This window comes from Lampetra fluviatilis, chromosome 23, assembly GCF_964198595.1.
Source record: "Lampetra fluviatilis chromosome 23, kcLamFluv1.1, whole genome shotgun sequence".
Taxonomy (NCBI): domain Eukaryota; kingdom Metazoa; phylum Chordata; class Hyperoartia; order Petromyzontiformes; family Petromyzontidae; genus Lampetra; species Lampetra fluviatilis.
In genome coordinates this window covers 8344382-8488560 of record NC_136297.1, presented here as the reverse complement: position 1 = coordinate 8488560, position 144179 = coordinate 8344382, and the positions used below count along the sequence as shown (strand labels likewise).

General features: G+C 46.4%; 5 protein-coding genes, 3 non-coding genes and 7 pseudogenes across 10 annotated transcripts in view; 9 read left to right on the top strand and 6 right to left on the bottom strand.

The window, feature by feature from the left end:
* Positions 1–7297, top strand: part of LOC144940716 (heme oxygenase 2-like) — a 13877-nt gene extending 6580 nt beyond the window's left edge. For all 3 annotated transcript variants that reach the window (XM_078867068.1, XM_078867069.1, XM_078867070.1), the window contains exons 3-7: positions 1356–1467; positions 1794–1987; positions 3445–3742; positions 4070–4187; positions 5741–7297. In XM_078867068.1, coding sequence (XP_078723194.1) covers positions 1356–1467; positions 1794–1987; positions 3445–3742; positions 4070–4187; positions 5741–5871 — 853 coding nt within the window. In that variant the 3' untranslated portion in view covers positions 5872–7297. The remainder of the gene's footprint in view (positions 1–1355; positions 1468–1793; positions 1988–3444; positions 3743–4069; positions 4188–5740) is intronic.
* Positions 7298–26486: 19189 nt separating this feature from the next.
* Positions 26487–39156, top strand: LOC144940714 (heme oxygenase 2-like). The gene is made up of 6 exons (XM_078867065.1): positions 26487–26752; positions 30547–30661; positions 31704–31897; positions 32338–32635; positions 33462–33549; positions 34657–39156. The coding sequence occupies exons 1-6, from the start codon at positions 26682–26684 to the stop codon at positions 34782–34784; spliced, it is 894 nt and encodes a 297-aa protein (XP_078723191.1). The 5' UTR covers positions 26487–26681; the 3' UTR covers positions 34785–39156.
* Positions 39157–39869: 713 nt separating this feature from the next.
* Positions 39870–39979, bottom strand: LOC144940957 (5S ribosomal RNA; annotated as a pseudogene).
* Positions 39980–40348: 369 nt separating this feature from the next.
* Positions 40349–40467, top strand: LOC144940996 (5S ribosomal RNA). Its single transcript, XR_013639207.1, has one exon. It is a non-coding gene; the product is annotated as a 5S ribosomal RNA (ribosomal RNA).
* An 881-nt stretch (positions 40468–41348) lies between these two features.
* LOC144941002 (5S ribosomal RNA) lies at positions 41349–41467 on the bottom strand. Its single transcript, XR_013639213.1, has one exon. It is a non-coding gene; the product is annotated as a 5S ribosomal RNA (ribosomal RNA).
* A 773-nt stretch (positions 41468–42240) lies between these two features.
* Positions 42241–42349, top strand: LOC144940948 (5S ribosomal RNA; annotated as a pseudogene).
* An 883-nt stretch (positions 42350–43232) lies between these two features.
* On the bottom strand, positions 43233–43341 carry LOC144940952 (5S ribosomal RNA; annotated as a pseudogene).
* A 773-nt stretch (positions 43342–44114) lies between these two features.
* LOC144941009 (5S ribosomal RNA) lies at positions 44115–44243 on the top strand (annotated as a pseudogene).
* Positions 44244–45124: 881 nt separating this feature from the next.
* LOC144940955 (5S ribosomal RNA) lies at positions 45125–45233 on the bottom strand (annotated as a pseudogene).
* A 701-nt stretch (positions 45234–45934) lies between these two features.
* LOC144940995 (5S ribosomal RNA) lies at positions 45935–46053 on the top strand. The gene has a single exon (XR_013639206.1). It is a non-coding gene; the product is annotated as a 5S ribosomal RNA (ribosomal RNA).
* Positions 46054–55310: 9257 nt separating this feature from the next.
* LOC144940909 (uncharacterized) lies at positions 55311–59027 on the bottom strand. The gene is made up of 5 exons (XM_078867411.1): positions 58896–59027; positions 58430–58464; positions 57463–57527; positions 56507–56752; positions 55311–55939 (listed from the first exon to the last, which is right to left on the bottom strand). The coding sequence occupies exons 1-5, from the start codon at positions 58995–58997 to the stop codon at positions 55812–55814; spliced, it is 576 nt and encodes a 191-aa protein (XP_078723537.1). The 5' UTR covers positions 58998–59027; the 3' UTR covers positions 55311–55811.
* A 1327-nt stretch (positions 59028–60354) lies between these two features.
* Positions 60355–60463, bottom strand: LOC144940950 (5S ribosomal RNA; annotated as a pseudogene).
* Positions 60464–61142: 679 nt separating this feature from the next.
* Positions 61143–61271, top strand: LOC144941007 (5S ribosomal RNA; annotated as a pseudogene).
* A 3443-nt stretch (positions 61272–64714) lies between these two features.
* LOC144940908 (uncharacterized) lies at positions 64715–68055 on the top strand. Its single transcript, XM_078867410.1, has 5 exons — positions 64715–64846; positions 65271–65305; positions 66203–66267; positions 66620–66865; positions 67220–68055. The coding sequence occupies exons 1-5, from the start codon at positions 64745–64747 to the stop codon at positions 67345–67347; spliced, it is 576 nt and encodes a 191-aa protein (XP_078723536.1). The 5' UTR covers positions 64715–64744; the 3' UTR covers positions 67348–68055.
* Positions 68056–71614: 3559 nt separating this feature from the next.
* Positions 71615–75252, top strand: LOC144940907 (uncharacterized). The gene is made up of 5 exons (XM_078867409.1): positions 71615–71775; positions 72307–72341; positions 72989–73056; positions 73662–73907; positions 74478–75252. Exons 1-5 carry the CDS (start codon positions 71680–71682, stop codon positions 74603–74605), a joined length of 573 nt encoding a protein of 190 aa, XP_078723535.1. The 5' UTR covers positions 71615–71679; the 3' UTR covers positions 74606–75252.
* The last annotated feature ends 68927 nt before the right edge of the window (positions 75253–144179 follow it).

The following is a 144179-nucleotide window of genomic DNA, read 5'->3' as shown; positions in this document are numbered from 1 at the left end:
AGAGCAACAATTTCTCCAAACCTACGGTGTACGGTTCATTGCTTATTTACACTCTCAGTTGGCATTAAGTGCCCATATTCGGCAGCCCCAGAGATTCTTCCTCACCGGCCCCGTTTGTTTTTTGGACCCAGCCCCAAATGGGCCCAATGAGATCGCATGGCAATTTGGGCCGCTGTGTTTACAAATTCCTGGGCCGATTTTTTGTTTTGTTCCAGTCAATCGCTGCCTATCCTTGCTTCACTCCCCGGCCTTCCACACCAATCTTTCCGCCCTCTTTTTGCTCACTTTCCTCCTTCACCGGACTCAGTTCCCTCTCTCGGCTACCTCGCTGCCCTCTCCCACCTCACGTCTTCCTCCCAGAGTGCATTCTGACCGTGAGCCTCGAAACGCGCGTGTCCCTCCCGATGTCGACCGAGGTTGAACGTCACAAGTGCAGCAAGTCACAATGTGATGGTTTAAAGTGTTTTTACACTCACAATTCAATGTCGCGTGTTTGTTTTTTACACATCTATGCAGTTGTATTTTTAATGGATTTAAAATAGACGGCATATAACCTAATTTGAAAGAGTTGCATATTCAGTGCATCCCCTATAGTTAGTGTGGTTTAATGTGGTACCACTGACCTTGAGGGTCTCTTGATTTTACGAGTGAGGCAACATGATTCATGTTTTTAATAATACAAGGAATTACACCAGCAGTAGGTAGACTGAGGTAAGACGCTTACAAATACAAAACTTCTGTCCTTGATGGCAATCAACATCACCTTGGCATAAGAGGCAGTGTTTATTGCGCCACAATGGGTTTATTTCAACTCGTGGTGAAATAAAAAGTACGCAAAAAAAAACGAAAACTTGTCCGAGAACCATAGGCTGTATACATTATAATAAAACAAAATTACGAACATGTTTCACAACTCAAATTGTTTGGCTATTTTTAAATCCTTTATATTAAGTTCACTTGCTTGCTTGCTTGCGTGCTTACGACCGTGCAAATCTTTCGGTCGTTTTTTAACCCACTTCCCGTGATCCAATCGAGCTGACATTTTCCACACAGACTCGTTGTGCGTGACAATTAATTTTCGTGAAAATTTTTTTGCAAAATGGTACACTTTTTAGGGAAAAAAAATGATATTTAATTACCAATTGCTTAATGGTGGCAGGCAATCATCTGACCCATAGGTGGCAGCCATCTCAAGCCAGAGGACGAGAGGACTATAGCCGCCACGCATATAAAGGATTTATAGTGAAAAATTTTGTTTTTACGGGTTAATTTTTTGTAATTTAACTTGTGATTGATTGTATGAAATGTGCATTATTACCTTGGCCGTTCATCCCGTTTGATCCGCTGTTCTGCAGTGAGCTGTCGGAGAAGTTGATGGAAGGCACCAAGAAATCTCATGAGAAGGCAGAGAACACGCACTTTGTGAAGGAGTTCCTCAAGGGCAGAATCAAGAAACATCTCTTCAAGGCAAACCTATTCGCAATTGTTACTGGCTTGCTTCAACCCAAGGCTGGCATCGTCCTCTCTCATGTCCCATTCATCCCTCCTGCGCGAGAGGACCCTTTCTCCCCTGCTGCTCCCACCCGCTCGCTTGTTTCCGTTTTCGAATGTCTCCATATCGTTTGAATCGGACACCCTCGCCTACGTTGCACGTTAGCGAGTTAGGTTTTTTTGTTTTGTTGATGTCCCTCCATCTCCGTTTTCTAACTCTGGCTCGCGTCCTGTCTGTGAACCTGCTGCTTATGCTGCTGGGTGGGGGGGGGGCGGTGGTGTCGGCGCGGGGGATGATGCAGCTGGCGACGGTGGCGCTGTACCACGTATACACGGCGCTGGAGGAGGAGATGGACAGGAATAAGGACAACCCCGTGTTCGCTCCGCTCTACTTCCCGGCAGAGCTGCACCGCAAGGCCGCGCTGGAGAAGGATCTGCAATTCTTCTACGGTGCACGGTGGCGGGAGGAGATCGTCTGCTCCGACGCCGCTCAGAAGTACTCGGGCTTTGATCACGTCTAGATTTGAAGCTTTCGTGACTGCAAGGATTCATATTCTTAGGTTTTTTCGGTCAAGTCACGTAGGTAAAACATTTTAATTAATAAAAGTAAAATAAATCGTGCTGTGACGGTTCCACCTGAAGACGGAAGCTTGTGTTGCCTCCGAAACGTCGTGATTTTTATTTTATTTTTATTTTACTTTTATTAATTTAAATTTTTTACCTACGTGACTTTACCGAAATAAACCTAAGAATTTGATCACGTCGCTTTACCTGCACACATTTGCGCTTAATATGTTTCCTGTGATCACAATATTTATTTACTTACTCATTTTTCACCGCTCGTTTACCCGGGCAAAACCTCAAAGAGGCTCTAGACTCTCTTTCATGAGGGTCCTGCCAAGTTTTTATTTTGCAGTCGGCAGGAACGTTGGTACGTGTAATCCCGATTGAGTAATTTGCAGGTAATTTTTCAACATTGGGATGTTTGGCCAAGACCAGTTATATTGCATGTCTTTTTTTTTTAAAGCTATAGACAGTTTTGGAAATATTTGCGGCAAATGTCAGAAAAAACGGTATGAAAGGCAAATGATATAGGAATGCCACCCCCTTGATAATTAAACGGAACAGCAGTCATGCATAGTCACGTGTCTATAGTTCAACTCGACAAGGGGAACAATGTCCTCATGAGGGCTGAATTGGACTTTCGCATACCTTTGGCGGGCAACCACTCATTTAAAACGCACTCGCTCATCTCAGTCACAAGTTAATTGCAGTAAAACCTTGGATTGCGAGCATAATTCGTTCCGGAAACGTGTTTGTAATCCAAAGCACTCGTATATCAGTTGTGATCACGTGACGCTCGGCAGACAAACCGTATACACGTACTACTCGTATTGCAAGACCTCGCTCGTTTATCAAATTAATATTTACTTGAAATTTTTGCTCGTCTTGCAAAACACTCGCAGACCAAGTTACTCGCAATCCAAGGTTTTACTGTAACTTGTGTTTAGCACAATGCACACACATTGATGTCCATTCTACATTTGTGCAGAGTAATCTACATATATGTTTGTTCATGCCACAACTGGCCTGTGAATAACGCAAGTTGCCGTAACTCTTGTAGAAGTGACTAAATACAATGCCACGAAAAGAACGCATTACCCTCACAAACATTGTGAGAGAGGCACAGCGCCATTGTTTTTAAAGACATTGTACTCACCGCAGAGAACTCCAGCGACACGACCGCACTCTATGATAGCCGGCGTTAAAATGTGCCACACACCCTCCCTCATGGCCTTGTGGCAGCCTCAGCACCGATATAGTTATTTTATTTTAGTTATTTAATTCTAGTTTCTTTCTCCGGTTTCGTTTTTATGATGTACACGTACGTCATCCGAACGGGCCAGGGTTAAATGATTACACCCCGAGTGCATTTCAGTGACATTCTTGCAGGTACGTGGAGCGCATCCGGTGGATCGGGGAGCACGAGCCGGAGCTGCTGGTGGCCCACGCCTACACGCGCTACATGGGCGACCTCTCGGGCGGCCAGGTCCTCAAGAAGGTGGCGCAGCGTGCCCTGCACCTGCCCGCCAGCGGCGAGGGCCTCGAGTTCTACACCTTCGACAACGTTACCAACGCCGGCAAGTTCAAGCAGCTGTACCGCTCGCGTATGAACAGCCTGGAGCTGGACGCCAAGGGAGAGGAGCGCATTGTGAGCGAGGCCAACAAAGCTTTCCATTTTAACATCGAGGTAAGGGCGTGGACGTCGAGAGTGGAGAATGTCTTTTGCCACGTTTTGTCCATACGGAAGGATGTCTACTCATTCACTCAGTCTTGTCTGTGTGTTTATGCAACGATTAAACGCTGGGTTTGTACGTCGGTGACAAATGAGATTGCAAAACTGCATAGAGTGTAAGCGTGTGGCTTTGAACCCAGGTATGCTGTTGCTGGCTGCTCATCCAGCGCTTTGATGGTGACGGCACAATGGAAGATATCTTTGGTGAGACAACTCACCCCCAAAATACTGGCGTAATCATGGTGTATACCAAGCGGTATTTTTCACGTTGCGTCATTTCAGGTGTTTGACGAGTTGGAACGGATTGGTGAGACGGTCCAGGAGGAGGCTTCGGATTCTGGAATGTCGGTGCACGACGGCACTGGAGACGTGCGGAAATGCCCCTACTATGCCGCCCAAGGTAAATATTACATTACAAGGGCCTATCGATCCATTTGGAGGTTTGTGTAATTTTGCATGAAATATATTTACGAGGTGGTCAATTAGATTATTATTATTTTATATCTCCACACTACTTATTTTATCCTTCGTTGGCTACGTACGAAAGAAGTTCGGCTATTTGTACAAACGATTACATCGTTCTCCCCACTCTGTGAGGCCACTCTTGGTTCTGTCTGTTTAAGGAAATGGGTCATTAGGATAATGCTTTTCGATTTAAAGCTTTCGTGGCTGCAGGGATTAATCTTCTTGGTTCTTTCGGTAAAGTCACGTAGAAGGGAAATAATAAAATAATAATACAAAATAAAACATAATAAAATACAATTCTCATGACGTTTCAGCCACAACGCAAGCAGCCTCATTCAGACGCAGTCTTTCCGACAGACCTGTTCTTCACCTGAGGACGGCTGCTTGCGTTGTGGCCGAAACGTCGTGAAAATTGTATTTTATTATGTTTTATTTTTATTATTTTATTATTTCCCTTCTACGTGACTTTACCGAAAGAACCAAGAAGGGGTAGGATAATGCTGTTGTGGTGCTGGTTCTTATGAACCATAACAGTGCATTGGTTTCACTCTTCCTTGCCACTCGCATTCATGTCATGAAGCAAATTCATTACGAATCGGAGATATATCCATTAGTATTCAACTTAAATACAAAAAAGGGCTTTAATTAATTACCGGCAGCAAGTTCTTTACGTGGGCACCTAATTACAGAATGCCACTTGTGAAAGTGTTGATGTGAATGACCGCTTCGTCAGTTTTCTTCTTGTTCCTTGCATTTCCATTGATTGCGGTCTTCGATGTGATGATAAATCACATCTGTGCTTATGAAAAAATAACAGTGTAATTTCCATGCAATGTATGGTGCATGACGAGGTTACCTGCAGGCTACGTACCTGTAAGTTGTATTGCCGGAGCGTTGATTTGTCTGGCCAAGAACCGAGCAACTGGAATCAATTTCATTAATGGATAGACCCTCCGGTAAAATATTTTTTAGGGGTCTTCAATCAAATTTTAAAAAATCCCAGTTGGATGCATGCCAGAAATAAAATGCATTACTCAAAAATAATGCTGGTCTCCGGGCCTGTGCAAGCCTGAACATTGACAGTGTCTTCATTTTAAAGATACACATCAATCAGTTTATTGTTGCAAATTTGATGATCGTGGTGGGCGCTGCTTATTTACATTAGCCAAAGGACATAATCTAGCTTCAATGTATGACTTTTTTTTTTGCTCGGCCGCTGTGCATTTATTGCTTAGGAACTTGGTCTGGTAGCGTGGAAAACGCTTCGCCCCATAAAATCACTGCTGCATTCTGGAACCTGTTGAGGCGCAAAGAGCATTTGACCGGTGTCTGTGTGGTTCTTCGGGGAAAAATTGGGTGAACGTTCCATTCTGCGCGTAGTTAAAGCGTTGCACGTATGCTGCCAAGTCTCTTTTCTGTTACTGTCTTAATTCAAGACACTCTTCCCCCCCGCCCCTCCCCCCCCCGTCTTAAATGTTGTTGTTGCAGATGTCATCAACGCTGGTGCCGCCTGCCCGTTCCACGCCGCTGTGGCACAACTGCGATCCCCAGCTGTGCTGTCGGTGCTGGCAGTTTGTGCCGTGGTGCTGGCTGTGCTGGTCACACTTGTCTGGAATTAGCGTCCCCAGCCCGGCAGTTCCTTGCTTAAATGCGGTGACACTGACGGTTCTATGAGCAGGCAAACTGAGGATTACTGTTAAAAATAAATATATATTTACATTTACCGCTACCCCCCCCACCCCACCCCACATTGGTTGAGGTTCATGACTTCTTCACGTAGAACCATTGTTAATTTATGTCCTCTTGGGCTTTTATTTCAATCCAGTTGCACTATTTGTGAAATGTTGAAATATTATGGAGGGATTCAGAGTGGTTTGCCTGCTGCATCTTCAACCAAATAATAATTGGGAAATTCAAAAAAGGTTATAATATACGTGTTGTATATGGCCATATGTTAGTGTTCCGAATGTAAAACTATTGAGCTTGATTTGTGGTCAAAACAAGTTATTCATTCCAGTACTAAAACACATTGTGAAATAATATTATAAATCTTCAGTGGCGTTCTGAGTTGTATACATTATTTATGGTTTTGTTGCTCAGATTGTTTTCGTGGCAGGCATAATGAGTTCGTGTTATTCCTTAGTCCACCAGCGTAGGTGGTATTTCAGAGTTTTGAAATGAAACAAGCATTTACATTGGCCTTCATGTCTTTGTCAGCTTTACTAGACCTCGTAGTTACCACTTTTACCATTGAGGCACAGAGGGGAGACACCTTGGGGGAGTTGAGTGGTCTTGTGAAGTGGATATTAACTGTGACAACCTGTGAGAGTAGACCATTGTGTACACATGTCATAGAAATGTACATTCTACAACAGAAAAGCCGTTTGCGGTGATTATAGGCCCAATGGAAATGGGGTCTACAGAATTGTATTCATGCACGCTTCTTGACTGCATGTAGAATAGCATGCAGCGGAAAACGCTAACCACTGCCGGTGTGAAATAATTTGAGTTGATGTTGTGCAGTGACTGTCCAATGTATCATCACATGAACTTACAGTTCAGCTGTAAGTTTTTTTTTGTTATGCTTTAAAAGCCCTAAGAATTCTAAATACATTTTTCTGATTTAAAATAACATTGATTATAAAAACCAAGGTCGAATTAGACATGTTTCGTTAGTTGCTTTTGCACAGCCTTTGTGAAACTATCCAGGTAACGTTAAGTGTATAACAAAGCGATAGTGGTCAGTTACGCAACACCCTAAATACGTGTGGAATTTTGCCTTTTCTTGCTAATTGCGGTAAAATAAAGTGCATTTCACTTAATATGTTCATTGCATTTGGCGACAGATTCACATTTTGGCTTATCTGCTGGAATATCACCTATATGCCATAGTCGTCATGAAAATTAATCGCCAAAGTGTGAATCCATTAACTGTATATTCATTACTGTAATGGACATATACTGTAGTAGTGTGAAGACGTTGGAATTCTTGTAAAGTTAGGTTTGGATTTGACATAGCTGGAAAATAAAAATGACTACACCATGTTTTATGTTTATAGAATGTGTTTTTTTAGCGCAGTGCACAAACCACCACGCTACCACTTCACCCTGGTGTGATAGGAAAAACGAAGATGTGCTGGGAGAGAATGTCTACTCGTAGGAATTGCCGAGAAGGAAGGTGGCGTGTGGTGAGCGCATCCTAAGAAGGGGTCAGCTGGATTATGCCTCAAGTGATAATGGAAGGAAAGAGGGGGGAACGCATTAAAACACATTCCTGCGGAGGGAGCTGGTAGGAACGTTGGGTTGCTCGGTCAATGGCCAGGGTCAACGGCGGCGTGGTGTATTCCGCAAATATGCCCGACTGTGAGGGCGGCCACAAGCCGGCGTGAGTAGGTTAAACGTTGAGTTTTATAAGGGCACCACGGGGTGACTAGCCCCTCCCCACCCAGCCCCACGCTCCCCACCCAGCTCCTCCCCACCCTCCCCTCTCTACCCAGCCCCACCCCTCCCATTTTTGGATGCACGATGGATGGACGGACACAATAATCCCCTGTGGGCTGGTGGAACCAGGAGGTTCCTACCAGTATGATGTACATATGTTCAACTTCTTTCGCACCGTAGGTAGCCAACCGTGCTAATCGGAGGTGTGGGTGAAAGACAAACTAACCACAAAAAGCAGCTAAAAATAAATTAGTTTTCAGTTTAAAGATAACGGGACAACATGAGCAGTGTGAAAGAACACTTCATGGATATCAACCATCATTAATGGGGGTCACATTGGAAAAATAGTAAGTTAACCATTTGGCCACGTGGAGTAGAATGACAATATAAAACAATAACATTCTTACGACGTTTCGATTGCGATGATTGCTTGTGTTGCAATCGAAACGTCGTGAGAATTTAATTGTTTTATTATTTTCTTGTTTTCCCTTCTACGTGACTTTACCGAAAGAACCAAGAATATGAATCCCTGCAGTCACGAAAGCATTAAATCGAAATTTAGATTGCCAATGGTAGATACATATTCTTAAAGAGGCTTGCTTTCTTGGCATCTAAGTTGACAATGGTTTGGTTCGCATGATCATTGTAAACTCTTTGGAATTGTGTATCAAGGTCTCGTTTATGGGTTCACGTGAGAAGCCTGGCACATTTATCTTTGATCATGAGCAGATTGAAGATAAGGGCATTGGGGGGGGGGGGGGGTTAGGCGAGACGCATCAAGGAACTCGTGATGGGATTACGGCATGAACGAGGGTTAGCAATGTCGAGGGCGTACATGATCATATCGTTACAGTGAACGGCGGATAATGGCTTTAGAGTTGGCGAGAGGGTGAGTGTACCAGTTAGGGCTGCAGCTATATTTCTTAAAGCAGAAAACACATTCCTCCTGCGGAGGGAGCTGATAGGAACGTTGGGTTGCTCTGTCAATGGCCAGGGTCAACGGCGGCGTGGTGTATTCCGCAAATATGCCCGACTGTGAGGCGGGCACAAGCCGGCGTGAGTAGGTTAAACGTTGAGTTTTATAAGGGCACCACGGGGTGACCAGCCCCTCCCCACCCAGCCCCACCCCTCCCACCCCCCACCCAGCCCCACCCACCTTCCCCTCCCCACCCAGCCCCTCCCTACCCTCCCCTCCCCACCCAGCCCCTCCCTCCCCACCCAGCCCCTCCCTGCACGACGGACACAATAATCCCCTGTGGGCTGGTGTAACCAGGAGGTTCCTACCAGTATCAACTATCACCAGCAGCTGTCCTCAAATGAACCAATGACTTCGAGCAGGATTTGAGGGCACACTTGAACATTTACGACGCACTGAATGCTGACCAAATATGTTTTTTGTGAACAGTTCTGATTTTTTAAAATACCGATTTTCACTTTTTATAAAAGTTCCAGGAAAAGAACACGCTCTGTGGATTTCCTTTTTTTCCATTTCCGGAGCAAACGTTGAACAATTTTCGTCATAAATCGAACTAATTTCAAAAACCCCTTTTTGTTTTACGACAAATTTATTAATCGCACCATTGCATTATTAAAATGCGTGACTTGGAAGATTACGCAATGTCTTGTGATGGGAATTGTAGGATAGGGTGGGAGTAAGAAGGTGTACGTGGGGTTAAAAGTATGCTTTTGTCCTGGTGCTGACAGACGTGATAGCATCAGCCAGCCTCGGGTTCAGGTGCAGATTGCTGCTACGTTTTTGCAACTCAGAATACGATCACGTGTATGGTGAGCACCAGGGCAGAAAAAAAGAAATGTTACACCACCCTACTCTCAAAAAACAACTTCCAAGCTTACCCATTTTGATAATGTATTATTTTCTTGCATGTGACAACCTCACAGCCTATACAAGAAAACTGACAAAAGCATGGTGGTACAATGCCTGATTTTCTTAAACATTTGTTAACCAATAATGTCAATTGGATATGGATGTATGTATGCTGAACTTATTTTGCCACAATACGTAGCCAACCGCGCTTAACCAAAGGTGGCGAATATACTCTGCCTGCAGTGAGCCCCTGGTGAAGAAAGGGGCCATCCATTTAGTTGATACGCACAAATCTGTCAACTTGACCCCTCACCCCCTCCCTGTACGCACGCGTACTTACCCCCCCCACCCCCCACCTGCGTACGTACGCCTGACGCACCCCCCACCCCCCCCCCCCCCGAATCCTATAGAACGGCCGATATTTAATCCACGCAGAAACGATCAAGGAATAATAATATTAACGTGTTTAAGCAAAGCAAACAGTCCACCGCCGGACTATCTGACTCATTTGAAGGCCAATGTAGACAAATTATTATCGAGGCTTCACCCCCCCCCCCCGTTTCCTATGCGTACATTGTCAGTAGACCCCCCGTACACAAGCGTACGCGTTTGGGTTAACCCCCCATGCCCCCTCCATGCGTACGCACTAAATGGATGGCCCCAAACCTTGACTTGCAATGCAGAAGTCGCAGGGTTTGATCTCCCAGCGGTGGCATTTGAAACAATGTTTCACTCTGTCTGTTGTTGTATCCTCAAATCTTGAAACTTAATTTTTACCCACTTCCCAATGTGTGTGCTGATCTTAAAGGTGCATTGAAAAATGTTGATACTCCGACTGATGCTCCTGCTGTTGTGGAGTGACTCATGCAGCCAGCTATGGCTGCAGAGTTTGGTAGTACATGTTGTTTACGTCGTTTATTGTGAAAATTCGGTCACAGTTCCTATGACCACTGTTCCATTGCTTTTATGGCTTTATTTTGGTGATTTTCGAAAAGTTTTTTGGTTTGGCCATGTTTGTTTGTTGTAGTACAGAGTTAGACTGATGGCCTTAATCTAAGTTGTCTTGTGGTTGTTGTTGTTTGACTTGTATCCTACTGGGATATTTGCACAGGGTTGGTGTACGGTGATTTTTCTGCAATATTTTGCTGTCTTTTCTTAGATTTTCTGTTTGCACTTTAAGATGTTTTCTTGTTCACGTTTTTTTGTTTGTTGCGGTTGCACCCGATTCAAGAGCCGAATGGCTCACAGGGCTATACCTAATAAATGAACTTTGAACTTTGACCTTTGAATCGACTGCAAACTTGGTATACTTATGTCATACTGATGACAATACTATATTCTATCATAATAAACACATTTTAAAACATTCTTTTTTTATATGTTATGTTTCGGATTGGCTCTAATTGTCCACGCTCAACTGACGTTGGCTGTAATTGCCCGAGGTCCCTTACGTTGTGGCAAGCTTTGGGCCCATTTACTGGAGTCGTGGAGTTCTTCCATTACGAATACGCTACATTTAATTAAAGCGTGTTTTTAAAAAAGTTTTTAAAAAATATTACTTATTAAATTTACCCTTGGATCCCCTGCCACCAGCTCTGCCCATCCAGCAGTATAAAGATTGCCCTCCACTTAGGAACCAGTTTCCATAAATTTTTTTACAAATAATATTGATATTCTTGGTTCTTTCGGTAAAGTCACGTAGAAGGTAAACAATAAAATAATAAAAATATTAAACAATACAAATTCTCACGACGTTTCGACTGCAACACAAGCAATCATCATCAGGTGTGAAATCCACAGCAAAACATTGACTTAAACCGCAAACTTGCACTTGGAAACTGAACCACCGAATTATTTTGTTCCGAAGAGCAATCCTCCGCGAGATGTGATGAGTTTAACAACGGCTTCCCTGTTTGTTGAACTATCACACATTTCATGACACTGACCGTATGGACATTATTGTGCGGTGGGAGTAAAAATGTGGGTACTCCTACATCTTCCAAGACTTTCGATTTAAAGCTTTCGTGACTGCAGGGATTCATCTTCTTGGTTCTTTCGGTGAACCAAGAAGATCTTCCAAGACGTCTGCTCGGAGTGGAAGAGTAGGCCAGATACATTGTAAATAGTGGGTTTCTGGAAGTCCCTGTGTTGGAGGCCCTTGGGCAAGCAGTGGCGTGAGCACGCATTTTCAGGGTTGGGGGCCGTCCATAAATGACGTCACGCGATCTTGGACGATTTTTTGACCCCCCCCCTCGTCACACGGCGTCACAAAAAGTCAGACCCCCTCTCAAATATGACATCACAAAGCTCTGCCCCCCCTCCCCCCCCCCAAAAAAAACATGCTTCAAATCGCTTTAAACTATTGTCATTGTAGTGCGTATTTAATGTGGCGCTGCACTCTGATGTTGTAGGAGAAAACATTTATTAAAAAGTATATTTCATTAAGTAGAACGTGTTGTATATATATATTTAAAGTTGCGCATTTTATGTGACATCACATTTCTCAACCCCCCCCCCTCGTCACACATCGTCACAAATGTCAGACCCCCCCCCCCCAGGTGCGTGACGTCATTTATGGACGGCCCCTTGCACCTTAACCTATTTATACTGTGCATGCTCGTGACGGCATGTGCCATCTGCACACAATTATTGTCAGTGGGATTCTTGTAGACGTATATTTAACTTTATACACTTTTTACAATTTTGCGTATCTCATAATTTAATAATGTAATGCTATGTTTGCCATGTGAAGCGTTCTGCGACGATTTTCTTTGTGAAGGGTGCTAAATTAAATAGAGTTTGATTGATCGATTGTTTTTGGAGGCCCTTTCTAGAAAGAGGTCAAAGAACAATTTTCTTTCTGTAAGGAAGTGTAGCACTTCTGAGTTCCACAAAAAGGTTTACATAATAGAACAATATGATTCAAGTTTCCTGTTTACTGAGAAATGCTGCGCCGATTGCTGGCTATAGCTTGCGTAATACAATGAGATGGCTGCCTTGTGCATTACTAAACGATTCTCTGCACGACTATCCATTACAAAGTGGATGAAAATGTCGCCAGTAAGCGAAATGTAAAACAAGCTTCATACACTGTTGCAGCGTTAAACAATCACTTTAATTGTAACACGTAGATGTTATAAGGTGCCATGCACTCTTATCAGAGCCGGCCCAGCCACTAAGCGACCCTTGCAATTGCAAAGGGCCCCGTGGCCAGCAGAGGGCCCCCTAGAGTCACTGCTAGCGAGTGGGTGAAAAAAATCATACATCAAAGGGGCCTCCAACCAAATTTTGCTTAGGGCCCCCAAAGGTCTAGGGCCGGTTCTGACTCTTATGTATGAAGCCGGGCGATCTAAGTTTGATTCCAGGCCACGGCTAAAAGGTTTAGCGACGGTCTGAATCGGCCTTGGCGCCTCCTTCCTCCCCACCCTCCTTCACCAATTCGCACATACCAGAAGGGTGAAGTATGGCCAAAACATCCCCACGATCGACATTTCGCGTGTTTAATCCGGCGGGTGAAGGTACAAACAAAAATATACTTCACCACGCTGGTCAGTAAGGTCTGAGCAAGGCGATGGATTTTTTGCAGCACCGTCCTCTGCTGATGTATGGTGGTAGCCCATCTAAGCCACTATCCAGGCTAATACCTGCTTAGCTTCCGAGACCTGACAAGATCATCGGACGCATACATTTCAGGTGGTATGATACCACGCGGGTGGTGACAGCTGTCTGTTCGTTATTGTTGGGCTACCCGTATTGTTTAGAGCTGAGACGGATACATCATAATTAATTCTATTGACTAAAATTGTTGGAGATTACTTTTGCTGTGGTCGATTACTCGGGCCCTTTTGGAAACGACGACCGCCATTACAACCTGCCTCCTGAAGGTGGGAAACCCCCCCCCCCCTACAAACCACGCCCAGCGTGACGCGGCTGGCGAAGTAAATTCCGTCACAAAGCCTCCGTCCATCACCTCCCATTCGTGGGACCCGAAATTAGGATAACCCGAAGTGTAAACTTTTGGCTCAAATATTTACGTTTTGTCTGATTAGTTGAGTCATCAAACCGATAACCGGTAGGGCATGACATTGATTAAGCAATCGGATGTCTCAGCTGTAGTTCTGATTGTTGTATGCTTGGCAAATTCGTTTTTATCGCTGAAGTCACAACTTCACGCAAACTAGCTGTCATTAGTTCCGTATTCTGATTACAAGATGCTCCGTATTATAAGACGCACCCACCCCCCCAAATATTTTTAATAAACTTTATCTTTAAATTACCATGCAGGTGAAATAGTGTGTGGTGTAGTCGTGATAATACGGTAACACCCTATTCTTTGGCTCTCATTATCATCATGTGCACGGGAATCGTTATGTAAGCGAGCGAATGCACGTACACACGTACTCTTTGATGTGTAACCACGTGTCAATGCTGACAACCACGGGACGTGTCGCACCTCGTCTCCTGGCGTGGATAGGTGTAACATTTCAAAAACACAACATGCAGGCCGGGTGGCCAATACAAATCAAATTTCGTGTGAAGGTTTCAGCATTTAAAAACCCCGAGGGCAGGGCGTGGGTTTATCCAATTATAAGCCCTTGGTCTCCTCCAATCTTGGATTTAGTAAAAATAAATTTATATATTTCTCTGAGATACCTGCCAATGTTTGCGTGAGAGTAAAAACTGTCGTTAGTTCACGTAATACATCATCGCGAGCTGAAATGTAAGGTTGGTTGGATATAAAAAAATAAAACAATAAAACAATGCAGTATATTTGGGGTAATACGTCACATGTAAGAAAATGAGCACTCATTTGCTTTGTCACATTCTGGCCCACAAAATCATATGAAGGAACATTCAGTTTAACGTACAAAACAAGGTCGCCAGTGGTCAGTTTGTTACATCATCACTTGAGAAAAAGAAGTGTGCATCTACTTTCAGTTCAAGCAAGTTAACTTACACTTTAAATCGTATAATACAAAGATGTTTCACATCAACATGCAACGTGAAGGTAGATTTTCACAACGTGAGCGAATTAAAGTTTTAGCCATTTTTTCGGGTAAATTTTTGAAATCCATACATTGCAGTTATTAAGACTTGAATCGGACTTTATGATGAACGGATCATGTTCATACAATGAGCTCCCTTCCGCTCCACTGCAGATTATTTCTACTTTCATTGTGCAAATTAGGATAATAATCTTTTCAACTTCAGATTAATTTACATCAAACTCATTGATTAACAGAATGTGTATCAGTATTGACATTGTGTGAGAGTTACGTTACATCTGCATAATATGCAAAATAAGAATGGGATTATCGTGGGAGTCACTCATAACTACAGAGGCCCTCATTCATAGGGACTTCCAATGTACTTGTGGTATTGATGAAAGTACAGAGGCCCTCATTCATAGGGACTTCAAATGTACTTGTGGTATTGATGAAAGTACAGAGGCCCTCATTCATAGGGACATCAAATGTACTTGTGGTATTGATGACAGTACAGAGGCCCTCATTCATTGGGACTTCAAATGTACTTGTGGCATTGATGAAAGTACAGAGGCCCTCATTCATAGGGACATCAAATGTACTTGTGGTATTGATGAAAGTACAGAGGCCCTCATTCATAGGGACTTCCAATGTACTTGTGGTATTGATGAAAGTTCCTCTACCACATCTCTTGGATCCCACATAACTTGTATTTACCATTGAATTATGAACAAAATGTAAACATTAAAAGCTTCTGAAATATAACATAGTAAATTATGACATCATACATATGTAGTGGCATAGCGCTGGCTGCTGGCAGAAAAGGGTAACTGCGGTGCATGAGAGTGCCTACGTCTGCAGGCCACGATAGACACGAGTGGGGGACATCTTGGGGAAAGGTCACAGAGGAGGGCCCATCGGGAAGCCTCTGAAACCCGCTGGTAGGTTCCACAGAGGGGGCGTTGCCGGGGTGGAGCGAGGTCACGCTGGGAGTATAAGAGGGGCCCCTGTGGGGGACCTCGGGGCTGTCGCTGGGAGTGGGATCCCGGGTTTTGATGTTCAAGATCTTCGTCGTTACCATCTCGTCGTCGCCATCGTCGCTGTCGTCTCGCCGCTGCCGCCTTCACTCGATATTGTGCTGCGAGATAGTTGTTGGCCGTCTCCGTTCAGCGCCGTCAGTGTTGTGTATAGGCAAGCAACAGTAATGTTGTGTATCCACGTAGGGTGTGTATTATCCCGATGGTGCTCGTTAAATAAAAGAAGTGCCTCCAATTCTTATCGTCGTCTCCGAGTTAGTCACTAAACACATTAGAATGTTGTTATATCCTTAATTACGTAATAAGTGTGTTGACAATCGTGGGAGAAGTGTCGAGGATTTTAAATAAAATGTACCTCTGTCTATAATAATGTCTCCCAAAAATGTTTTTTTAATTTTAGCAGGTAAGGCCTACTGAGCCATAGAGATCTTTTTCAGAAGCGACCTGGTCGCACATGATTGTTCAACGACGTGGATGATCATATGGAAACGTATAGCAGTCAAACACTCAAAACGCATGTTTCTAAATATGGAGGGAAAACCGGAGGACCCGGAGAAAAATTCACACGACCACGGGGAGAATATGCAGACTCCAAATATACAGCAGGTGTCAGGATAGGGGTTCAACCCACTACCTCCTTCATGCCAGGCGGTGGCCGTATATCTGCAGTATGCAAAATTGTGGACCCTTTATGATGCCTACAGAAGATACAGAGGGGTTTGTGCAGCTCGATCGAAGGTGAATTCGTTTAACAAGATGATAACTAAATAGACCAGATCATAGTCTAATTTTCAAGAGAGACTTGGATGAGTTGAGGTCTTCATTGAAAGAGCTCTAAGTTAAACGTATCGAATGAGCAATGTCGCTTTGTTGTTATTTAACCGCATTGCTATATGTGAGAGCATGTTGGGTAAGAGATATATTTTCCACCGACTTTACACAGCTGAATGTACGCAAAGTTGACTCGCGCGATCTGGGAAAATGATTGATCTCGTGTAAACTTTGTATTGTACAACTCTGAAATCCTCGTCAGCACAGTCGTACAGCATTAATCGTTTGCAGGGTGGCGCCAATCCAAGTGTGCCGCCTGCCAAGAGATTAGTAATTTGCCACATGATTGAAATATTATGTAATTACCTACCCGCCCTTTGAACCTTCACTGAAGATGTTGGTAAATGTTTAATTCGAATTTAACCTCATTATTTCTGCTCAGTTGGAGGATCGTTATATTGGTACGCAACTGGCGTAGGCAGGTTCTATCCAGGTGAATTTGTTCTGCACTTCTCACATCGAAAATTGACAATCGAGAGCCCGATCTCGCTTGAATAATAAAATGTATTTACGTTTTGGGTTGCTAATCACAGGTCCAATGGCCAACAACAACAAAAAACGCCAAGCGGACAGTTGCAAAGATAAGCAACCGATGTGTACGTTTCGATTTAAAGCTTTCGTGACTGCAGGGATTCATCTTCTTGGTTCTTTCGGTAAAGTCACGTAGAAGGGAAATAATAAAATAATAAAAATAAAACTGAACTTTTTTTTTCCCTTCTACGTGACTTTACCGAAAGAACCAATAAGATGATGTGTACGTTATTTATCCATCCGAGGGCAGGGCCGTGAATAGGGAGGGGGGAGGGGGGGGCGAGATAGGGTGCGGGGCCCGGGGCAAACGCCCCGATTCGCCGTCTGTTACCCCCTCTGTTCAAGGGCGACAATTGAGCGCTCACGATTTGACGTTTGAGTGTCGCTGTTCACTGACCGGTGCCGATGGCCAGACGGCAGATCGGCTGTGATGCCCCATGCTTCACAGTCGCAGAGGGAATCTGTCTCTCGTATTAATAGTTCATCATGACAATTTAGTGCATTTGGTATCGGGACCATTGCCGGTTTTGTTAGACGACTGAAGAGAGGCGCTGTATTTCACAGACTTAAGTCTTTTTTTTTCTTTCTAGATTGGAAGTTTTCGTGACTGCAAGGACCCATACTCTTTGGTTTTTTCGGTAAAGTCACGTAGGTTAAAAAAGAAAACAAATAAATTAAAGCACGACGTTTCGGAGGCAACACAAGCTTCCGTCTGCAGTAGTTTCAGAGTATCTGGGGCGTGCGATGTCGATATGTGTAATAGCAATTGATCAAATCGATTTTTTTTTCGAAATACAGTAAATATTTTGCGGCACACAATCAATGAGCCACTCGTTTTGAATGACGTCAGTGGATGTTTGATGTCCACTATGAAGCCGATGGGATATGGCGCGTATTACTGTCTATATTAGGAAGCCACTGGAGCTCTGCACTTTTAAATTGAAAAACAAATTTCTATACGACGGATTTTTGTGTTGAGCTTTGTCGTCCTTCCCCCGCACCTCCGATCACGTACGGTGCGAAAGAAGTGCAACATACATACGCATGTATATATGGTTAACAAGAGGGCGGCCTGCCCGATTCGAACCGCAAACAAGCTGGGCCATGGTGTCACCACCAGCTCGCGTAGGAGACGAACCCATCATCGGTCCTAGGGATGTCCGAATGCGATCCACCGCGGCCGATATGCACGTGCCGTACGAACGTGTGTGGGTGGGTAAGAATTCATGTAATAAAGTCAGCTTGCGTTTTCTTTTAGGGAGGTATACGGGGTAGAGAGAGAGAGGATGCAGATGAACCCAGGGGCGCCGCGGTTGTGAGACGTCATCTCCCTCGCCTAGGATACAGGAGGTCGTGGGTTCGATCCCGATCCTGACGCCTGCTGTATATTTGGAGTTTGGGGCCGTCCATAAATGACGTCACGCACCTAGGGGGGGGGGGGATCAGACATTTGTGACGATGTGTAACGAGGGGGGGGGGGGGGGTTGAGAAATGTGACGTCACATCAAAATGCGCAACTTTAAATAAATATAGAATTGTTATAACAACACTAATTGTTATAACAACACTCCTACAATATCAGAGTGCAGCGCCACATTAAATACGCATTACAATGACAATAGTTTAAAGCGATTTGAAGCATGTTTTATTTTAAAAATAGAAATATGGTTTGGGGGGGGGGAGCAGAGCTTTGCGACGTCATATTTGAGGGGGGTCTGACTTTTTGTGACGCCGTGTGACGAGGGGGGGGGGTAAAAAATCGTCCAAAATCGCGTGACGTCATTTATGGACGGCCCCTTTGCGTGTCTCTCTCCCCCGGCGGTCGCGTGGATTGTTCTCCGGGTTCATTCGAGGTTTCCCCTCCACGTTTAGAATCAGCGCTGCGTTTCGAGTTTTTGTGTCTGCAATACAGTTCCACGCGATAAGCCAGCCACTTCGTTGAGCTATCGTTCGTGGCCAGAGATACTTTTACCTGCTGTAGATAAACCAGTTTTGTCTTAGTTAGTTTAAAGGGTCAGTGAGTCTGGGGCATCACAGCAGCATGTGGGCCACGATGACCACACGTGGTTGTTCGAGGCAGCTGGGCTTTGTTTCCGAGGACAGCTCAGCTTGGGCTTCAACCCCCCTCCCTCCACTCTTCTCTTCTCGTGACTTGGCAAATTCGTGAGCAGCGTGGCTCACACACACATGGCGTGGTGGGGGTGGAGGGAGGCGGGGGAGGGGAGGGGCACGGGGGATGAGGAAATCACGTGCGCACTTGTTGTTGGGACTCTGCGAAAGGGAAGTGAGAGGGGGAGGGGGCTGGTGGGGGGTCCGGTGGGGGTAGGGGCGGGGGAGGGTCCGTGGGGGCGGGGGGCTGTGGGGGAGGGGGAGGGCAGGAGGGTTCAGTGGAGGGAAGGGGGACTGGGCCAGGGTGGGTAACGCACAAAAGTTCGACTGGGAGTCTTTTTGTTTAAGCGCTTCTTTCAATAGTAATGGCACTCACCCGCACAATTGGGAGTATGAGTCGCGCGTGAACTGACCGCAGCACTGCTCTGCAGTATGTGTCGCTATCATGTCGGCAGATCTCGGAAGCTCAGCAGAGCCTGAGCCATAGAATTAGGCTGCCGTAACCTTGCAGTGCGGAGTAGCAGAGCAGCGATAGCATGCGTTGATGCACTTTACGTGTATTGTTCTACGCTCCAGCGTCTACGTTGTCCGTCTACAATCGTCCAAACTTGATAGCGCGACGATGAACAGGCTCTGTCATTATGGTGCTGTACATGTGCACGTATGTGCGTAGAACATCTTTCGCACCGTCCGTACGTAGCCAACCGTTCTAGTCGGAGTTGCGGGGTGAAGGACAACGAACTAAAACGCCAAAAGCAGTTCTCAAGAAATGAGTTTTCCATCGAGATGACTTAAAAGTGCATGTAGCTCCAGTAGCTTCCTAATCTCGACAAAGGAAGGAGCGTTCCAGACGGCCGCAGAAGCGCATCTGAAAGCGCCGCGCGATGCGGTGACGGCCGTCCGTCTTTGTTCGACGGCGAGCAGCCAAAAAGGGGCCGAGACATGTGGGGCGTCAGACCGCTCCACCCGGTCTGACATTTCCTGCTTAAATGAGCACAATACCGTGCTGCAGACCGTGTCAACCCATACGGTTTACCCCGTATTTGTATATATAAAGATGTGTCGTTAAAACCCGCCACCACCCGACACAGCCAACTAGTAAGAGTTGTCACGTGAACAGAACGTGGCCAATTCGTCACTACCACAGCACCACCCGGTGCATTGGAGAGCCAAGCCACAACATTTACAATCTGAGTACGACCGAAAGAACCAATAATCTGCGTACGACGTTTCGCCAGTCATTACAACTAGCTTCATCGGGCGACAGCCAGATTCGTGGAGACGTCCACCGGTTCCGTATTCCTGTACAGGGAAATTGAGTTTTCAGGTCCATACGACGTACAGCTGTTTCAATACGGGCAATACATTTTAAAATCCTTTATATTAAGTTCGCTTGCTTGCTTACGACCGTGCAAATCTTTCGGTCGTTTTTTAACCCACTTCCCGTGATCCAATCGAGCTGATATTTTGCACACAGACTCGTTGTGCATGACAATTTATTTTCGTGAATTTTTTTTTTCCAAAATGTAACACTTTTTAGGATTTTTTTTTATATTTAATTACCAATTGCTTAATGGTGGCAGGCAATCATCTGACCCATAGGTGGCAGCCATCTCAAGCCAGAGGACGAGAGGACTCTAGCCGCCACGCATATAAAGGATTTATTGTGAAAAACTTTGTTTTTACGGGTTATTCTTTTTTTGTCTATTTGTTTGTGTTTCTTCATTGCGATGGGACTTTGTAGGATGAACTTTGAGATTTATTATGGGTACGGGATGACCAATTAGCTCTGAATCGGTCTGTAACAAGGTAGGGCACTGATGAGGGGTGAACAGGTATGAATTATATTCTTAGGTTTTTCGGTAAAGTCACGTAGGTAAAAAACATTAAAAAGTAAAATAAAATAAAAATCACGACGTTTCGGAGGCAACACAAGCTTCCGTCTTCAGGTGGTACCGTGACTTTACCGAAAAAACCTAAGAATATGAATCATTGCAGTCACGAAAGCTTCAAATCTAGAACGTATGAATTAGTATCCCACTTGGGTGCAGTGTGCGGTGACATCTGCATGGGTCCTGCACGTGCGCCACCGAGCCGATTGTGTGGCCATAACAACGCGCACGACGATTTGAGGTCGTGAATCCGAATGGTTAAAACAACCTCCGATTAGCACGGTGGGCTACGTACGGCGCGAAAGAAGTTCGACACAGCGCATACGTACGTGCACGAGAGCGCCGTGTTGCTCCGTATACGGAGTTGGCTTGGGGTTGTTGTGGGTGGCAGCGGCTGGGGTAGGAGTACGGGTGAAATGTAATCGCTTTGTTTGTGACCAAGCAGAACGGCTTCTGGGGGGGGTGGCGGTGGGGGATGGGTGGGTGAGAACAAGAAAAACCACACAATGTGACTCGGCACAAGCACGGAGCGAACGCCGGCTAATCCCCGTCTCGGAAGCTACGCAGGGCCAGGCGTTTGAGCCGAGAACAGCGTTTGTGGACCGACTAACGCAGTGGCCAGATGGATGGTGAACAGCGACGGCCACAACGCAGCGCACGTACACACCGCCGCATCTGCGCCGTCGTTTAAAAGCCACGGCCGAGCGAAACCGGCGGCGTCTCGCATGTGCGCTGCGCAGGCTGAAGTCTGGTCAACACAAACCTCCGCCCAAAAAAGCGGGCGGTATTGGGGGGGGGGTGGGTGGGAAGGGGATCATCCAGCGGTGGATCGATGAAAGATCATGTGTGCGAATTATTGGCGGTCGAGGCTGGAATGATAAGGGGAGGGGGGGAGGAGGGAAGAATAGGTTTGGGTGGAATGTTTTCAACCTTGTTTGTGACACAGCAGAACGGGGGCAATGGGGGGTGGGGTGGGGTGGGTCAGTGTGGGGGGTTGGGGGATGGGTGCCGAGACCAAGCAGACGTGACGAGGCACAGACGCGGAGCGAACGCTGAGTCACGATGGCTTCAAACCACTGGATCAACAAGGCGGAGGAAATCCGCGGAAGTTACCCACCACCACCACCACATTGTTGAACTGTCGCCTCCGTCTGATTAGTTTTGTTGTTGTTGCGAAAACACCCGTCGCTCCTTTCTACGATATTAATCCATTTATATTCATCATGTTCAGGAACCTTCGTCTGGACTGCTCGGTGTCGTACATCGTATATATAGGTCGATTGAAATATAAAACTGGCGGGGCGGCTTTCGCGGATTTCCTTTTGCCTTCAAGCGGCACGCGCTGTGAACTCGTGGACTTTCCGTGGCGCAGAGCGAGTCTGAGAATGTACACGATGTGAGAACGGCTCACGGCCCCGAGTCACATTTAAACGAGGCTGGTTAACGCGTGAGTCTCTGACGGTGTTTAATGATTCGCCACTTTTTAATCCGCAGGAACATTATGTGACTGCCGGTCTCGACATTTCGTGCGGTTTTACCGTGCGAGCTGAATCCGTTTCTAAGGAGGTGTTGTCACTGTCCAGGTTCCTACATGTATTTATTTCCGCGAATAATCTTCGGACACGATCAAGTCTACTGCTGGATGAAAGCCTCGCCAAGTCGTGGCCACCCCTCGCGATCCTGCGGTTTTAATAATCCACCCAGCACACGAGTTGGGCCCTCCCATTGCCTCGCCGTCACTTTTATTCTTTACCATAACCCTAAACCTACACGTGTCACCCTCCGAACACACAATATAAACGAGCTTTGCCCAACGTATTTTTCACTATCCGCATAATAATCACAGTAATGTCACCTGCTGAAAAGGCATACACATAGGACCATTAGAAACCAGTGGGGTGTCCATAAAGCCGAATCTATTCTATTTCGAAAGCAAAAATAAAAACGGTCTACATATTCCTCAATAACACCCCCTTAAAAAGGGTATATTTATAATAGGCTACGTTTTAGGCAATGGCGCTTCTTGAAAATACATGGAGAGGCCAAAGAGATATAGTGGACATAAGTTCAATCTTGATTTGAAGCTTTCGTGACTGCGGGAATCCATACTCGTTGGTTCTTTCGGTAAAATAATAGATCTATTATTTTTTCTACCCACGTGACTTTACCGAAAGAACCAAAGAGTATATATGGATATAAGTTGGAGAGAGAACATTTCACCAGTGGTCCTTTGTAATAATGAAATACGGTACGTAATTATTTGACAACATCCCTGAATATCAGTTACCAAAATCGGTTATTAATCAAAATCAGTTTTACATCGGCAATTGCCCGAGACGTCAGACAATACTAATCACCTTCAACCCACCGCTGTAAGTAACAAACTTCAAGCCATCTCCCAATACACCCCCAGGGGAAGTGGCACCCAAGGAATGGAATGTGTCCGATCGAGAAGATATCCACCCCTTACGATGGAATCAGCTCGTGTGCAGTAGCTACTGCTGCTGATAGTGAACCTATTACACTCAAACATAAGCTATTTGATTTACCAGCTAAAGGCCATTGAGCGATTAGTTCCTTCTCAGAGGCAACCTGGCCCACACATGATGATAGCTTATCGAAGTGGCCGATATGATCACGTGTGCAAAAGTTCGAGTAAGTGGCCAAATCATCTTGAATAACCAGGCGAGGGAGACCATGACCTCACCACCGCGTATCACAGGATTGTGAGAGATGGCGACAGCGGCGAGTTAGGAGGAGGTTTTCATCCAGCAGTGGATTCACCATATTAAGCAGCTGCCTCTGATGATGAATCCGCAGATTGACGAATCTCGCAAACGCTACAAGCTTGTGTGTGTTGTTTACCACGCTCGCAGTAATTTCACACGTGCCACTCACTCCAGTCTGAGGTTACTCACCAAGTCTTTCTCGTGACAGACATTCACCATCATCGCGTCGGCGACGATGGCACGCGGCACCGACCGCAGTGCAGGCCACCGCGTTGTAGAAAGAGGGCCTCATCCTGCGCAAAGGTTATGCCGGCGTCCCCACAAGAGTTCCTCGGAAGGGCGCCGTTCGAACTCCACTCTTTACCTGGATGGATGATGGCGCAGGGAATGTCGTCCATGATATTCTTGCAAATGTGGCCAAACACAGCGAGACAGATGCGTCTCGAGCCGGAGGATGATGTCATCGTCGATGGCAACAAGTATATTTGTGCGCTCCCGTAATGCTGCGCATGGGGAAGGAATTTGTGATTCGTGCGGATTGCGACACGCCGTTTCAAAATGCGGTTGGGGGGGAAAGTAATGAATGCAGACATAATAAAAGGCTCTGCTTAAAATGTACAGATGTTGACGGTCTGTCTTTGTTCAATACATCATATACATATCAATCGACTCCAGATCCCGCTGGGCGGTCGGACAATGAACACAACAATGAATAATTTACACTCCTAAAACGCCTTTCATCCGGAGGTCACAAGGCGCTGTGTACAGATGCCACCATAAAAAAAATATATGAAGTGGCCGTTAACGAGATAGCAGTGTAAAAAGTGGCATCAACAACGTCGCGTATCTGTCATATAATCCGCCCTGGCCAACGACGACAGTGCCCACACTCAACCGAAGTTTACGCTTGCACGTTGTACACCGTAACTTTCTCTCGATGCTCACATATTCTTTGCTCGCATATGCTCACATCGCCGAACTTTTCACACATCCGCCTACAACGTCGGGGCCTGCCGAGTCGGCTATGTGGTCGTGAGTCCTCGATTTAAGTCCGAAACCGGAGGACTTCTTCACAATGCCGGCTTATCGCCTGATGGAGCTGGTTGTAATCTTCTTGGTTCTTTCGGTAAAGTCGCGTAGAAGGGAAATAATAAAATAATACACAAGCAGCCACAACGCAGCCGCGTTGTGGCCGAAACGTCGTGAGAATTGTATTTTATTATGTTTATTTTTATTATTGTATTATTTCCCTTCTACGTGACTTTACCGAAAGAACCAAGAAGATGAATCCCTGCAGTCACGAAAGCTTTAAATCGAAATTTAACTGGTTGTAATCACCAACTATACGTCGTAATACGCGAATTTGCAAATGTCGTGGGTTTACCCTCCAACACACCGGTGTGCTGAAGTAGTAACTAACAGGCACGTTTGGTTGACGTGACAAGCCACATTCATTGGCTTTGCCGGGTGGTGGCGGGTTTAACGACACATTCACATTTACGCGATCTAACCACCCCCCCCCCCCCCGAAACAACCCTTGTTTCATTATGAGATACGTTGGTCTTTATTTTTTTCAGACGCTGTCTCCCCGACAGACCTGGTCTTCACCTGAGGACGGCTGCTTGCGTTGTGGCCGAAACGTCGTGAGAATGATCTTATTATGTTTTATTTTATTATTTTATTACTTCCCTTCTACATGACTTTACCGAAAGAACCGAGAAGACGTTGGTCTTCGTTGTTGTTTCCCTCGTAGCAGAGAAAACGCGGCCACTGTGAATCGCGGTTCTTTGTTCAGCTGAGTCAGAGTGAGGGCGAGTGGGGGCTGGGGGGATGGGCTGCTGACTTGACTCAGCACGAATGTGCGAGGGGGGTGGTAGGGGAGGAATGGAGGGTGGGTTGGAGGTTGGGGGGGTGGTGGGGGTCATACAACAAACACGCCATTCCCTTTTTGTGCAGCGTCAGAGAACGACGTGACACAGCGTGGGGGATGGGGAGGGGAGGCGAATGGCCGTTAGTTAAAGAGGAGAAACGATGGAAGAAGAACGGGAGGGGAGGGGAGGCGCTGGTGAGTTCGACGTTCGTCACGTGCCGCTCACGAGACTCACTCGCTGCCCTCGTCCAAACCATGACTCGGCACAAACAAAACAAAAGAAACAACTAAAAAATCCCTTCCCCCATTTGTCGCCGTGCGTGTTGAGCGAACGCGCGGATGCGGTTCGGGCCGCCTCCCAACCGCGACTTGTGCTGTGGTGATTGGGGTTTCGGGCTGGTTTTGCGTGGGTGCGTGTGCGTGCGTGCGCGTGTACGTGCGTGCGTGTGCGTGCGTGTGTACGTGCGCGTGTACGTGTACGTGCGCGTGCGTGCACGTGCGTGCGTGTATGTCGGAGATTCGATTACATCTCTTCTTTGACCGGGGAGGGGGTGGGGGATTGAGCAGGAGAGATAGGGGAGGGAGCGGTAAGGGAGTGTCGGGATTTCAGGAAAGAAGTGTGAGAGTAATGGAAGTGAGTGAGTGGAGCGTAAGAGTAAAGGAGTGAGCGAGAGATGGGAACGAGTGAAGGGAGTGGATGGTCTTAGGGGAGGGAGTGCGAACGCGTAGGGAAGCGAGTAAGGGAGTGGAGCGAGGGAGAGTAGAGAGTGGAGGGAAAGTCAGTGGAGGGAGTGAAGGAGGGAGGGTGGAGCGAGGGAGGGAAGGAGCGAGAAGAGGGGAGGGAGTCGAGGGAGGGGGATGACGAAGGGGGGTGAAAGGGGAAGCAGGGAGGGGGGTGGATGAGGGGTGGGGTAGAGAGAAAACCACGCTGTGGTGGTGGGGCGTGGACGGGAGGGATGGGAGGGGGGTGACATGGTATATAAAGAATCGCGCATCGCCAAGGCTCCAGTGCTGTGGTGGAGGCTGAGTTTGGTGTAAGAGCAGCGCAGAGAGCAGCTCAGACCGCACGCTACAACTCTCACGCCGGCTCTCCGTGATCCCGCGACTACTACAACTACATCATCATCATCACCACTTACACAATCCAACAACAACAACATCACCAACAACATCGTCATCATGCCTGCCAACGACAGTCAAGACGTGTCCGTGCAGCATGCTGCCCAGCACGGGAAGACGCTCGGTCTCGGGTGAGGATCCTCTCCTCCCTCCCTCCCTCTCCTACCTTTTTTATATTACGATCAGGGGAAACAAGAAGATGCTCGGTGTATTCGGCACTTTGCTTCGTTCATCATTTCGTAATTTTTTATTAACGTACATTTTTTTTACTTTGCTTCATGTAAACCCCCACCTCTCGCTCACTCTCCTCTCTCTCCCTCTCTCTTGTGCAAAAATAATTGATGACATTTTAATACCACGTCAGTTGGCAATCCTCAAACCAAAAAAATTAACCCGTAAAAACAAAGTTTTTCACTATAAATCCTTTATATGCGTGGCGGCTAGAGTCCTCTCGTCCTCTGGCTTGAGATGGCTGCCACCTATGGGTCAGATGATTGCCTGCCACCATTAAGCAATTGGTAATTATATATAAAAACAAATTCTAAAAAGTGTAAAATTAAGGAAATTTTTTTCTCACGAAAATGAATTGTCACGCACAACGAGTCTGTGTGCAAAATGTCAGCTCGATTGGATCACGTGATGTGGGTGAAAAAACGACCGAAAGATTTGCACGGTCGTAAGCACGCAAGCAAGCAAGCAAGTGAACTTAATATAAAGGATTTTACAAAACCCCAAAGCGTTGACTTTTAAACGAACGTCCATGCTTTCCTCTCTCTCCCGCGTTAGCAGCGCGTGGGTGAGGAGCGGTGGCGGAATGGTGAGCGCACTGCTCCTCGTGACTCGGCCATCTGTCGGTCTCTTGCTGTGAATGAAAGAACGAAGGGCCGTTGCCCGAAACGTCGCGTATTATGAGTTTGTGTTGCAGGGCAGTGCTGTTGAGCAGTGTGTTGAGTTGTTTCCCCTCTGTTATTTGTGCCGGCGATCTGAGTATGATTTTCCAACCACGGCTAACGTCAGCGGCGAGTGATAACAGAAACATTTCAGACCTCCCCCCCCTCTCCCTGCCCCCATGTGTTGCCCACGCACTGACCACACCAGCTTCTATGTATGTATGTATGTTGAACTTCTTTCGCACCGTACGTAGCCAACCGTACTGATCGAAGGTGCCCGGGGTAGGACAACAAACTAAACACACAAAGCAGTTCTAAAGAAATGTGTTTTAGTTTAGAGTTAAAAGTGCACGGCTCCAGCGGCTTCCTAATATCGGAAGGGAAAAAAAACTACGCTCGCTTGATGAAGAATGGTAAAAAGAAAAATATCCCTCGTATAGCCTTGACAGAATGTTGTGGCAAGTGTAACGCACAAAATAACCTGCATGGCCTGGGGGAAGGCCTTTATCCATTCGTGGATCGAGAATGGTTGGAACGTATTTGTTTAAATATCAGTAATGAAATACCGATTGCCGATAGTTTTTGTTGCATGCTGGACTGCAGTCATAACATAAGCTGTGATTGTACAACAATAAACGTACATTTACATCTCGCATGTAACGTAACAGATGTCCCCGAATGCAGCTTTGGTGGGGGGAGGGGGGACCCTCGTGGGAGCTGTCCCTGTGCGGCGACACGAGGTGGAAGTTGGGCAGTTTTAAGTCTGACACTAGGGGGCGACGTTGCCATTCATTGTGTTTTTACAATGACCCCCCCACTCCCCATTGAGGGTAAACAAAAAAACACAGTGCACAATTTCACAATTACCGTGAGCCAATGCTTCAAAAGATGTCTTGGGCAATGGCTCTCCCCCACATGGCCGGTAACGTAAACAAAAATTGACTTGATAAGCCACTTTTTTTTTGAGCTATCGTATGTGGCCAGGTTGCTTCTGCCAAAAGAAAAGAGCTGCAGTTTCTAGGCACAGCGGGTCTCACCTGGTGAAATAAGAAATATAAAAAAACAATTGTAATGTCCGCAGTGAAGCAGACGACGGCGCCTAGTTTAATGGTTAATGATAAGCGAATGTTAATAAGGGTGTACACCGTGACACGCTGGACTGTGGAACAGCCGTTTCAGATGGTGCGTTTTGTAAGGTAGCTGAGACCGGATGAGGTTTGTGTGGAACGTTTATGTTGTTCGCTGCTAAAAATAGGCTGCTTAAATCAATATGCGACACGGTAAACAAAAAACCTCTCTTGGCTTCTGCTTCGAAGGTAAATTGGCCAAACACGTCGCAGTTGTGTTCTATTATCTGTGTGCGTGCCCTTTAATGCCACCGTGGGTTATTGTCCGAACGCGTTCCGTTGAGTTTTCAGCTTCATTGTGTATGTTTTGTAGCTTAAGGAGGAAGCCAGGGAACCCGGAGGAAACTCAAATATATCAGAGGGGGGGGGGGAGAGAACGTCCAAACTCGACGGGGAAAGGCACTCGAGTTGGGAGTCGAACCCAGACCCCTCTTGCTGCGAGGCCGCTGCACCACGACGCGAACATCTTGAGTAGTGAGCGATTCTTCCGTAGTGTCTTGAAGATGTCAACGCTAAATGTGTCATTAATTCGTATACGGTCATTTTGCGTTGTGGGTGTAAATTACATGTAGGTGTTGTTGAAATGCGGTCATCTATCAGTTTGATTTCACTGTGGAACAAACATTTATTTTGGGTAGTGTTATTTCCTAATTGCATATGCCTCAAAAGTACAGAAAATGGCTATTATTGCCCACAAACTTTGCTTTTGTGACCAGGACAGTGATATTTTGAAATGTACCTATTTTCAATGAGTAAACGTGGTGTGCATTTGTGTATTTCGTACACATAAAGTCCTGGTCACAAAAGCAAAGTTTGTTGGGAATAATATCCATTTTCTATACTTTTTAGGCATAAGCAATTAAAAAAATAACACTTAGTACCCAGGAACAAAAAAATCTGTGACGTAGTGTTATTCGTAGTATGCACAAAATTTAAAAAGAAGAAAAAAACACTTTTGGCTTGTTAAACTAAAAAAGTATAAATGCCTTCACTGTGCCGATGGTCAGCGTGGGTTGGCGAAATGGGGTGATCTGGTGACCGGTTCGCATGTCACGGGCCAAGTGCGTTAGCCATGCCCATGAGTTAAATCGTGTTTGTTATTGACAAACGTTTTAAAATTTTTGTTGTCAAAGGCATTGCCTTGTCTCTCGGTTTCTGTTACACCGTGGGCTTGGCTGAACGTGGAAACGGATGCTTTTCATGTGAAGTATTGGAGAAAAACTTGATGACGTGGCGGTGTTCCGTGCAGCCCAAAGCGATACAAAACAAATAGTTACACTCCACACATCGGCAGCTGGACAGACAACCGTTTGTCTTGTTTAAAATAAAATGTCAAATCATTCCGCAAAGGGAAAACCTCACCGAGTCTAAAGACGATGCCCTTTCAGGAGAGTGCTGCGTTGGGATGCTTGTGGCCAGTTCCGTTAACGAGTGGGCCTCTTTGTGCTTGTCCTCATCTGCACCCTGGACACAAACCCCACCACGCACACACACACACGCGTGCACGAGGGGGGGGGGGGGGCGAATACCTCAGCACTGCCATCTCCTGGTCACCTCGCACGCGCCCACTCCTACGACTCGTGGCAAGCCGTGGGCAAGTTACCCGCGCGCAAACTAAACCTGGCAAGCGGCCGACGGTCGGTCCCAGCATCATTTGGTGAATTCAAGGGTCACTTCTGGAGTCATCGGTTCAAGGTTCGAACCGAGGGTCCAGTTGCTCGATTGAAGGGGTCAGTTCGAGGGCTCGTCCCAGGTTCAGTCACTCAAGCTGGTACTATACCTGGCTGGTACTCAACCAGAACCCAAAAACCTGCTCAGCTTCTGAGATCTGACGAAGATGGAGGGCATCGTTCGCGGTGCCGTTTCGTATGCGGTGCGTAATCATGTCTTGCTTCTGTTGTCTTGCAGCAATGAACTGTCTGACATGCTGAAGGTTGGGACCAAAGATTCCCACACATTGGCCGAGAACACCCACTTCGTCAAGGAGTTCTTGCAGGGCCGGATCCGCCGGGACCTCTTCGAGGTGAGTCGGTGGCGGGCAATTAGATGTGAGCTGCTTTTCAGGGCCATTGCAATCACTGTACAGGAATGACACCGTGATGCTAGCGCTAAATTCAGTGTTGTGAGGCTTTCAATTGAACACCCGAATGTTGGAAAGCGAATGCATTTGCTTTGATGTGAGGCCACGTGTGATGCGCGCCACGGTGGGGAGATGCGAACTAGCTCGCCTGGTATACAGGAGGTCGTGGGTTCGATGCAGAGGTCGCAACTGGGTACCCGATACCCGTACCCTACCCGATACCCGGCTACCCGTACCCGGCCAGGTACGGGTACGGGTACCCGTTTGCGACCCTGGTGCGGCCGGGTACGGGTACGGGTAGGCCGTGAGTCACTGGCGAGTCACCGTTTGTCACTCATTTCCCAACGTCTTGTCTCTTCTCACAATTCAAGTTCCTAGAATCAACCCACCCGCGCCTGCAACATGGCGTCATCCCAGAGGTCGCAATCAGGTACCCGATACCCGAACCCGTACCCGGCCGTACCCGGCCGGGTACGGGTTCGGGTATCCGTTTGCGACCCTGGTGCGGCCGGGTACGGGTATGGGTAAGGAATCAAAACCCGTTTGCGACCTCTGGTTCGATGCCGACTCTTATGTCCGCATGTATGAAGCTTGTATGTTCTCCATGTGGTCGCGTGGGTTTTCCCCCGGGTCTTCCAGTTTTTCCCTCCACATTTAGAAACATGCGCTTAGAGTTTTCGCTTGCTATACATTTCCACATGATCAGCCACTTTGTTCAGCTATAATTTGTGGCCAGGCCGCTTCTGAACAGAGCTACAAAGCTCATTGGGCCTTACCTGCTCAAATAAAAAAAAACATTTAGTTTGACCTTTGCTCGACAACAGCATCTCGGAGCACAGTTGTGTTTGTTTAAATCCTAGGGGGGCGGGGTGCAGGATTGTGGGGGGGCGGGGGAGAAACCCCCTGATGATGACAGCTGTCCCTGCGCAATAAAACAAAATGGCTGGCTGTGTCTTTGCCTTCGCGCGGCCGTGTTGTCGCGCAGCACATGACGGTGGCGCTGTACCACGTGTACACGGCGCTGGAGGAGGAGATGGAGAGGAACAAGGGCCACGCCGCGTTCGCTCCGCTCCACTTCCCGCTCGAGCTCAGCCGCAAGGCCGCGCTCGAGAAGGACCTGCACTTCTTCTACGGCCCGCAGTGGCAGAAGAAGGCCGCCCGCTCCGACGCCGTCGACAGGTGCGTGCTCACCTTCGCCCCGGGGCCTCCCGCTTCTCGAAAACGCAACGGGCGCGCGCCTACGTGTCTTATTTCGCCTGCTTACACGGTCGCACGTACGTTTTATGGATGTACGTTGAACTTCTTTCGCACCGTACTTAGCCAACTGTGCTGATCGGAGCTGCGGCGGGGGGTGGGGGGGCGTAAGGATAATCAACTAAACACAAAAAGCGGTGCTGGAGATGTTCGTTTTTAATCTAGATTTAAAAGTGCCATAGCTGCAGTGGCTTCCGAATAACTGTTCAAGTGAAATTTTTATTTCAGTGTCAGCTGGAATAGTCACAGATGTTATATTCGAAGCGGCGCGAAAGAAGTTCAGCATACACACAGGCAGCAATGCTGCCTCGCCCGACGTCGCGCGTGAGTGACGCCTCTCGTCGGCCGGTCCCACCTGTCTGCAGGTACGTGGAGCGCATCCGGTGGATCGGGGAGCACGAGCCGGAGCTGCTGGTGTCCCACGCCTACACGCGCTACATGGGCGACCTCTCGGGCGGCCAGGTCCTCAAGAAGGTGGCGCAGCGCGCCCTGCACCTGCCCGCCAGCGGCGAGGGCCTCGAGTTCTACACCTTCGACAACGTCACCAACGCCGGCAAGTTCAAGCAGCTGTACCGCTCGCGCATGAACAGCCTGGAGCTGAACGCCAAGACCATGGGGCGTGTTGTGGAGGAGGCCAACAATGCTTTCCGGATGAACATGGAGGTGAGCAGCATTGACTTTGTGGGCGAAATCGGTGACGGAAATGTATTAATTTTGATGTCGGCGATGAATGTGAGCGAATGGGAAAAAAATAAAATAATCGTCAGGCATGTGACGGTGATGACGACGATTCCCCCCCCCCACCAAAGACCAAAGCGTGACCGACTCTTGACGAGCGAACGAGTTTGAATGAAGGTGCAGACGAAGGTGAATAATGTGGAAATGTCATACGCGGGTGGCCGAAAATGTGATTTTATTTCGCTCGTAACCTTTGTCAAAGCAAAGATGACGAGCGAAATAGAGAGAAGAAAATAAATTCAGGCTCATATCCGCCCATTCTCAGCCTTTCGGGGTGTACAGAGAGGAAAGTGAGCTTTTTCGATTTAAAGCTTTCATGACTGCATGGATTCATATTCTTGGTTCTTTCGGTAAAGTCACGTAGAAGGGAAATAAGAAAATAAAAAAATAAAAACATAATAAGATAAAATTCTCACGACGTTTCGGCCACAACGCAAGCAGCCATCCTCAGCCCTGTTCTTCACCTGAGGACGGCTGCTTGCGTTGTGGCCGAAACGTCGTGAGAATTGTATTTTATTATGTTTTATTATTATTATTTTATTATTTCCCTTCTACGTGACTTTACCGAAAGAACCAAGAATAGGAAAGTGAGCCCCTGGAACCCAGGCTCCATTATTTTTTTCATTATTTTGATGTAAATGTGATCATGATGGAGCATGGGGCACCACTTTGAATTGAACGATGATTTTTTTTTTTCAATTGAATCTTTGACATATATATCATGGAACCCCAAATGCTGTCTCTTCTTAAGGTGTTTAAAGAGCTCGATGCCATCAGAGAGCTGACGCCAGATGAGAAGAAGAGTGACTCCTCCAATGCAGCTCCACCACTTCTGAATGGTAAGTAACACGTGATGATCCAGTGACAATAAGCACAGCTTATACGGACGTATTGAGATATACAGTGATCCCTCGTTTATCGCGGTTAATGGGGACCGGAACCCCTTGCGATAGGTGAAAATCCGCGAAGTAGGATTGGCCCCCTAGGAATTTCCGTATATGTGTGTGTGGGTACCAGAATGCTTAAAATATGTATATTTATACTTTATATATATATTTTACTTGAATCTATTTAATTATAAAACCTTAATATTATACATTCACTCTCTCTCTCTCTTTCATACAATACGTATTATGGTGTTCTACACTCACCAATGACAGTAGTATCTTGAGACTTGACTCCAGTAATGACGACGACGACGATGACAATGACGATGACAATGACGACGATGACAGACCTGTGCAGTTCGATGAATGTGATGATGAATGATGATGATGGTGTTACTGCACAGGTATAATGAGGCCTTTAAATCAGTTCGAAAAATCCGCGATGCACTGAGGCCGCGAAACTTGAACCGCGAAGTGGCGAGGGATTACTGTATACTTACAAAGCTACTCTTGTCCACACCCATATGTTTAGAACAGAAGGTGAAGTTTCCCAACGGGATTTCACTTGGTTAACAAAGGCTGTTGTCACTTGATGAATTCACTTGAGTTTCATGGTGCCGAGTATGGTGCCTTGTGCGTTTGTGTATGTTTTGTGTTTGCGTGGGGAGCGGTGGCGCAGTGGTTAGCGCGCTGCGCTACGAAACCGGCGACCCAAGTTCGATTCCCGCGAACGCACCCACCAACATCAATTACAATTATTTAAACTGGTCCTGGGTCTACCCTAGGTCGACTCGGCCTCATACGGTGCGGCGTGTAAACTATCGGCACCGGGGAGGACCAATTCGGTGTGGTGCTGGCCACACCACCCCCTCGTGTGGCGTGCCGACTTTTTATGTTGACCTTGATTAAACCGCACGTAGCCAACCACGCTGAATCGGAGGTGACTTTAATGCGTGCGCGCCAACTTAAAAGTGGGTGCTCGTTAACGGAACTTGCCCCAGCAGAGAATATAATAGGGATCTTTGTTTTCGTTGTGCCGTCGATCCTGTGTGTGTCCAGGCATGTGCTCCTTCCACACGGAGGCCACCCAGGCCCCCGGCGGGTCACTGATGTCTCGCGGGAACGTGGTGGCTGCGATCGCGTGCGCTGTCGCGGTCGCCGTCGTGTGCATCCAGTTTCTGATGTGAGACCCGCACGACGCTCGCAATGAGGATGGCTGCCTGGTGGTACGGGGGGAGGGGCGGGGGGAGGGATGGGGACTGAATCGACGGCGCAGGGAAACACGGTCATGAAAATGGATAGCACGCAATTTGGAAGATCGTTTAAGGCCGCTTTGTCAGTACCACTGCCGGATAAAGGCTTTCCCGAGCTGTGTAGGCCATACTTCACCGCACTGATGAGTGTGGGTTGAGTGAGCGAAGAATTGCCGGGGAGGCGTGAGGTGAGGTGGGGAGGGGCGGCAAAAACGGTTCAGATATTACTTGCATCACTCACAAACGATGTAAGCAGTGGCCTGGAATCAAACTCAGGTACCGGGGGTTGATATCACTGATGAGAGTTATGGTTTCCCATCGTAAAACTTGAGAAATAAAATCAGCATGTTAACTTTTAAGTATTTACTATGTCACAAATAGCATTGTGCAATATTATGCCACATTTTGTAATGGCAATTAATCCGTACATTTCAGAAGAGGTGTGGAAAACACCTGTGGATTCTGTGTTTCTTCTTTAGACTCCGTGACGGAGACTTTTATAGGATTTTAAGCATCTTTGAAAAATAAGTACAAATTTTAAGGAATTTTTAAATGACATCACGTTACTTTATGTGCTAAATATTAAATATTGACCAACCTTTCTTAATACCTCAATCATCCTATTTTTGATCTCAGAATACAAGCAGTCGAATTTTTGGTGAAAATTGTGAAAATTGCCTATATATCCCGCTAACTTAAGACTTAAAAGTATCAATATTTACTCTAAAATGCATGCCATACTGAAAAACAAAAAGTGTTTTAAATTATTCGCAGTGACTGTCAACACTGTGTTTGCAGATTAATTATAAGCCATAGGTGTTTTATAATAGAGACAAATACTGTCTGGCATCTTACTTAACTATACGAGACCCGTCCAAACTGGACATCTGTGAAAAAGAGCTTCATAGATCATCGGATTCCTCCAGTCGAAATGCAAACCAACGTAGAGCAGTGAGGCCCCAACCTGTGACCTGTGAACCACTGCTCATGGCCGCGACGGTCCGGCAGTGGTTAGCGGAAACCGTTACGGCTACGATGTTTTTCGATTTACCATGGAAAACATTATTTCCAGGATTGATTCCTGTCTTTGGGTCTGGAAAAGTTGGGAATGACTTGTCACAGAGAGAGATGCAAGTGTAAGTTACTGACAACTGCAATGTGACATTTGTGGTTATTCGAGTCTCTGTGAGTCGGCGGACGAGATGAACACTGTATGGCCCCTACCTGCACTAATGTTCACGCGACAGGAAATGGTCAATCGATTAATCGTGCCGAAATATTTCGTTCAAGCATCCCGAACACAGCGTATACACGGCAGTAGCCTTTGGCATAAACTCTCATGGACTTCCTTCCACTTAGCAACAATCAGACACCATCGTTCAAGCAAACCACTACTTGTGCAAATTATTGTTAGCTGTTATATTACTGTACTATTTTACCAATAGGTGCAATGCGTCTGTGTTACAGACACTAAAGGCCGAATTCTTGTGTAGGCAGGAAGCATTCCAACAAATTTATTGTATGAAAATAGAGAGTATTTAGAAAATAACATTGCATTTAGTACCTCTGAATCGGGCACAGCTTTTGGAAATCCACTGCTGGATGAAAGCCTCCCAACACCACATCGTTTATGGGGTTTCTTTAGCTATATTTCGCCATGCTGGTCAGTGTGTGCTTGAGAATTGGGGTGGGGGGCTGGTGAAAATATTTCTGCCAACGCAATCGTAAAGCCCTTTTGTGTTAAATGTGTTGCTTTGTGTTTCATTTATAAAAATGTCTAACTGTGATGCCCTTTACGTCATTCTCATCGAAACAATAACTAATTTGCACAATTCAGGGTTGAATATTCGATTTGTTTTCATCAACATAAATATACAATCTTTCTTATTAGTGGGTAACACTTTGAACATTTGATGCTATTGCACAATTAAATTTGTTTAAACGTATTGACATATGCAAGTGGAATTGCCACACATGCTTGAGCTAGTTTGTTTATTTTGCATTGCATTTCACTGCTATTTAAGGTAACATTTAAATAGACTAGATTTAATAGGCATGATAGAAATTACATTTTGACCATAAGGTTGCATCATTAAAATGATCCGGTGTAACGTTTCGAATACGTGAATAATTTAAGCAATGGTGACCGCACGCGATGCCACAGAAGTGACGTCACGTCTGCTGTCATCATATTTTCGGATCGATACTGAATTATTTTTCCGGATCGTCCAAATGACACATTCCCAGTAGACCCTATGACGCGAAGCTACTCTGTTTATTTGTGTTGGTATGTGTTTGCAAATAAGTTTAACTGTGAAATTTGCATTAAACCTCAGGTGGGGACAGACGTAATTAATACCAAGTTTGTCACCTTTATGAAAGAAAAAATACGAAAAAACCCCCAGCTTATTAAACGCCACCTACTTTTACCTGCCACTTACATCAACAGTCCACATTGGGATGCTTTGGTGTTGTGTTCTGGGAATTGATTCCGTGGTGAAAATCCCAATAAATATTATATTTATTCTGGGAAGTTCCCCAATCCTCTCTTAAATTTCCATCCTGGTCTTGCCAGTCTTGCCAGCGAGTCCACTGAGCAAAGTGCTTTAGCCTTTCACACTCGGAGACAATGGTTTTGAGAACCGCCCGTGCCAGCCACACTTCGAATACCGCAGACTTCTGAAATCTATACAGAGGAAACCACCTGCGATGTTTTGTTGTATGTGTGTGTGTGTTATGCTTGCTCATGCTAAAGATCATCCTTTTTTTCTCTCGCCGCGTCTAACTCGAATGTGGGTTTCTTTCTCTCCGGGGCTTTATTGAGCATATCTTTATTCCAACTTTCACCATGCACTGCTTGCGGGCACCAATTTAACTCTGAACCATGTAGATGCCCGCAGCAGCAGTAGTGCACGCTGAAAGCTTGCGAGAATACATTTTCGATACACAGCAGCTGAACCCGGATAAACACACTCGCATCGCCTTTAGATACTTGTAAATACCACGTGGATTAGATGAGGGTGAACTAGTGTTTCTTTTTTCACGGGTTATGTGAAATGTAGTTTTTTAATGATTTTTTTTATTAGTTACGTGTCTGTGCATCACTGTTTCTGTTATACATGCACCATAATATACACATACCGAAATATCCTATGAATGCAAAATAAGGTAATTCATTCACAAAATCAGGTATTTTCTTGTTTAATTGCACATTCGTATTTTTGATGTGGAAATGGTAGTCCTGCTTTAATTCGAGATGGTTCTTGTTGGTGAGATATCCCTCTGTAACTCCACTGATGGATGAATATCTCCCCACAACACGCTGGTAACTGGTAACTTGACAACATTTAACAACGCTTATGAGAGTTGGGTGCTCCAAACAAGTTCAGATATCACTCCATAGAGATGTTAGCCATGGCTGGAAATCAAACTCAGGTTGCTGTGTTCATAGATTAGGACGCTAACCACTGCGCCACTGCTACACTTTCTTTCGTCGAATATTAGTCACTGCAGTACGGTTTATGTTCTTTTGAGACCAGCAGATATTCCAAGATTTTTCAAGTCACAAATGGTGGCAATGAAGCTCAATAGTTGTCTTTTGTAACATACGTTATTATTTTTCTGCGTGAAATTGTTTTCATGTAAAAGCTCCAAGACGGTTATAAAAATTATACTGACAACGGAAATGTTTTTACGATTTTATCTGCTTTTCATGTTGGTATTTCAAATGAATTTCTGCCTTGCAAAATCCAGCCCATGTTTGTATTTTTGGTACATCTGGTAGCGAACTTGCTCCCACCAAAGATCTAAGTGATAGGCTGGCAATTCTTAAACCCTTTTTTTTTACCACAATGGTTTTCAAAGCAGGAATAGCGCCCGAAGAAAACTAAAATGAAAAAACATTTATGGAGCGGCATGATTCTTTTGAAAATCAGTATGTGGTCAAGGGGTTTAATACATCATCGGCCTACTACTGAAATCAGTAGGGTTGGCAAGCATGTGCTTGGACGTTGTATTTTTTTCTTGTCATTATATGCCCAGGACCGGCCGTTGCATAAAGGTAGATCGGGCTAGGTTTCAACATTTGTGTGGTATAGTCCGGGTCTGACTTTGAGCCATTTCTGATTCTACCTTCTGATACAGGTGCCATGATTATTAACTCGTGATGTTGATTCTTCAACAGTTGTGCACCGATTAAAACATTGCACACGTGTTTCGTATCGCTGTCTTTCAATACTGTTTAATAACATGCACCAATGTTTGACGTTTATTTTTGTTTGTAATAAAAAAAAAGTTTGATTAACAATGTACTTCAGTGCACTTATTGTTTCACCAGTTATGCCAACTGTGTCCTCAACATATATATTTGACAACAGAAGTGGCTCATTACCGTTAAGGCCCCCCCTTTTAGAGCCACTTGTCGTGAAACGCCTGTCATGGCCCATGGGCCTTACACTTGACACTCCTCTTACCGACGGACTTCTCATCTGTGGTGCCCTGTTACCCATCACTGCGGCTCTTCCCATTATCTACGGGAACGTGAATTAGGGGAAGAACAGCAATTGCATTGTAGTTTCAGCAGAACGGAAAACCCGTAAAGATGTGTAAACTCTCATGGAGATCAATGGCTACGACCATTTCATCCTGAATGCTTCTGATATCGTCTGAGCTTGTGAAGGAAAGTGGTGTCGAGTCCTGGTTAGTACGTGGATGGGAGACTGCATGGGGATACCAGGTGTTGTTAGGATTTTGCCTTTTATGTCGGAAGGGGGAGCTATTTACCCTACGTTTCAGACGCATAGAATGGCACGTTCATATGTAAGTCTGTAGGGGGAGCACTGACAACTCGGGGTGAAGGTGACATTGGTGAATTCCAATTTTGAATCCCACCTCGTAAAGAGTTTGACCCTGAGACGCAGTGCCCCCTGAAGACATTGAAATGCCAGTTCGGCTTCGTGCGCGTGAAACGTGGAGTAAATAGCGCCCCCTTGAGACACGAAAAGGCAAAAACTGTGTAAAAGCCTACAACACCTGGTATTCCCAGGCGGTCTCCCATCGAAGTACTAACCAGGCTCGACCCTGCCCTAGCTTCCGAGATCGGACGTATTCAGGGTGATATGGTCGTAGGCGAGAGCTGAGAGGAGATTTAGTAAACTTATCTCCAACGTAGTTGTGACCCACCTTTGGAAAAAGATTCTAACTCAGCTCAGCAGCTTCACTGCACCGTGACGCTGAGAGCCACGGCGCCCTAAGGGCTGTGGTCTTGACAGTGGCAGAAGTGAGCTCTGGGGTCGCGATCTGCAACTGGTGGTGAACACAAGTTTTGTGGGTAACATTTACTCGCTGTGAAAATGCCCCGAGACGTCTTGAGTTGAACTCCACTGTGAATGCGAGGATGACTGCAGGCAGTGTCTTCACACAATAAGTTAAGTTATTTTTTCCAAAGGTGGGTCACAACTACGTTGGAGATAAGTTTACTAAATCTTCTGTCAGCTTTCGCCTACGACCATATCACCCTGAATACGCCCGATCTCGTCCGATCTCGGAAGCTAAGCAGGGTCGAGCCTGGTTAGTACTTGGATGGGAGACCGCCTGGGAATACCAGGTGTTGTAGGCTTTTTGTTCTCGGCTTTTGCCTCTGTCCGTAGGCAGGGGGAGCGCTGTCTACCCCGCGTGTCGCATTCCGTGTCGTGCATTGTAGAGTTTTGTGCTCCACTATGACCCAAAGCTAACAGAGGGGGCCTTGCATATGAACGTCCCCGTAGTTCACCAGCGTTCACTCACTCTGTTGGTGAGACACTGATTGTCAAAACCAGCCCAGAGTTTGTTCCTGTGTTCAACCAATGCCAATGAAACGATTCACTCCCAGGTCACTTGGCTGATGGGATGTGTAAAGAAATACTTTTATTTTGTGGATTTCGCGCTGCTCAATGCATTATCGCCGGTGCTGACAGGAAAGCATTCTCCTACAATACCATTGTGCCAAGAGAATGTCATCATTTTACTTTTAATATAAATTAGTATGATTTAGTAGCCATAATTTTGATCGATTAAAGGATGCAACTCAATCGCAAGTAATAGTTCAACTGTTCTAACGCCAACAAAAGAAAACTGGTCATCAAAATGCATCGTTTTTAACGTGTTGTTCTTATCAGGTCCAATGGTGTAAATAAGTGCAAGACGCCAACTCACATTCCCCACTACCCCCTCTTCAGTGGGCAGTGCACAACACCCGCTTGTCGCACCCCACTTCTATGTACAGAGATTCCCGCCCTCACGAACCCCCAGGGACCAGCGTGGACACGCGGTCAAATAAGCCCCAATTACCCACTCGGCATGTGGAGCCCTGATCCAGCAGTGGATTGACAGAGGGCTGTTGAAGTTCAATCCCGCAGCTCTAAATGATTTGTTATCCGTGCGCCAAAAATAAAAGTCAGGTCGTGAAACGTGGAGTAAATAGCGCCCCCTTGAGACACGAAAAGGCAAAAACTGTGTAAAAGCCTGCAACACCTGGTATTCCCAGGCGGTCTCCCATCCAAGTACTAACCAGGCTCGACCCTGCTTAGCTTCCGAGATCGGACGAGATCGGGCGTATTCAGGGTGATATGGTCGTAGGCGAGAGCTGAGAGGAGATTTAGTAAACTTATCTCCAACGTAGTTGTGACCTACCTTTGGAAAAAGTAACTTAACTTATTGTGTGAAGACACTGCCTGCAGTCATCCTCGCATTCACAGTGGAGTTCAACTCAAGACGTCTCGGTGCAAACCCAAGTGGTGGTCTCAGCTCTGGAGCAACATCTCAGTTCTGAGCACCATCTCAGTTCTGAGCAGCTATCTCAGAGTAAAAGTTGTCACCATATTTACGTACAGTATGTGTGTGTGTATTTAAACCAAAACGTACAGACTTTATTAATCCGTTGATGGATGAAGACAGCCACATGCCGTGTCTGTACGATCCCGGGGGTTGATTGAGCATACTTCACCACGCTGGTGGACGGTGCGGGTTGGTGGTGAAGTGGTGGGGGTGGAGAGAGGCTGACCTGGTTCGCATATCACTCGACACCACCGATGTCAGCCGTGCCCGGGATTCTAACTCAGCTCAGCAGCTTCACTGCACCGTGACGCTGAGAGCCACGGCGCCCTAAGGGCTGTGGTCTTGACAGTGGCAGAAGTGAGCTCCGGGGTCGCGATCTGTAGCTGGTGGTGAACACAAGTTTTGTGGGTAACATTTACTCGCTGTGAAAATGCCCCGAGACGTCTTGAGTTGAACTCCACTGTGAATGCGAGGATGACTGCAGGCAGTGTCTTCACACAATAAGTTAAGTTACTTTTTCCAAAGGTGGGTCACAACTACGTTGGAGATAAGTTTACTAAATCTTCTGTCAGCTTTCGCCTACGACCATATCACCCTGAATACGCCCGATCTCGGAAGCTAAGCAGGGTCGAGCCTGGTTAGTACTTGGATGGGAGACCGCCTGGGAATACCAGGTGTTGTAGGCTTTTAGTTATCGGCTTTTGCCTCTGTCCGTCGGCAGGGGGAGCGCTGTCTACCCCGCGTGTCGCATTCCGTGTCGTGCATTGTAGAGTTTTGTGCTCCACTATGACCCAAAGCTAACAGAGGGGGCCTTGCATATGAACGTCCCCGTAGTTCACCAGCGTTCACTCACTCTGTTGGTGAGACACTGATTGTCAAAACCAGCCCAGAGTTTGTTCCTGTGTTCAACCAATGCCAATGAAACGATTCACTCCCAGGTCACTTGGCTGATGGGATGTGTAAAGAAATACTTTTATTTTGTGGATTTCGCGCTGCTCAATGCATTATCGCCGGTGCTGACAGGAAAGCATTCTCCTACAATACCATTGTGCCAAGAGAATGTCATCATTTTACTTTCAATATAAATTAGTATGATTTAGTAGCCATAATTTTGATCGATTAAAGGATGCAACTCAATCGCAAGTAATAGTTCAACTGTTCTAACGCCAACAAAAAAAGAAACTGGTCATCAAAATGCATAGTTTTTAACGTGTTGTTCTTATCAGGTCCAATGGTGTAAATAAGTGCAAGACGCCAACTCACATTCCCCACTATCCCCTCTTCAGTGGGCAGTGCACAACACCCGCTTGTCGCACCCCACTTCTATGTACAGAGATTCCCGCCCTCACGAACCCCCAGGGACCAGCGTGGACACGCGGTCAAATAAGCTCCAATTACCCACTCGGCATGTGGAGCCCTCAACCAGCAGTGGATTGACAGAGGGCTGTTGAAGTTCAATCCCGCAGCTCTAAATGATTTGTTATCCGTGCGCCAAAAATAAAAGTCAGGTCGTGAAACGTGGAGTAAATAGCGCCCCCTTGAAACACGAAAAGGCAAAAACTGTGTAAAAGCCTACAACACCTGGTATTCCCAGGCGGTCTCCCATCCAAGTACTAACCAGGCTCGACCCTGCTTAGCTTCCGAGATCGGACGAATTCAGGGTGATATGGTCGTAGGCGAGAGCTCAGAGGAGATTTAGTAAACTTATCTCCAACGTAGTTGTGACCCACCTTTGGAAAAAGTAACTTAACTTATTGTGTGAAGACACTGCCTGCAGTCATCCTCGCATTCACAGTGGAGTTCAACTCAAGACGTCTCTGTGCAAACCCAAGTGGTGGTCTCAGCTCTGGAGCAACATCTCAGTTCTGAGCAACATCTCAGTTCTGAGCAGCTATCTCAGAGTAAAAGTTGTCACCATATTTACGTACAGTATATGTGTGTGTATTTAAACCAAAACGTACAGACTTTATTAATCCGTTGATGGATGAAGACCGCCACATGCCGTGTCTGTACGATCCCGGGGGTTGATTGAGCATACTTCACCACGCTGGTGGACGGTGCGGGTTGGTGGTGAAGTGGTGGGGGTGGAGAGAGGCTGACCTGGTTCGCATATCACTCGACACCACCGATGTCAGCCGTGCCCGGGATTCTAACTCAGCTCAGCAGCTTCACTGCACCGTGACGCTGAGAGCCACGGCGCCCTAAGGGCTGTGGTCTTGACAGTGGCAGAAGTGAGCTCTGGGGTCGCGATCTGCAACTGGTGGTGAACACGAGTTTTGTGGGTAACATTTACTCGCTGTGAAAATGCCCCGAGACGTCTTGAGTTGAACTCCACTGTGAATGCGAGGATGACTGCAGGCAGTGTCTTCACACAATAAGTTAAGTTACTTTTTCCAAAGGTGGGTCACAACTACGTTGGAGATAAGTTTACTAAATCTTCTGTCAGCTTTCGCCTACGACCATATCACCCTGAATACGCCCGATCTCGTCCGATCTCGTCCGATCTCGGAAGCTAAGCTGGGTCGAGCCTGGTTAGTACTTGGATGGGAGACCGCCTGGGAATACCAGGTGTTGTAGGCTTTTTGTTCTCGGATTTTGCCTCTGTCCGTCGGCAGGGGGAGCGCTGTCTACCCCGCGTGTCGCATTCCGTGTCGTGCATTGTAGAGTTTTGTGCTCCACTATGACCCAAAGCTAACAGAGGGGGCCTTGCATATGAACGTCCCCGTAGTTCACCAGCGTTCACTCACTCTGTTGGTGAGACACTGATTGTCAAAACCAGCCCAGAGTTTGTTCCTGTGTTCAACCAATGCCAATGAAACGATTCACTCCCAGGTCACTTGGCTGATGGGATGTGTAAAGAAATACTTTTATTTTGTGGATTTCGCGATGCTCAATGCATTATCGCCGGTGCTGACAGGAAAGCATTCTCCTACAATACCATTGTGCCAAGAGAATGTCATCATTTTACTTTCAATATAAATTAGTATGATTTAGTAGCCATAATTTTGATCGATTAAAGGATGCAACTCAATCGCAAGTAATAGTTCAACTGTTCTAACGCCAACAAAAGAAAACTGGTCATCAAAATGCATAGTTTTTAACGTGTTGTTCTTATCAGGTCCAATGGTGTAAATAAGTGCAAGACGCCAACTCACATTCCCCACTATCCCCTCTTCAGTGGACAGTGCACAACACCCGCTTGTCGCACCCCACTTCTATGTACAGAGATTCCCGCCCTCACGAACCCCCAGGGACCAGCGTGGACACGCGGTCAAATAAGCCCCAATTACCCACTCGGCATGTGGAGCCCTCATCCAGCAGTGGATTGACAGAGGGCTGTTGAAGTTCAATCCCGCAGCTCTAAATGATTTGTTATCAGTGCGCCAAAAATAAAAGTCAGGTCGTGAAACGTGGAGTAAATAGCGCCCCCTTGAAACACGAAAAGGCAAAAACTGTGTAAAAGCCTACAACACCTGGTATTCCCAGGCGGTCTCCCATCCAAGTATTAACCAGGCTCGACCCTGCTTAGCTTCCGAGATCGGACGTATTCAGGGTGATATGGTCGTAGGCGAGAGATGAGAGGAGATTTAGTAAACTTATCTCCAACGTAGTTGTGACCCACCTTTGGAAAAAGTAACTTAACTTATTGTGTGAAGACACTGCCTGCAGTCATCCTCGCATTCACAGTGGAGTTCAACTCAAGACGTCTCTGTGCAAACCCAAGTGGCGGTCTCAGCTCTGGAGCAACATCTCAGTTCTGAGCAACATCTCAGTTCTGAGCAGCTATCTCAGAGTAAAAGTTGTCACCATATTTATACGTACAGTATGTGTGTGTGTATTTAAACCAAAACGTACAAACTTTATTAATCCGTTGATGGATGAAGACCGCCACATGCCGTGTCTGTACGATCCCGGGGGTTGATTGAGCATACTTCACCACGCTGGTGGACGGTGCGGGTTGGTGGTGAAGTGGTGGGGGTGGAGAGAGGCTGACCTGGTTCGCATATCACTCGACACCACCGATGTCAGCCGTGCCCGGGATTCTAACTCAGCTCAGCAGCTTCACTGCACCGTGACGCTGAGAGCCACGGCGCTCTAAGGACTGTGGTCTTGACAGTGGCAGAAGTGAGCTCTGGGGTCGCGATCTACAGCTGGTGTGAATGCGAGGATGACTGCAGGCAGTGTCTTCACACAATAAGTTAAGTTCCTTTTTCCAAAGGTGGGTCACAACTACGTTGGAGATAAGTTTACTAAATCTTCTGTCAGCTTTCGCCTACGACCATATCACCCTGAATACGCCCGATCTCGTCCGATCTCGGAAGCTAAGCAGGGTCGAGCCTGGTTAGTACTTGGATGGGAGACCGCCTGGGAATACCAGGTGTTGTAGGCTTTTACACAGTTTTTGCGTTTTCGTGTCTCAAGGGGGCGCTATTTTCTCCACGTTTCACAGCCACGAAGCCGAGCTGGCATTTCAATGTCTGTAGGGGGCACTGCCTATTCATGGTCAAACTCTTGACGACTTGGGATTCCGAATTGGAATTCATCAGGGTTTTGTTTGCTGAGAGTTTTATGTTAAATTGCATAACCACGATAAACATGACAGTGGCTTGTGAGGAGGCCTTCATCCGGCAAGTGCTGTTAAACAAATGTAACACGCTCACCCAGAGTTGGCGGTGTTCCCCACAAAACTTAAATATGCAAGTTCCACTCTGTGCGTGTCGCTCACGCAGAGCGGAGCTGGCGGGTTCTCGTCTCTAGGGGGCACCGCTACCTCGGCCTCAAGCTGACAACAGCTTCATTTTACCGCCTTTGTGCTTCCACTGCTGGATGAAAGTCTGCCAAAACCACGTCGGATATAGTTTTTGTTGACCGTATATCGCCACGTTGGTTAGTTTTGGGGTTTACGACCTGACTTTTATTTCTGGCGCACGGATGTTGTAAATGGAGGCGTTGGAAAGCTGAAATTTAGCATAAAATTCACTTGAAAATATTCAACGTCTAACTAAAACTGCAGATGTTCAGAATATTATATTGAAATGCTCTTATAATTAAAAAATATTATAAGTAATTAAGACTATAAAAAATACTTTAAACTTTGTAGCGGAACGAAGCAAATTTGATACTACAATTATAACAATCACATATTCATTCCACAGAATGAAAATGTTTAATAACAATCATTCAAACATTTTACAAAATGTATGCTTCTCTATTCTCCTATGGATAGCAAAATGCTCCTTCATGGAATAAATAAAAGGTGACCTTAGTAAATTTAAATAATCAAATAGTTAATAATGAAAATTAATAAAAATGAGTGTTATACCAATTTTATTTATTACATATTTATTTAAAGTTGCGCATTTTGATGTGACGTCACATTTCTCAAACCCACCCTCCCCCCTTCTTCACACATCGTCACAAATGTCTGACCCCCTCCCCCCCCAGGTGCGTGACGTCATTTATGGACGGCCCCTTGGCCAATCCACTGCTTAAATATTACTATAGAAAATGAGAAATGTAACCAGAGACCACTGCGACAACTTTACAAAACAATGGCATTTAACCAGGACCAGCAGACTAGCCCGTACGGGAACAGTGCTGTTATCCAAGACCAGTGTTGATCAAAGTGTGGTCTCCGGACTACCACGTGGTGCGCGACGGTCCTCCAAGTTCTAGATTTGAGGTTTTCGTGACTGCAAGGGTCCATACTCTTTGTTTTTTTTGGTTAAATCACGTAGGTAAAAAAGGAAAATAAATTAAAATAAATTAAATCACGACGTTTCGGAGGCAACACAAGCCTCCGTCTTCAGGTGGAACCGTCACAGCAAAATTACTGTATCAAGTGGAACCGTCACAGCAAAATTACTGTATCAAATTACTGTATCAAGTGAACTTGATACAGTAATTTTGCTGTGACGGTTCCACCTGAAGACGGAGGCTTGTGTTGCCTCCGAAACGTCGTGATTTTTACCGAAAAAAACAAAGAGTATGGTCCTCCAAGTGTTTCGTGGGGCTAATGCAAATGCAGATTTGTCCGGAAATGATGACATTGTTTATACCTTTTGTTTCGGACATTAATTCATATTTTGCTTATGTTTAATGCAGAAATTAAGTTGGATAAATTACCTTGTTTGAACGACCATGAACGTAATATCTAAATGCCAACCCTAAAAAAACATAAGCTTATAGCTGTGGTAAACAAAAAGAAGGTTTAATGTTCCGGTAATGTTACTTTTTTCTGGCAACAAAACAGGTGTTAAGATATTATAACACCGAGCTGAAACCTTTTACGAGGAATCATGTCTGCATTAACCACAATACTTGTAGTCAGAATGCAAACAAAAAACATACTCTGATCATATATGCATTGTCTTTGAAATTGATTGGTCCACACCAGAGTCAGCTTTCTTTCGAGTCTCGTCTCAAACGGTGTGAGACCAGAGGACGCCAAAATGCGCCTTTTCAGGCAATTTACGTGAAAAACCTTACTAATTGGCTGTTTCGGGTGGTGGCGGGTTTAACGACACATTTATATTTACGTGATCTAACCCAAAAAAAACTTTTATGGATGATATTGGTCGCGAAAACCTACGTGTCAAACTGGACTGCAATTAGACCTTCCTTTGATGTTGGCAAAAAAATTGAAAAACAGTGGGGCAAGTTGACACGCGCACACACCCAGACAAACCCTACACACAGCATGCCTATTATTAATATGCAAACAATTAACTCGAAAACCTGAATGCCCACATGAAGCTAGAACATCAAGGGTTCATGAAACGCACAGTTCGGTTGGCAACGTACGGTGCCATAGAAGTTCAGTAGGAGCGGATTAGAAAGTGAATTTAGTTTTTAAAACTACTGTATACACCTCTTACATTTTTTTAAGTATTAATGTTAGATTCGTATTTTGCGATTGAATTGCATTTACTTTTTGTTGTTCTTCCCTAAGCCCTCTGAGGCAAAGGTCAAAGCCGGTGTCTTCGTCGGACCACAGATAAAGAAGATCCTGGAGTGAAATGAATTCCTCAAGAAGCTCACTAGTAAGGAGAAAGTGGCTTGGGACAGCTTTTTCGCAGTGGTTCGTGGCTTCCTGCGCAATCACGAGGTTGAAAACTATGTGGAACTGGTTGAGACTGGTGACGAACTACGGCACAATGGGCTGTAGGATGTCCCTCAAAGTCTATATCCTTGATGCTCATCTTGATAGATTCAAGGAGAACATGGGAGCGTACTCGAAGGAGCAAGGCGAGCGCTTCCACCAGGATATGCTGGACCGCTACCAAGGACAGTATAACGAGAACATGATGGGAGACTACATTTGGGGGCTGATTCGTGAAAGTGATTTACAGTATAATCGTAAATCTCGAAAACCTTCTCACTTCTAAATCATGTGTAGTAATTTTTGCATTACTTTAGTATAAATACATGTACATTTTTATTCATGTTGTTTTTTTCTGACTTTATGTGAACGAAAAAACACAAATTCGCCAGTTTTCTCATTGAAAATAGGTAAAATTTTAAATATAACTATCCTGGTCACAAAAGCAAAGTTTGTGGGGAATAATTGCCATTTTCCTACTTGTTAGGCATAAGCAATTACCAAATAACACTTACTTCCCAGGAACAAAAATTGTGTTACGTAGTATATTTAGAGATGAGTGAATGCGTTTCGTCATCAGGGTTGGAGGGGCCGGGTGCTCTGTGGAAATGTTTGCATCGGCTGAGTGTTCCGCGAGGCCAAACAAAAAAAGTTTCATCAACAATCTTCTGGATGAAGAAAAAAACAAGACACGGTCCCCCGTATGACAAACAAGCAACGTTTACAAAGAGCCACAAACACAACCAAGCACGTGGAGGAGTGGTGTGCGGGAAGCCGACTTGGGGAAATTGTTTTCGCTTCACACGTGTTTCGCTGAACGCGACTCTCTTCGGCAACGCGTCTACCGCGATAAAACGAGAACTTACTCGACTGCAATTCATAATACAGGTTTTTTTTTGTGGTAACATCGCGTGAATATAAATGTGTCGTTAAACCCGCCACCACTCGACACAGCCAACTAGTAAGGTTTGTCACGTAAACAGAACACGCCAAATCGTTGCGAGTACGGCACACCGGTGTGTTGGAGAGTAAATCCACAACATTTACAATCTGAGTACGACGTTCTGTTTACGTGAAACACCTTACTAATTGACTGTTTCGGGTGGTGGCGGGTTTAACGACGCATTTATATTTACACGATCTAACCCCAAAAAAAACCTGTGTTGTGGATGATATTGGTCGCGAAAGCCTACGTGTCAAACTGGACTGCAATTGGACTTTCCTTTGATGTTAGCAAAAACATGGCAAAACAGTGGGGCAAGTTGACACGCACACACACCCACACAAACATTCCACACAGCACGCCTATTATTAATATGCAAACAATTAACACGAAACCTGAATGCCCACATAAAGCTAGAACGTGAAGGGTTCATAAAATGCACAGTACGGTTGGCTATACGTACGGTGCGATAGAACTTCAGTCGGAGCGGATCAGAAAGTGAATTTAGTTTTGAAAACTATACACCTCTTACATTTTTTAAAAGTACTAAAGTTAGATTCGTATTTTGCGATGGAATTGCATTTACTTTTTGTTGCTTTGAAAGATCATTGGCGTTGGAGACCTCTTAGTCATCGGTCTTATCATGTGGATTGTAGCACGCCATGTACGTGTGTATCGTACTTGTAGACTAGGACACGGGTGTATGTTTGTACTGCATTGTAGACTATATTGTATGTACTTTATTGTAGATGTGTACACAGTGCGAGTATCATTTATTGTGGACTATCGTGTTCAATATTTGTTGCACACTCGAAATGAAAGACGTGTGCAGGTGCTCCAAAATCGAGGGCAAACACATTTAATGTGGTTAATCTGTAAAATGCAACAGCACGTGTGTCACACACAGCAATCTTCACCGAGTCGCCATTAACCACGTGACTGGTGTCCAAGTGCGGTTATTCAATCACCGTTTCTCTTAAACCCAATTCTACTACTGATACGCCATCTTTGTCTTTGACAATAACCTTTGCACTTCACTATTCGCATATTACTTTAATCCTAAGCTGTATGTCTATCTACACCATCGACTTATATTGGTATCTTACACCCATTACCTGTACTGTATGTGTGCTATATACTTACTGTACGTGTCACCATTGTACCACTTACGACTATGCATGTGTTCTCTTCTGAATAGCATTGAAAGTAGTCATACTCTGGGTGCATGGGCATGGTTATAGTCTAAACAGTATTAGGGTTAGAGAATTAAAATTACAGTATGTAAATACAGTGCGTCATCCTTTACAACGCACAGCGCTAAAACCCCTCCAATTGAATATATCACAAACTAACAATTCAAAGCCAAGCTTGAAGTCTAAAACAAGTCTAGAACAAGTCTAGAACGATCAAAAACAACTTTTGAGTCCTTTACCTGTGAGATGCAACAGCACGTGTGTCACACACAGCAATTCTCCAACAGTCGTCAATAACCATGTGACTTGTGTACAAGTGCGGTGAATCAATAACCCTGCCAGCCCCCGGACAGGCCCAACTCCGTTATCGCATGCTGGTGTACACACGTACATTGATGTACTGCACAGCACATGAGGACTTTCACAGAACCACACTTTACTCCCTTGCTGCACAAGGACATAATTAAAAGAGTGATTCATTCCTAATGTGTCACGTATATATGTGTACTGTATTGTTAACTGTAGAGTAGACGTGTGCGTTGCGTCATAGACTTGTGTGTCATAGACTGGTGTGTGTGTACTTGTAGTCTGGAGTGTGTACTGTATTGTAGACTGTAGTGAGTAGTGTGTGCGTTATATGGAAGACTAGTGTGTGTGTACTGTATTGTAGACGGTAGTGTGTGTTTATGTACTTTACAGGCAACCCTCACCGCACGCTGGGGTTACGTTCCTGGAAAATGCCACTTTCGGCCAAACCGCGTTAGACAAACAATAGACCTCATGAGTAAAATAGGGTTGCGTTCCCGGGTCTGAGATTATCACCCCCTCGCTCTTTATTTAACAAATTCTACGTGATTTTCGTCCTTGTTATTGTACTAAAGGATGTCGAGGCGTTGTCATTTATTGCGCGTGCGTAGTACGCCGTCGTGCGCATTGACTTTGTTTCATTATAACGCGAAAAAAAAACACGCGCAAAAATGCACGTAAATGATACATCTTTCTCACACTCAGTTCATTCACATCTTCTGTGGGGGCTGCTGCCCCTCGACTCTTCACTCGTGGGAGGGCTGCTGGTCCCCGACTCCTCTCCCCCTTCCTCCCTCCGCGCTGCTGCCGCTCGAGTCTTCGGCCTCGCTGCCTCCGCGTCCTCCCTGTGAGGCATGACTCGTGGCTGGCTCTCGGCCACCTGGGGTTATTCACACACTCCCCGTGTACACTCACCCAAATGTTTGGGGAGAAGACTCCTTGCACGTGCATGCCCGTGCACGCTGCTGCCCACACTCGTGCACGCGCAGCCACCCACACCTATTGTCCGCCACGTGCACGCGCTAAACATAGCTGTATTAATATGCGCGGGCGCGGCGCAGCACCACCAGCACCACCAGCACCACAACCACCACCACCACAACCACCACCACCACAATAACCATCACCACAACAACCACCACCAATGATGAAGGAATGTCGACGGGATTTGCGCGCAACACCCGGGCACAATGGTCGATGAACGTCGGCAGGATTCGCGCGCAAAACCCGGGTAAAATGACGGAGGAACGTCGACGGGATTCTGGCATGGTCGGCAGGATTTGCGCGCAAAACCCGAGCACAATGGTCGCGCTGATGAAGTTATTCGCGCGCCAATTCCCCGCACTACGGCGAGCTATTACCGACGATACTCGTGCATCAATCTGTTGCGCAAGCGCGTGTGGTTAGCGTGGCCCAAACGCAACGACAATCGACTCGAGGTTACCTCGCGTATTTCACTCGTTATTCACACCTGCACCGAATGTCCACGATCGTTTATCAGTGAATGCGTGCCGATCATCACACTTATACGCGTACTCACACCACCCCATGCAATCTTCACATTCACAGAAATCACACGGCGCTGTTATTTTATGGTAGAGGTTTATTCCCGACGCGACTGTAATTAAACACGACCTGTCTCGGAGCCAGAATCACCCAGCGAGCAGCGTCTCACCTATTTCTATTAAATCCCTCGGTAGGTCCCTGCGCTACCTGTCACCTCTCTCAAGTACTCACGGTTCTGCCCGGACGTGTGGGAAGTCGGGGAGAAACGAGGCTGCACGAAGTTACTGCTGGGAACGGGTCCTGGCTGCGCTGCGACGCGTCACTCGGACGCTCGAGTGGCCGGAAGGTTGACGGTCCCGATCGCTGACTGGAAGAGAACTGAACTGGTCATCCTCTTCCTGCTTTTTATCCTGTTCTACATCAAAGAGGTCCTCGGCCAAGCTGACGGGGCTTCCAAGCCAATCATCATGTCTCCCCTGCGTGCTCCATCCGTCCATTCGGATCCTAATCCACGCAGCCAAATAGACATTTACCCGTGGCCTAACCCCCCTCACTTCAAATGGATTCTTGGCCAAGCTGGGCCGCCCTCTCGGCCAATCCTGACGCTTCCCTGTGTGCTCGTTCCCCTGAGTAGCCTCAGCCCGCCCGGTACCCCGCACCCATGATCTGGCTCCACGCCCCCACGGTGCCCTTAGTCCATTGTCCCCGCGCCCGTCCTTTAGCCCGCCCCTACAACCGGGTTCAAACCCCGCTCCTTGCTGGAAGTTCGGCTTCCTTCCCTTGTGCGGACTGTATTCTTACTGTGGTTGCCCGATGGGCTTCGCCGTGGCCATGCAATGTTAGGTCAGTCCACGGCGCCGCAGTGCGAATTTAACCTGGGGGCAATCTGCCAATTTCCTGGCCCCGGGAAACCGTGGAGCCCCCCACGAGGGGGTTCTCGGGTGAAAACCCAGAGGCCAGGTGACTTCCTCACGAGGTCCTACGTGCGGGTATGTATGTGTGTGTGTCCGTGTGAGGGGTTGGGAGGGGGGAGCAGCGCCGGCAGAGCTGCTCCGTTGCTGTGGCATCACACTTCCAACGGATGCAGGCACTCTCACAGCACTTTTGCGTGAACCGTGCCGAGTCGAAACACGCGTTCGATAAAGCCGCGTTGGGCAAGGTTTTCCTGTACACAGCTAAAGGCAACCTGCTGGAAATTATACTGCGCACACGAGGAGCACTCATGGTTGAAAACCCCCTGCACTATGGAAGCCCAGGCTTCAGATTTGTTCAGGTGGCGTCTGCGATAGGGTGAGTGAGTAGCGAGGTCATCAACCCCATTGCGCCGTGCAGTGCTTGAATGGTACTGAAGCCAATTAGCTTCAACCCAGCTCCACCCGGCTTGCCACAAAACTCTGGCACTGCCTCCACATTGTACAGGGTGGTCTAGGTGTCTTTTGACCCTCATTGAATTAAAACGTACTGTTTTAGTATACCAATAGGTGTGAAAACAGAATTGAATAAGCAAAGGAAAAAAAATGTTAGGGCAAAATTACTTGGAGGTCACAAGGCATCTGGACCTCTCTATATGTAGTGCTGAACTTTACGCGGACAACTTCTTCCTTTTTTGTTGTCACATTATTTTGTCCAACACAGCAAATTTCGCCACCATCCTCGAGCGCGTTCTCCGCTCCCTCGCTTCGTTCCTCCCTCTCTCTCTCTGTCTCTCCAGACTCCCTGACTCCCCTCTCTGCTTCTCTGTCCCACTCCAGCCGTCAATCTCTCAGCTACTCCGTCTCACTCCGACTGTCTCTCTCGTTCAGCTTCTCCATCTCTACTGCTACCCTATACTTCTGCTCCACTGCTACTCTACACTTCTTCTACTCGACTGCTACAGGACACTTCTTCTTCCGCTCCACTGCTACTCTACACTTCTTCTTCTACTCCACTGCTACTGTACACTTCTTCTACTCCATTGCTACTCTACACTTCTTCTACTCCACTGCTGCTCTACGCTTCTTCTTCTGCCCCGACCGACTCCGTCCAGCTCCCAGCACAACTCCCCATCTCACTCTCTCTCCCGTATTTATGCCCGTCACTATTAATTTCCAATTAATTAGTTGGCGTCCCCCCTAACGCCCCACACCCCCGGCCCCCGGCGCCACCTGTCCCCATTCCCAGACGTAGCGGCGCCACCCTGTCCCTGACAACAACAACCGGCCAATCACTGCCCTGCATCCATAATTGCCTAACGGGCCGTCTCTGTCTCCTCCGTTGTCCCCCAGCAATGCCAGCCTGTCCCGGTACGACCCCACTGTTCCCAGCCCACACGTGTTTACAATTACCCCCCTTGGTGTGCGTTAAACCACTACATATATACTGATTCATATAGAATGCTGGGACTGAGCATTTTGGAATTGCCAAATGCCAGCTAATTATAGATGTTTTTTAAATGTAAGAATATAGTTTAAAGTTAAAATGTTTTTTTTTTATTATCATAGTACGGTTTTCAAATCAAAAGACTTGCACAAATCATCTCAACAGCAACCATTTATTATGCTTCTCAATACTATAACGATAAATGCAAATACTGTACTGTGTCTCAACAGAAATCAACCACACCAGAGCACCATATGTGATACAGTAACAAAACCTTATGTCCCAATTTTCAATGATGGATCTTTAAACCTACAGTATATATCTATCCAGAGCAAGCCGTTTGTTTTGAATGCAGTAAAAACAAACACATATGTGAAACCAAGATAAACATGTTTCTATATGAAATCAATTTACACAAGTCAAAACGACAACTTTCATTTGGGATGCTGTTTGCATAAATTACACTGTCGAAGGTCAAACATAAATAACTGTGATTATTAGTTGCATTATTCTCTTGGCTTTCGCTGGTGGCACACGCTTAAGTGTTTATTGTTGCTCCGCGTGGTTAATTTTGTGTTTACCTCCATATCCTTGATCGTGTTCGTGTTATGTTTATGTTGTGTTCACCTCCATACCCGTGACAGTGTTTGTGTTGTCTCTGTGGTGTTCTCTCTGTTTCGTGTTGATTATGTTAGTTTGGTTTCTCTATGATTGTTTCCCATCTGCACTGTCGATCCGTGTCAGGCCAGCTGACAGCACCGCGCCGATGTCCAGTCGATCCCACGGCACTGGCAGTGACACGTGCTGTCGTTTGGGATGTCCCACGAACCACACGCGCTTCCACACGAACACGACACTGCTATGTGCCCTGCGGGGGGACAATGATAGATGTGATCACAGTGCACATTATGGGGTGAAGCCATCGGAGGTGACGTCATGAACATTGAATTGAAAACCCTCTTCAGAATAACCAGGATTTTGTGCATTGAGACTTTGTTTTTCTGAAAAAAGACATGCACATAACAGGAAGTATTTACAATGACAGTAAAATGTTTGGTTTGTTTCAAATGTAAGGATATTATTGTTAAAAACAATAATAACCAATCACGTAAAATTGTGGAAATGTATTATCATCGATAGTTCCTTATCTCACAAAACTATGGAACTGTGAGGATCACCTGGTACCATGAAGACAGAATTGACAGTACGTTTCACCTTACGAAGAGCCTTAAAACCCAACACATAATCCGTTAACATTTACATGTTTTTCCACGGAAGATAGCCTAAATAAATTCCCCAAATAAATTCCTGCTGATTCAATCAAACCATCGCCTGTGTGCAGAGTCGATGGGTCACGAGGTCACTTGCCGCGAGGATATTCAACCACGTGATGTTCCACAGAGCACCCCCCCACACACACAAACATCCCTCTCACCTGTGGGGCAACTCGTGGTGGCACCTCTGCTGGAGACGTTTCTGCAGGAGATGCGGTTCGTTGCAGCTGGAGTGCCAGGACTCCCAGGGAGTCCAGGAAGACCAGTGTTGCCTGGTTCCCCTCTCAGGCCGTCGTTACCAGGGGGACCAGCTGGTCCAGGAGGTCCAGAGCTCCCAGCTGGGCCAGCTGAGCCAGCTGGGCCCAGTGGTCCAGCAGGACCGACACTGCCCGGGTTGCCTGGCACACCTACAATCAGGACACACTTGCATTGTCTGGGTTGAAGTGACCGTAGTTTTAAAAGGCAACGGGCCATGATAAAAGTAAAAAATTAACCCGTAAAAACTAAGTTTTTCACTATAAATCATTTATATGCGTGGCATCGGTTTTATTTTATTATTCATTTCTGTTTTTTCTTGAGTAAGAGTTTCATTTTTATCACATTGGTATTTTAAAATAAACATGAAAACATTTTTTTCCTAAAAAGTGGAACATTTTGGAAAATTTTTTTCACGAAAATAAATTGTCACGCACAACGAGTCTGTGTGCAAAATGTCAGCTCGATTAGATCACGGGAAGTGGGTTAAAAAACGACCGAAAGATTTGCACGGTCGTAAGCGCGCAAGCAAGCAAGCAAGTGAACTTAATATAAAGGATTAAAAAAATAGCGGTCGGCGGTGCGCCCTTGGGAAAGATTTCCATCTTAATATCCACTTTGCAGTAGATAGCGCACAGTGGATAAAAAATATCCTTGCCGGTTGAAGAAATAAAGTCTTTGTGTTTGTACAAACTGGTCTACCGGCAGGCACTCGAACTGCAAGGATATGCTAGCAAATGGCAATTACAGATAATTTCACAGTTGCATTCCAATGAGCATATTTAGTTAAAAATAATAGCGTTTGTTGGCAAACGTGACGAGCAAGTGTTCTCACTAGAACCAATAACCCGCGATGAATTACCTTGTGGTCCGGCACACCCATCCTTTCCAGGAAGGCCTCGTGGGCCTCGAGTTCCAAAACAAATGCTGCAAGCGCACACAGGTGGAGAAGTGAGAGGGCAGTTACAGTATTCCCTTTGTCACTGTAATGGACACCATTAGTCTTCAACAAGGGGTGCCCACGGTGGTGAGATCTTAACTACCTCGCCTGGTATACAGGAGGTCGTGGGTTTGATCCCGATCCTGACACCTGCTTATATGTTTGGAGATTGCGTGTATCTCTCTGTGGTCGCGTGGGTGTTTTCTCCGAGGCCTCATTTAGAAAGATCCGTTTCGAGAATTCAGCTGCTATACATTTCTACGTGTTAAGCCATTTCATTGCGCCAGGTCACTTTTGAAAAAGAGCTAGATAGCTCAGTCGGCCTTACCTGATAAAATAAAAATAAAGGTTTTTTAGTGTATCTTAAAAATGCTGGATTAACCTTTTCCCCCCTCTCGGTATCTAATCATAATTGAGGACATTCACGATACATTTGAATATGTACAATAAAATAGGTGGGATTTTTTTTAAATTATTTTCAAGGATGTTTGCTGTGATTGAAAAAACAGTAGGAAACCTTAAAACTGCAGAATGTTTGCTATCAATGTACTCATGTGCTGTATTTAACATTGAACCTTGATATAAGTAACACGTTTTCCAGCCACAATGTGTAACATACGTTAAAAGTTACATTTTTTTATATTGTACACAATAAAATGAAATACAGCAATGGCAGTTGTACAATTATTCTTCAACAAAATATGTTTCGTCTCTTGTAAGTGAGAGTTTTTACATTAACTTGATAAAAGCTCAATATAATTAATATTGAAAAGGTAATTACAGTTGAAACATAAGTTTCAACCCAAACTATAGTTTACATCTAAATTATCGTTCTGTCATTGAAAACATTAGCAGAGTTTACTTTAATCGAAAAGAGTGCTTCCATTACCTGCAGCTGTTGGGCAGGAGGTCTTCCAGTTCACTCTGTTCACAAAATAAAAACAAAACACACATTGTGAAGTTACGTGAAAAGTCAAGTAGTGTATTAATAGTTGATTTGATTCAGTGGAAACTGAAGCATTCATCCAAGCAATGTCTCACAAACCGAGTTCTTAATTATCAGTATATCAAGGTACAGCATACATCAGGTCAAAGTTAGTTATATATCAGGTCAAAGTTAGTTAAAATTCTAAACACCTTAAACGCCATCAGTGTCAGGCAATACACTTGAAATGTGGTTAACTACTGCATTGAATATTAAGTAATACGTCACTGTACATAATTATGCTCAACTCCTGAAAATGTGTTATTCGTTCCCATGTATTGGAAATGAATATTTTCATATGGAGTACATCATACGGCACAGCATTAATCGCGTAATATCTTCAAACAATGTGCATATTTAAAATATTCACCGCGGCCCCTTCGTTGTTGGAAACGTCGCTTTCCAAGGGACCGGCATGTGTCGGTCGAAAGATTAAGAGGCAGACTGCCAGAGTGCACAATGCCGTCTTCATGTTGGCAATGATTTGGGACAGAAACCCCACGATGAGTGTCACTCTTCAGTCTGGGTGCAGGTATTTAAAGGGACAGCGTTGGCAAACAAACAATCAATTGGAAAATCCCAATCGTTTGATTGCTCAACAGTATCTACAAATAATGTGCATGGCACTCCCTTAGAAGGAGGGGTTTTGGGGTTTGTCTCGAGGCCAAGGAAATTGAGTAACAAAATCTTACCACATCGCGGAGAAATACTGAGTGACGACAACACAGAAAATCTATTCAATGTTTCTACAAAATCTTTGAAGACATGCACACACCAGCATGTTCAGCTACGCGAGTAGAAAAGGGTCCATTGTCAGGTGAAACCAAGTCATTCTTGATAATTGTTTTTTTACCCTTTTCCTTCTAAGGAAAGCTGTCTAAGGTGTGGACCAATCAACTTCAAGGACAGTGCACATTATCAGAGTTATGTTTTTTGTTTGCATTATGACTGCAGGTATTGTGGTCTATGCAAACATTACTCCTCATAAAAAAGTGTCAGTTTTGTTGCCAGATAAAAGGGTAAAAAAACAATTATCATATTTTTACTGGCAAATGAGGTTCCAATGGTGCAAGTCATTCTTCTTGATTTTTTGTCGACGTGTGAGAGGGCGCATATAATGCAGCCTCAAATCCACACATTTGTATCTCGCCGTGTCTCTGCATCTTCCTGTTCGTCCGTCTCATTCCGTCTGTTTATGATTCGTATCCTTGTGTCAGTGTTCTTGTCACTCTCGATGTGCTTCCTTGTCCCAAATACAGGTCACCAAACCACGCTGCCCAGGGTACTGAAGAATGGTAAGACAGTCCCGATGACTGAGTTTCAGGAGGCATTCATCTAGTCGTGGATTGACAAAAGCACTGTGAAAAGTATTCTTGGTTCTTTCGGTAAAGTCACGTAGAAGAGAAATAAAATAATACAATTATCGCGACGTTTCGATTGCAAAACAAGCAATCATCAGGTGTGAAAACCACAGCAACTGTTATTGCTCACGACGTTTCGATTGCAACACAAGCCAATCATCATCAGATGAGAAAGCCACAGCAAGAAAATTTGCTGTGGTTTTCACACCCGATCATGTGAGAATAAAATGTCGTATTTTTATTATTTTATTATTTCCCTTCTACGTGACTTTACCGAAAGAACCAAGAATATGAATCCCTGCAGTAACGAAAGCTTTAAATCGAAATTTCACTGTGAAATGGTTTACAGATTCACCCTGAATAGGCAGTGCCCCCTACAGACATTGAAATGCCAATTCGGCTTTGTGCGTGTGAAACGTGGACTAAATAGCGCCCCCTTGAGACACGAAAACGCAAAAACTTTCTAAAAGCCTACAACACCTGGTATTCCCAGGCGGTCTCCCATCTAAGTACTAACCAGGCTCGACCCTGCTTAGCGTCCGAGATCGGGCGTATTCAGGGTGATATGGTCGTAGGCAAGAGCTGAGAGAAGATTTAGTAAATTTATCTCCAACGTATTATTATCCATCTTTGGATAAAGTGACTTAACTTCTTGTGTGAAGACACTGCCTGCAGGCATCCTCGCATTCACAGTGGAATTCAACTCAAGACGTCTCGGTTCAAACCCAAGTGGTGGTCTCACCTCTGGAGCAACATCTCAGTTCTGAGCAGCTATCTCAGAGTAAAAGTTGTCACCATATTTACGTACAGTACGTGTGTGTGTGTGTTTAAACCAAAACGTGCAGACTTTGTTAATCCGCTGATGGATGAAGACCTCCACAGACCGTGTCTGTCCTATGCCGGGGGTTGATTGACCATACTTCAACACGCTGGTGGACGGTGCGGGTTGGTGGGGAAGTGGTGGGGGTGGAGAGAGGCTGACCTGGTTCGGATATCACTCGACACCACCGATGTCAGCCGTGCCCGGGATTCTAACTCAGCTCAGCAGCTTCACTGCACCGTGACGCTGAGAGCCACGGCGCCCTAAGGGCTGTGGTCTTGACAGTGGCAGAAGTGAGCTCTGGGGTCGCGATCTGCAGCTGGTGGTGAACACGAGTTTTGTGGGGAACATTTACTCGCTGTGAAAATATCATCAGCCGTATCAGCCGGAATAATTGTCGTTGGATTTAAGTTTACTAAATCTGCTCTCAGATTTCGCCTACGACCATATCACCCTGAATACGCCCGATCTCGTCCGATCTCGTCCGATCTCGGAAGCTAAGCAGGGTCGAGCCTGGTTAGTACTTGGATGGGAGACCGCCTGGGAATACCAGGTGTTGTAGGCTTTTAGAAAGTTTTTGCGTTTTCGTGTCTCAAGGGGGCGCTATTTACTCCACGTTCCACGCGCACAAAGCCGTGCTGGCATTTCAATGTCTGTAGGGGGCACTGCCTATTCAGGGTGAACCTGTAAACTTTTCACAGTGAAATTTCGATTTAAAGCTTTCGTGACTGCAGGGATTCATATTCTTGGTTATACTGGTAGGAACGAAGTGGACCAGACCACCAATAGATTAATGTGTCCGTCCGTCTGACAAGATGGCCGCCCGCTCCCCCTGCGATCTGTGAACTAAACAAGATGGCCGTCGCTTCCGGCGCCTCACGGCGAAACTTTAAACTTCGCTTCAAATTTACTTTACTGAAACGCAGCACGTTTTTTTTAACACAGAGACAAGATACATTTATTAACACAGAGATGAGATACATTTAATCGCCTTTTTTGTGCACGAAAAGCACGGCGCGAGGCCTAGTGCGGCAGGCTTCGCGAGGCCTAGTGCGGTAGGCTTTCCGAGGCCTACTGCAGAAAAGGCATCGCGCGGCCTACTGCAGAGAAGGCTTCGCGAGGCCTACTGCAGGGAAGGCTTCGCGAGGCCTACTGCAGAAAAGGCTTCGCGAGGCCTAGTGCAGTAGGCTTCGCTAGGACTACTGCAGAGAAGGCTTCGCGAGGCTTAGTGCAGCAGGCTTCGCGAGGCCTAGTGCGGCAGGCTTCGCGAGGCCTACTGCAGAGAAGGCATCGCGAGGCCTACTGCAGAGAAGGCTTCGCGAGGCCTACTGCAGAGAAGGCTTCGCGAGGCCTAGTGCAGAAGGCTTCGCGAGGCCTACTGCAGGAGGCTTCGCGAGGCCTAGTGCAGGAGGCTTCGCGAGGCCTACTGCGAAAGGCTTCGCGAGGCCGTCCGTCTGTCCAACAAGATGGCCGCCCGCTCCCCCTGCGATCCGTGAACTAAATTAACTAAACAAGATGGCCGTCGCATCCGGCGCAGCCAATGACATCGCCTGTTGCAATCCTTGCTCTGTGGGCGCGCGAGTCAGTGGGGAGGGGGGTGTGGACGTCATTGCTCTGTGGGCGCGCGAGTCAGTGGGGAGGGGGGTGTTGACGTCATTGCTCTGTGGGCGCGCGAGTCAGTGGGGAGGGGGGTGTGGACGTCATTGCTCTGTGGGCTCGCGGTTCAGTGGGGAGGGGGGTGTGGACGTCATTGCTCTGTGGGCGCGCGAGTCAGTGGGGAGGGGGGTGTTGACGTCATTGCTCTGTGGGCGCGCGGGTCAGTGGGGAGGGGGGTGTTGACGTCATTGCTCTGTGGGCGCGCGAGTCAGTGGGGAGGGGGGTGTGGACGTCATTGCTCTGTGGGCTCGCGGTTCAGTGGGGAGGGGGGTGTGGACGTCATTGCTCTGTGGGCGCGCGAGTCAGTGGGGAGGGGGGTGTGGACGTCATTGCTCTGTGGGCTCGCGGTTCAGTGGGGAGGGGGGTGTGGACGTCATTGTTCTGTGGGCGCGCGAGTCAGTGGGGAGAGGGGTGTTGACGTCATTTCTCTGTGGGCTCGCGGGTCAGTGGGGAGGGGGGTGTGGACGTCATTGCTCTGTGGGCTCGCGGTTCAGTGGGGAGGGGGGTGTGGACGTCATTGTTCTGTGGGCGCGCGAGTCAGTGGGGAAGAGGGTGTTGACGTCATTTCTCTGTGGGCTCGCGGGTCAGTGGGGAGGGGGGTGTTGACGTCATTGCTCTGTGGGCGCGCGGGTCAGTGGGGAGGGGGGTGTGGACGTCATCGCTCACCCCCCATGCACAAATCATTTTCTTTTTAACTCCTCTATACCCGGTCGATATCCCTGTACCGGTATTAGTATTATTCCTTCCAGCCCACCCGCAGGGTCCTGTTTTCGGTAAAGTCACGTAGAAGGGAAATAATAAAATAATAAAAATACGAAATACAATTCTCACATCATCAGGTGTGAAAACCACAGCAAATTTTCTTGCTGTGGGTTTCACGCCTGATGATGATTGCTTGTGTTGCAATCGAAACGTCGTGAGCAAGAAAATTTGCTGTGGTTTTCACACCTGATGATTGCTTGTGTTGGAATCGAAACGTCGTGATAATTTTATTTTATTATTTCCCTTCTACGTGACTTTACCGAAAGAACCAAGAATACTTTTCACAGTGCTTTTGTCAATCCGCGTCTAGATGAATGCCTCCTGAAACTGTCAGTCATCGGGACTGTCTTACCATTCTTCAGTACCCTGGGCAGCGTGGTTTGGTGACCTGTATTTGGGACAAGGAAGCACCCCGAGAGTGACAAGAACACTAACACAAGGATACAAATCATAAACAGACGGAATGAGACGGACGAACAGAAAGATGCAGAGACACGGCGAGATACAAATGTGTGGATTTGAGGCTGCATTGTATGCGCCCTCTCGCACGTCGACAAAAATCACGAGCGATTAGTGCCGGGTGAGTGGTCACGGCGTCTTTTATATTCTTAGGTTTTTTCGGTATAGTCACGTAGGTAAAAAATTAAAATTAATAAAAGTAAAATATTCTTAGGTTTTTTCGGTAAAGTCACGTAGGTAAAACATTAAAATTAATAAAAGTAAAATAAAATAAAAATCACGACGTTTCGGAGGCAACACAAGCTTTTAATGTTTTACCTACGTGACTTTACCGAAAAAAACCTAAGAATATGAATCCTTGCAGTCACGAAAGCTTCAAATCTAGAAAAAAAAACAAAAATAATTCATTAATAATTTTTCTTTTTTTACCTATGTTACTTTACCGAAAAAATCTAAGAATATGAATCATTGCAGTCACGAAAGCTTCAAATCTAGAACGGCGTCTTTTCTCCATAATCCGTGAGAGCACAAAGATCGTCCACACTCGGTGCCATTATTTTTTGCCCCCAGTAGTAAAATGTAGGTTTTAATTGTCAAACGAAAGAATGACTTGGTTTCACCTGACAATGGACCATTTTCTACACGCGTGGCTGAACATGCTGGTGTGTGCATATCTTCAAAGATTTTGTGGAAATATTGAATAGATTTTTTGTGTTGTCGTCACTCAATTTTTCTCCGCGATGTGGTAAGATTTTGTTCTTCAAAATCCTTCGCCTCGAGATAAACCGCAAACCCCTCCTTCTAAGGGAGTGGCATGTACATTATTTGTAGATACTGTTGAGCAATCAAACGATTGGGATTTTCCCAATGTCTTCAAAGATTTTGTAGAAACATTGAATAGATTTTCTGTGTTGTATTCACTCAGTTTTTCTCCGCGATGTGGTAAGATTTTGTTACTCAAAATCTTTACTCTCGAGATAAACCGCAAACCCCTCCTTCTAAGGGAGTGGCATGCAAATTATTTGTAAATGCTGTTGAACAATCAAACAGTTGGGATTTTCCCAATGATTGTTTGGTTGTCAACGCTGTCCCTTTAAATACCTGCACCCAGACTGAAGAGTGACACTCATCGTGCGGTTTCTGTCCCAAATCATTGCCAACATGAAGACGGCATTGTGCAATCTGGCAGTCTGCCTCTTAATCTTTCGACCGACACATGCCGGTCCCTTGCAAAGCGACGTTTCCCACAACGAAGGGGCCACGGTAAATATTTTAAATATGCACATAATTTGAAGATATTACGCGATTAATGCTGTGCCGTATGATGTACTCCATATGAAAATATTCATTTACAGTGCATGTGAACGAATAACACATTTTCAGGAGCATAATTATGTACAGTGACGTATTACTTAATATTCAATGCAGTATTTAACCTAATTGCAAGTGTATTGCCTGACATTGATGGCGTTTAAGGTGTTTAGAATTTTAACTAACTTTGACCTAATGTATAACTAACTTTTACCTGATGTATGCTGTACTTTGATATACTGATTATTAAGAACTCGGTTTGTGAGACATTGCTTGGATGAATGCTTCAGTTTCCACTGAATTAAATCAACTATTAATACACTACTTGACTATTCACATAACTTCACAATGTGTGTTGTTTTTATTTTGTGAACAGAGTGAACTGGAAGACCTCCTGCCCAACAGCTGCAGGTAAGGGAAGCACTGTTTTCGATTAAATTCAACTCTGCTAATGTTTTCAATGACAGGACGATAACTTAGATGTAAACAAACATTTGGGTTGTAACTTATGGTTCAACTGTAATTACGTTTTCAATTTTAATTGTATTGAGCTTTAATCAAGTTAATGTAAACAACTCTCACTTACAAGAGACGAAAAATATTTTGGTGAATAATAATTGTACAGCTGCCATTGCTGTTTTTCATTTTATTGTGTACAATATTAAAAATGTAACTTTTAACGTATGTTACACATTGTGGATGAAAAACGTGTTACTTATATCAATGTTCAATGTTAAATACAGCACAAGAGTACATTGATAGCAAACATTCTGCTGTTTTAAGGTTCCCGACTGCTTTTTTCAATCACAGCAAACATCCTTAAAAAAAAATCTCACCAATTTTATTCTACAAAATTAAAATGTATCGTGAATGTGCCCAATTATGATTAGATACCGAGAGGGGAAAAAAGGTTAATCCAGCATTTTTAAGATACACTTAAAAAACCTTTATTTTTATTTTACCAGGTAAGGCCGACTGAGTAATCTAGCTCTTTTTCAGAAGTGACCTGGCGCAATGAAATGGCTTATACACGTAGAAATGCATAGCAGCTGAATTCTCGAAACGGATCTTTCTAAACGAGGACCCGGAGAAAACACCCACGCGACCACAGAGAGATACACGCAATCTCCAAACATATAAGCAGGTGTCAGGGTCTAGGATCGAACCAACGACCTCCTGTATCCCAGGCGAGGTAGTTAAGATCTCACCACCGTGGGCACCCCTTGTTGAAGACTAATGGTGTCCATTACAGTGACAAAGGGAATACTGTAACTGCCCTCTCACTTCTCCACCTGTGTGTGCTTGCAGCATTTGTTTTGGAACTCGAGGCCCACGAGGCCTTCCTGGAAAGGATGGGCCTGCCGGACCACAAGGTAATTCATCGCGGGTTATTGGTTCTAGTGAGAACACTTGCTCGTCACGTTTGCCAACAAACGGTATTATTTTTAACTGAATAGGTTCTTTGGAACGCAACTGTGAAATTATCTATAATTGCCATTTGCTAGCATATCCTTGCAGCTCGAGTGCCTGCCGGTGGACCGGTTTGTACAAACACAAAGACTTTATTTCTTCAACCGGCAAGGATATTTTTAATCCAAGGTGCGCTATCTACAGCAAAGTGGACATTAAAATAAAAATCTTTCCCAAGGGCGCACCGCCGACTGCTATTTTCATGAAAACTATAGTCACTTCAACCCAGACATTGCCGGTGTGTCCTGATTGTAGGTGTGCCAGGCAACCCGGGCAGTGCCGGTCCTGCTGGACCACTGGGCCCAGCTGGCTCAGCTGGCCCAGCTGGGAGCTCTGGGCCTCCTGGACCAGCTGGTCCCCCTGGTAACAACGGCCTGAGAGGGGAACCAGGCAACACTGGTCCTCCTGGACTCCCTGGGAGTCCTGGCACTCCAGCTGCAACGAACCGCATCTCCTGCACAAACGTATCAAGCAGAGGTGCCACCACGAGTTGCCCCACAGGTGAGAGGGATGTGTGTGTGGGGGGGGGGGGGATTCTAACACAGGATTATTTGTTTTGAGCCTTCGACACTTCACGTGGCCTCAAAGTGCACCTGGCCTGGCACAGTCACCATGGTGACGTCACTATCTCTTAGTGGCGAATAGCGGGTGTTGGTTTTGGTGGGGGGACATGGACCATTATGTGGATGAGTATCCTAGAGGATAGTGCCCCAGTCACTCATCGACTGCATTGATTCAATGGTTTGATTCGATCAGCAGGAAGTGATACAATGATAATGACTCTACTTCGGCTATACTGTAATATATTCATTCCCATGAATGTGTTGACGTGTATCCATACCCCCCCCCCCACAGGGTACATCGCGTTGTCGTGCGCATGTGGAATGGCGTGTGGTTCGTGGGACATCCCAAACGACAGCACGTGTCACTGCCAGTGCGGTGGGATCGACTGGACATCGGCGCGGTGCTGTCAGCTGGCCTGAGACGGATCGGCGGTGCAGATGGGAGAACAATAATTGTTCTGTGAAGTAGAGACGATTTTTTTTAATTAAATCTAATTTGATAGGATAATTCAACTATCTTTTTTTCCTTGAGACAGAATGCAGCACATTGCAAATGCAGAGAGCATCTATTTTCACCAAGTATCGTGCAGAAATGTAATCTCACAAGACATTTTTGCTGCTTAATTTCGTCTGCAAACCTCTGAAGTGATTTGTCGTTTATATGTCCCATGTGTTTATGAATAAAAAAAATATATAGCAAAGTATTGAACTTGACTACACAGATTTGTCTGTTGGTGCATGATAACATGTCTTTCTATGGATATATTTTTTGATGAACCAATATAGAAAAACAATCTGGATTTTATAAGATACCTGTCAACCCCTTATCAGTGCCTACCTTATTACAGAACAATTCAGACCTTATTGGTCACACCGTGCCCTTATAAATCTCAAAGTTCATCCAACAAAGTCCCATCACAAGGGAGAAACACAAACAAATAGACAACACAAATGTCCGTATTGAAATGGATGCACGACGTATGGATCTGAAAACTCAATGTCTCTGTACAAGAATACGGGTACACCGTATGGGTTGACAGGTATGTTGTAAATACATATGCTGATTTTGGTGAAGCTCATTTCTATTGAGATAAATGACATTTGATTTTTCCTAATAAATGCTTGTTAATGTTACTTCGTGAATCTCTTTTTATTTAAAACCCTTGCCATGAGGCAAAAAAACAACAACCACGTGTGATTTGGTGGCTTTTTGAAACAATCCATTGGAGGAAAGATTGTCCAAATTCTGGGCAAAGCATTTTTCCCCCATGATGGGCACTTGCGAAGTGACTGACTCATAGACAATAACAGTTAACACTTGGTAACTACGGCTCCCAGTCAGGGCAGCTGGTAGACTGCCTGACTGGCCACGCCGAGATGATGAAGACGGAGACGACGGTGAAGACTCCAGCAGCAGCACGACGGGATCCCTCTCCACACGACAGCGCTGAGGTCCCCTACAGAGGCCCCTGGCTCCGCCCTGGCCACGCCCCCCTTCTGGAACCTACTAGCGGGTTCTCGATGGGCCCTTTCGTAAACTATCCCCTACATCCCTCACTGGTCTATCACGTGACCTGCTGTCAGTCAGGGCTGCTGTAAGCTGCAGATCCCCTTCCATGCCAGCAGCTAGCGCTATGCTGCTACGTGACCTATTCTATGTCACTACACCTGTACAATCACACTGCATGTAAAGTATATAATTGAGTGGTATCTAAAACACATTTGACGTAAAAATACGTTTCGCCAATACTGCCGATAAATATAATTTTCCAATGCACCATATGTGGGGCACCATGGTGGTGAGATGTTAACGACCTCGCCTGATATACAGGAGGTCATGGGTTCAATCCAGAACCTGACACGGGCTGTCTATTTTGAGTCTGCATGTTCTCCCCATTGTCGCGTGGATTTTCTCTGGGTCCTCTGGTTTTCCCTCCACATTTAGAATCAACATGCGATACGTTTCCACTATCATATATGGCGAAGTCGCTTTTGAATAACAGCTCAGTGACCCTTACCTGGTAAAATTAAAAAAAATAGCCATGTCACATTTCTATATTTCATTTGTAATGCCCGCCGAGTCACTGCAAACAGCGGTCCAGAATTCTCGTGACTCCCAATTAATCGACCCCTACAATTGTTTTTCTTTGCATATTCAATTTTCTTTTAAATAAACTTCACATAAGTTGTAGATACTTACATCTGGGGGTAACAGGACGTCTGGACCAGCCTGTGCAGTACTCTAGTAACGACTTGGCAAAGGCCTGCCAAGCTGCTAAGAGACGAACTGGGGACGTACGTGACGGAGCTGGAATTGGCTTGAGCTTCTGTTGTTGTGCAGAAGTGGGGAAAGGTGCTGATTTGATGTTGGCTCAAAAAATCCCCCCCCCCCCCCCCAAATGTGGCTGCGGTGGAACGCGTTGTGAAGTCGTGCCATTCTCTGAAGCCAGCAGCTCCGGCTTGCAACTTGGACATTCGTTCATAATTGCTGCTCAATGTATCTCCATACGGAAGGAAAAGTGGAGCAGCTAGTGTGGCGTTGACATTTCCCGCAGCTCCGATAAGCACGGTTGGCTACGTACGGTGCGAAAGAAGTTCAATGTACATACCATAGTCGTAGCAGTTCAGGAACAAGGCACATATGTATTCTTGGTTCTTTCGGTAAAGTCACGTAGTTGGGAAATAATAAATAATAATAAAATGCACATATGATTTGGTAGAACCTTCTAGAAGTTTCGGTCAAAATCAAGGAGGCAGAACCAACACCTTTATATATATATATTTTTTAAGTATATACAGGGCACGTTTGAACTCGAAAACAACCTGTAGAGAAAGATAGATGCCGATTGCTGCCTTGATAGAGACTACAGTCCGTGGAAAGTTCGGTTTATTGTTCAGATGGTCAGACGTAGGTCTCCGCATAGACGGTTCTTGCATTGCGGTGTTCTTTGTGGTTAGAGATGTCCTGTCGTTCGATTCTTGCCCGTGGTGATATGTTCAGGAGCAGAATGGTAAATGTTGAGGCCTGCTCGGCACGGCAAGAAGGCCTCAGGAGAGTCTTGACTAGTTTTGCTATTTCTCACACGTGGAAGGAGTGCGGGCGACATTGTTTCACGATACGGCCCACAGTTTGGGTTGCATGGCCACGGTCGTTCTCTGGCTCGTCCTTTAATAGCTCACTGGTCAACACACTTTTTCTGGCATAAGGTATTCCAACGGTTTTAATGTAATTTGCTGATTCCAAATCTGGCATCAGTTTTTGTCTATCACATCAGGTTTTTGAGATATCAAATATTGCATTTTCAATAAAAACTGCAGAAGAAAAATATTAAATAAATGTGGATATCTACATAAAATGATATTATAAACACACTATCCTAAAAATACAGCACCACATTTTAACACTAAAGCAGTCACTGACTCGCAAACAACTTGCAATCATAAGTGACAGTTAATTTCGGGTAAAATCAATGAAAATTGGGTATGCCGATAGCATAAAAATGAGATGTGATAGAGCAAATCTGAGATCAGATTTGGAATCAGCACCCTGAAATTAGTCTAAAACAGCTGCAAAAGTCCAGGCCAGAAAAACATGTTTTTTGTTGTTGACCAGTGTAGTTCTTGTTAGAGCAGTGCAACTCTACACAACGTAATTTGTTTAAACTTTTAGTTTATTCTTAAGCCTTTTTATAGGCTGCATTTCTCCATTTCACAGTCCTTATTCTAGTTCCTGCCTCCGAAAGAAATCTAGACTCTGTTGTATGTAGGGTGTCTAGTTATACATGCCTACAAAATACATTTGGGGGGTGGGGGGGGGAAGTAAAAAATGTGTTTGCGTGGGTCGACAATTTTTGGAACACTGTTGGATCTACGACTTTTTACCCCCACATCTGGAGGGGGTGGGGGGATGTCGTCCACTTTTTATAACTTATAATTTCGTTGACGGGAAAAACGGAACACCGGGCTTGTATAACAGATTAGCTTAGGCTCATCTTCAGAGTGATTTTCCACGCTTGTGCAACCTTTGTGTCAAGTCATTACAAATCGTACAGTGTGTGGATAGCTTAACAAAGACGGTGAAGCAATGTTGTTTGACTGGATTTGCTAATGATAAGGAAACTCGCCAGCCAATGGATCTAATGTCATAAATTGACTTCCCCCCCCCAGTTGTAAACTTGAATGCCTTTGCAAATCCTAGGCTTGCAATAGACTGTAATTAATACATGCCTGTATCGCATTCCATGAACATCCATATCTAAATTTTGATTTAAAACTTTCGTGACTATAGGAATTCATATTCTTTGGTTATTTTGGTAAAGTCACGTTAATAAAAAAAAGTGAATAAAAATATTTATATATTTATATTTTTATTCACTTTATTTGTATTATTTTTATCTACGTGACTTTACCGAAATAACCAAAGAATACCCATATCTGAACGTAGCCGAATATGCTGTTGGTCGTCCCTGCTTATAAGAAGCTGGTAGAATTTATGCGTTTACGACACTGTGTGTTCTAATCGCTCAGTTATTTCCAACAACAAAATTCCTGGCATGGTCCTGCCAAGTCACCGAAGTTATGGATCCTGCTGATGAGAAATGTTCTCGTAAACATCCTCCCCCTCACCCCTCACAATTGATAAACGATCAGGAATTCCCCAAGGTTCTCTGTTAAATATTCGCCTCCGTGCTAAAGAGGCACTACAATTGCGTTGCTATATTAGTTTTTCGTCTGTTGCTGAGCAGGGGAAAGATGAAGGTGCTGCACAGCCTGACACTGTGGTTGCTGCTAGCCTTTGCACAGGCGCATGCTGATCATTTAGCAACTGACGACCGCCAAGCGGAAAAGGTACGGATGGTAAAGATTCGTCGACCTGGTAAACGTGCGGCGTTGGGCCAGCGTTGGGCCCAACGCGAACGTGTTCCACGTTTTTACTCGGGATGCACATTGAACTCTCGTATATGTGTGGGGAGCGTTACATATGCGGTGAATACTGTACTATATTACCTGTATAAACACGCCGATATATTGTGCGATGAGAACATTGCAAGTGGTATAAGATAATTATGTATTGGGCAATATTAATATTTAAACTATAGTCCTGCATTCGGTTGGCAACTCGTTGAATAGTTTTGTAACTTCATTTGTCGTGAGCAGATAATCACAATCATAAATATAACCATGATCGGAAAAAGAAACGCCTCTTCGGATTTGTATTTGCCACTCGTTATGTAAATGACATTGAGCAATTCGTAAATGGATTAGCGAATACAATTTACAGTGCGTAATACTGTAAATTATTAAAACCTTCACGTGTGAGAGCTTGGATGTCTACTTGTAGTTGTTATAAATTCGAAATGTGATTTTGTTTCTGAACAGAGGCAACTGGAAGAGCTCCTACCCAAAATATGCAGGTAATGAGACTGAGCATGGAAGCACCGATTTCGGTTCCATAGGACATGGCAAATGCATCATTTCCATTATTATCCTCGCACCTCCGATTAGTACGGGTTGACTAAGTACGGTGCGAAAGAAGTTCAATAAATGTATGACGTACATACTCCCGTTAACCCAGGAAAGCCTCACACTGAGGCTCAGTAGTATGTTTCAGGAGTGGCTTGTCAAGCATTCACAGTGGGGGGAGGGGGGCGATGTTGCTGCTGCTGTGTGTAATCAAAAGAGAGTTATTTGCAGACAGTGTTTTAAATTTCCCGAGTGTTTTCTTCTTCCACGCGTTTATCCCACTCATGTGGGGTCCCCTGTCCTTGCCAACCTTCTCCGCACTGCCCTGTCCTGCGCCATCTCCCTTTCCGCTCCTCAGGCCACCATGCATGTCCGCACCACATCGCCCCACCTCTTCTTCTGCCTTCCTCTTCATATCTTTCCTTCCACTTGCATCACTCGCCACCTTCTGACCCACATCATTTCCCTGTTGTCTCTCCACGTGACCGAACCACACCGGCCTTTTCTCACTCATCTTCTCTGTGATGTCTACCACATTGTGAATCACAGTCACATTTACATTTTTTCGCTATACTTCTAAACCTGTGTGTGCTTGCAGTATTTATTATGGATCATCCTCATGCCCACGAGGAATACCGGGAAAGGATGGAGAGACTGGACCAAGAGGTAATTTGTTGTGGGTCTTGCTTAAAGTAAGATCACTTGAATTTTGATTTAAAGCTTTCGTGACTGCAGGGATTAATATTATTGGTTCTTTCGGTAAAGTCACGTAGAAGGGAAACAATAAAATAATAAAAATATAAAAAAATAACATTCTCACACCTGATGACGATTGCTTGTGTTGCGGTCGAAACGTCGTGATAATTTTATTGTTTTATATTTTTATTATTTTATTGTTTCCCTTCGACGTTACTTTACCAAAAGAACCAAGAATAAGATCACTTGGTCATACTTTCGCCAACAAACGCTATTGTTCTTAACTGTTGCTCAATTGATCCCAGTTATGAAATTCCATATTGCAATTTTCTTGCATATCCTACCAGTTAAACTGCCTGGCAATCGAGCAGGTTTGCATAGACCCGATGAATAGATTTTTGGCAACTTAATGATTGCAAGCGAGTATTATAGTGTCGCCATCTATTGTAAAATCAAAGGAAACACCTTCAACGTGTTCCACAAGTGTATGCCATTGATTACTGTTATAATTGCCTACAGCTATTGAAAACTATGGTCACTTACACCCAGACCATGCCGGTGTGTCCTGATTGTAGGTGTGCCAGGTGACCCTGGCAGTAGAGGCGATCCAGGAAAACTGGGCCCAGCTGGCTCACCTGGCCCAGCTGGGAGCTCTGGACCTCCTGGACCAGCTGGTCCCCCTGGTAACAACGGCCTGAGAGGGCAACCAGGCAACACTGGTCCTCCTGGACCCCCTGGGAGTCCTGGAACTCCAGCTGCAACGAACCGCATCTCCTGCAGAAACGTCTCCAACGCAGGTGCCACCACGAGTTGCCCCACAGGTGAGAGGGATGTGTGATTGTGTGTGCGGGGGGGTCTCTGTGGTGCATCACGTGAATGAATATCCTAGCGGCGAGTGCCCTTGTGATGCATAGACTCTGCACGCAAGCGGTGATTTACTTCAATCAGCAGGAGGTCATTTTTGGGGGGAATTGCAAAAGGATATTGCCCGTGGAAACCCCCATGTGCGAAAGGATTGTGCGGTTGCAACCTTCTAAGATTCATCTTACTGTCGGTTGTATAGCAATCAGAATGTGTCTCTGCGAGCCCTAATCGATGAGGCAATGGACAATGATCAATCATATATTTCCATCCAAGTCATGTTATTGGTTGTTACTGCTTGTTAACTTGAGTAGAGGCAATATTTGACTCTTCTTTGCCCAAACCAAACATATTACCATCTTTGCCACTTGTGTGCATGTCTCCCTTTGCAGAGAGTTTCAATGTAAGATATCCTGATCTTTCTCATGGGGAGGGTGGGGAGGGGTTCAATTCAATGTTCATGACGTCACCTCCGATGGCATCACCCCATAATGTGCACTGTGATCACATATATCATTGTTCCCCCACAGGGCACATAGCAGTGTCGTGTTCGTGTGGAAGCGCGTGTGGTTCGTGGGACATCCCAAACGACAGCACGTGTCACTGCCAGTGCGGTGGGATCGACTGGACATCGGCACGGTGCTGTCAGCTGGCCTGACACTGATCGGCAGTGAAGATGGGAAACGATCGTAGAGAAACCAAACTAAAATGATCAACACGAAACAGAGAGAACACCACAAAGTTGATTGGCAGTCGTAGACGTGCTTTTGTTTTCTTAAACACATTTTTCTAATATATATTATTTTAAATTTCCCATTAAACTAAATGCTGCACAACAATATAAATGCAGAAAGTATATGTCTTCACTAAATGGTGCAGAAATGTAACGTCAGAAATGAATCGATGTGATTTCACGAAGGTACGTTGCCCAAATTGTTTTGTGTGATATATCTTGCAAGGAAATGCACGTGAGGAATGTGAGTTTTTGTGATTTAATGATATTTGTTTTTGCTTTCCATTGGGACTACCCAGCTCTAAAGTGAATTGCAGATTCCATGTCCCATGTGTGTTTATGAATTTAAAATATATTTACCATGTGTTTACCAAAAACATTATTTATCCATAGCTCCATAAAAAATATCTGGATTTATGTAAAATTTAACGAACCAATTCAGAGTATAATTGGGATGATGTTTAGTTGCTGTGCAGTATTACACAGTCATTTTGGTGTGGTATTATGGTACACAAATGGTGTATACTTTTATCGATGTATAGCAGAACACAATAAATGGTTTGCTGAGTTAATTTGAATATTGTTGCATTTTTTTGTCCTGCTCCCACCCTTTCGCCAATGCACTTTGACCAGACTAGCGAAGTATGGTGAAACAAATCCCCTCCCCCCAAGCATACAGACAGTATTATCAGATTGTATATGTATGTACTGTATGCTGAACTTCTTTCGCACCGTACGTAGGCAACCGTGCTAATCGGAGGTGAAAGGGAAGGACAACAAACTAAACACAAACATCAGTTCTAAAGAAATCAGTTTGTAAATCTAGATTATGCAAAAGTGCATAGCTTCAGTGGCTTCCTAATATCGGAAGGAAGAGCGTTCCAGACGGCCGCAGAGGAACAGGTTGTGTAGAACAAATTCGCAAAACAATTCGAGATATCTGATGGAAGGACACAACTTAAAAACACAGCAGATTGTGTGGACCGGCATCAAAATGGTGATGTGAAGAGGTAGATGATGCCTGAAAAAGACACATCGGTGCATACTCCCTTCTCTGACATATGAACCAGAAACACGGTCATAAATAAAATAAAGTGTAGAACAAAAACCGCAAAAGTGCGCAAAGAAGCATGGGGAGATGCGTGCACATTTTTAGGTTGGGCACCGCCACAATGCCCCCACGTACAGACCCAGCCGCCGCTCTGCTCAACGTACAATTCAGCAATGCACAAGAACGATACAATTGTAGTGTAGCAGCGCCGACTGGCGACCAGGGGAAGCAATTGCGAGTGTACCCACCCAAAAGGAAGAGCTGGGGGCAAGGCTCATGGAAGGGATAATAAATGGACCAACAAGGGTCGTAGAAGGGATCCATCTTGTGGCTCCAAGAACCAGTTAGAAGGTTCCAGAACGGGGGCGTGGCCAGGGCAGGGCCAGGGCGTGCCCGGGCCCCGCTGGAAGTATAAAAGGGGGGCGAGAGAGGGAGCTCAGGGCTGTCCGTGGGAATCGGGCTCGTCTTGTCGTCGCTGCCGTCCTTGGTCATCGCTCGACGTCGCCACTGCTGGACAATTAGCCAGCTATCTAGTCAGTCAGCGCCGTCGTTGCCAGGCGGTCCGTTTTGCGTGATGTGCTAGCGAGTGTAACAGTGTGAGTTATGAGAAATAAATAATAAGGTGGCCCGGCAGTTATTGTCTCCGCAGTCGTACACTCCACAATCAACGTGATGACATCTCGGGCTTGGTGTGATAGAATCGAGGTGATGGATTCAATGGTCCATCCATCCCCTGCCCACGCCAGAGATGTCCCTGAGTGAGGAGAGTGTTTTTTGTGGGGTGTTTCCAGGGATGGTCACGTTTTTCTCTCTCGGCTCAGGGGCTACGAGGTTCACACCCAGGCCTGCGGTCATGGTCTACTCTTGAGTCTCCGTGCCGACGAGAGCTCCGCTCTATGAGTGGATAGCCGAAGGACATCCTCACTATTTTGTCTAGGGGGCCGTCCGTAAATGACGTCACGCGATTTTGGACGTTTTTTTACCCCCCCCGTCGTCGTCGTCACACGGCGTCACAAAAAGTCAGACCCCCCTCCTCAAATATGACGTCACAAAGCTCTGCCCCCCCCCCAAAAAAAAAATAAAACATGCTTCAAATCGCTTTAAACTATTGTCATTGTAGTGCGTATTTAATGTGGCGCTGCACTCTGATGTAGGAGAAAACATTTAATAAAAAGTCTGTTTAATTAATTATAACGTGTTTATATTCATTTAAAGTTGCGCATTTTGATGTTACGTCACATTTCTCAAACCCCCCCTCCCCTTGTCACACATCGTCACAAATGTCTGAACCCCCCCCCCCCCTAGGTGCGTGACGTCATTTATGGACGGCCCCTAGCTTCTGTTTCGTATCGCCCCATCAAGAAACAACTTTCTCCTGTCGGTCAAGTGGCTTCAACGTTACTGGGCGAGCATTTATTTTTCAAAAACTTTATTTGGCAATACCGGCACCAGACGAGAGAGGGCGGCCGAGTTCCGTCGCGATCATGGATTGAAGGCTGCCCGTGTGATGTCATGTGAGCGCACAGAACATTGCAATATTTAGAGGCAGGGTCGGATCCATAATTTTGAAAATCCCACCGAAAACTGCCTCACTGCTGTCGTCTGTCCAGATGAAAAAAACAACAACACGGAAGTTGTGGGATGTTAGAGACTCCCATAGGCTAGATTGTGGGTGTAAGCACTTCATTGTCATCTGCACTGATCTACTCCTGGATGGAGCTGTGGGTGTATTCGCTGCTGGACTATATGCTAGCAAAGATAACGGAACCAGTATTCAATGCGGGATTAATAGTACTAGTAGGGATTACTTTTCGACCAAGATTAATTATAATTTCATCCTGTGTTTTCATCTTGTATAATCCGTACGTGGTTTCACCCCCCCATCAAGTAGGGTGTTTTAGAGCTGCCTATGTAAGCTACACCTATATATATAAACTCATACATTTTAACTTTTGCCTTAGAGCTCACAAAGTATATTTTTTAACCCTGAATTTAGTGCGGGATGAAAACTATCCCAAGCCGCGTTGGTCATGGCAATCGTTTGACCGCACGTGACCATGCCGAACAGCGTTGTGTTGGTGGAGTGCCCCCAGGATGGGCGTCACGGTGGCGAGATGTTAACTACCTCGCCTGGTATATAGGAGATCATGGGCTCGATCCACAACTCTGACGCCTGGTGTATATTTGAAGTTTGCATGTCGCTTTCCGTGATTGCGTGCATTTTTCTCCGGGTCCCCTACTTTTCCCCTCCACGTTTAGAAAGACCATGCATTTAGAGTATTTGGTTGCGATACATTTCCACGTGAAAAGCCACTTGGCTGAGCTGTCATTTGTGGCTAGGTCGCTTGTGAAAAAGAGCTACATAGCTCAGTGGGTCTTAACTGGTTTTCGCGACCAATATCCATAATACATGGTTTTTTTTGGGTTAGATCGCGTAAAAGTTAGTTTATAGTTAATAGTGTAGTTTAAAAACGTTAGCAGTGGCCAGGAACTAAAACTCGGGTCACCGGGTTCACATAGCAGACCACTCACGGCCGCTGCAACAACCTCTCCACCCACCAAAAACAATATCCAACAATAAGTTATATTCGAATGTTTACAAAAAAAAAACCCAAATGTTTAACTTTTACGCGCGTGAGTAATTGTGCCACGCCAAGGTACACAGCGTAACCACAAATTGTAAAATTCTGTTTAATCGTAAAACGTCGACTAGCTCGATTTACTCTGTCAACGCAACTGACATTCCTTTAAGGCTCAACGCATTTGTGAATAACACCGTACTGCAGAGGCAAAAAAAAATGTCTGCAGGTGACGTTTCTGGAAATGCAATGAAGAAGGGGCATTGCCACCCAGTACAGTAAAGTTGTTGTCCTTTTTAGGGTGGTGTTTTTGACAAATCTGTGCTTGTGCACCACTGCCAAAACATTGTTTTCGTGACATTCCTCAAAAAAAGTACTTGGACAATATTAACAGTCGATCAAATGTACATTCTTGTCCTCGTCAACAAAACACGAACCACCCTTTAAACAAAACATAGCCGTGAGGCATTCCTCTTGCGGGTAGGTAGGTGGGTGCACCTGCGCACGCAGATCTCACACGATGCGTTCTGCACCGCAGAGCGTGGCACACCTGACCCTGGACTCATACCACGGTTCCATTTAAACCAACGGCTTCACGATAGAGGTCGCAAACGGGTTTTGATTCCTTAGCCGTACCCGTACCCGGCCGCACCAGGGTCGCAAACGGGTACCCGTACCCGTACCCGGCCGGGTACGGGTAGCCGGGTATCGGGTAGGGTACGGGTATCGGGTACTCGGTTGCGACCTCGGCTTCACGACCCCCACCCCCGTCAGGTGCAGCCTCTAGACTGGTGGAACCGGAACGTGGTTTTTATGGCGGGAAACCTCCACACCTCCCCAACCACTCTGGAAACAGCAGTTGAAATGTGGGCGTCAAAATAAAGGGGAGTTATATAGAAAAAGTAAACAGAGGGGAGATACGGGGCACAGGAGATTAAAACATACCAGCGTTCACTATGCAACCTCGGCTCAATGAGAGGAGTATTGAATTGCACCGTAAACACACATATTTATATACGGTACAGCCTTTTACTAATCGACTGCTGGAGGAATTTGGAAAATTAATGGGAAGTACCCAGCGTTGCCCGGGTCTTAAAAATATTTAAAAACTACTCTTAAAAATATAACAGCAGTGCGTACTGACTGTGGTGGTATCTGCTATGATTACAGCAGTGCATACTGTGGTGGTAGCTGCTATGATTACAGCAGTGCATACTGTGGTGGTACCTGCTATGATTGCAGCAGTGCATACCGACTATGGTGGTACCTGCTATGATTGCAGCAGTGCATACCGACTGTGGTGGCAGCTGCTATGATTACAGCAGTGCATACTGTGGTGGTACCTGCTATGATTGCAGCAGTGCATACCGACTGTGGTGGCAGCTGCTATGATTACAGCAGTGCATACCGACTGTGGTGGTACCTGCTATCATTACAGTAGTATATGCTGACTCTATAGCAGTATTTATCGCCTCTATAGCACAAAGTACTCACCTGACAGAGTGGCGTGGTGAGGCCTAATCCCGTGCAGAGCCTCCGGCCTCGCCTAGATTGTCCAGCCGGCCAAGGTGGCACTTTGGGGCAGGCTGGGGCTGGGCTGCTACTCCTGACCCCCCCCCCCCCAGCCACGATCTCCCCGGCCGCTCTGCAGTCATATCTACGGCCTATAGTGGTAGCATCTCCCACCGAAGGCGTGCGACTTGGCATGGGCCGTTCCCCCCACCAAAGGCGCGTGAGTTGGTATGTGCGTCATAAATAAATAAATGGTAAGCGCACAAAAATCGCACAAAATCACTAATGAAACACATTTTAAGTTGACCGGTGTTGAAAATGGAATAGCACTTGCTCACCGCGGGGCTTATGGCTTGGTACCTGGATATTTTTTCTATCTAAACCCCATCGTTGGAGAGGCAAATTGTTCGCAAACGCGCGAACAGACACAAACCCACAAACAGACAATTTTTGCCTTTGATATAAAAAAAGAAGATAGATATTAAAAAATGACCTCGATAAGTTGTTCAAAAAAACTGTCGTCCACTAACGCCAGTGTTTCAATATCTACCACGGGTGTGAATGGACATTTCATTAAGTTAAGCGACATTGCATTGCTGACGAGGCTAACAGTCTGCCCTGGATGAGAACCGTCGTCGGTTTGAAAATGTGCATGACGTTATTGTCAAATGCAAAAGCTGAACGTGTACTTGCCACGTAGCATGGGAAATACCCACAAAGACACGCACTCTCGCCAGTTCACGTTGGAATTGTATTTCTCCGACCCATTGTTCGATTGACGTGCGTTCGTATCAGGCCAACAGCTGTTGTATTTGCTCTCCTCTGCTCTACAATTGGTCAATGTAGCAACCGCGGCGCGTTACTCGTTGCAGTGTGTTCCACAGTGACCCTCAATTGCCCGCGCACCGTGTGCAGCAACGTTGTGCGTGCGGCCTGTTGGATCGGGGTGGATATTGTAAAAGCGAAGCCAATTATGTACTGAGAAACATGGGGCTGCGTCAAAAGCAAGTCAAAAGATCGAGACGCTTTTCATAATCAATTCTTGTGCGCGCGTGCGCGTGTGTGTGTGTTGGTTGTTGCATGCATGGGTGTTCTCATTTAGTCACGACCTGTGGACATTAAAACTGACGGTGACTGGCCGAGTGTACTTTCCCACACGTTACCTGCGACTTTGTTTACACAGGGTGCTATTGTCAAACTTTCACACGCTCCGCGCGCGACGAAGGATTCTCACTTTGAATGCATATTCCTCAGCGGGTGAGTTATTCCACGAAGAACAAAAACACAACCACCGACGTTATCTACATCTTTTTTCCCGTACTGTTTCCTTTCAGGTAAAGGGAATGCAACTCTCCAACTAAGAGCTAGGCGTGTGTAGGTGTACCTGCCGGATATGCCTTGGCCACTCTGGGTGTTTTGCGTGTATCACTTGTGGGAATGGAGGGGGGCGGAGAACACACGTCTTAAACGTTTTATTTGATACATAAACTAGGTATGCTGTTATCAGAAGGCCACATCAAGATGCGAATAAGGAGATGTATCCTGCACTTAAATTTCATCATTTGTCAAAACAGCCACTGAAAAAAACCGTTTCATTTTTGTCAAATAATAAAGAAGGTTAAGCTACAGCCCTGCACATGCTTACTCGTGGCACTGCTGACAAAGGGGCCTTAATTCGAGGGTGCTGCTGAGAGCCACTATAGAGGGCATTTGGCTTATTATTCCACGCTGACCAGACGTCTTGGAATAGGTGGGAGTATCCAGACTTGACCTCACCACACGCGATCCAAACGGGCGGATTGAAAGAAAATCGCACCACTGTTTCAGCTGCCACACCAGAAGATTCAATCGTCGACCTCTGGATTGCAAGTTCGGTGCTCGCTAACCATGACACCGCTCTGGCAGCATCCCCCGTTGCATGTACGGCACTTAAACGTGTAAACCGTTGCACTAAAAAACACAAAGATAGCTACGCATCCTCCTGATAGAAACTGAATCTCCTCCAATCTGTACGAAAAAAAACCCACTTTCATCACGAACATTCTAGCGTCGAGTTTTGGCTAAAAAGCCCTCTCTCACCCTTCCGTGCCTTTAACAGCTGCCTCGATGCCCTTGCCTGACTGATTCACAAACAAAAAGGTTATCGACACTGATGAAATCACGTCCCACACTCCGTGTAATTTAACAATCCCCACGGTATAAGGAGGATTTTTTTTGTCTCGTAATCACGTTTGGACTTTTATTTGATTTTTCGCAGCCCCGTGTTTTGGCAGCTGTTGTACAACGTTAGCCTTTGTATGCCCTTTCTTCAGATATTCTATTTTCATTTTTCCTGTAATCCATCCAGATTGTAGATCTAATCCACATTTAATTAAATCAAAGTCCAACCCAGACACTCTGCCCGGACTGGAGGGAGTAGCATTTTAAAAACATTCTGACAAATTGCTGTATTTCGGGAAACCTTAACTTTACCCTCCTTTGAAGTGCCATTAAAAAAAAGAGCTTTCAAGGGTCCCCGGCTTGATTTACTGATGGAATTGTGTTTCATCTGTGTGGAATAAAGACAATGGCATGTGTGGGAGAAGGAAACCCATCAGGCCTTGGCCACGCGGAGGGATAAGTGCGACTGGAACGGAGTCTGCTCGCTTATTCAGACCGCAGTCGTAACTTACGAAGAATTTTGACCCACACGCAAAGGTCGTAACTGGATTTAACCACTGCGTATGAATATTAAGCTGGAGCCCATATCATGGACGGACGGTTCTCGCATGTAGGATTAGCAAGTTCGCCAGCAAGTAAGCCTGCCTCTTGCTGATGAGACACTTTATTGAAGCCGGTCCAGAGTTTGCTTATATTTGAATCAAAATTCTGCTGAAATTATGACCTTCCAGAAGGCCGTGGAGCCGATGGGTTGTGTAAAGAAAACATTTATTATTTTTTACGCGGAGACACAGATGCGTGAAGGAGACATTTTCTGATTGTTTTGTTCGACTAAACAAGGAAGAAAAATCATGCACTGGCATGGATCCGCTCACGCTTTTCAACATGTGTTCATGGTCTCGTAAGTACGTAATTCGTGATAACAATGTTACCCTCAGGGCCGAGATGAGTTAACACGGCTGGCGACGTGTGAAGTCACTGGGTGACATCGCGCGCAATGACATCATTTCGCGATGTCACGCGAGACGATGTCATGGGCAGAGGAGGCGAGGCGCACACATGGCCTTGGCCGAAAGGGCTTATCTATGTCTTCATAATCATCACGATCCATGGGCGGATATTCCGTAAGCGTCCACTGCACATTTCGTCATTTGTGTTCTACTTCCCGATGTCTTGTGCCAATATGGTCAAGTAGTGGCCACAACTTTCTGGCACCAACTTCTTACGATGTCGTCGTCAAGTCGTTCTCTGTTAGATCTTCCTCTCAACACTCTTGTGATTTCCTGTTGTTTTCCATTTTACATATGTGTCCAAATGGTTTCCAGTTTCCTTCTCATCACTGGCTGCATCATCGGATCTTCTTTTCTTAATTCTACACTGGTCACTTTTTTGGTGGTCCAGTTTAGATGCGGTATCCTTCTGTAGCAATACTTTTACTGGTAGGAACCTCCTGGTTACACCAGCCCACAGGGGATTATTGTGTCCGTCGTGCAGGGAGGGGCTGGGTGGGGTGGGAGGGGCTGGGTGGGGAGGGTGGGGACTGGCTGGGTGGGGAAGGTGGGGCTGGGTGGGGAGGGGAGGGTGGGGAGGGGCTAGGTGGGGAGGGTGGGGAGGGGCTGGGTTGGGAGGGGCTGGGTGGGGAGGGTGGGGAGGGGCTGGTTGGGGAGGGGCTGGGTGGGGAGGGGCTGGGTGGGGAGGGGCTGGTCACCCCGTGGTGCCCTTATAAAACTCAACGTTTAACCTACTCACGCCGGCTTGTGCCCGCCCTCACAGTCTGGCATATTTGCGGAATACACCACGCCGCCGTTATTCGTCAGTCTTTTTTCAGTGTCCAAGTCTCACAGGCATACAAAGCTGTACTGAACACGCATGTGCCTAAGGTGTTCAGCTTTGTCTTGTATCAGATTTGCTTTGCTTCTCCAGATGTCATTGAATCTTGCCGTTACTCGTTTTGCCTCTGCGATCGTCGCTCGCATGTCTTTCCTGCAAGTTGTTGTCCCATGTCAGTACACTTCCCAAGTATACAACTTTTCTTATCTATTTAGCTCAGTTTTTTATCGTCAAGTTTCGAGTAACTTGTTTTTAATTCAACGTGCCTCTGTTTCAGTCGACGAGTGGAAGTCCCAAAAACCGACATAACGTCAAACTAAAATGCCTTGTGATGGACAGTTTTTTTTATCAGACTTTTCGTGACCCCCTGTATTACAGACCGACGACTCAACAGAGATAATGCACTGACGCATTCAAGTTTAGGTGGAAAACGCTGATAACACTGGTCAACACACTTTTTCTGGCATAAGGTATTCCAACGGTTTTAAGGTAATTTTGGGGTGCTGCTTCCAAATCGGTCTATTACATAAGGTTTTTGAGATATCAAATATTGCATTTTCAATGAAAACTGCAGAAGAAAAATATTAAATAAATGTAGATATCTACATAAAATGATATTATAAACACACTATCCTAAAAATACAGCACCATATTTTAACACTAAAGCAGTCACTGACTCGCAACAACTTGCAATGAAAATGGGGTATGCCGATTGCATAAAAAGGAGATGTGATAGAGCAAATCTGATATCAGATTTGGAATCAGCACCCTGAAATTAATCTAAAACAGCTGCAAAATTCCAGGCCAGAAAAAAACTGTTTTTGTTGTTGACCAGTGTAATAAACAGAACATCTCTCCAATGCTGAGTGGCGAACGGACGGCATCGCAGTAAGAAGCCTCATTCGTCAGCAGGGGGTGCTCTTTGGTTTTTATGAAAGACCTGCATTGTTCATTGCGACTTCCCTTCGTCGTTGCTTGCCGAGCTCGGAATTTACTTTTAAAAAATCTATAAGACATTTTTATGATCGTGACAGATTACCTTAATCTTTTGATATCCATTTAATGAAGAACTATCAGCACATTCTCATCGTACATTTTTTTACAGTTGTTTTTATCCAGATTTGATCAAAAGATATATTTTTTCAGTTTTAATTTAGAACTGCCTCGATTCAACGTAACCTTGGCAGCAATTATGTGACCTTGGCAGTAGATTCCGCCCCCCACTCACTGCCAAAAAATGTGTGCAGTGTTTAATGTTTGCACATATCTGACTGATGTTCACATTTCATTAATATCCCGCCGCTGAGATTCATGCCAGCCTCATGAATCCAGTTTACAAAAGCCAAGTGAGGTTTTTTTTTTTCTCCGTGGGCGGAAACAAAAACACATCGAGTGTGCATTTTTTAAAAAGTCCCATACCACATTAGCTTGACAAAACAAAATACAAAACCCACATTCGTTGTAGTAAAAAAACCATTACGATGAAAATACCTCAACACGAAAATACATTCGACATGGTGACTCACGGGGCTTAGCTATGCGTGAGTGTAAAAGGCGCAGTCCTGCAAGTAACTTGCTCACGTCACTGCTGGCGGAAGGGCCTCAACTAGAAGGGGGCCTCTAGCGAACTCCTATCGAGGGTTATTTGGCGTACTGGGATTACCCACACTTCACCGCGCCCGCATGCGACGTGCCGAACGATTAGTCTGTAGTGGTTACCCGGAACAGACCGTGGAACACATATAACGCCTGATGAAGACCGCTTGTGTTGCGATCGAAACGTCGTGCGTTTTTTGCTTTTATTGTTGAAAATGTATTATTTATGTTTCTATTTTATTTTTTGTTATTTTAATTATTTGTATTTTTAGTTTTCTATCTACGTGACTTTACCGAAAGAACCGAGAATACACATATAACGACTCGATGGCCGACTCACAAACACGAATGTTGGATATTCATATTCTTAGGTTTTGTTCGATAAGGTCACGTAGGTAAAAAATTTAAATTAATAAAAGTAAAATAAAAATAATTGTATTTGATTTTATTTGATACAGCAATCGTGCTGTGACGGTTCCACCTGAAGACGGAAGCTTGTGTTGCCTCCGAAACGTCGTGATTTTTTTTATTTTTATTTTACTTTTATTAATTTTAATTTTTTTACCTACGTGACTTTACCGAAAAAAACCTAAGAACATGAATCCTTGCAGTCACGAAAGCTTCAAATCTAGAACGAATGTTGGAGGCAACATCACAGCGACGAGGCACCAATCCGCTACTCGTGACACAATTGAGTGGGCTCAACCACCGCTCTATACGTAAACGTTCGGCCGTACGAAGAACATCTTATAGAGTTGGGAATAAGCCCCATCACGACTCACGAGCAACCTGTACCCATTCGTACTACCGGGTGGGTAGAGGCACAGGAAGGGGGGTTAAACAAAAAGTTGCATCATTGTACCAACTGCCGCGCCGTGAGATTGAATCGGACGGGCAACACCCTGGCGCTTGCAACTCCAGTGTGCTGCTGACCATTGCACCATGTGAGTATATCGGGTCGGAAACTCTGCAAAGACGCCTTTGCGCTGGGTTAACACTGACGCGTGTTGGTGGCGTTGACAGGCAGGCCGACTTGCGCACATCCTGACACAAATAGCGACGCTCGGCCACGTGTGTGGGAATGGTGACTGGGCATAAATGACAAAGACCCCCCCCCCCCACCGTATCGCCTTAACACACCTTTGTGGCAAGTGCTGTTAGCGAGCACCTTTAAAGGTCGGCACGCCGCATAAGAGGGTGGGGGGGGGGGTGAGTTGGCCAGCACCACGCTCGGCCGCCTTTGTCCCCCTCGTGGCGATTATTACACGTCGACCGGTTTCGATAATTATCGTCACTGGCGTTGTCCGTGTTGCGGGAATCGAACTCGGGTCACCGGGTTCGTAGCGCTGGGCTTGAACCGCTGCGCCACCGTCACCCTAATGTGCACTAACACGCGCACACGAACAAAGAAGACAAAGAACCCCCGTGTAGCCTTAACAGACTGTAGGGGCAAGTGCTGTTAGCGAGCACCTATGAAGGCCGGAACGGTACACGAGGGGGTGGGTGGCCAGCACCACGCCCGACCGCCTTTGTCTCCCCAGTGGCGATGTTTACACACCGCACCAGGTACTCATTTGAGGCTGAGGAGAGGCCCAGGACCGGTTCAGATAATCGTCACGTGGTGTTGCCCGTGAGCGGCAATCGAACCCGGGTCGCCGGGTTCATATCGCAGCACGCTAACCGCTACACCACCGCTCCCCACACTAACACACACACGAACACGCGCACTCACACACACGCACTCACACACGCACTAACACACGCATGACGCCTTTGCAAACGAGTGATGATCCGTGTCAAGGGATAATCCACGTAAAAAATTTGAGTAAAAATATAATTCATATCATTAAAGCGCGCACACCCGCAGAGGCACAGATGATCAGGAACACCAATGCTTGAGTTATGGACATTTTCCTTGACTAAAAAGCCCACCCTTAGGAGTTAAGCTTCTTAACACACGCGGTGAGATGCGCAGATCTACGCACGCATGGTGGTTCGAGATCTAAGATTGGAAAGATGCAATCACGGGCGGACAAAGAAGAATTGTAACCCATCGAGTGTTAGACATTTATACAGCGTGCTTCAAAAAAATGTTAACACTTACATGAGACTATCGTTTTTAATGGTAAAATAACGGATAATATCCACTGTAACATGAGAACAAATGTAATGTTAATAGCTTCATAAAGTCAAAGAGTCTCCACTTCTTCGCCATCGTTGTCAACGTGTGCCTGGAATCGTCTTCAGGTGGTCTCCAAAGCACGGAGGCGCATTTCTCGTGGCATTGTTGCAAAGTTCAAATGTTTTTGAAGCCTCCCGTACATCACTGGACTTTTGCGTGGCCAGCCCCACTACGCTGAACCGCTCCCCTCTCCTCTCTCTCTCCGTCTCGCCCGCTGTGAAAACCGCCGCCGCCGCTCCTCCGTGCAGCAGCAGCGGCGGCGGCGGAGGGCCCTCAAGAAGCCTCCTCTTACCTGTCAACCCCCTAATCAGTGCCCCCTATCTTATTACAGACCGATTCAGACATTACCGGTCACGCCGTGCTCCTTATAAATATCAAGGTTCATCCTACAAAAGTCCCATCACATGGGAGAAACACAAACAAATAGACGATCAGCACTAGTACACTCACCACTAGTACACTCACCACTAGTAAACTCACCACTGCATACCTGTCAACCCCTTATCATTGCCTATCTTATAACAGACCCATTCAGACCTTATTGGTCACCCCGTGACCTTATAAACCGCATCGTTCATCCTACAAAGTCCCAACACAAGGGAGAAACACAAACAGACAAAGAATGTTGCCCGTATTGAAACGGCTGCACGCAGTATGGACCTGAAATACTCAATTTCCCTGGACAAGAATACGGGTGTACACCGCGTGTGTTGACACGGTGTTGCCTCTTCATCCCTCTCTGCCAGTCTCTCCTGACCCGTTGCTCCCCTTTATCCATGCCTTTGCCATCCTTCACTTCTGATTTCTTACCATGTTATCTTCCCTTGTTTTACGGTAAAGCCATGTAGGTAGAAAAATCGTGATAATTTTATTATTTTTCTATCTACGTGGCTTTACCGAAAAACCCAACAGAATATGAATTCCTGCAGCCACGAAAGCTTTAAGTCAAGATCATGCATCACACATCCTTTGACTCCCCGTGCCGTGGTGCGGTGCCGCGGGTACAAAGTTGCTCGTTGCCTGACGTCGCAATCGGTCGTGGTTTTCTCGTCTCTCGCGATTGAATGTGCGTCCGTGACAAAGCGAGCACGCCACTTCAAGTGGGCGCCGTTTACAAGTTCGCTACTTGTTTAATCGACGCGTTGCCGTTAAAGCAGCACCAGTAGTTCTCAACCTTTCTAGATTTGAAGCTTTCGTGACTGCAATGATTCATATTCTTAGGTTTTTTCCGGTAAAGTCACGTAGGTAAAAAATTTAAATTAATAAAAGTAAAAAGAAAATCACGACGTTTCGGAGGCAACACAAGCTTCCGTCTTCAGGTGGAACCGTCACAGCACGACTTTACCGGAAAAAACCTAAGAATATGTTCTCAACCTTGTTGGTACGGTGCAACCCCCCACCCCCCCCCCCAAATCAAACCACTCGTTCCAGAGTCCCCCCCCCCTTTTCCCATGTTACTATGGCCATAGTACAGAGAGATCACGTGACCACGCCTCTAATCTTTGCAGCGTTAGAAGGGAATTTGTTTGAACGTTGCGAATCAGCAAAGTGGCATTGGCGTTGCACAACGTGGTGAAGTGCGGTCGAACAACCCCCTTCCCCACAACCCGCACGACACGGGGAGGCCCTAATCCAGCAGTGGATTGGCAAAAGGCTTTTGTACAGTCTATTCTCCTATAACGCGGTAGTGGTTAGCGTTCCTGAAGAACACCGCGTTGTGGAAACATCGCGTTATAATGAATGATATAAAATATGTAGGGTACAGCACAGTCCGCGATAACACGTGGGATGCGTGCGTAGGCTGAGCAAAGACTGAGGCGCGTGGGTTGCAGCATCGAGAAGCATCTAGCAGTATCCCAATGCCTTTGTGCGATGATGCAACGCCGAGGCAGCCGAACAGCCGCTTGTTTTCTACTCGCGCGACGTAGTTCCGTTCGCTCGACCGCGTCACATCTAATCGGCATCCGCGTTATAAAAACACAACGTGTTCCCGAATACATTCACGGCGTTATATCAAATTCGCGTTATCAAAACTACACGTTACAGAGAGAACAAACTGTACTCGTACGCTATTCGATGGAGTTACGTTCCCTTCATGGCTGTTTATTTCTCAATCGTACTGCAGACACGTTCAGCTCGAGAAAAGGCAAAGGGATGGTGATCCGATTTCTTCGAACTATATCATTGAGGACAAAAAAAAGACAAAAATGCAGCACCGTGCAAGAGGGATATACCTTAACGATGTCGGTGGGGGGGGGGGGGTGCGGAGGGGTGTAGGAGGAGGAGGAGGGAAAAATACATTCCGCTGACAGATGGGGAGGCGCATGCAACGCTGCCCACGTGCACGCCAAGCGCAGAACTCGAAAAAAAGAAGCGTGCTGGGTTTTCCATGGCTGAGTCACAGCGTGAGAGAGAACCAACATGTTTAATTAGCATTGGGTTTTGGAACAACTTATACGCGGGGTGCATTAGCAACTAAAATCCGATTTCGGCGTGAAACGTAATATTCATCCTTCGCGAACGTGCGGACGCCAATGAACCGACGCGTTTCAGCATTTTCCAATTCTCCTAAAGTAACAAAGAAAAACAAGAAACTAAAGAAATAAATATTCGTACACACGACTGGCCGTGGTGTCTGCGTTGCGATGTTGTCATCCGATTCTTCCGCTCAGGGTCCGCGTGATCCATTGCGCTAGGTAAAATTCCAAGTGGCGGTGGGGGCCATTATGGGAGTCCATGGCAGTGTGGCTTCAAGACCTTCCCCAATTGTCTCGCTGTGATGTTCAAATTGAATCAAGAAACATAGCCAAGGTCAGGGTCGAATCCCTGCCCGTTCAGAGCCCATCAGTGCAGACTTTAGACCAAACGCTCTCTCGCCAGAAGAAAAAAACAAAAACATCCGTAGGCCCGGCAGAATTTGTTTAACGAGTCTGAATCTGCATTGGAACCTCATTTTCCAGTAGAAAAATATGAGAATTGTTTTTTTTTTACCCTTTTATCTGGCAACAAAACTGACACCTTTTTTACGAGGAGTCATGTTTGCATAGACCACAATACCTGCAGTCATAATGCAAACAAATTGTTTGCATTATGACTGCAAACAAATTGTTTGCATTATGGCGTCATCTGGTCCAACACCATGTGAGACTAGGCTCTAAGGAAAGCTGTCTCGGGTGTGGACCAATCAACTTCAAGGACAGTGCATACCTTATCAGAGTTATGTTTTTTGTTTGCATTATGACTGCAGGTATTGTGGTCTATGCAAATATGACTCCTCGTAAAAAAGGTGTCAGTTTTGTTGCCAGAGTCTGAATCTGCCCACGGGATCGCGGAAGGTTCGAAACTCATACCAGAGTCAGCTTGCTTCCACATACTGTATGCTGCTTGATAATAGTGGTCTGGAAATACAAAACCATGTTTTTTATTGTTTCTTTAATTTTTGCTGATATTTGAATGTGCTCGTTTGATTAGCATCTCATACCGATGCGGTATCTCGATGAAAGCTATGTGCCATCACACGCAAAAAAAAACACCCACGGTTTGTGCGGGGGTCTGCGCTAGTTGCTCTTAGGTTCTGGTGTGGGTGCTTTAGGGGTTATGTGTGTGGGGTGTTGATGTAGAGGGTTTCCGTATTCTATGTTGGGGAGGAAGTTTGGGGGTTCTGTGTGGGGGATTTAGTGGTTCTGTGTGGGGGTTCTGTGTGGAGAGTTTGGGGTTTTGAATGAAGCCTAGCAGCTGTTGGTGAAAAAGAACCCAACGTGAAAAAAACAACTGCATAGCCCTTCTCGTCTACGAAGAAATTGACTCATTCCACTGCAATGTCGTGATTAAATAATTATTAACGCGCTAACTTTTGGTAGCGATTTCGCGTGGGGTGGAGACCCCCTCCCCCCACTCACCCCCGCAGTATGTTTTTACACAAACATTGCTAAATAACTGAACGGCCGGTTTTCATGTTTACATTTGGTCCGTTGCTAATGCGGTAGAGTACAGCTTCCACCACTTGACGACGTCCATGCTCAGGTCCTGAGTCGGCTCAAGCAGGAAGCGGTCGACCTCGGAGGCGGCGCCGTCGTGAGCGTTGGGCGCGTAGACCATGTCAAAGAGGATGTTAATGCCGCCACGCGGCGCCGCCTTCGGCGCCGCGTCCGTCGTCAACGCTGGGTAGCGCTGGTTGAGAATGTCCGTCATCATGTCCTTGATATTGCTGTACTCGGTGCTCGAGGCCGCGGGCTTGGGGTGGCGCAGGTCGAGAAAGCGGGCGACGCGGCTTGGTTCGGACGAGAGAAGGTCGCTGTACTTGACCATGTAGTCGGAGATGGTCACGGCGGCCGAGCTCACGACCACATGAGGACTCGGGCGGTGGGTCATGCAGTGGCTCAAGAGAGCCTCCTGCGCCGTGATGGCGTTCGAGATGGTGCATTACTCCTCGGCGCCCATGGCATCGGAGATGGCCGCCGGCTTCTCCAAGAACTGGCAGAGCAGCGCCGCCTGCTCCCACTGCTCGTCCGACAAGCCGGCCTGGCTCCGCGACCAGCCGGGCTCAAGGCAGATGGCGTCGATCACTTGGCGCTGCCTTAGCGACGCCGTGAGCATCACGTACGTGCTACCCCAACGTGTGACCACGTCGAGGCAAGGCGGCTGCAGCGGGCACTTGAGGTAGTGCCGCGCGAGCGACGTGTAGGCCGCCCTCTTCGTCTTGCTCTTGCGGATAGCGCCGAGCGTCGTGCGGAGGCTGCGCAGCAGTGTCTCGAACGCGCCGAATGAGACCTTGACGCCGAGGTTGACGCAGTGCGCGATGCACCGCAAGCAGCACGTCGAGCGCAGGTTGCTCCCCTCGAGGAGCGTGAGGGACTTGGCGGATGCGACGGCGTCAGAACCGCTGTCGGTGACGACGGCGAGCAGGCGCGGCCACACGCCAAAGTCGTCGAGCAGCTCGTGCAGGCGCTGCGCCATGCGCTTGCCCACGCCTTCGCCCGGGGCCACCCAAAATAAGTCAATGATGCAGTTGCACATGGAGAACGACGCCGGGTCCATCCAGTGGAGGGTGACCGAGAAGAAGCCGGTCATGGCGTCGTTTGTCCAACCGTCGTAGGTCAAGGAGACGCAAGAGCCAAAAGTAGTAAAGTACTGTAGCACGAGTAGCTTGAGGACGACATACATCTCGAGCATGCGGCGCTTGACCGTGCGCTCAGACTTGGGCTCGTAACCCGGGGCAGCTCGTTGAATAAGAATCGTAAAGGGATCCGATGTTACGTGTTTATGGCCTAGACCACTCGTCGCGATGTACTCGGCGACAAAGCTGTCCATGGCCTTGCTCGCGTGCGCTGACATGGGCGTGGCCATCTTGGACTGCACGAGCAAACCCTTCCCCGTCGGCGGCGACGTGACGACCGTGGGCGACTCGGGGTCGACGATCCCATGGGTCTTGAGATGCTTGATACGGGTGCCCGAGGAGGTGGAGCCCGCGTACTGGAGGGTGCAGATGTTGCAGGTCCGGCTCTGCACGTCGCCCGCGGCCTGGCTCGTCTCAAAGTACTCGTCGTGCCACAGCGCTCGGGACACACGGGCCTTCTTGGGCTTGGGCTGCGTCGCGGTCTGCAGCGCTGCGGCGCCGAGGGTGCGCATGAGGCTCTGCCGCATGTCGCCGCGCGTGGCGTCCGGGCTCTCACGTTCGCTCGCCATCGGCTCCTCGTCGCTACCGGCGTGTTTGGTCTCTTCCACGTCGTGGATGAGATACCTTGTGATGCTGGAGCCGCCGGGGATGGCGCCGTCTTGAGCCGCTCGAGCCATGGAGATGCAATTGCAAAGTGAATTCGCAGGCAAAGGCAACTACAGCATGTCCTTTCGTGTCGCCTTTACAACCAACCAAACTAGTTTGAGCCGGTTCCACCCTGTCCGAGCCAAACCGAGTCGGTTTTCGTAGCCCCAAACCAAACCGAACCAGTTCAAACAGAGCCAAACCAAACCGATTTGGTTCGGTTCAAACCGCGGTTTGGTGGTTTGAGCCAAACCGTGCCGACCCCTAGGCACCATCTCTCTCTTTATTATCCCTTCACACCACCAACTCCGGCCTTCTCTCTCGCGACCACGCTGCCTTACGGCCCGGCCTAGACGCGACACTGCCCGCGTTGCACTGACGGCGTCTACCGAGAGTCAATTACTGTCAGGGCCGCGCAATGATCTGGCGAAGGCGGCAGCGATGAAGGCGGCAGCGACGAAGGCGGCGACGACGACAGCGACGACGAGACGAGTCCACTCCCAGAACCGGCAGCCCGAATCTCTCCCTCTCCGCTGCTTTTATTTTCCTCGGCGCGGCTTGGCTCCGCCCTAGCCACGCCTCCCTTCTCGAACCCACCAGAGGGCTCCAAGCAGCCTCCCTATGAGGTCTACCGTAACCAGGGCCGGATTTAGATTTTGTAGGCCCCTGGGCAACAGGTACTGTGAGGCCCCCAGTAATATTTCCAAAAGGAAAACAAAATTTAAGAAAAATCTAATGTATTTTTATAAGGCTAACAACGAATAAAATTCAGCATTCACAAGTGAAATAACTTTTCACTTCATCTCTGGAGGCCCTCCAGCTGGCGGAGGCCCCTGGGCTGCAGCCCCGAAAGCCCCCTGTGCCTTAATCCAGTCCTGACCGTGACCCTTGCCCCAGTTCCTCCGCCCTGCCGCCGCACCCGTGTTTGTGCTCGACGGCGTGTGCGCTAAGTGTTCACCGCAGTTGGCGCCGCTGGGCAGCAGTCGGCGCTGTGTCACTACACATGCAAGGAGGCACATTCGTTGGCAGCGTTTTTTGCGCAGCTGTCTCGGTGGGTGGTGTTGCTCCTTCACATTTGTTGTCCTCACATATTTATTCAAATTGACGGTGTGTGCCAGGTGCTTACGTAAAAAAAATGTGCTTTTGCGCTGAATGAGCAAATGCGCACTGCTAATGTGATGCCATTGCTAAATATATATATAATAATCAGGAATGTACAGGGAGGCCCGAAAGTCAGGATGTATGTGGCTATTTCGTTTATTGTAACACTGGCATTGCAACAATTGAATTGTAAAAACAAGTTAATATTTAGTTATATATTTATACATTGCTGTGGGGTCACCTCAAATCCGTCGTTTCCAAAACTCGACCAAGAACCCGGAATTAATTGAGAGAAAACACAATTGATGAATGGTCAACGATTACACCTGTAGAGTTAATATTTGTCTTTCCTGTTTTAAAAAAAAGAATTCACGCGTCATGCATTGATGTTGAATGGAAGTCAGTTTGCACATGTGTTTCAAGTAAATCAAATTAAACCCACGTGATTTGTTCAAGTAAGTATAATAACGCGACGTGTCCCGACGTTTTGGCCACCCTGTATGTGGGTGTACCAGCAGCATGTGGCATCAAAACAGAGGCAAGGTTGGCTGCACTTTTCTTCCGCATGGCACGGAGACACGAGGACAGCTGTGAATGCCTTTTCTGATGCTTCCAGCTGATTATCTGAGAGAGCATTCGGTAGTTCATCGTCGGCCACGATCAATCCGCCGCTGGACGAATACCTCCACAAGTTGTCTCCGGCGATAAAAGTTATACGTATTTTTTTTAATGTTGTGCACTTGACGCCAGACTATGGAAAATACGAAACGGCGTATGCATTCAATGTTTTTGAGTAACAAGAGTGATACGTATTCTTTGGTTCTTTCGGTAAAGTCACGTAGTAGGGAAATAAAAAAAATAAAAAAAATAAAAAAAACAATAAAAAATTCTCACGACGTTTCGACTGCAACACAAGCAATCATCATCAGATGTGAAATCAACAGCAAATGTTCTTATTATTTTCCTTCTACGTGACTTTACCGAAAGAAACAAGAATATGAATCCCTGCAGTCACGAAAGCTTTCAATCAAAATTTAAGAGTGATACGCTTCGATAAATGGCTCCCCTGCCTATTTCCCCAAACCTAAAAACTATGGTCAAACAGCCCACATAACCTACGTAAGGAGATTGACAAATGGCTGTAAATTAGGATCCATATTTATTTTTTGGGTATTGTTGAGAACCCTCCACCACCTGACAAACACGACTATTTACTCATAAACTATTTTTTTTATTTGACCAGGTAAGGTCCTCTGAGCTATACAGCTCTTTTTTTAGAAACGACCTGGCCACAAATGACAGCTCAACGAAGTGGCTTGTCACGTGGAAATTTATAGCAGCCAAATATTTCAAACGCATGTTTCTAAATATGGAGGGGAAAGCCGGAGGACCTGGAGAAACATCCACGCGGCCACGGGGACAACATGGAAACTCAAAATATACAGCAGGCGTCGGGGTCAGGAATCGAACCCACGCCCTCCTCCATACCAGGCAAGGAAGTTAACTTTTCACCACCGCGGCATCAAGATTGCCACCTTAAGTGGCTTAAGACTTTTCATGACTAGATTTATCTTCAACATATGACATGCCGCTCAAACTGCCTTCAGTTTTATCACGTCTCTATTATGTGGCTGTAAATAATTTACAATAGCATCATATTTAACTCAACAGAGCACAGTCGATGAAGCTGGCATGGATTATAATTGTCTCTGGATCACTTGGTACAACATTCGACGCATTTTTTTGCAGCAGCCTGGCCCGCTTGAGTGAATAAAACAAGCCAGCGGTGTAAGTTATCTGAAACAGGCACACAGCCCACATCATTGAAGAGAACATCGGTGTAGATCCTCTTAACTGCATGCAGGATCTGGCACATTGTCACACTTAGACGGCTGTGGTAAGTGACAGGTACCTTTAATCTTCAAAAAACACAAATTCTGCACCCATTTTTTCCCTTGCTGGAGTAACTGCGGGTTCATGCATGTTTGATAATAATCTACTGACACGTTCAAACGGACGTGGTATTATAGTTCAATGCATATAAAATATGATTGCAATAGCAGAAAGCTATGCCCCTAAAGTCTAAATCATCACAAAGCAGACCCAATTATACATTAAACCATTCGTATAATTCGAGTCCTGAGTTTACCATTTTTGGATAAATGATGGCAAGTTCCTTCTGCACATAGAGTCTAGAATTTAAAGCGGTAAGCAAAAATAAAGTTGGCTTTGGGCAGGACACGTCACTAGAAGGGATGGTCAAGAATAGTGGAGGAGTGGCAGGTCAGGAATGTATTGCGTCTATGGGAACGTCCAGAGGGGAGATGGAAACATTAAATCGGCTCGTGTGCAGGTTCTGCGTGGATGGTTAGCAATCAATCACGTGTATGAGTTTACGCGGAATAGCCCCGCATTAACCAGTTGCCCAGCTGGTTTGCAAGGGAGATCCGTGGTGCATCTGCAACGGAACAAGGACGATGTCTACATCGGAGCGATCCTTGCGGAGGAACAGGCAACAACGGAACAGGACGCGTCGGAGGTGCAGGTAACAAGAGTGCGTAAGGGACTATCGCAGAACTGTGAGAGGTGGTGACGGCTTGGGGAGGCCTTCATCCAGCAGTGGATTGACAGTGCTCTCGTGACGGTAGACATATGCACAGCATGAGTACTCGGTGAATAGAACGGCATGCTCTCATATTCTTAGGTTTTTTCGGTAAAGTCACGTAGGTAAAACATTTTAATTAATAAAAGTAAATATTATGTTATTTTATTTTACTTTTATTAATTTTAATTTGATTTTTTTACCTACGTGACTTTACCGAAAAAACCTAAGAATATGAATCCTTGCCGTCACGAAAGCTTCAAATCTAGATGGCATGCTCTCAGGTCGAAAGATTGTGAACTCAAATTCGGCCCACAACGCCTCCAGGATGGTTCAAATAGGCACAACATTGTGAGTGCCACTGGGTGGGAAGTTGCTTGATGTGACCTTTGGGAAGGACGCGTTCCCGCATTCGGATGATCGACGCGTTTATTTGATCTTATTTCACCACCGGGTGAGAATTAAGAAGACCAGAATAGTCTCACGAGTGCCCTGGGTGAAATGTACACTCCTGTACATCAACGCCTCTACTTACGAACGCTCGGCTTACAAACTTTCAGAGATATGAGCAAACCTGTCCGGGTGTCCAGTTGCCTGTTCGAACCGAGGGTCGTAAGTTCAACCGCCGCGCAACAGATGGCGATGGTGGCATCTACATGTACAGAACACGAGGAACCAGTGGCATCTACATCTCCAGAACATGAAGAACCAGTGGCATCTACATCTCCAGAACATGAAGAACCAGTGGCATCTATATCTGCAGAACGTGAAGAACCAGTGGCATTTACATCTGCAGAACGTGAAGAACCAGTGGCATCTACATCTGCAGAACGTGAAGAACCAGTGGCATCTGCATCTGCAGAACATGAAGAACCAGTGGCATCTACATCTGCATAACATGAAGAACCAGTGGCATCTACATCTGCAGAACGCGAAGAACCAGTGGCATCTACATCTGCAGAACGTGAAGAACCAGTGGCATCTACATCTGCAGAACATGAAGAATCAGCGGTATCTACATCTGCAGAACATGAAGAACCAGTGGCATCTACATCTGCAGAACATAAAGAATCAGCGGTATCTACATCTGCAGAACGTGAAGAACCAGTGGCATTTACATCTGCAGAACATGAAGAACCAGTGGCATCTACAGGAGATTATACAACTTTTAAAGCCACTCCCCGTGTTTGGTGTACATGCCGCACAACATGTTTGGAATCGTAAAGTTGGACTTACGAACTAATCGACTTACGAACAGACCTCTGGAACCTAACTCGTCCGTAAGTAGAGAAGTCCCTGTATTAGCGAACAACTTCCTCGTTAGAGAGCAGTATTTTTTGTAAGTAAATCACACTTCTGAAAAAGCACTTGTAAAATAACCCTTCAGGGAAAAGTACCCAACCTTTTCGCGTTTGAGATGCTGGTGTCATTTTAAATGTCTTATCACGCGGGTGTATTTAAAGAAAAAATAATGAAATATCGACTCCGACTTTGTGAAATCTACGGCGCAAAAAAAAAAATTCAGTCGGACCGTGGGAGACGCCCCAGCAGTCGTGCCCGGACTTGCGTCGGCGATGCTTCGCGACTCCCCGGAAGAAATCTTTTACGCTCGGAGCACTGTTCTTGACGATATTTGGCGTCACGAATCACGACGTTGTCACCCGTTTCACGTGAAGTGGGTGGGAAGCCGTCCTCGCAGTGGGTTGCGCAATTGCGCGACGAACTACAGCGAGATGCAGTCAAGCACTCCAAGTTTTGATTCGCGGCTGCGAATAACGTCGATTTGGCGAGGCGATATCTCAGCCGGTCCCATGGGTTTCCTGGACTGAGTGTTCTACTATTTTGTTGATAATTGTTTCAGGTAATAAGCGAAAAAGATTTAACTACACATTCTTATTTGACAGGCACTATTCTACTTTACCGAGTGTTAACATCCCCAGCGTTTAACAGCACTCTCCTTTTTTTGTATTTGGATGGCCACCAACACTGGGTAAAACAACATGTGCATTGTCTCGATTTAAAGCTTTCGTGACTGCAGGGATTCATCTTCTTGGTTCTTTCGGTAAAGTCACGTAGAAGGGAAATAATAAAATAATAAAAATAAAACATAACAAAATAATTCTCACGACGTTTCGGCCACAACGCAAGCAGCCGTCCTCAGGTGTATTACTTCCGTTCTACGTGACTTTACCGAAAGAACCAAGAAGATGTGCATTGTCGTTCTCTTCTAGCACCATGTGCACCTTTAGCATGTGACCTGTTGTTCTCTCTTAGCCCCGCCCCCCCCAATACGTTCCATTCATTGGCTACCACACTCAGATAAGCTCCTCCCCCCCTCCTCCCCCCCCTCCCTTAACTTGTATTTAAGAACTTGTATCTTGGAATTTTTGCCTCACTTGATACAGTAAATCTAGCTGTGACGGTCCCACCTGATGACGGAGACTTGTGTTGCCTCCGAAACGTCGTGATTTATAATTATTTTATTTTATTTCTATTATTACTTTTATTAATTTTATTTTTATTTTTTTACCAACGTGACTTTACCGAAAAAACTTAAGAGAGTATGAATCCTTGCAGTCACGAAAGCTTCAAATCTAGAATTAAGCGATGTGCTTTATTGACGGCGCGTCATTGCGTTCAGCGTCCATTCGTCGCCGCTGCATTCTCGTACTAAAAGTTGCGCGCCAGGAGCGTTGGTTACAAGTTACAATTACACCCCTCGGATGACTATGTTTCACGCTTGTTAAAGAGGATTAAGCTTGAACAAGGCTAACAGCTCAGGATATGAAGTCACCCGGTAGCGGGGATAAATTATATGCAACAGGCGAGCCTCGGATTAATTGCAGACACACACGTGGTCGTCTGCGACAAGCTTGTAATGTACTAATCATGTACTTACCCTATGGGCTTGAACCACAGCGTTCCTTGTGTGCGGGTGCCAGTCCAATTGGTGCTCACCGTGAAATGCAGCGAGTGATTTTAGTTGACTCGAGAACAATGATAGATTATGTCAATTATGAAACTATAAACTACTATACACATTTCGATTGAAAGCATTTCGTGACTGCAGGGATTCATCTTCTTGGTTCTTTCGGTAAAGTCACGTAGAAGGGAAGTAATAAAATAATAAATAATAAAACATAATAAAATAATTCTCACGACGTTTCGGCCACAACGCAAGCAGCCGTCCTCAGGTGAAGACCAGGTCTGTCGGGGAGACAGCGTCTGAATGAAACGCCACCACGCTTGGAGCGCATATTTAAGCTGGGTTGGAAGGGGGGAAGGGCGCCTTGACAAAATAATTTACACATTTTTTATTTTACCAGGTGAAGCCCACTCAGCCTTTAGATATTTATTTTCAGAAGCGACCTGGCACGAATCATAAAATGTGCAAATCTATAGCAAACACTCCAAACGCACGTTTCGAAATGTGGACGGAAAAGCCCGAGGACCCGAGAGAAAAATCCACGCTGCCACGGGGAGAACACGCAAATTCCAAATATACAGGCGTCAGGTTAGGGATTTAACCCACACGACCTCCTGTATACTAAGCGAGGTAGTTAACATCTCACCACAGTGGCACCATGTACTGCAGGGATGCTGCCACAGGCGTGATGGTAGAAGTCCACCCGAACGAGTTTCATTGCCCGGTTGCCACTCCACCACACGGAGTTGTTGGATCGTGCGAATGTTGCAAAGTTCCCATCCCGTTGGCGTTGAGGTGCTGAACCCCCCCTGTTCCCAGGGCAGCAGAGAGAGAGAGAATGAATGAAACACCACCACGCTCCAAGCGTGGTGGTGTTTCATGTGTGGTGGTGTTTCATTCAGACGCTGTCTCCCCGACAGACCTGGTCTTCACCTGAGGACGGCTGCTTGCGTTGTGGCCGAAACGTCGTGAGAATTATTTTATTATGTTTTATTTTTATTATTTTATTACTTCCCTTCTACGTGACTTTACCGAAAGAACCAAGAAGATGAATCCCTGCAGTCACGAAAGCTTTAAATCGAAATTTAATGAGGTTCTCGTTGGGACGCCACTGTTTTCTCCACGTAAGCAACCACATGACCAACACTTCATTTCCCACTCGATATTGTCCAGAACGCCGCTTGGCCGGCTTGGAGTAGGTGATTTTTGTTTTTGGCGAGCCATCGAACGGAGACGGTCACTGCATCGCGCGCTTTCACGCGCGCTTCTGCGGCCGTCTGGAATGCTCTCCCTTGCGATGTTAGGAAGCCACCGGATTTATCCAATTTTTAATCAAGTTTGAAATCTCGTTTCTTTAGAATCCCTTTTTTGTGTCCAGTTCGTTGTCCTTCCCCAGCACCTCTGAGCAGCACGGTTGGCTCCGTACGGCGCGAAAGAAGTTCAACACGCATACGTACACCGGCGTAAGGGACGAGTACTACAGAACAGTTTTATATATTCGCCGTAGCCTACATTGCGCCGCGTCACGTGGACAAAATAAGGCGATGTGGAATGTGGCAAAATAATTCCCCGAACAGCGGCGTGGACTGTTTCCTCGCGGCGCGTGACCCAAGATTATTGACGAACAAAACATTCTGTGGAGGCTTTCAGCACCGTGACCAAATCTGCCCCAAATGCGCCCGATCTCGTCGGATCTCGGAAAGATTTGTCGGATTGAATGAGCTTTCTGGTCAAACACGTGGAATGGGCGAACACCGCCAAGTGTATGGTTCTTTCGGTAAAGTCACGTAAGTAGAAGAAAATATATATATCACGACGTTTCGATCGCAACACAAGCGGTCGTCCTGAGGCGGAAAAAAAAATCCAGCAAATAATGCGATCGAAACGTCGTGATATTTTTTATTTATTGTTTTACCCACGTGACTTCACCGAAAGAATCAAAGAGTATGGATTCCTGCAGTCACGAAAGCTTCAAATCAATATTATATCGCCAAGTGCAATTTGGCCGTCGCATTGCAGACGCCAGGTGCTGTGGAAGGTTGGGGCAGAGCGCGTCGGCGCTGAGGGCCACATCCCCCTCGTGTGACGTGGGGTTGTTTCCGGCTTCTCAGGTTCCCATCCACATGGCAAGCGCTCAACAACCGTTGCACTTGACAGAATATCTAAGTGCGCGGCGTCCTCATGAAACAGAGCCTTGAGACTCGCAGAGGATTTCCTGGGCATGTAATTGACATTTATGTATACGTGGTACAGATTTTTTTCTTGGGGGGGAGGGGGGAGGTTAGATGTCGTAAATATGAAAGTGTGGTGAATTTATTGATTAATTGAGGCGTTCATTTATTAATTCATTCGATAAAATCAGTAGAGCTGTCTTTCCTCTTTAGCAGGAGGTGCAACGTGTGTTTACACTTTGCACATCAGCAATTTGCTCGAATATTTCCATGAAAATGCAGCCTATGATTGCTACTCAACCTTGCCTCCCCGTCACAGGTATAAGCACACCCAACATCAATCACCTGGACAATACGGCATGATATTGAGCACGGAGTGTGCTCTCCGAAACACTCTGGGAGTTTCCCACCTTGTGTATATAATAGTAATTTTTAAAGAAAATTAGAGCTTTGGTTGTTTGGACATTTAAAAAAAATGAATAAAATATATTTATCCTTCAAGTTGCGGTACATTCACACTCTGGTGAGATTTTACATTCCTCCCTCTCCGTCCGCGTAACTTTATCTCCGTGTAATTTACATTTTTTTCTGTTGTTTTCATACGAGGGCTGAACTGCCTTTAGATTCATTCAGCTGTGGCCATGCGAGCTTAAGATCACAGTTCTATTTCCTTCACACAACCGCGCGCGCACACACGCACACCTGTGGACGAGATGAAAGCATGATTTGTATTTTATTTTACACGTGTACTCGATGGCTGGATTAAGAATGTGCATGTGTATGGCGCTTGCTGAAATGCCTCAGCAACTCAAAAGCGTCTCCTTATTAAATCCTTTATATTAAGTTCACTTGCTTGCTTGCGCGCTTACGACCGTGCAAATCTTTCGGTCGTTTTTTAACCCACTTCCCGTGATCCAATCGAGCTGATATTTTGCACACAGACTCGTTGTGCGTGACAATTTATTTTCGTGACATTTTTTTCCCAAAATTTTCCACTTTTTAGGAAAAAAAATTTTCATATTTAATTTAAAATACCAATGTGATCAAAATGAAACTCTTTCTCAAGAAAAACAGAAATGAATAATAAAATAAAACCGATGCCAGGCATATAAAGGATTTATAGTGAAAAACCTCACAGGGTATAGCTGCATTTGGGGGGTCCACCTTTGCTCGACTGCAGCAGATCGCTGGAATGGTTAAGATGATATGTAAGTAAGTTTAACAAGTAGGCATTTCGCGACCAATATCATCCATGACACAGGGTTTTTTTTGTTGGGTTAGATCACGTAAATATATAAATGTGTCGTCAAACCCGCCACCACCCGCCCGATGAAGCTAGTTGTGATTACTAGCGAAACGTCGTACTCAGATTGTAAATGTTGTGGCTTTGCTCTCCAACACACCGGTGTGCTGTACTAGTGACGAATTGGCACGTTGTGTTTACGTGACAAACCTTACTAATTGGCTGTGTCGGATGGTGGCGGGTTTAATGAAATATTTTTAATTTACGTGATCTAACCCAAAAAAACTGTATTATGGAGATGTAAAAAAATTAACCCGTAAAAGCACAAGATTAAAGCATGGCCGGCCTGCAAACATTTTCTGCCAGTCGGAGGCGATGTTGCTGGGGTGGGGTTTTCCCCCCGAAACGTTTAATATTTTGGATCATGACGCGGGCACACGTCGCTTACGCTGATAACGCCACGGGGTTTTTGACGTCCACTTTCCAGCGGACGAACGCATAGATTTGACGTTAATGCTCTCGCGGCATTAACCAGGGCGGCTTCTGGGCTCCGACTGTGAACGTGTGCAACGAGGGGCGATTGCTCTACCGCGCAGCCATGTCACCGTGGACGTATTGTGTCGTGTGTACTTCACTGTGAACCCGGCGACGTGAGTGCGATTCCTGGCCACGCGCATAAACGTCAGCGTCGAGTGACATCTAAACACATCCTGCTGTCCTTTTTCCATGACCAAGCCGCACTGACCTGCATGGTGCAGTATGGTCAAACCACTGTTGTCGCAGCCAAGAAATGGGGAGGCCATCAGGCAGCAGTGGATGACAGTGTAACGTTATCTCATGGGACCTTTTTGCCAGCCATCAAAAGTATGAAAATTAAGAATACATTTTACCATTTCTCGTAATAAAACAAGTGCTACAATTTCGATTTAAAGCTTTCGTGACTGCAGGGATTCATCTTCTTGGTTCTTTCGGTAAAGTCACGTAGAAGGGAAATAATAAAGTAATAAAAATAAAACATAATAAAATAATAAAATAATAGTAAAACATTTAATATAATAAAATAATATTATAATATTATATAATTTTATTATGTTTTATTTTTATTATTTTATTATTTCCCTTCTACGTGACTTTACCGAAAGAACCAAGAAGAAGTGCTACAATGTTCAAACACCAAATGAGTACCTTTTGCACGGAATGAAGTCTGCGTTAACCACACACGGTACTTGTGGTGAACATGCAAACAAACAAGCTCCGATAATATACGAATTGTCTACGAAACTGATTGGCTTACAGCAGAGACATCCTTCTTTATGATCTCGTCTCACCGGTGTCAGACCAGAGGACGCCAAAAGGCGAACGGTGCAGAGACAATGCCACACGTGTCAGAGCATTTATAGTTCGGTGTGAGCAGTTATATCATGGGACCTTTTTGCCAGTATCAACGTATGAAAAATTGGAATAGGGGTTACTCTTTATGGCAATAAAACATGTGGTGTTAGGATGTTCAAACACCAAATAGCAGTATAAATAAATTATAATCTTTTTATTATACTAGGTAAGGTCCACTGAGCTATAGAGCTCTTTTTCAGAAGCGACCTGGCCACAAATGATACCTCAACGAAGTGGCTCATCATCACGTGGACATGTATAGCAGCCCAATATTCCAAACGCGCGTTGATTCTAAATGTGGAAGGGAAAAAAACGGAGAACCCGGATCAAAATCCACGCGACCACGGGGAGAACATTCAAACTCCAAACACACGGGCGTCCAGGGTCGGGATCGAACCCACAATCTCTTGCATACCTGGCAAGGTCGTTAACATCTCGCCAGCGCAGCACCCCGTGCGGCAGGTGGCGTGTGATGGGATAAGTGTTGATGACATAAGCCACTTGGATTTTGCTATCATGTGTGTGGCCAGGTCACCTGTGAAAATTAGCCAATAGCTCAGTGGGCTTTACCTGGTAAAAAAACATCGTCGAGTTTACTTTCACTCATTTACAAAAAAAGGTCCTGGATTAAAAAATAAAACTATATTTCTCTTTCTTCGAGTAACATTACCATTTGAACGTGTTCATATTTACTCACCGTGTTAGTTTAAGCCTCTTCCTCTAGTCCAACACTGCACTCCAGAAAACTGATTGAAGGACACACAAAGGCTCAAGCAACAAACTGGAGACCAAATACAGGGGTCGTGCCCTGCAAACACCTCCCCCGCGAAATGTTTGTCTTCTTGCAGACAACACACCATCGTGCTCGATAGCATCCGGTAACAAAGTCGCATTTGTTTAAGGAGCCCGACTCCGCTGATGAGGCCCAGATGGTGAAAACCAGGCGAAGAAATTTCGATTTAAAGCTTTCGTGACTGCAGGGATTCATCTTCTTGGTTCTTTCGGTAAAGTTACGTAGGACGGCTGCTTGTGTTGTGGCCGAAACGTCGTGAGAATTTTTATTTTATTATGTTGTATTTTTATTATTTTATTATTTCCCTTCTACGTGACTTTACTGAAAGAACCAAGAAGACCAGGCGAAGAGTTTTAGTTTTGGATGGTCTGGGAAGTCAATTGTAGTGTTCATACGCGGAGACATGAAGCGGAATTGCCCTCATATTATGCTATTTACCGATTATGTTGGAGACCGTTTTCAAGAGGGTGTGTCTCAAAACTCCACGACAGATAACAACGCTGTCCATTTTAAGAATTTTGTATCTATATTCTTGGTACTTTCGGTAAAGTCACGTAGAAGGGAAGTAATAAAATAATAAAAATAAAACAATAAAATTATCACGACGTTTCGATTGCAACACAAGCAATCATCATCATCAGGTGTGAAAACGGCAGCAAGAATATTTGAAAAAAGTGGTGGACTTTTTCCTTCTACGTGACTTTACCGAAAGAACCAAGAAAATATGAATCCGTGCAGTCACGAAAGCTTTCAATCGAAAAAGTTTTGTATCTGTTTGATTTTTGTTCAAGTTCATGTTCATACAGTGGCGCAGCCATCGCGTGTGGAGGCGAAATGCGCCTTGCACCAGGGGAGCCCGGGCTATAGGCTACGAAGAGAAGGGAAATTGCGGACATCGAGGCCCCCAATTAATTCCTTGCACCATGCCGACCACGCTACGCCACTTTACGTTCCGCACACTCAGATTTGCATCTGCTTGTAAACACGCGGTTTTTATATTTGGAAAAAAAAATAGTGTCCCAGAAATAAAATATTTAATTGCCTGGGGTACCGCCATAAGGATCAATTGTATAATTATTGGTGGGCGTTTTTTTTTTCTTCTGACCATCGTAGGCACTACACACGGGAAAACAGGTTTTACCATTGGAGGTGGGAGGTCTTCTTGGAATTTATTGCAGATCTTAGCCCTGTCGGTTCATGAGTGACAAGGCATTAGCCCAAGGCGTCTGAAGCCACTCAGCCACCCCTTGTCACTTGCCTTTATTAATAGCGCGCGTGACGTTTGACTTTGTTTGCTCTCTAAGCCATGCATTTCTTCACTTGACATTTGAGTTATTCCAAGCTTTGTTTTTGTTCAAACACTATTTTTACTCCAAGAGTGAATTATTCCATCCAGAAACATACCACAAATTATGCCCTCCTTTCAGAGCTGAAGAACTGCAGATGCATATCTTGGCAAAGAACCCAGGGTGTTTTAGGTCCAGCACTGGCCATCGAATTGGCTCGCCATCGAACGTTTGGCTGGCCATCGAACAAAGACGGCCATCTGCATCGCGCGCTTTCAGATGCGCTTCTGCGGCCGTCTGGAACGCTCTTCCTTCCGATATTAGGAAGACACTGGAGCTATGCGCTTTTAAATCATCTAGATTGAAAAGTCATTTCTTGAGAACCGTTTTTTTGTGTTTAGTTTGTTGTCCTTCCCCCGAATGTACTTTTAGCACGGTTGGCTATGCACAGTGCGAAATAAAATAAACGTACATTCAGGAGGTGCGCACAGCCTGATCTTAGGGGCTATAATAATCATACCAAGAATTCCCCCTGGATGATTTAATTACGCCTGCTGTGTTTAGATTTAATTAATCAGTGGCTGGCATCTGTACACTGCCTGCATTCACTACTCAGTAGGTTGTTTAAAAAAATGTAACCCAAAGCATCTACATTGTTATTGCTGCATACATAAGCATGCGGTTCGTTCCAGTTATTTTATACAACAACAATAATGTGAAAACAGGAAATGCTTTCAGTAAATGTGTTTTCATTGAACGAACTATATGAGTCTTTGTTTTGCGTTTTTTTTGTACACGTCGTCAGGCAAAGTTCGTTCACTTGTATTTTACACGCAAATTGATCTCGTATCCAAACAATCCACTAGGGGGTAGGATGAGTCCTCACAACAACAACACAACAACAACACAACAACAACAACACATTCCTGCGGAGGGAGCTGGTAGGAACGTTGGGTTGCTTGGTCAATGGCCAGGGTCAACGGCGGCGTGGTGTATTCCGCAAATATGCCCGACTGTGAGGGCGGGCACAAGCCGGCGTGAGTAAGTTTTATAAGGGCACCACGGGGGGACCAGCCCCTCCCCACCCAGCCCCACCTCTCCCATCCCCCACCCAGCCCCACCCTCCACACCCAGCCCCTCCCCACCCTCCCCTCTCCACCCAGCCCCACCCCTCCCATTTTTGGATGCACGACGGACGGACACAATAATCCCCTGTGGGCTGGTGTAACCAGGAGGTTCCTACCAGTAAAATCTTTATTGTAAAGTCAGAGGGAAATGGAACAATTAACCCCTCGTTCGCTTTCACACTGGACAACTGAGTCGAGCCAGCCCGGCACGCCTTGGGAGGTGCCAGGTTCTTTATTTCGACTGCAGAAACCGAGCTGTGCCGCTGACGTCACTGTAACATTGTTTTTATAGCATTATTTGAGTAATTTCGAATTAGATTTAATTTAGCCATATTTGTTTGTTGTAGTATAGAGTTAGACATTTTTTATCTACATTGTATTAAGATTGTTATTGTTTATCTAGCATCCAACTAGACCTCGCCTTCGTCCAAAAAAAATACATGCGCCATCGCGAATAAATCGGGATCATTCGCGGACAATGACAACAGTCTCCATCAAATGGCATTTAAATGATCATACAGTTGTGTTGTCACACGGGGGAGTATTTCCTCCGTAATTTAGCCGGAGGGTTTATGGAAAAAGTTTTTTTTTTGGTTTAAACCAAATTACCATCATCAGAAACCACACCCCGGATTTTAACCAGGAGTTAAACTCGCAACCTCTCACATGAAGCGTTCCCTCTACTGCTGAGCCACCTTGGCCACTCCATTACGAATCACATGAATAAACCCGGGGTTGTTGTTGCTGTTGATCTTTACTCTTTGGTTCTTTCGGTAAAGTCATGTAGGTAGAAAAATAAAATACAATAAATCACGACGTTTCGGGCGCAACACAAGCGTCCGATGCAAACAGTCTGCATCGGCAGCAGGCCATGCTTTCCCACCTAATGACGGATGCTTGTGTTGCGCCCGAAACATCGTGATATATTGTATTTTTGTACCTACGTGACTTTACCGACAGAACCAAAGAGTATGGATCCCTGCAGTAACGAAAGCTTCAAAACAAGATTGAACCACCTCTACGGGGAGGGATTTCACACTTGTTGATCTTGTAGTTGTTGTTGATCTTGTAGTTGTTGTTGATCTTGTAGTTGTTGATCTTGTTGTTGTTGTTGATCTTGTTGTTGTTCTTGTTGTTGTTGATCTTGTTGATCTTGTTGTTGTTGATCTTGTTTTGTTGTTGATCTTGTTTTGTTGTTGATCTTGTTGTTGTTCTTGTTGTTGTTGATCTTGTTGTTGTTGTTGATCTTGTTGTTGTTGATCTTGTTTTGTTGTTGATCTTGTTGTTGTTGTTGATCTTGTTGTTATTGTTGTTGTTGATCTTGTTGTTGTTGATCTTGTTGTCGATCTTGTTGTTCTACCTCAAGAGCTTGGATCCCCCCCCCCCCCTAACTACTGCGTTGAGAAGGTATTTCGAGATCTTCGGATCAAGCTGCGCCAACGTGTCTGGATGTGAGGACGACGACTTTGCGCACAACTCGGCGTCGGGGGTGTTGCAGCCAGAGAGTAACTTGCTACCCGAGTGCGCATGGCCTGCGTGCCGTCTTTGACAATGTGGGATCAAAGCAAAGGGTTGCCTCTCTACACCACCCCCCCCCCCTAGTTTTAAATGCCGCAGGTCTCACCCGCAGACTCTGCACACATTTTTGTTGTTGTCACCAGTGAGGTTGTGGGGGCTGATTTTGTTGTTGTTGTTGTTGCTTTTCAAGTCGACGATGGAATGAAGAGAGCAGCACTGGTGGTAGGGTGGGGTGCTGGCGCCGACGGGAGTAGGGCTGTATCACCACGCACCGCGCAGCGCAAATGTGCACGCGCGTGCCGAGTTTGGTCCAGGGACTTCACGGACAAGTCACTTACAAGCCACGTGGGATGATGAAGCGGCACGTGCCCACTCCGCTAGGGGACGACGGGTAAAGTGCAGGGACCTTCTCCAGCACACGCGGGGTTTGGACGGGTTCATGCGCCGTCCGGGGGACGGCATCGTTTTAACTGCGAAGAAAAGTGCAGTCAGTTGTGGTCGTGGTTGGTGGCCCATTTGGGGGGGGGGGGGGCTCGGAGCAGAGATTATTTAATTGGAGTCCCTCCTGTTCAATTTGTAAAATCTCAGTGGCTGACATTGATGTTTTAGGATTATTTAGGCTTCACTTTGGCACGGGTTTAACCCATTGGCACCTGTTTACAGCAGCAAAAAACACGGAGAAAATAACAATCCCAAAAAACAACTCTACATTCACCTGGTCAAATGTATGTATGTTGTATGTATGTTGAACTTATTGTCGCACCGTACGTAGCCAACGGTGCTCATTGGAGGGTGCGGCGGAAGGACAACAACAACAATAAAAGTTGTTTTTATTATTTAGTTTATTTATTAGGATATGATTTTAAAGTGATATTTGATGGACCCCCCCCCGCATGGGTTTGTTATTTATGAATCCACAGCCACTGACCTGCTTTCTGGGTCCCAAACTTTGGCTTGGTTTGCTTATCCATAGCACCGCCGCTGCATACATTTCACGCGCCTCCGATTAGAATGGTTGGCTACGTACGGTGGGAAGGAAAGTTCAACATACATACAACATACATACAACATACATACAACATACAAACAACATACATACAACATACATACAACATACATACAACATACAAACAACATACATACAACATACATACAACATAAACACAACATATATACAACATACATACAACATACATACGCACGTACATTTGAAATCCCAACGGACGATCTGTTGCCTTGCTGTGTGCTCTAAATACTGTTTATATGAGCTTGAAAAGACGCGGTGATGATGTCATTTAACGGATTTCGTTGCATATGAAGCATGCCTGATCACTATGCATTGCACACTTATTTGGATAATGACCAGTGATGTAATTTTCCCCTAAATAAATAAACCAACCCACGCATATGTGCATAACCACGTGTATTATTTTAGTTTTTTGTACCTTCCGTGTTGTGCATTGAGTTTTATTATGTTGTTCTCGGCAATATTTTCCATTCCACATTCCAACAAACGCGACCGTGTAAAAATATTTCTCATCCTTATTAGGGAAAATGTTCTTTGCGGGATAACATCCTTGAACAAATCAAGTCGCAGTGGCCGCAAGAGACTCGGATAATTTTACCCAAACAAAACATCACAACCGCTGCTTGCGCAAAAGCCCCCATACTTATTTCGGGATGTTTATACTGAACTCTTGACTGCGGTATTTTAAAATAATGCCACAGCTAATATGTTAAACCTTCGTCGCACATTAAAAAAAAAACTTTTATTTTTAGCTGCTCTCGCAAAGAGATATATTTCTATTTGTCCCAATCGTGCACAGTAGAAACGCATCTCTATCCCTGTATTCTTCATCCCAAAACAATCTACAACAAAACCAAAACTGTACACGCTTTAGATGTTACGACACGCTCTCGTGAAGAAATGAAAATCGTTCACGTGCACTTTCCCCAGAATTCTTGATCCATTAAATCTCGCCTTGTGCTACGGCTAGCAAAGGAAAACAAACCACCCGCAACCCCATGGTTTCTGGAATAAAACTTCGCAAACGTGCATTTGTGCTCGGATTATTTATTGAAGCGGGCAATGACATTTACAGAACGTTCTAGATTTGAAGTTTTCCTGACTGCAATGATCCATACTCTTGGTTCTTTCAGTAAAGTCACGTGGTATAGAAAAAAAAGAAGAAGAAAAAAAAGATAAAAAATAAATAAATTAAATCACGACGTTTCGATTGCAACACAAGCAATCATCATCAGGTGTGACAACCACAGCAAGACATTTTACTTCAGTAAATTTCACTTCAGTAAAATGTCTTGCTGTGGTTGTCACACCTGATGATGATTGCTTGTGTTGCAATCGAAACGTCGTGATTAAATTTTCTTTTTATCTTTTATTATTTTTTTATTTTCTTTACCCATGTGACTTTACCGAAAAAACCTAAGAATATTTACAGAACGTTTCAAGACGCACGACATGACGTCACACGGCGCCTGACGTGTGGCGACCGTTGTGAGATGACGTCACGCCTCACGGCATCATCGCCGATAACGCCGAAACAATGGCAAGGTGAATACTTGTAGCGCTGGGTTTGTACTCCTCCATCTCCCGAGCACCCGAATTTAGCGGCTCTTTGATACACTTTTGACCACATTTATATTGGGTAATTGGCCCGAAAGGCGACACGAGGTGTACACTGTCACTTCCTTCATACCGGATCACCTTAAAAAATAAACAGAAAAGGATTTATCGTGAAGCCGCGTTCGAGACAGAGCTCATCCCGCGTGAATGATTTAACCCTTGAATTGGCAAGCTTTGACAACCGTTTGATTTGCAGTCCGGCAAAGTGCGTCGACGAAAAAAAAGAAACTCAGCGCATGCCCCTTGTAATGCTTAAAATAATTACAAGTAGCTTAAAGAAAATAAACACCTTCTCAATGCATTGCATTTAATAACTGTGGGTTTCTGCAAGTTGATTGAGTCGCACCTGACCACGTTAAGGATTTTAACAATTCAGTGTGATTGCGAAAGGGTCCAGCTGTCAAACTAACAGCCAACTTATTGACTATATTAAAAATAGCGGGAGAAACGAACGTCTCAAGGCATCTCGTGGTGACTGCCTCGTTTCTGAACGACGCAGAGAAACGTCTCAAGGCATCTCTTGGTGACTGCCTTGTTTCTGAACGACGCAGAGAAATCTGTCAAGCCATCCCGTGGTGAGTGCCTTGTTTCTGAACGACGCAGAGAAACGGCTCAATGCATCCCGTGGTGACTGCCTTGTTTCTGAACGACGCAGAGAAACCTGTCAAGCCATCCCGTGGTGAGTGCCTTGTTTCAGAACGACGCAGAGAAACGGCTCAAGGCATCCCGTGGTGACTGCCTTGTTTTAGAACGACGCAGAGAAACGGCTCCAAGTCGTCTTGGACGGCTGCCTTGTTTTTTAAATGACGCAGTTGGAGCTACGCGACAGCTTGAAAATGTTTCCCATACTAATCTTAGCGCCTCTTGCAGTCATTCAATGCCCCCCCCGCTCCTCCCCCGGATTGTTTGCTTTGGACAGACTTCTGTTTAACCCAAGCTGATGTGCAGGGACATGTGGTCACTTGGGAAACATTAAATACCCACGCTGGAAGCAGAGGCCTGGATTACTCAAGTGTCCCGTAGCCGTAACATCGTCGGAATTGCTCATCCAGATGACAAACACTCATTTCTGCCGCACGATGGAATGGCATGTAGCCGCAATGCAAGATTCTGTGGACTCCGTCAACATGCAAATATGCACCAATTCAAGCGATTACAGTACACACATAGTGCTGCTGAACTCGAGGCGATGGTGGCGGTGGTGCAGTGGTTAGCACGTTGCGTTATGAACCAAGGTTACTTTAGTTTGCGATGCCCGGCCGCGACAGCGTCGGTTGTTGAGCATGTACGTATGTTGAACTTCTTTCGCACCGTACGGCGATAATGTATGTGTTTTTGCGTTGTCATCAGAGGTGCGGAGTTATACTGGTAGGAACCCACTGGTTCCATCAGCCCACAGGGGATTATTGTGTCCGTCCGTCCGTCGTCCAGGGAGGGGCTGGGTGGGGAGGGTGGGGCTGGGTGGGAGGGGTGGGGCTGGGTGGGGAGGGGCTGGTTACTCCGTGGTGCCCTTATAAAACTCAACGTTTAACCTACTCACGCCGGCTTGTGCCCGCCCTCACAGTCGGGCATATTTGCGGAATACACCACGCCGCCGTTGACCCTGGCCATTGACCGAGCAACCCAACGTTCCTACCAGCTCCCTCCGCAGGAATGTGTTTATTACTATTACACGTGATTTTTACGTGTACATTTTGTATCATCATCGGCTTTTCATAACCAACGTAGGTTGCATTCCCGTAATCATATATACATCTACAATCCATTGCTAAACTCAATACTGGAACGTAATTAACAGAACAGATCATCCCCTGACTTTGGGGGACGTTTAAAGATCTTAGGTTTTTTCGGTAAAGTCACGTAGGTAAAACATTAAAATTAATAAAAGTAAAATAAAATAAAAAATCACGACGTTTCGGAAGCTTGTGTACTTTTATTAATTTCACGGAAGCTTGTGTTGCCTCCGAAACGTCGTGATTTTTTTATTTTATTTTACTTTTATTAATTTTAATGTTTTACCTACGTGACTTTACCGAAAATGTATTTTAATGTTTTACCTACGTGACTTTACCGAAAAACATCTAAGAATATGAATCCTTGCAGTCACGAAAGCTCCAAATCTAGAGTTTAAAGATCTGTTGATAACCGTACATGGGGTTAGGTCGCAGTGTGTGCCCGACGTCTTGGCCAAAGTTTGTCGAACGCCCTGCAATTATGAAACAGCCTCTGTCTGGAGAATTTATCGAGCACAGACATCCGTACTGGGCTGCAAGATATGCAGGGGAAGGGGACCATTCCAGCGATGATGGAGATGACACAAACAAACACAGCGTGCGCACACACACACACTCAGGGCTTAATTTCTCACTCGATATTTTCCAGAACGTCGCCAGTCTGGCTTGCAGCCGGGATTATCGGCACAAGGCAAGTTGTACGAGAATATAAGGAACCATATTCTTAGGTTTTTTCGGTGAAGTCACGTAGGTAAAAAATTAAAATTAATAAAAGTATTTTTTTTTTTATCTACGTGACTTTACCGAAAAAAACTAAGAATATGAATCCTTGCAGTCACGACAGCTTCAAATCTAGAAGTATAAGGAACGTCTATCCACAACAGTCCTCAATTATACATTGTGGATGCGAGTACAAAAAGCACCTCGGCCTCTCGCCATGTATGACCGCTCACATTTTGCTCAAATGTATTGTTTTATGGTGACCAACAATGCATTGCTTCGGGAACTGCTGAGGGGTTTTGCACAAAGGCTGCTTTCCGTACACGTTTCTGTGCATCTTGCGGCTATCAGCCGTTGTCTCGTTATTTATTTATCTGCTGAAACGTCACATTTTTTAAATCTCTGCGAGCCCCATTACACCAAATTCAAAGCCAACCCGCAATGTTTGAAATTGTGGCTTGTTGTGTGTGCAGTTCCGCACGCCTGTGCGTGCATGCATGCGTGGCGAGATGTTAACTCCCTCGCCTGGTATACAGGGGGTCGCGGGTTCGCGATCCAGACCCTGACGCCTGCTGTATATTTGGAGTTTGAATGTCTGTCTCCCCGTGGTCGCGTGGATTTTTTTCTCCGAGTCCTCCGGGTTTTCCCTCCCTATTTCAAAACGTGCGTTAAGAACATTTGGCTGCTATAAATTTCCACGCGATAAGCCACTTCGTTGAGCTATCGTTTGTGGCAAGGTCGCTTCCGAAAAAAACGCTACATAGCTCAGTGGGGCCTTATCTGGTAAAATAATAATTGTTTATCGTTTTTTTGTTTAATATAAATCTCTGCCAGCCGCAATACACCAAATTAATAGCAAAACCGCAATGTTTTAATTGTGGCTTTTCGTGTGTGTGCGCGTGTGAGCGTGTTCAGTCATCGGTGACGAAGCTGAGACCATGTGATTTTTATTATTTTAATTTTTTATTAATTTTAATTTCATTTTTTACCTACGTGACTTTACCGAAAAAACTAAGAGTATGAATCCTTGCAGTCACGAAAGCTTCAAATCTAGAACTCGAGAACTTGTTTTTTCTCAGGTCGACCACCAGGGGACTGCGACTCCGGCTCACCGCGGTGCTCGCTCAGTGCTCGGGTACGCAGCAGGGTGCAGGAGGAGGAGCAGCAGCAGCAGAGGTCGCAAACGGGTTTTGATTCCTTACCCGTACCCGTACCCGGCCGCACCAGGGTCGCAAATGGGTACCCGTACCCTACCCTAAATGAGTGACAAACGGTTACTCACCAGTGACTCACGGCCTACCTGTACCTGTACCCGGCCGCACCAGGGTCGAAAACGGCTACCCGTACCCGTACCCGGCAGGGTGCGGGTAGCCGGGTATCGGGTATGGTACGGGTATCGGGTACCCGGTTGCGACCTCTGAGCAGCAGCAGCAGCAGCAGCGACCTCCTCCTGGGACGCTCGGTCGCTCATCGCTGCCGGTTGCTCTGGATTGCCGCACCGAGATTGGGATGATGGCAGCTGCCACGGCGGAAGCTCTTGTCAGTCCAGCAGCGGATTAGGAGGGGGCACGGGGGACGGCTGCTCCTTCTCCTCCTCCTCCCCCGTGTCATTAAAACAGGATATACGATAATGCCCTCTTCGCAGTGCGGTCACATTAGGAGGGCATCGTGACGGGGGGTTTTTTTCCTCCCCAGTTCTGATGAACACGGGACGCCTGGTTGAAATGGCGACAGCGGGGTGGAGTTTGTTTACTTTGTAATTTGTAGGCCACAATCCCTCGGATTTAAACGTCAAACCGAAGTCGGCCTAATGAGTCGTGCGGAAACACAGGAAAGCGCGCGGAAAAAAAACCCCAGGCGCCATTCGCAGTGCAGTGCGGTAATTCTCCTGGTGTCATTAAAGATTGGAATTAAGATTTTTAAAATAATGTTTTTTTTTACCTTAACTTGTATATAGTTGCAACATTCTTGAGCATGGTCAGAGTGGCTTCTTTGTATAAACACTACCCCAGACGAGGCCATGAGCCAAAGTTAAATATTTTCAGTTAATTACTTGGTGTGGATAAACCCACCTCTTTTTGTTGGAGGGGGGCCCCGTGGTGCGTGAACGGCAGAGGCTGGACCCTCCACATTGGAGCCAGGAGTTTGCAGACCAACACAACGACAGCGTGCTGTGTACCCTGGGACCCAGCTCAGTTGATAGAGCAGCAGCGCACCTAATCATAAGATCGTAGGTTCAAATGCAGGTCAAGGTCAACTCAACTCATTACCCCTCTAGGATAAGCACCATCTGCCCAGACAGCACTGCTGTGGAATTTTCATCACGAGTTGCAATGATGTTAACTACCTCGCCTTTGATACAGGAGGTCGTGGGTTCGATCCAGACCCTGACGCCTGCTGTATATTTGGAGTTTGCATGTTCTCTCAGTGGTCGCGTGGATTTATTGCCGGGGCCACCAGTTTTCCCTCCACATTTAGAAACTTGCGTTTGGAGTATTTGGCTGCTATAAATTTCCACGTGATAAGCCACTTCGTTGAGCTATTATTTGTGGCCAGGTCGCTTCTAGTTTTAGTTTAGTTCAGGACCAACATTTGAGATGAGAAAACAAAACACCGAAATGACCGCGTTACGATGATTATCTCGAAATCCGTGTACAATAACTTTGTAAATGTACAGTATTTCACAGTGTGGTTGCATTGCGTTTGTGCTTTACTTTCAGTAAACATAAATATGACTTAAACGTTCTTCAACTGTAGTTAAATTGACCGTATGCCTGCCATATAATATATAGAGAATGTCGTAATTGCAAATTCGTAAATGTGTTTAATGCTTACTACACGCATGCTGTCAGTTGCACAAGCAATGCAGTTAAATCACTGCATCAACTGCGATAAAATGAGGAAATATAATCATGCAGCCTTCAATTACCCCCCAAAACATTTAGCAAAGCACTAATTACGTGCGTAATAGCTATTTATTTACAAATACAATTATTGAGTTTGTGTTTTTTTCATAAATATTTTTTGGGGGAAATTAAATGTTTTAGAAACATTACATGAGCAACGATTATCACAATATTACTATATTTTTCAGACCGGACAAAGACGATTATCGTGGATTTGATGTCATACGATACGATCTGTTTACGTGGCAAACCTTACTAATTGGCCGTGTCGGGTGGTGGCGGGTTTAACGACACATTTACATTTTTACGCGATCTAACCCAAAACAACCTCTATTATGGATGATATTGGTCACGAAAGCCTAGGTGTTAAACAATACTATCTAGTTGTGCCATATTGCGGCAAACCGTCTTTGTAACAGATAAACATATGGCAGACCGACGTTTCTGGCAATGGACCTTCTTCACAGCAGGCCCAGAGATGTATATAGGAGCCTGGGGTGTCTGTAGAAGTGAGGTCATCTTCAAAAAAATCTTCGTAGTTGAGGTGGACAGAGGTCACAGTGCTGACCTTGCACCACTGAGATGTAGCATTTGAACCCAGCTCCTCAAGTGTAGCCAATTAATGATCTTGCACCAACAAAAACAAACCCTCCATAAATATGAAACTTGTGTTTTTTTACTTAATTTTAAAAATGTACCGTTCTGAGAATAAAAAAAGCATTGGGTGGATTTCGATTTAAAGCTTTCGTGACTGCAGGTATTCATCTTCTTGGTTCTTTCGGTAAAGTCACGTAGAAAGGAAGTAATCCAATAATAAAAATAAAACATAATAAAATAATTTTTATTATTTTATTACTTCCCTTCTACGTGACTTTACCGAAAGAACCAAGAAGATTGGGTGGATTGTTATGCGGCAAACAATCTCATTGCAGAGCATGCCGGAATGCACTACCTCTTCCAGTGTAAAAAAAGGTGGCTTGCAGGGAGTCCTGTGCAAAGCATATTCTTGCAGCCATGCTCCTGACACACGGGGCTATGCACTGCTCTGCGATGTTTGCAAATTGATTTATCATCTCACGACACGGTGTCGATAATACACCTGGAATAAATTGGCGAAAAATTCAATGAGAAATAATTCTACAGTTCTCAACTTAGAGACTGCTGGTGTAAACGCAGATATGTACAAAGAGCTAAACAGACTTGGAGCAAGTGCTGTTAGCGAGCAGCACTTGCGCACCAACTGCTACGCTACCGCTGATACTGTTAGAAACCTCCTGGTTACACCAGCCCACAGGGGATTATTGTGTCCGTCCGTTGTGCATCCAAAAATGGGAGGGGTGGGGCTGGGTGGAGAGGGGAGGGTGGGGAGGGGCTGGGTGGGGAGGGTGAGGAGGGGCTGGGTGGGGAGGGGAGGGTGGGGAGGGGCTGGGTAGGGAGGGCGGGGCTGGGTGGGGCTGGGTGGGGAGGGGCTGGTCACCCCGTGGTGCCCTTATACAACTCAACGTTTAACCTACTCACGCCGGCTTGTGCCCACCCTCACAAGTCGGCCATATTTGCTGAATACACCACGCCGCCGTTTACCCTGGCCATTGACCGAGCAACCCAACGTTCCTACCAGCTCCCTCCGCAGGAATGTGTTAAATACACACACACGCACCCCTAAGCAGTGTTAATGACAAATAGCACGAGCTGTGTGCCCTTCAATTGTTTATTCATTCCAAAACCGTAAACCACCAAAGTTGCATTGCAGCATTCGTGAACAACTTTGACTTTGTTTATTGAGCTCCGTCTCGCCTCTGTGCGATAGATCCGCTCGGCGTCGCTTCAACCGGATCGCGCTTTATCAAACGGAACCTCCCCGAGGTCGCGCGGGCTACGGATGAGGAAATTATGACCGCCGCAAACTCCGCGTTCTCCACGCGCGTTATCGGACACGTGCAGAGAAGCGTGATAACTGCGGAGGGCTCTGCAGAGGAGGAAGGGGGCGGTGGCACGGGGGGGGGGGTTCGGATGCGTCCCAGCTGTGTGAGACCTTTACTTCGGAATCGGGGGGGGGGGTGCCGTGAGGTTCACGGAGCTCAACAAAAGGGATGTTTATTGGAATTTCCTGAGGGACGTGTTTATTTGGAAGCAGACCACCACCACCCTCTCCAACCCCCCAGCCCCCGGTGTGTGTTTTGCCAGCGCGGGTTTCTTCGGCCGCATTTCTCCTCGAGACCTTAGCCGAACGATGGCACGGGGGGGGGGCTGGTGCTTGGTGGTGGTGTTGGGGGGAGCATCTTGCTTCGGGAGTAATTACGCACGGCCGCGCGTCTCTTGGTCTGCAGTCGCAATTTATGGGCGACGGTCACTTTGTGTTCGTGTGTGTGTCTCTCTCTCTCTTGGCAAAGAGAGATTGCTCCGTTTATTTATTTTGGTTTTGAACCGATATGCATATATTGCTTGAACAAGACCACTTCCGTTTCGATTTAAAGCTTTCGTGACTGCAGGGATTCTTCTTCTTGGTTCTTTCGGTAAAGTCACGTAGAATTGAAAAAAAAAATGGAAACTTATTTAATTATTTTATATTATTATATTATTTTATTATGTTTTTTTTCCATTATACGTGACTTTACCGAAAGAACCAAGAAGAAGACCACTTCCGGCCTTATGTGTGCACTACATTCGATCTAGGCATCTCCGAGACACCGGAGTTTATTGTTTAAAATATTATCATCGATGTTTCCACGCACGCATTGGCGGACTCGGGGGAGGTGGGGGGGGGGAGATGATCGCCCCTCCTCCCCCCCCAAGCGTCATTGAGGAAAAAACAAGTATTTTATTGCTATGTTGATAAAAAAAAAGTTTAATGTGAGACCCTGTTTCAATATATTGATATGTTGTCTCATAAAATAAGACGCACGTATGGTTAACACCAAAGTCCACGCGGCTAAACAATTCGTGGGAAGCTACTGCAGTCAAATATAAAGTTGCGCAATGTTGGGGGAGGGATGGATGTCACTCTGAACCTGCCCACCTGAGTTCAATTCCCAACTACGGCTGCCGTCGGTTGCACGTGATATCGAGAATCAGAATAAGTATTCATACTGGAGGAATCCGGTGAGCTATGAAGCTTTTTTTCCCACAGATGTCCGAATGGGTCCTATCCCCATGGTGAATAATGGTCAAACAAGCCCCATGATCAATGTGGCATGGCGGAGGGGAGGCATTCGTACACCAGTGGATTGGCAGTGGTCCCTGAATGATAACATGGTCAATTGTTCTTCTTGGTTCTTTCGGTGAAGTCACGTAGAAGGTCTTCGCCTGAGGACGGCTGCTTGCGTTGTGGCCGAAACGTCGTGAGAATTATTTTATTATGTTTTATTTTTGTTATTTTATTACTTCCCTTCTACGTGACTTTACCGAAAGAACCAAGAAGATGAATCCCTGCAGTCACGAAAGCTTTAAATCGAAATGGTCAATTGTGTACATCTTTGTTTTTGTGCGATATAAATTCATGTTCATTTACGTCCTCGGCTGACGAATACGTACTCACGGATGGATGAGGATTCACAGATGCACGCGAAAAATATACAAGGAAGATAAAGATGTAAACCGCCATAAAGTCGGGGCGTCTAAACAAGATCAATCACAAGGCGACAGCAAAAGATGAGGTGCCTTCTCAGCCTGGAAGTCAAAGTGGAGGGGGGAAAAAAACATCAGAAATCCATAAAACACAAACAACGAGTCGGAACGACTGCCACGTCGTGAAGGAGATAGATCAACGAGTGGCTGGGGGGAAGGGGGAGAGAAGTTTTGGTCTATGGGAATGCGAGGAGCAGGAAAGAGATTGTGTTTGCCATTATTTCAGAATGCCAAACAGGACCCTTGAGGGCAGTGATGCACCATATTCCTTAGGTTATTATCAGACGCATTGCAGAGTATAAATGACCCCACGCTTGTGTCCGGTGTCAATAAAGTTGTACAAAGATGCTCACCCACCGGATTATAAGACGCACGCCCAAATTTCGCTTAAAATACAATGGGCGGTCTTATTATCGTATTATCCGGAGAATTCGGTAGGTATTGTAGTGGATGTGTGGGGAGCGGTGGTGTAGTGGTTAGCGCTACGCTGCGCTAGGAACCCGGCGACCCGAGTCCGATTCCCACTCACGGCCAACACCAGTGACGGTTATCTGAACCGGTCCTGGGCCTCCCCTTAGTTGACGCATCCTCAAATGAGTACCTGGTGCGGTGTGTAAACATCGCCACTGGGGAGACAAAGGCGGTCGGGCGTAGTGCTTGCCACCCCCACCCTCTCGTGTACCGTGCCGGCCTTCATAGGCGCTCGCCAACATTAATTTTAGATTTGAAGCTTTCGTGACTGCAAGGATTCATACTCTCACGTGACTTTACCGAAAAAAACCTAAGAGCATGCTCGTCAACAGTCCGTTAAGGCTACACGAGCAATCTTTGTCTTTGTGTGTGCGAATGTGGGATCTTGAGATCTCCTGCGCCGCAATGTGGCCAGTTTTATGAGCGACGAGTGGGAAGTATTAAGTGGCAGAACTCTGAAATGACGGGTGGCTGGAATCCATAAAAGAGAGACGGCGAGGGAGACGCTCTGATTATTGCCGCAAGTAAAGCGTGCACGAGTGGGTGGCTCGGCAGCATGGATGGAGAAGGGTTTGCAACATGTGGCTAATGGAAGCCAGAGCTGGGTAGGTGGATGGAGTTGCTTAATTTAAACTGGGTGACAAGCCATTAAGACCACAAGTATCTTTCTCAAGGGAAAACCCGGCTCTCAAAGGCAATAGAGTACTGCATGTGATAAAAATAAAAACCCAAAATCGTACAGGGTCGAAATACATAAAAACCCTGGAAGTTAGTAAGACATTAAGTGTGTGCGCGGCACATTTTGTTACTCCACTGCTGGATGAGGGTTTCGCCACACCGTGCCGGTCATCTGGGTTATTTGACCATACTTCACCACGCTGGTCAGCGTGGGTTGGTGAAGTCGGGGAGCATAGATGTGGGGCCACATAAGTACAGTACAATGATGGATTTTTCTGCACGTGCCCTCTACTGCCCAATATAATTTACCGAGAGTCGAGTAAAGTTGGGAGACCAAGTGAGCTCAGGCGTACGTGAAGCTTCAGTGGCATGACGGTTTTTGTTTGCTATGAAGGGCCGTTGCCTGAAACGTCACCGAATTAAGTTTATTTCATGGCCACAGTGCTTTTGACAAACGTGTTGTGTTTGCAGTGGCGTAGCATGACTGGCATGCTACGTCAACCATGCTATGGGATCGGCTCCAGCGTGAACGGCGCCCTCCATCTTCTTGGTTCTTTCGGTAAAGTCACGTAGAAGGGAAATAATAAGAACAGGGCTGTCGGAAAGACAGCGTCTGAATCTCATTCAGACGCTGTCTTTCCGACAGACCTGTTCTTCACCTGAGGACGGCTGCTTGCATTGTGGCCGAAACGTCGTGAGAATTGTATTTTATTATGTTTTATTTTATTATTTCATTATTTCCCTTCTACCTGACTTTACCGAAAGAACCAAGAAGATGAATCCCTGCAGTCACTAAATCGGCGCCCTCCATTTCACCTTCTAACGTGCTCGGTCGTAGGGCGTGGCGTGCTCGACCACGTGACGCGGCTCGTGGCTTTTAAAACCAAATTTGTTTGGCTATTTGGTGTTAGTGATTTTTTTGTTATATCGAAATCCGCTCCAGCGCCCTTGCTGCTGGCAGCAATAAAAGTGTTTTTTAAAGTCAAAAGTCTGTCCACCTCTTAATGGTCCGGTGCCTGGGCCCCGACGCGCAGTTGCACCATCGGCACGCTCGATAGGGACACCATTCGCGAGATTAGTGAAGGCCACGCGACTCTCCAGTGGGTCCTCTGGTTGTACTGCGTATCGGACATCATGTTCGACATGACGTCCGACTAGCACGGTTGGCTGCGTACGGTGCAGAAGAAGTTCGACATATCGACATATAAACATATGTTCAGTCGCCGACGAAGCTGACGAAGCTCTCAGCCAGCACGTGAAGCGAAACGTCGGACATCGTGCCGTACAGCACCCGGCACGACCCCGAAAACACATTGGCAGAGCTGAGCAGCGCAAATGCGAAGACGTGCGCAGTGGCACGGCATTGGTCAAGGTTACATCGATATGGTGCGTGACCAAATCTGTCCGGATCGACCAAGGTTGAGGGAGAGAGAGAATGAGAGAGAGAGAGGCCTGTAGGGAGGTAGAGGGTGGGAAGGGAAGTGGGAGAAGCCATCATGACCTCCGGGTAGCCCCTCCAATTCCAAATTTAGAAGAAGAAGTATAAATTAATTGTTTAACTCTAGAAGTTTGTTTTCCTTTTTTTGGGAATGCTCAACAGTTTGCCCCCCCCGCCACCCACCACCCTCCGTCCACTGGTGCCCCTTGCCACTGGGCCCCTTTGCCGGGCGGTTGAGTGCGCAGCCTCCTGCGCTGGCTCCCATCGCTGGGAAAGTTGGGACAGGCTCCAGCCTGGCCATGCACGGCGCTGCACGGGAATGTGCGTGGGAGAGAGGTGGGGTGCGAGGGACGCCCCAGGTTGAATTTCATTCATGAACGTTTAATGCGCGGGTCTCAATGGTAACGCTGATTTCCAATGACCTCGGTTTTTTTTGCGTACCGTATTTCTTTTGCAACGGAAGTGAGATCAGCCATGGTCAATCCACTGCTGGATGGAGGCCGCTCCAAAACTGCAGTCATCCTTGGCGATCTTGCGATGTAATGATCCACGCGTGTAATATAAACAAGTATAACCAGTAAAAACAAAGTTTTTCACTATAAATCCTTTATATGCGTGGCATCGGGGCGGCTAGAGTCCTCTCGTCCTCTGGCTTGAGATGGCTGCCACCTATGGGTCAGATGATTGTCTGGCAGCATTAAACAATTGGTACTAAAATATTTAAATTTTTTCCCCTAAACAGTGTAAAATTTTGGAATTTTTTTTCACGAAAATGCATTGTCACGCACAACGAGTCTGTGTGCAAAATGTCAGCTCGATTGGATCACGGGAAGTGGGTTAAAAACGACCGAAAGATTTGCACGGTCGTAAGCAAGCAAGCACGCAAGCAAGCAAGCGAACTTAATATAAAGGATTTAAAAAGGAAAATAATGAATCGCAATTTACAGCCGATGGTCATTCCGCTACTGGATTATGACAAGGGCAGGGACTCAACGGCACGAATGGCTGACGAAAATTGAGTATTCGAGGGACCATGGGGGGAATAACAGAGGAGAAATGATCAACCTCCCATTGAGCTAAGACTTGACCGGAAAGTCCCCTCGACGTGTGTAAGATCACGGGCACGGGATGGAAGGGGCCCCCCTGGTTCACACGGCCGCCGCTCGGATGGTAACTCTGCAGCGTCCCCTGCGAGCCACGGCTTGGGCTGCTGTGTACGTGATTACGTGCAACAATGTCTCGTGTAATGGTGAGCAATTTGGACGATGTTTATTGGGCGGTAACTCGCCGGGTGAGACTCGGGGCGAGATCGCGCCCGCACTGTTGTGGTCACGATTGTGAGCCAAATCGGACGTAACGACTCCACGTAATTGTGACTAATTAGGTAAAACAGTTTATACGTGCGTATGTAATTCGACTCCATTAAAGGCAGAGTTCTCGAAACACTAATAAACATTAGGGTGGGTGGGGGACTATTTTAACAAAGGGATTGCCACATTTAACTAAGTAAATAAAGTTATTTATTTTTCCATGTGGAACTATTTTATCTTGGAGTGGGGGGTGGTCATGACATACAATGCAAAGTAAGATATGCTTCGGTTGAACTAGTTTTGATTCAGAATGAGTGGAGTGACCACTCGCGCTTGCCAGGTGTTATAGGCGTGGGGCAGCAATCATAGCCAGGAGATGGCAATGCTGAGCCCCCCCTCCACCCCCCCTCCCACTCCTCCCTACACTCCTCCCCCTCCACTCCACTCCAACCCCCCTCCACTCCCCCCTCCACTCCAACCCCCCCCCTCCCCCTCCACTCCACTCCAACCCCCCTCCACTCCCCCCTCCACTCCAACCCCCCCTCCCCCTCCACTCCACTCCAACCACCCTCCACTCCCCCCTCCACTCCAACCCCCCCTCCACTCCCCCCTCTACTCCCCCCTCCACCCCCCTCCACTCCAACTCTCCCCCTCCACTCCAACCCCCCCTCTACTCCAACCCCCCCTCCACTCCCCCCTCCACCCCCCTCCACTCCCCCCCCTCCACTCCAACCCCCCCTCCACTCCAACTCTCCCCCTCCACTCCAACCCCCCCTCCACTCCCCCCTCCACCCCCCTCCACTCCCCCCCCCCCTCCACTCCAACCCCCCCTCCACTCCAACTCTCCCCCTCCACTCCAACCCCCCCTCCACTCCAACCCCCCCTCCACTCCAACCACCCCTCCACTCCCCCCTCCACTCCAGCCCCCCCTCCACTCCAACCACCCCTCCACTCCCCCCCTCCACTCCAACTCCCCCTCCACCCTCTCCACTCCCTCCCTCCACTCCCCTCCACTCCCTCCCTCCACTCCCTCCCTCCACTCCCCCCCTCCACTCCAACTGAACAATGACTCCTGAGACATCGTGAGGCTTTTCCTGGGCTACTCCTCTCGTTGAAAAAATAAATTCAGATTTTTTTTATTTTACCAGGTAAGGCCCACTGAGCTATTTAGTTATATTTTTTAGAAGCGACCTGTCCACAAATGTGATACGCCAACGAAGTGGCTTATCACGTGGACATTTCTCGCAGCCAAATACTCTAAACCAGTGGTTCTTCACTTTTACTGCAGCCTGTACCCCTTTGGTTCTCAGAAAGGGCATCTCGCACCCCCAGGGGGTGCGTGCACCCCAGGGCAATAACCACTGCTCTTAACGCACGTTTCTAAATGTGGAGGGAAAAACCCGAGGACGCCGCAGAAAAAAAGCCACGCAACCACGGGGAGAACACGTCAACTCCAAATATACAGCAGCAGGCGTCAGGGTTGGGATTGCATCCACAACCTCCTGTATACCAGGCGAGGTAGTTAACATCTCACCACTGTGGTTTGGGCGGTGCGAATGGTAACTTTACATTCATCTTCTACTCCAGTAAACTAAACGTATGAGAGAGAAGATCGTCTGTAGAATGCGTGGGAGGAAGGGAAGTTTGTGTAACTTCCAAGAGAATGCAGATATTGGCCTTGGAAAGGCAAACTTTGTGCAGGCTGTCCCAAAAAGTTAAAGCGGGGGGGAGGGGGAGAAAAAGAGGCAATTTTTCCCCGAGTCTCACAAACGAGCGGCCCACATAAAAACAGGCCGAGTTTGTGTTGTTGTTGTTGCTGCTGCTAATGAATAACATGGGCCCCCACGTGGCATTCTGCCAGGCATACAGCGCCGTGCCTCCAGGACACCTCTGGGTGGCCTTGTTAAGACGCATCTGCATGTCGGCTTCTGACACAAAATCGTATCCGTTTGATCCGGTGCTGAAGAACGTCACTGGTGGAAAATCCGAATCAATGCCAGTTCTGGTGTTCGCTGATAACACGATCAAGGTGTAAAAAAAAAGTTATAAGGGGGCAGCCCTGTGGCGTCCTGGAAGAGGTTGGAGTACCCACATGTGACACCACCACATGCAACCTGCCGATTGGCTGTGTAGTGCATCCGATCATTCTGCCGTGTGGACAGAGGTGGAGGGGATTTAAGAAACTTGCAAAGGGCTTCACCTGCCGCACCGGAACATCGAATCGGTGACCTCTTGATCGCAAGTCCAGTTTGCCAACCAAAGCACCTCCATCACTCTTCCAGATACAGATCAGTCGAAACGATGTTAGCACCGGACCTAGGGAGCAATTTATTTACATTTGGGCCCCTGTATTTTTTTAGGAGATAAAAATCATTAGCGAGTTAGAGCACCGACACATTGCCAGTGTTAACGGCCAAAATTTCTAACTTACCCACAGTTTTGTAAATTGTATTCAGTGAGAGTTGTTTTCGGTTACTATTAGAAGACAGTTTTACAATAAAAAAAATGCACGGGAGACATTGAAATATGAGAATTTCCATAAATTGTACTTCAACCCAGACCGGATATTTCACTTCCCGTTACCACCTGAGGTGTCATTACTATAGCGGTTCCAATTTCTCTGTGTGGCTAATAACAGTGCGTTATATGATAACCTTCTGAAATGAGAGCTTTGTCAAATAATTAACTTTTATAAACTGTACATTTAAATCGATGCTGCCAAGGATGTAGGTGGTGCTCATGACTGCAACATCCAATCAAATGGCTTACTTTTATGGATACATGGCATGGGTGTTCATTACAAAATATATTTTGCATTTTTATTCTAAAAATGTGCCACTCACAAGCGAGACCACGGTATCAGGAAACAATGGGCCACTCTTGTGAATCATTTCACTACACATGCGCTAGCTCCGTCCATCCGTCTGTAGCGCGTTGGAGTCACGATAACTCGAGTAAAGATTAATCCAATGCGAATGCAAATTTGAGTACACAACTGTGCTGCTATTGGGGACTCGCTCCTTACAAAATACGCGAGAGAGAATAAACTATATACACACGTCATGATGATAATTTCGCCATTTCACTTGAACTTGTGTGGTCCGAAATATTTTGCTCCACCTGCAAGCACTGCAGTAATTTCCGTGAAGCGGATGGGGGGGGGGCTGTTATCACTGGGCTGTGACGCAGCCCGTTTCTCTCGCCTTGTGCATACAAACAAGAGGCCAAGTTACAACATCAACAAGAAGGCCATTAAAAGAGTTGAGCAGTTGAAGAATAGAAATACACACACTATCCAAATAATGTATATACACACACACAGGAAAACACATCATAACATAGTTGGGGACATGAAAGCGTTGGTATATTTTAACACGTAAATGTTCGCACCTGTTTGGGGTTCCAAGCGTGGATTTGGGCGTTGGGGGTTCCGTGATGAAACATTTTTTTCTCTCTGATTCAAGTCGGTTGATGGATCAAGTTGACGGTCAGCCGCCTCATCTCACACTCCTTTCGCTACTACCGTGGTTCATATTCCGCGACCTTCACTCGTTGATTCATCCACCCGACTGTTTCGTCTCATTCCACACTGTGGTCAACCACCCAGCGCGCACCGCAAGGTCACAAACGCGCCCCTCTCTCAACTTCTTTGCTCGAACTGCCCCGCATTGAAATTCGCTCCCCATCGTCGACGTTTCGCAAAGCTCTCGTAAATAAATAAATAAGTATCATTGCTCGGCGCAAGAAGCGCGCCGACTCTTCGTCCATTACAACCTTTTTTATATAGATTTTTTTGCGTGTGCTCGTGTGGATAACCGCTTGACGTGTTTGGGATTTTTGGGCATAAAAGATGTCCTGCAGCTTGTCCGAGGCAAAACATCTTCGAGAGAATAAAGGCTCAACAACCACTAGTCTAACGCGGAAATCGCACTTTGATCGGTGCATTTTCTTTTGGCTGTAGAACTAGGAGATGAATCGCCCACGTGTGTGTGTCTGTATGTATGTGTGGGGATACTTCACGTGGCCTCAAGGTGCACATAGCCTGGCACAAGCGTCGTGGTGACGTCACCGCCACTTAGTGGCGAATGGCGTTTGTTGTTGTGTGGGGAGCGGTGGTGCAGCAGTTAGCGCTACGCTGCGCTACGAACCCGGCGACCCGAGTTCTATTCCCGTTCACGGCCAACACCAAGTGACGAATTACCCGTGTCTATGTTTTGTCTCTCTCTCAAATGTAGCAATCATTGGAAGAACGTAATCAACCAGGTGGGGTTTTGACTGTTTTGTTGGCCGACTCTCTGTGTTTAACTGCATTATATTTACAAGTTAACGATGTTTGTTTTCTCATTCATATGTACCTGATGATGGTCGCATGTGTTGCAATTATTATTTAATTTATTTCTACGTGGCTTTACCGAAAGAACCAAAGAGTAATTCCTGCAGTCACGAAAGCTTCGAATCTAGTTTAAACCACTTGCTTTGTTTACATATCGATGATTCACTACAATATGTTTTAGGCCTTTGCCAGTCCACTGCTGTGAGGGCCTATCATGTTTCTTTAGTAAAAAAAAAGTTTTCACAAAATCCCATCAATGTGGTACAACATTTCTTACAAAGATATAATGAAAATTGTTAACAAACAAAAAAACCCAATAACAATACACAGTATTTGTCAACTCGCTGCTGGATGACGGCCTTCAATATGCCGTCCGAATCTTGGAGGTTATTGGACCATTCTTCACCACGCTGGTCGGTGTAGGATGGTGAAGGCAGAGAACATAGACATCGCAATGTATAGTACGGTAAAACAATTGTATTGTTTTACCGTACTATACATTGCGATGTCTATGTTGCCCTCTGCTGACAATGCAGCCCCCGCAGCAGCCTATGCCACCTGTTTGATGTTTGGTGGTTACCCTACCAAAGCGCTGGAAAACGTTTAGAACGTGCATCCCACTCGCAGCTGCCCTTGCCACAGCTCCACTATCTGTGCTCTGATGACCGGCACATCTATCATCTGCCAGTGCCCTTTCTTACTTACGTCCGAACAATGCAAGGTCTTCTTCTTCTTCGTTCTTTCGGTAAAGTCACGTAGAAGGGAAATAATAAAATAATAAAAATAAAACATAATAAAATAAAATTCTCACGACGTTTGTTTTTTCGACAGCTCTGTTTCTTCACTTGAGGACGGCTGCTTGTGTTGTGGCCGAAACGTCGTGAGAATTATATTTTATTATGTCTTATTTTTGTTATTTTATGATTTCCCTTCTACGTGACTTTACCGAAAGAACCAAGAAGATGAATCCCTGCAGTCACAAAAGCTTTAAATCGAAATGCAAGGTCTTTCTTCGTTCCTTCTCTTTTTCCAGTTTTATTCTAAGTGGCAGCAAATGTGGTGGAATAAAGATATACATGTTTACAGGATATCGTTGTCATCGTCATCATCATCGTCAGCCATGATCTGTCCATTGCTGAATGAAGCCCCCCCCCAGCCCCCCATGACATTGCCATCCCTCATTATCCCGCGAGATGTTAATTACCTCGCCTGGTATGCAGGAGGTCGTGGGCTTACAACCCTAATCGTTATACATATTTACAATAAAAAAAAACATATTGCGGTAAGGATAGTAAGGAGAACATTTTTTTGAAGGCACAAGGGTACACATATGCATTCGGGCAAGCTTCCAGATTTTTTTTTTCTTGGTACGAGTGAGGGCATTGGTGCCAAGAGCAGACGCGCACAATACGGAACATTGTCTCGGGGATGTCGAGCTGAGGACCCAAGCAAAAGTCAGACAGCCCCCCCCAACTCCCCCGCCACCCCCTTCCCATTTGTTTATAATTGTGCGAGCGCCCACTGGGGTATACATCTTTGGCACTGTCTCTGGCACATTGATAAAAACACTCTTTAATTAAAGACTCACCAGAGAGAGAGAGGGGTAGACGAAGAAGAAAAAGCTCAGCTTATGTTATGCCTGTGCCATGCCGAGCGTAATGTCGTCATCGGCCAGAGCTCGCAGACACAACTACCCTCGTGTCGGAAAGGGAACAACATCAATACGAGTATCCAACTATAGCTCTGGGCTAATGTCGTAGTCTGTACGAGACGCTCCATAGAAACAGTGGGCACACATTTTTTAAAATACACAGATAAAGAGAGGAGAGAGAGAGAGTTACGTTATATATCAAAGCGAAAAAGAGAAAGTTTGTCAGCGTGGATTTGAAAATGGGACAGGGAAATTACAGCACGGATGACTGGGGAAAAAGTTCCAGATCACGTGGGAGGGGGGGGGGCAACAGATGAGAGCACGTGACCTCCCAACGTTGATGAGGGTGACGAGGTAGGTGAGAGTCTGTGCACGAAGGGGAGTGGAGCGAGATGAGAGGGAGGAGGTCGGAAGGAGCCGAGTCCATCGGGGATTTCGAAGACGACGATGGGTCGCTCTTGAGATTGGTGCAGGATTTGGTTGCGAGCCCCATCGGAGTGGTCACGTTGACACTGCGGGCAGAGAAGTCTTTTGCATACGCTTAGGTTTTTTCGGTAAAGTCACGTAGGTAAAAAAATATAAGTAAAAAATCAAAATAAAATAATAATAAATGGAAATAAATCAATTAAATCACGACGTTTCGGAGGCAACACAAGCTTCCTTCATCAGGTGTAAAAAGGCACAGCAAAATAACAGTTGTGATTTAATTGATTTATTTTCATTTATTATTATTTTTATTTTTTATTTTTACCTACGTGACTTTACCGAAAAAAACCTAAGAGTATGAATCCTTGCAGTCACGAAAGCTTCAAATATAGAATTAAAGTATTTTGCAGTCGCGTTTTGGATCACCTGGAGTTTGGCGGAGAGAGGTTTGGGGAGTCCACAGTGGACACAGACATGGGGCACAATTGGCAAATCGACACGCACACACGACATTTACACAATGATAAAGATCCCCTATATAGTCTTCACATACTATTGAGGCAAGTGCTGTATGCGAACACCTATGAAGGCCAGCACGGCACAGATCCACACAATCCCCCACACACACATCGACACAATCTGCACAAACACACACACACATCCACACAATCCCGAACACACACACACACAATCCCGCACACACACACACACACAATTCTACACACACACAATCCCCCCCACACACACACACAATCCCCCACACACACATCGACACAATCTGCACAAACACACACACACGTCCACACAACCCCGAACACACACACATCCACACAATCCCGAACACACACACAATCCTACACACACACACAATCCCCCCCACACACACACAATCCCCCACACACACATCTACACAATCTGAACAAACACACAATCCCGAACACACACACACACAATCCTACACACACTCACACAATCCCCCCCACACACACACAATCCCCCACACACACATCTACACAATCTGCACAAACACACACACACATCCACACAATCCCAAACACACATCCACACAATCCCGAACACACAGGTGCACGGAGTTGCTGATAAGGTTTTTGTAAATATGGCGCAATGATGAAACGCCATCAAAAGAGTTGTAAACAGTTAAGCATAACGGTTCACTGTACAGCGCCAGACATCCAAGGCAATGGGCAAACACAAGCGCGTAAAGTCAAGAATTTATGTCTATACGGCAGGTCTATAAAGATGAATGTTCTATAGAATCTGTTTGAAGATCGCGGTTTTGGCGGGAAATCCTGTGGCCCCGGCATGCCAATCTTTGAGCCGGTTGTCGTGTGGTTTGAGTAAAATTAATTACAAAAAAAACCACAGAAGATAAAAACGCTATTGGATCAGGAGTGTGGTGCGATAACCTAAGACACTGTTGTAGTGATAGTTTTTTTTCACGAGATAAATTTTATCTAGCAGGTGTGGGTGTTAGGGCCTCATTTAAAATCCATGAGCGTGGCTTGTGGGGGGGGGGGGGTTCCAGCCTTCGGTTAGGCAGGATTATATTAATATTTGAAAGCGACCCGAGTGATCGACCACGAAAATAAGTTAGTCGGTTGAAATTCTTTGGTTCTTTCGGTATATACCTACGTGGCTTTACCGAAAGAACCAAAGAGTATGGATTCCTGCAGTCACGAAAGCTTCAAATCGAGATTGGTTGCAATTGCGTGTCCGTTCATCGACGTCATGGAACCGATCGCACCAGCTTTTGTGTACTCGCACAATTAAGCGGCATTCTTTGAACAAAACAAGACAGGATCCCATGGAGAGTGATCAGCGGCCCTTGGGAGGTGGGGAGGAGGGCCCCTGCTGACTTGCAGAATGGAGAATACGGGATAGAGGTCAGGGTGGCTCCCGGCACGAAGGGAGGGGACTTTTAGTGGGCCCGTGAGAGGGAGAGAGTGGTGTGAGTGATGAAGAGCACCGGCGACTTGCGGGTGGGAGGAGGAACTGAGGTTTGAGTGACTCACAGGCGTTGGAGGAGGTCAAAGTTACGGACAGAGAACGGGGAGAGGCAGGGGGTAAATTACCTGCGGCTTGTCTTTGCACGGCGCCTCCATCCCTGAATAGCATGGCCAACAATAACATTACAGGGTTGAGTGTGGCCCAGTGGTCAGCACACTGCACCTCCGATTAGCACGGTTGGCGACGTACGGTGCGAAAGAAGTTCAACATACATACTGCAAGATGAACCGGAAATACCTGAGTTCAATTCCCGGCCACATGCTCTCACATCAGGAGGCCCCAAGTGCCCCAAGAACCATTTTTTGGGGCCTCCTCATCGCCATCCCTCACTGAGCAGCGTAATTGAGTCATGGTCCAAAACCCAGTACATTGACAAAAGGGCTCAACATTACGATTATTGCCCATAATAGAACAACATATACTCTGGGTGTTTGGAGAAATGTGATTATTTTTTTAGTGAACGCCGGAATGCTTCAGCATTCTTTTTAAGTTGATCTGGAGAAATTCCAGACAAGTTGAGAAAGAAGGAATGCAGACGGTAAACTGTAATAAAAGCAAGCGGCCAGACTGTGCCATGCAGGGGCTGCCTCGAAATGCTTGCAGGAATCCAGGAAGAATCGTAAACATTCAGCGGGTGGATGGGTTTGTGGGTGGGTCGGTGGGTGGGCCGAGTGGGTGTGGTGGAGCGGTAGTGTCGTGGTTAGCGCACCGCGCTACCAACCCGGGTAACCCGAGTTCGACTCCTTCTCGCGGCCAACGCCAGCGACGATTTTGTGGACCGGTCCTGGGCCTCCAGGACTCAGCCTCAAATGACCCAACCTTCAGATGAGTACCTGGTGCTGCGTGTAAACATCGCCACGGTGCCGGCCTTCATAATAGGTACTACTCGCTAACAGCACTCGCCCTCACAGTCTGTTACAGGCTATACGGCAGAGGTCGCAACCGGGCACCCGATACCCGTACCCTACCCGATACCCGGCTACCCGTACCCGGCCGGGTGCGGGTAGCCGTTTGCGACCCTGGTGCGGCCGGGTACGGGTACGGGTAGGCCGTGAGTCACTGGTGAGTAATCGTTTGTCACTCATTTCCCAACGTCTTGTCTCTTCTCACAATTCAAGTTCCTAGAATCAACCCACCCGCGCCTGCAACATGGCTTCATCCCAGATGTCGCAATCAGGTACCCGATACCCGTACCCTACCCGTACCCGGCCGGGTACGGGTAGGGTACGGGTACCCGTTTGCGACCCTGGTGCGGCCGGGTACGGGTAAGGAATCAAAACCCGTTTGCGACCTCTGCTATACGGTGGGTGGGATCTTCGTCTCGGAGCGAGTGGGTGGTGGGCGAGAGAGCACGGCAAACTTATTTTTGCCGCTTGCCAACAACCGAGGTCAATGAGCAGGGTGGCCAACAAGAATCCGCGTCACACGCACGGAGGGCGGGCCGGTAGTGACCCACAAGCTTCCTCTAAAGCCCCAGGGGTCGGCAAACCAAACAAATAAAACAAGAAGGGCCATCAATTTTTTTGGTCCTTTTCCAAAAGTCGCTAAAATCTAAGCAACTAAAACAACCCAACCTCAGTATTTCAAGAGTCGCAATGCGTTGTGGTGAATACGGGACGTCCTTAATAAACAACGTCACGTGACATTCTTGGTTCTTTCGGTAAATTCACGTAGAAGGGAAATAATAAAATAATAAAAAATAAATATTTTTTAAATTATGTTTGATTTTCATTACCGAAAGAACCAAGAATATGAATCCCTGCAGTCACGAAAGCTTTAAATCGAAACGTCACGTGAGCCAGTTCCTTTAATGAGCCACAATGTTGGGCTTCGGCCGGAGCCCCTGGTTGCTCGCCCCTGGTTGCTCGCCCCTTGCCGTAAAGTGCACTCGGGTCCGGAACAAACGGAATCCGATGCATGGGGGAGTGGGGGTGGGGTGGTGCAGCTATTGCTGAGAGGATAGCGGTGCCAGCGATTCATAAGATTACTTTGAGTGCTTGGTAGTAACGAGCTGTCCAGGGCAGCCCAGCGGTTTGTGGTGGTCGAAGGCAGATTAAGAATAAGTTTGTACCCTTTCTGGCAAGAAAACAATTCACGTTTTTAGATGTTCAAACACCAAATGGATGTCCATAATAAATGTTTCTGGGTTTTAACGACGCATTTATATTTACGCGATCTAACTCAACAGCCTCTATTTTGGATATTGGTCGCGAAAGCCTACGTGTTAAACTGACCAAATGACGAAAAATTAAAATAAGCTTTATTCCCTTTCTGGAAATATAACAGGTGTTCAGATTTTCAAACACCAAATAAAAACTTTATGCAAGGCATCAAGTTTGCATTAACCACACATACTTGTGGAAAAAACATGCAAACAAAAATGGTTCTGTTAATTCTCTGCATTGTTTTTTTTTACTGATTGGCCTACACCAGAGACAGCCTTCTTTATTAACCACACAAGTACCACGTGTGTTTAACGCAGACATGATGCCTTGCAAAAAGTATATATTTGTTGTTTGAAAATCTGAACACCTGTTTTATTTCCCGAAAGGGTATAAAGCCTATTCTAATTTTTCGTCATTTTTGATACTGGCAAAAAGGTCCCATCGAAGGCAGAATTCCACCTTCCACAGGCCCATTATGGGGCCCTCTGTTGTGAGCACCCCAGGGCAAAAATGTCGCCTTTTGCCCCCCTCCGGCCGCACCTTCCCCCTCCCTCCTCCCCCCTCCCCTCCACTGGGTTGGCTCTGGGGTTTTATTTTGTCCCGGGGTTTTCTCAGCATCGTCCGGGGTACGAGAAGTCCCGGTTTGTTTGTCGGTTCAGGGATAGCAAATAACAGAAACAGTATACCAACATTGACACGTTTTGTGAACGAAATTTGCAAGGTAATGATAACTGATATTTCGATCATCGCCAACGTAAACATCAATATCGTCGTATCGCGATAATTTATATCGCGATAATTTATATCGCGGACAACCCTCATTGAAAAGGAGCAGGTGGAGCGGTGGCGCAGGGGTTAGCGCACTGCTCTATATGAACCCATCAACATAATATGTGTTGTTTGACTTTTATTAATTTTAATGTTTTACCTACGTGACTTTACCGATAAAACCTAAGAATATGAATCCTTGCAGTCACGAAAGCTTCAAATCTAGAACCATCAACATAAAACAAACGGGTCCCGGACCCTAGCCGACCCCGAGCATCAACCCTCAGTGACCAGCGTGGTGAAGTATGCTCAATCACCCCCCATGAAGCTAAGGCGCGGAGGGGCCTTCATTCGGAAGTGGATTGACAGCCAGATTGGGTCGGGGGGGGGGGGCTATAACGTTTCATATCCATCAGAATTTTCGGAAATGCGCCCCTTGCCAAAGTAGTTCGGTGTTGTTCGGCACATCAACTAAATTTTTTTTGTATTTTACCAGGTAAGGCCCACTGAGCTATATCACTCTTTTTCAGAAGCGACCTGGCCACAATTATAATAGCTCAATTAAGTGGCTTATCACGTGTAAATTTACAACAACCAAATACTCCAAACAGCACGTTTCTAAATGCGGAGGGAAAACCCCCGGAGGACCAGGAGAAAGAAAAATCGACGCGACCACGAGCAGAGAGAGAGAGAGAGAACATGCAAACTCGGAATATACAGGCGTCAGGTTCGAACCCACGCCCTCCTGTATACCAGGCGAGGTAGTTAACATCTCATGGCCCGTCACTGCTGTTGACTGCAGTGCGAGTGTTTTGGCTGGGCCTCGTGCCCGTCACGGCCACGTCTCGCTGGAATATAAAAGCCGTTTGGGGGCTTTGTGCGCAGAGCCCTGGGAACAAGGGGGCCCGGGCCTGACCGCGCTGCAGCGACAATGCGGAATTTGCATAGAACCTGGGTGTGTGTGTGTGTCCATAGTGTCTGTGTGTCTATAGTGTGTGTCTATAGTGTGTCTATAGTGTGTGTGTGTGTGTCCATAGTGTCTGTGTGTCTATAGTGTGTGTCCATAGTGTCTGTGTGTCTATAGTGTGTGTGTCTATAGTGTGTGTGTCCATAGTGTGTGTGTCTATAGTGTGTGTGTGTCCATAGTGTCTGTGTGTCTATAGTGTGTGTGTCCATAGTGTGTGCCTATAGTGTGTCTATAGTGTGTGTGTGTGTGTCTATAGTGTGTGTGTGTCCATAGTGTCTGTGTGTCTATAGTGTGTGTCCATAGTGTGTGCCTATAGTGTGTCTATAGTGTGTGTGTGTCTATAGTGTGTGTGTGTTCATAGTGTGTGTCCATAGTGTCTGTGTGTGTGTCTATAGTGTGTGTGTCTATAGTGTGTGTCCATAGTGTGTGTGTGTCTGTCGTGTGTGTGTCTATCGTGTGTGTCTCTATAGTGTGTATGTCCATAGTGTGTGTGTCTATAGTGTGTGTCTATAGTGTGTGTCCATAGTGTGTGTGTGTCTGTCGTGTGTGTGTCTATCGTGTGTGTCTCTATAGTGTGTGTGTCCATAGTGTGTGTGTGTTCATAGTGTGTGTCCATAGTGTGTGTGTGTTCATAGTGTGTGTCTCTATAGTGTGTGTGTCCAAATGTGTCCGACCACAGTGGGTGTGAGTTTACAATGCGCGTGTGTCCATAATGCGTATCTGTCAATAGTGTGTGTCTATATAGTGTGCGTGGGTGTTTTTCCTGCGTGTGTGTGTGTCTGTAGTGCGTGTGTGTGTGTCTAGTGTATGTGTGTGTTGCGGAGCGGTAGTGTAGAGGTTAGCGCACTGCACTATGAACCCGGCGACCCGAGTTCGATTACCGCTCTCGGCCAACACCAGTGACGATTATCTGAACCGGTCCTGGGCCTCCCCTAGGTCGAATCAGCCTCAAATGAGTACCTGGTGGAAACATCACCGCTGGGGAGACAAAGGCGGTCGGGTGTACCGTGCCAGCCTTCATTAGGTGCTCGCTAACAACACTTCCCCCTACAGTCCGCTCAGCCTATACGGGAGACCTTTGTCTTTGTCATAAGCCAGTGCTTGTCCAGCCGGGAACCGCACCCCCACAGCCCCCACCCACCCCATCCTCTCGGGGGGAGGGGGGTGCAGCCTGCGTCATGGACACCGTGCAGGAGAACGTTCGAACGTCGCGCCTCGGGAAACGTCGGCGCGACAACGCACGCGAATGCGCAAACACGAAACAAATGCCTCTTGACCGTGTTGATTAGAGGCGTGGACATGTGGAATAGGGGGGCAGGATAGGGGGGTGGGATAGGGGGGCAGGATAGGGGGGTGGGATAGGGGGGCAGGATAGGGGGTGGATAGGGGGGTGGGATAGGGGGTGGATAGGGGGGTGGGATAGGGGGGTGGAATTGGGGGGTGGAATTGGGGGGGTGAAATAGGGGGGGTGGAATAGGGGGGGTGGAATAGGGGGGGGGGTGGAATAGGGGGTGGAATAGGGGGGTGGGATAGGGGGGTGGGATAGGGGGGTGGGATAGGGGGGTGGGATAGGGGGTTGATAGGGGGTTGATAGGGGGGTGGGATAGGGGGTGGGGGATCTTGACGGGGGCGGGTGTGGGGGGGGGGCAAACCAACAGAATTGAGAATCACTGCCAGAAACCTTCACAGCAGGCGGTGTGTGTGTGGGATGCTTCTCTGCACGCCTTTTCAAAAATGTCACCTCTTCAATGGAATGCCACGGTTATGAATGCGACCTCTCTCTCCGCCACTGTCCCCATCTCTCCTCTCACTTTCCCCTCTATCTGTCTAAACTGAGCGAGAGCGAGAGTGAAGACCTTAGCAGTGGAGCCCTGGCATTTTGGACAATTGTGCGCACGTCAGAGAGTGAATGCAGTCCAGGGCTGGCTCGACTGCACGTGTAAAAAAGAAATCCTGCAAACTGCTTTTATTCCATCACAATTGCGACATATTCTTTGTTGGAGTGGGTGGGGGGGGGGGTTTGTTGTGGGACTGTTCAACCAGGTGAGACACCCCCCCCCCATTGAGTCTACAAGTGCTTTTAAAAGCAAGCAGGGTCCTGGGAAATGTTAATAATGATATAATAATAATTTACGGTCCTTTGTCAAGGCCGCTATTTGTACGACGCCTTCTTCCCAGCGCTACGTCCGTCATTGGGGGGGGGGGGTTGGCGTTGTTTGACAAGACTATACTTCACCACGCTGGTGACAGGCAGTGTGCATTGGTGACAGCAGTGGTCCAGGAACCAGTTCGGGTATCACTCGCCACTGATGCTAGCCGTGGCCGAGGATCAGACTCGGATCGGAGCAAGCGCCACTCGCTCCACGGCACGCATAACGTTTCTCATTAAAAAAAAATATATATGACAGTATTCACACGTTAACAATGACCGTTTTCCCAGGAGTATAAGACGCTCCGGAAAATATAATGGTATGTGGGTATGTTGAATTTCTTTCGCACTGTACCTAGCCAATCGTGCTAATCGGTGGTGCTGGGGGGGGGGAGTCAGGACAGCAAACTCAACACACAAACAGCAGTTCTACAGACATGAGAAATATTACGAATCCCACACTTATGCCATGTGTCAATAAAGTTACCCAGTCCTCACACAGACACACACACACACACAGACGCCAACATAAGTAACAAAACAGAAACAAATTCCAACAGAACGAAGATTCCTCGCATGGCTTTTAACAGATAGTTGGGCCAAGTGTTGTTAGCGAGCACCTATTAAGGTCGGCACTAAATACGAGGGGGTGGGTGGCCAGCATCAAAAAACGCCCCGCCGCCTTTGACCCACCCCAGCGCTAATGTTTACACAACGCCTCGGGTACTCATTTAAGGCTGAGTCAATCTAGAAGAGGCCCAGGACTGGTTCAGATATCTCTAAGCGATATTGGGCCATGAGCGAGAATCGAACTCGGGCCGCCGGGTCCGTTTGTAGCGCAGTGCGCCAACCACTACACCTCTCGATTTAAAGCTTTCGTGACTGCAGGGATTCATCTTCTTGGTTCTTTCGGTAAAGTCACGTAGAATGGAAATAATAAAATAATAAAATAAAACATAACAAAATAATTCTCACAACGTTTCGGCCACAACGCAAGCAGCAGTCCTCAGGTGAAGACCAGGTCTATTTCCATTTTACGTGACTTTACCGAAAGAATAAAGAAGACACTACACCTCTGTTAGCCTGTTGCCATCCGATGCAGCATCATCATCATCGTCGTCGTATTTTTCTACTTTTGTGCGGCAAGGTGAGATCGAGCAACATTATGGATGTGGTCGAGCGAGGCTAAACACAAGTGTCCGTCATCAGGTGGGAAAGCGTGGTCTGCTGCTGATGCAGACTGTTTTAAAGGGTTTGAAATGGGTGTAGCCCAAGGGTCATAAAGAAGTGGCCGGGGCTAGTGATGTTAATGTGAGAAATTTGCATGTAACTGTAAGATAGGAGGAGAGCGGCCTCCTCGACGAGGGCACGGAAGTGGCTATGTTAATGTGAGGGATTGGCATGATGTAAATGTGAGAAATTAGAGGGCACGGAAGTGGCTATGTTAATGTGAGGGATTGGCATGATGTTAATGTGAGAAACTAGAGGGCACGGAAGTGGCTATGTTAATGTGAGGGATTAGCATGATGTTAATGTGAGAAATTAGAGGGCACGGCAGTGGCTATGTTAATGTGAGGGATTAGCATGTTAATGTGAAATCGAAGAGTGGTGTAATCCAAAGCGATTTTATTTATTTATTTAGATTGATTTTATTTTATACCTACGTGACTTTACCGAAAAAACCAAAGAGTATGGATTCCTGCAGTCACGAAAGCTTCAAGTCAAGATCTAGCGAGGCTATGAAGCCATATTCTTAGGTTTTTTCGGTAAAGTCACGTAGGTAAAAAATGAAAATTAATAAAAGTCACTCAGCAGTCAGTCTCTGTGGGTGCCCGGTGGAGGGCGGTGATAACTGCTGCCCATAAATCGGCGGCGCGGGCGGTGTTGGTGCCACGCGAGCGATGGCATTGGGCTCCGCTCGTCACAGCAGTCGCTTTTGCGGACAGCCTCGTCGGGAGAACGCACCACCGGTGGAACTTTCTGAATCAACCAAATTCACCGAGTTCGAAAAACCCGCCCGTACCCGTTGATCCGTAAAGGATCAAAGCCGACGGCTGGTCAGGAGCCATCCCGTGCACCGCGCGCGTTCAACAGCTGATGATTTACTCTTTCGTCGCGTCTAACAACCTCCGATGTTTTACACGAAGTGTTAGTGGGGTAGGGGGGGGGAAATGAGAAGCCACATCTCGTGTTTCAGGAGGGCTGTGCGGTGTCTCTTTTTTTAATTCTCTCTCTCTCTCACGCGGTTGTGGATGCTTGGCCGGGTGGCTGAGTGGCTGAGTGTGGGATTGCAACCGAAAAAAAAGAGGAAGCTCGTACACTTGGTGTTATTGAAGAAGGATTTTGTGTGTGCACTTGTGGGATTGGCGGGAGAGATGGGTGGGTGGGGGAGAGATGGGTGGGTGGGGGAGATGGTGGGTGGGGGGTATGTGTGTGTGTCTGTGTTTGCTCTTGTGTGGGGAGAGGTAGTGTAGCGGTTATCGCGCAGCGCTATGAACCCGGCGACCCGGGTCTGATTCCCGCTCACGGCCAACACCAGTAACGATTATCTGAACCGGTCCTGGGCCTCCGCCCCCTAGGTCGACTCAGCCTCAAATGAGAACCTGACGCGATGTGTAAATATCGCCACGAGGGAGACAAAGGCGGCCGTGCGTGATGCTGGACCACCCACCACCTCGTGTGCCGTGCCGGCCTTTATAGGCGCTCGCTCACAGCACTTGCCCCAACAGTCTGTTAAGGCTATACGGGGGGGGGGAGATCATTGTTCGCTCTTGAAGTTCCCAGATTATATTGACAAGAGGGTCGCTCTTAAAGGCTGCTCGCGTTGAGAGGAGATCAGCCGTTAACTTGCAGTTTGCATGTCTCACACTCCCCGTGGTCGCGTAGGGTTTTCTCCGGGTCATCCGGTTTTTCCCTCCACAATTTGTTTTACCGCTCACACATTCCTGCGGAGGAGGGAGCTGATAGGAACGTTGGGTTGTTCGGTCAATGGCCAGGGTCAACGGCGGCGTGGTGTATTCCGCAAATATGCCCGACTGTGAGGGTGGGCACATGCCGGCGTGAGTAGGTTAAACATTGAGTTTCATAAGGGCACCACGGGGTGACCAGCCCCTCCCCACCCAGCCCCACCTCTCCCACACCCCACCCAGCCCCACCCTAGCCACCCAGCCCCTCCCCACCCTCCCCACCCAGCCCCTCCCCACCCTCCCCACCCAGCCCCCCCACCCTCCCCTCCCCACCCAGCCCCTCCCTGCACGACGGACGGACACAATAATCCCCTGTGGGCTGGTGTAACCAAGAGGTTCCTACCAGTATAAGCCACTTCGCTGAGCTGTCATTTGTGGCAAGGCTCGCTTCTGAAAAGGAGCTTCATAGCTCAAGTAGGCCTTACCTGGTAAAATAAAATATAGTTTAGTTTTTAGTTTAATTTTATTTCAATAATGATCATAACGAAAGCACTTAATACTGCCACGAAAGCCTCGCTGCGAGTGTGACATGTAACCCATTGGCTCTGAATCAGCCCCATTTGAACCGCAATATCTCTCAACCTGACACCTTCATTTCCAGCCGGAACAGTCCCAAACGTTGTTTCGGAATTATTTTCTTTTTGCCACGCTATATATACCATCGTCTCAACAGTTCTGTATACATCTGATCATATGGATCATAGGAATATAGGGTACAAATGTAGAGGAATTAAAACAATATATTATTATGGATAGGTATACCTAGTACTCTATTGGTAGTGCCCTACGCCGATAATCCCAACTCCAATTGAGGGGAGGGGGGCAAAAGGGACAATTTGTACTCACACAAAAGAGGGCCACACAACAGGGTGCCTGTTTAAAAAAAAAATTAATTGTGAAGGGGGGTGGGGGGTGGGGTGAACAGAGGGCACGTGGCATCTTGCCCAGTTCCTCCAAACCCAGGCCTGCCACGGACTTTCGAGGTGGCTCTGCCAGGAAAGTATGGCGTGAGAAATGAAAGCCGTGCGCTCGACTAACCGTGCGCGCAGTCGTACGACTTACGATGCAATTCCCAACTCGCCCGATGGTTCGCCCGGAAGAGCACGTTGCTCCTCGATAACTGTTTGGGATTTCTCGTGCCAAAGAGCAATGGGCGGAGGCGCGCGAGAGGCAAACGGCAGCAGCAGCAGCTCGGAGTGGCATATGGGCTGGGAGGCGAAACGGTCCCAGTGGCCGAAACCAAATGTTGATGCCTTTTCCAGCTGCAAAAGGGTGGGAAAAGCGCGAGCAGGGGAACGACCCCCACAGAACACAACTAATGATCGCGCAAAGTGTGGGAATCGCCGTGTGAACCGATGTGAGAAATGTGAACGTGCTCCGTGTAGAATTGTACGCTGACTTCATGACAACAAAGCGGGAACTTTACAACAACAGAAGCCCGCCATGACACAGTGTTGAGAAAAGAGCATTATAATGCGCTCAAATATGGGTCGTGAAAATTAAAAATGATCGCAGCATGTGCGAAGCACACGGTGCGTCAAGATGTGTTGAAAGTAACAAAAATAAAATTCGGAGTGAAATGCGTTGTTTGTCGTTCGTTATCAACCACGTCCATATTTCGTCTTCAATAAAATTATAATAATCATTTAGAACACAGCCCTGTTAAGCGTGGATGAAAAACAACCACACTGT

Coding starts and splice junctions, on each gene's coding strand:
- LOC144940714 (XM_078867065.1), top strand. CDS start 26,682: ATGCCTGCCAACGACAGTCAAGACGTGTCCGTGCAGCATGCTGCCCAG. Junction 30,662..31,703: donor TCCGCCGGGACCTCTTCGAG/GTGAGTCGGTGG, acceptor GTTGTCGCGCAG/CACATGACGGTGGCGCTGTA. Junction 31,898..32,337: donor CGCTCCGACGCCGTCGACAG/GTGCGTGCTCAC, acceptor ACCTGTCTGCAG/GTACGTGGAGCGCATCCGGT.
- LOC144940909 (XM_078867411.1), bottom strand. CDS start 58,997: ATGAAGACGGCATTGTGCACTCTGGCAGTCTGCCTCTTAATCTTTCGA. Junction 57,528..58,429: donor CTCCTGCCCAACAGCTGCAG/GTAATGGAAGCA, acceptor GTGCGCTTGCAG/CATTTGTTTTGGAACTCGAG. Junction 56,753..57,462: donor TGGGTGTGCCGGACCACAAG/GTAATTCATCGC, acceptor TCCTGATTGTAG/GTGTGCCAGGCAACCCGGGC.
- LOC144940908 (XM_078867410.1), top strand. CDS start 64,745: ATGAAGACGGCATTGTGCAATCTGGCAGTCTGCCTCTTAATCTTTCGA. Junction 66,268..66,619: donor TGGGCCTGCCGGACCACAAG/GTAATTCATCGC, acceptor TCCTGATTGTAG/GTGTGCCAGGCAACCCGGGC. Junction 66,866..67,219: donor CACCACGAGTTGCCCCACAG/GTGAGAGGGATG, acceptor CCCCCCCCACAG/GGTACATCGCGTTGTCGTGC.
- LOC144940907 (XM_078867409.1), top strand. CDS start 71,680: ATGAAGGTGCTGCACAGCCTGACACTGTGGTTGCTGCTAGCCTTTGCA. Junction 72,342..72,988: donor CTCCTACCCAAAATATGCAG/GTAATGAGACTG, acceptor GTGTGCTTGCAG/TATTTATTATGGATCATCCT. Junction 73,908..74,477: donor CACCACGAGTTGCCCCACAG/GTGAGAGGGATG, acceptor GTTCCCCCACAG/GGCACATAGCAGTGTCGTGT.